Here is a 144,179-nt window from a genome sequence, read left to right as displayed (position 1 = left end):
ATAAAGTAATTTAGTAATTATTAATATTAAGTGTATTCCATTATTGTAAAGAAGTCAGTAAATTACTCGTATTGTACAGTACCTCACAAACAAGAGTCATATTCTACAGACTTTTTTATTCTAAGTCTGATAGAAATCGATTAAAAAATTATATGCAGATAGTATCATAAATATTTATTACTAAATTCTTAATTATTTACAACTAAACCTTTGTAAACAAGCTATTTCTATATGAAAAGTCGTGTTGCATGACGTGTCAAGTGTCTTTTTCCATATGAGGTCAAAACTGATTAAATGCTAAGCTTTAAGTAACAAATTTTCACACTATTTAATCATTTAAATAACGATTAACGTAAGAATATTTAACACATATCTGTAGTATGTCTAATATAAGTTCATTTTTTTCATTGCATGTCAAGTGACGATTCATAAAATTCTATTTTTATTTTTTGACATTTAAAGTAGAATTTTCAAAATTACAATGTTTAATAATAAACAAATATCAAGCAATGGGATCGGTTATTGTATACGTTAAAAACAATAATCTTTAAAAATTCTAAAATTTTTAAAAATAAACGAGTTTTAAAAAATTAACTCTTTTTTATCCGATTTCGAATGAGTTAAGAACTGAGATGGACACACAAATTAATAACGCATGGATAAAGAACAATAAAGTAAGGAATATTTGTTAATTTGTGTGTCCATCTCAGTTCTTAACTCATTCGAAATCGGATAAAAAAGAGTTAATTTTTTAAAACTCGTTTATTTTTAAAAATTTTACAATTTTTAAAGATTATTGTTTTTAACGTATACAATGTTTAAACCGAGTAAAATGCTGCAAATGGCAGAAACTTTCGCATGTTTTTACCCCATTCTTTCAGAGAATACAAATAATGCTCTATTAATATGTACTCTTGCAACCGTGTATTTGTTACCCCTGGAGTAGAAACACTATTCTTAATGTATCCACGATTCATTTTCTCTAGAGATTTCCAGTCATTTTCTTTGTTGTTCATGCAAGCGGAGATAAAACATCACCAGGAATACTTTGGTTCCTTTTTCTCGATCACTAATCTCTTATTTCGTTTAAATAAAAAGTCCGACTTGTATATTTTTCTTTAATTTAGTAAAATTTGCCCTTTTATTTCTTATTTTTACATTAAAACATAATTAAATTTACGTGTCGAGGAAAGTAAAGCTGTTGACTTTTTAAAACAAAAAATGAATTTTTCGTAAAAATAAATTTCCGAAAATAAAAAATAATTTGGACAAGCAACAACCGAATTAGGAGGAGAATGATGGGCAACTTTTTTAAGTTCCTGTCATTTATAGAAAACCATTAGTCTCCTTCTTTTAAAGAAAATCCTTAGAAGAAGCTTGGAATAATGAATGTCTTACAAGTGACAATTAGTGTAAAAATGCTAGAATAAAATTTAAAAAAAAAACGAGAAATTACTCCATTTATGTATGCTGAAAAATAGCATTTTAAAGAAAATTGGGAAGGCTTTAATGCTGTATTAGCTTAAAAATCAATAATTATGCGGTAAACGTTAACAGTAGCAGTCAATAATAATTTTTCAGGTTGAAAATCACTTGAAGAAAACCATTCCTTATTATTATATAATTAATTTAGAGAAGAGAAATGTCAAAGATCATTGATTTTCCCTTACACTTTTCTCCTAGAAATTCAAACAGATTTTTAGAAATATCCTTCAAAATTAATTGAATTAGAAATTAGGAGACTGCTTTATCCATTAAATTGCTGTTTTCACTTTTATTTTTATACAAGTAAAGAACATTTTAAACGTTTTTCAACATCAAGTTGCGATAGTTTAAATATTATTTGTGTTATTAACGTATAATATTACCTTTGAAAAATACAATTTTCTAATTCACTGAAAAGTACCTAAACTCTGGTGAACTGTCTTCTAATTGGGCTAAAATTTGAAAATATTGTAGACCTATAAATGTCCATTATCGTCCGTCTGTCTAGCTGTCCTTCCTTAATCTCGAAAAGGGTGTCAGGTAGATAAAAGCCAAGACTATATATATGAAAATATTATAGACAGTAGGAGGCCCCGATTAACTATATATAAGCTTCCAGTCTAGACTGGAAATCAAGTTATTTCAATTCAAAAATTCTCTCCTGAAAAGAGTTAGATACATGACCGGCATGACTTTATTGTTAATAGGAAAAGTATGATGTACAGGGGCAAGACACTTCTAAACTTAAGTGTATTGTGACTAAAAATTGCAGCTAAATAAGTGTTTTCCTTTTTTAAGTAGGAGAAATAAGAAATGAGCTACTTTTTACCAGGTGGTGATGAATGGATGCTAATTAATTAGAAGAGAAGAAAAATATAATTCAAAATTTCTAAATTCAAATTTCCTTCAAGTTTGGAGAAGTAATTCGCAACGTTGAATAATTTAATTTACTAAATCTAATTTAATAATCGAATCTCCTTCCATAATAAAGGGCTACATTCATCCTTCCGGATGCTCGGATGTTGCACTTACTATGTTTTGCCTAGTGTAAAAATTAAATTAATTAATATTTCTAATTACTTAATTTATATTCCAGACAAATTATACAATCGACAAAGTCTATAACAACTATTTCTGTATCGAATCAATGTTTAATCCATACGTTTCGAAGTATGAAAATCCACTATTCGTTGAAAGTGAATTAATTTTGAAGATGAGTGAGCAATCCTTAAACTTATCATCTTTTGAATTTCGTATGATTATATACGAAACGAAGCTGTGTTGGTATTCGTGCTACGTAGATTCCTATAACCAAGCTCGTCCCTTCAAACAAGTAGTTTGACATTTTACTGCAAGGTTAATAATAAAAATTTAAAATTTTTATATATCTTTTTTCAATTCTCTCTTTTTTCTTTTGAATATGTAGACAGCTGGCACTAAGCTTAAATCGAAAATTTACACTCTAAAATGCGATCCGTGATGAATAACCTAAAAGGAAAGTTCTTGGATATTCCTGTTTTTGAATTGCAAAAATTGGCAGATGGACAGTCAGCTGTTTGCATATTGATGATGTTAAAAATTCTATTTCCTGCTCATACGAGAGATGCGAGAGAAGAATTGCACTAATAAAACATTTCGATGCTGTTACCGTAATCAAAAAACGTTGATGGTGAAATACATCGCCATTTTTTGCTGTTTATGTAAATTAAACTCCGAATGTTCTTCGACTGTTTACTTTCAACAAAACGGACATTTTTCTGAATTTTTTTTACAGTTTAATCCTGTTTAAATTCAATACAAACTCGAAAGTCCCCATTTAAAGAAGTACGGTACATTTGAGGTGAAAAACTTCTTCGGCTCATCTCCCCTGTATGGATGAGAAAGATCCATTGTAGTAGAGTAGACGGTTTTAATAATGTCATCCCGTATTTAATTTAAGTTATAAATTCATTTAATATGCATAATTAACAAACAAAGGCTTTCATGCGCTTACATTATAGTTATCTTTCCTAAATACATAGGAAAATGGAAGGTTAAGTCGGGTTCTGTATTCTGAAAGGGAATATGTTTGTTGAGTTGTTCCGTGTTCAGAGAAATTCTCTATTGAAGATAGGTCTTATTCAGAAGTAAGGTTACTCAGATTTACTTCTTATTCAGCAGTTATCTGTTGTGAGAAAGTCGCTGCTTATTCTAAAATTATTCGTTCAAAGAAGTAATTTCTATAACTCTCAAAGTTTTCCGGGTGACTTATTTCGTAATTTTTCATATCTTCAAATCTCTCAAACTTCACAAAATTGGAAATGATCGAGTTTAAACTTATCACTACTACGTGGTGCGAAAGATCGATTTATAACTTTTGGATTGTTAAAATCTCTTTTACTCTTCTCGTGTACATACTGTACATAGACTATAAATTATCCACAGGGAGTGTAAAATATGTAAAAAGCTGCAATTTTCAAACATATTTTTAATTTATTTAATTTAAAATATATGTTCTCCACCTCAAATTAGTAGTGGCTTGCCCCTGTATATCATACTTTTACTGATAACAACGGAGTCGTGCCGGTCAACTAGGTAACTCCGTCCAGGAGAAATAATTTGAAGTAAAATCACGTCACTTCCGGTCTATATAGGAAATTCATATATAGTTAATCCGGGCCTTCTCCACATAATCTTTCTAATTATAATTTTAATATCTTATAACCGAAATATTTTAATGAGTAAAAATATAAACAAAATTCTCTTTTCGTATGTTATCCACTGCTGAGAATTTATATAATGAGAGTTCGATTTAAATAGATAGAGAAGAGAGATTACTCTTCGTTCCCTAATATCTGGACATCTTTTTTGTTAGTTGTCCCATTTAGCGAATGAATGGAAAGTAATCGGATATGTTAGAAGCTATTGCTTTTAGATTATCTGAAAGTACAATACATTTTCTGCTTCTAAACATCGTCGTTTATTCGAATCTCGCTTATTTTATGGGGAATTTTATGCAGGAGAAAAAATAGGAGTAGAAAGGATGAAAACGCGAATATATGTTTTTTTAAAGTGCTTCTTTCAAAGATAAATTTCAATTAATTTTCCTTAAGTATAAATTCGGAGAGTAGAAACTTAAAAAAAAAAAAAAAAAAAAAAGAAGGAAAACTTTCCGCATATAATTTTTCACTCTTGGAACTATCAAAATGTCAACAAGAAATTGAGGATAATGCTTTCTTGAGAATTGTACAGATAGAAAAGTATTTGTACAATAAATTTTATTCTAGACACACCGAAATAGCGTTAACGTTTACAATAAACGTGACAAAAAATAACTTATTATAATTCCTTCTGCCGGACTTATTTCTCGCTTTTTTCTTAAGAAAATAAACAAAAGTTTACTTTAACATGTTTAAATAATATAAAAAAACTTTCTCTAAAAAAATCAAACTCTGGAAACGCCACGTAAAGAACATTTTAAAACACCTTTTTTAGGCTTTGTGGCATTAGCATTACGACGTTTCTCTGTTAAATTCTTCTGTGTTTTTATGTTACACAGAATCTCATCGGCAATTTATTTACGGTTAAATGTTAGGAACTTTTGTGTTACGGAAGTTAACGGTTGACAAACAAACGCGCCTATTTAAATTATTATCACATTCTTTGTATGGAGATTATTGAAATTTTCTTCGAACGTGAAGTTTTTATGGCTTCTTTCACAATTATCTTGGAAATATGAAGTTGTTTCTAAGCAAATTTATTCTTTTTATCTTCACAAAAACCAATTAAGACATTATTTATTCAAAAAAAGCTTGGCACACAGAGTAAAAATCACGTAATTATACGGCGGGGTGGAAAATATTTATGTGATAATCGAGTTTCTTTCGTTTTTGTTAAAAGTTTTCTCTGCGCAATCGTAATGATTTTATTAATATAAATTTATACTTTTTCACCATTTTTATGATTAGTTTTATGGTGGAACTGGTGATTCTGTTCAGATGGACGGTTATCTGAAAGACGAAAGCATTTCCTGCAGCGACTAAAAGAAAAAAACAGTGACCACCTCGGCAGATAATTTCGAAGCGTACCTCCGAGATTTCGCATTTTTCTTTGTCTACCCGCTTCTTCCTACATTTCGCTTCTCTCTCGAGTTCGAATTCTTAACTTTAAAGGACCGAAACAATCGAATTTTTTTTTCTTACTTCAGAGTCGAAGGTTTGTCTTGGAATGCGTTCTGGAGTGGAAATAGTAGCTTTACCACTTGCTTCTTTCAATCAGCTTTCTCTCTAAGGGTTCGATTTTGGAGTGGATGGATACAATTTGGCTTTTTTTGTATAAACTTTTCACTGTCTTCTTTGTTTCTTCCCCGCAGCATCTCTCATAAGGGAACACAAAAAGGTCGCCTTCGATGATTTTTCTTTGTTTCTATCGTCTTGTATTAGTTTTTGCAGACAGAAACACGGAGGTCGAATCTTTGTAAATTTCTATATTTCCTTTCGGTTTTGTAGAATCACGTTGTTAACGAACGTAAATTCGACTTTAAACTGCAAAACATAGACGAAAGAATAAAAGTCAATATTAAACTTATTTTTAAAACCTTTTACAGACTAAACAAAGAATAATTCGAGAATTCGTACGATATTTACGAAAACTTTTCTTAGATTACGCTTCATTAATTTCCTTTCTAAGAAATAATCAAACCTGGATCCTCCCGAAAAGAACCAAGTGTTTCTATCTTCTCATCCTCGCGATCTTCAAATGTTTTACATCGTTACGGCTCCGAGTTAACTGTTGATCTCGTTAGTCTTCCATTATTTGCTTTCTTCTGATAACTCCTAAATGAATGTCCCGATAGAAATCGATCTCTAGAAATCGTCCTCCAGTCAGCAGTTCTATTAAATGTTCCAGAAAATGGCTTGATAACTGTTTCCTACGTCAATAAGGGTGATACGATTGTTTCCACATAATTTAGCCATATAGGCTTATTCCATTACCCATTCTTTGTATCACCAAAAACAAATGCTTATCCACCTAACAGTTTACTATAGAAAATAAATCAAATATACGATATATCGTTAAACCTCTTTAAACCTTAATCAGCAAGATTATTTATTAATCAAACGTTTCCGGCTGTCTAAGCAGCCATCTTCACGTTAAAAGAGCTTGATAGGATTAAGGATATCGTCGCACACACCAGTTATTCATAGTCTGTGGTACCGTAGAATTTTAACGACGTAAGACTTCTCGTGACTGCTTTAGATCAAACTAAAGGAAAAATTATCCAAAAATTAAACCATATTTAAGCGTGCCAAAGAATAATCTCTGTATAAATCACAAGGATGCGTGTTGTCTTTCCTCGGCAGGAAATGTATTCTTTTTTTTTTTTTTTTTTTTTTTTATAAATACAGTAGAAGTGTTAAGTTGGATAAATTATTCTACAGTGAAAATCTTAATTACTCTTAACAATATTACGAGGTAAGAATCTACAAAACGCTGCTTATCGAACCTTTTATTCCTAACGACTTCAATTACAAGTAAACTGTAACTCCTTATCAATAATTCGAGTTCATTAAAGTAAGAAATTTCAGAGTTCTTCCCAATGTCTATATTCTTGTCTGCAACCTTCATCGACATTCATTTATGAATAAAATGCCCTTATATTGGAGGTGCCCTTCCTTTTTCGTCTATGTTGCTCTTTTCCCAATCCCTCAAGGGGGTTCCAAATTTCATTATCAACAAACAGAAAATTCACGACTTCTGGTCTGTTCTGCAAATGTAAAAGAAACCAACGAACGAAAATCTTTGTCCCATCGAGTATTAACTCAAAAATTTATCCATTTTAAAAATATGTGTTTAAAGTTGTTAAGTACGACTCTTGAAAGGCATTTCAATAAATTTATTAGAGGTGACAAACTAACCGAACGTTATTTAGGTAATAAATGCGACACTCGAAGCAATTATTAAATTTTCATGATTATTTTTATTAGAATTAATGCTCGAATGATACCAATTAGCATAACTAGGAATTTAAATCGATAGAGAATAAATGTGCCGAAACAAATCATTGCAATAACTGTAAAGAAGCGTAAAGCTAACAATAGGCTGTCGTCTAAATTTACAACGCGGCAATAAACTTTATTATGAAATATATTCCGCCATTGGTCGTGAATGGAGCAGTCGTGTTTAATTAAAGTCTAGAGAGTTATCGACGGAGGGGGAGATTCTAGTGGCACCGCCCGACCAGTTAAATCCTTCAAACGAATAGCTTTCCCTCGTTCGTAAATGAATAAATGGGTATTAAGACGATTAAAGGTGAGAAATTTATGGGCGTTGTTCTAAACATTTTTTTTTTATTTTATTTCTGCCATTGAAAAAGAAAATTTCGAGGTTTGATTAATAAGGAGAAACAGAGAGAAAGGAGAAAATGTCTCCTTTCTTTGATATCCTCTCAGTTGAGAGAGTAATCCCATCCTTAGATGCTACACGAGCAATTTGAACAAGACACGAAAAACAATGGCGGAAAAAGTGACTCTAACATTTTAGTGGAGGAAAGCTTTCTCCGTTCATATTATTGCAGGGTAATTATAATTTTCAGTTGTGCGAGAATCAACGTAACGAATCGTAATTACGGTATCGTATATATTTCTTTCAATGCCAGCACTGAATCACAAATAGATTTCTGAACTAATTCTTAAATTAGTAACTATTTAAAAAGTACTAACTAATATACTGTGTTAAGAAAAATGGAGTATTTTGTAAGTTTTACAAAAGAAAATAAGAAGCAATTAAGCTTTGTCATGAAAATAACAGTTTGGAATCACGCCAACCAGATTGCTTCTTGCTAAATTTCATACAGTTCTCAATAAAGAGATTGCACTCGTGGCTTTATAACAATATATTATTATACGACACACGACATTCTTTACGGAAGAATATTACTTTCTAACTACAGTATATGAAATTATCTGGTGACACCAAAACTCCAGACGGGAAAAATATGTGGCTCCTCGATGGACGCTATTAACTTACTTCTGTCCGTGAACTGTGAATTACATTATATATAGTACGATGACTAACATAAAGAATTTATTTAAATATATACAATAAATCATATATTTTTTCAGACGTTTATTGCAACTGGAAGATGTTGCAAACGTTCTTTTATTAACGAAAAATTATACAAATTTTGGCATTTTATTTCTTCTCATTCCTGTTGAAGGAATTAAACGAAATTTTAAAAGTGTAGTATTTTAATTAAAATAAAATGGAGGTTACATTTTACAGTATTCAATTCAAGAAAAAATAAATGTATAAAATTTGAATATCTATTTAAAAACTTTAAATATTCAAGTATTTCAAAGTCGAAAGCCGTTCAAATTATATACCTTAATCGGTATTAACTTATTGCTTAACAAGTTATTTCACAATTTATATTGATTTTATTGTAATTATTACAAATATTATATTCAATATCTTCTTTATTTTAAAAGTTACCACTTGTTACATCAACAGTTCGATGGAGAAACTTCTTCATCTCCTTCTTCGAATAGAAATATAAATTTTTGAATAGAAGACAAATATTTTGTAATATTAAGATCTATATTTTCATATATTTACAATCACGTGGCACAACTTTGTTTCGTTTGAAATATATCTTGTTTTCCTACTTTCATATTTTTTTATGAATAAAGACGATGATTGCAAACATTACTTCGATTCTTTCGATATTTTTATACACGCTTAATTATATTTTACTCACGTCTTTCTTCCATATAACCATTTTATTTTCTATTCTTAAACAGATTTAATTTACATACAACTTGCATTATTGTACAGTTTCCACTTTATCCTGATAAAATTTAAAGGTTCTCTACTCCTCACTCGAATGAAGATAAGCTTCTTGTTTATTAATTTACACAAATTTTAGTCGAATGTTAAACTATAAATTAACTCACAAATTTAATTTATGATTTGCTCGATGTAAAATTCTCCCGCTAAATATTGTAATTATTTAGTAAATTTATTTAATAAATTTTACAAAATTCATTTTATTTTATTGTATATTTTCTAGGTTTATAATAGTATCGTGCCAACTTCGACTTTATAAAAGATTAAATAAATTCGTAAATAATATATAATTTCGTATGATTTTAATAAGAAAATAGTAGTTCACGTGTCGTTAATACAGTTTGATAATAGTAAGTGAAGTTGCGTATTTGCAGATGCAAAAAGTCCAAACTTATTATTTACAACGAAAAATCGCAAATAAGGATTCAAGTTTATTCATTTTCTTTGATGCATTGGACTAGATAAAAATTAATTGATTTGTTCTTCAACTCAATCACTCGCTTCGAATGACAAGAATTAGGTAAGAGGCCGACTTAATCGACATTTTGGTCTTAATGTTGGCCTTCTAACCTTACCTATGTCCAATGACATTGAGTAATGGTGGGGACGGAGTGGCGATAACAGAAGGTAATAATCCAGTGGGAGTGGGTCGCTCTAGAAGATAACGAGGAAAGAGGACAGACAATACGTAATTAATTAGGTTTGTCGCTAATAAGATCGACCTTTTCCTAATCCCATTTACTAATCCCTTAACTCGGTCAGACATACCAAACTACCGAGTAAACTCTCTTTCTCAAGAACGTATTTATTTAAAAAGTTTCGAGTTGTTTAGGATTTTTATTTTAAAAAAGAAAAATATTCTGGTAAATGTAGTACGTCTTCTGCCTGATTTCTGATACACGTTTCCATAAATTTTGGAAAAGATTAACCACGATTAGATTAGCTTAAAGATGATTGGTTATAAATACGGATATCTTGACGATGATTGGTCGAAGAGTAAAAAGTAGGAGGAGAAATTTACTGTCATTTAAATTTCAAAAAATTTATTGTTGGCATGTGATAGACGTTAATCTAGTAATTTTTGTTCTATTTATTTTAATAAAATATTATACATTTAAAATAAATAAATGTAAACGAGAAACGTTCTATTTAATTCATATAATATTTCCAAAATTAGAGAAAAATAGTTATTGAGGATTCTTTTTCTTTTTAATGCTTAACACTAGTTGGTTTGGCAACGTGTTTAGTTTTTAGAAAATCGATCGACTGGATAAACATTAAACAAAGCAGAACCAGCGACAGAAGTTTAGAGACGGAAAGAAGTAGCTAAACGAAGCGATTTGCTCTATATACATCCCAGTTATATGAGAACTAAAGTCACATTTCACTACTCTTATGCTTAGGAAACGAATCGGAAAACAAAAATTTCCACCGGAAATGCGTCATTGGTCAGATCCGATACGCATTTCCCGAGCAAATCGGCAACAGGAAGAGGATTCCTATATACATATACAGAGAGACGTCATCCATCTGATCCTACTCTATTCGAAAAATTCGATGATCTGATTCGTTAGTTCCAGATGCGGAATGTGTTCTTCCTTTCCTCTTTTCAAGATATTTTAGTTTCGATACACGTTTCATGCTCAGTAGTGATTATTATCGTGTAGAAATTAGAAATTCCTAGTCTTTGAAGTGCTTTTCATAGGTCTGCGGCTTCTCAGATGTACAGATTAACGAATTTTCTTTCAACAATAATAATTTATTTTAAAATAAACTTTAAGTTTTAAGCCCTTCAAACAAAAGTCTTTATTCTGATTCAGAACGAATCGGACATTTTAAAATAAAATAATTAAATTAATTAATTGTACTTCATTTCCTTTGCGATATCTTCCTATACCTTTCCTTTAAGATCTTCAGTCCGAATGCGATTTATTTATTACTATTTATTTATTCAATGATATAAACTTCATTTGTAAATTATACAAGGAGGAATTTATTTGCATCGAGACATCATTAACACCAGTGATGAGAGTCTAAGATAATTTCTTCATTAAAGACGTAGTAATGAGTCAAAAGTGATTCGAAGACGTTACACGTAATTAATACTTTGTATTCTTCCTCCTGCAGGCTACAGTATCAGCATAGCGACAGATAAGTAATTGGAAATAACTTAATTCCTTATAAAGAGATTCCGTCTCCGTGTGGTCTTTTGTTAACAGTATTTTAGTATCGCTTAAAAGTTTCCATTGAAGTTATTACTTTAATAACGCACATTAAAGTAATACTTTTGAGCGAATGTCATTCGTACTTTCGATAAGTACTGTACAGTACAGTCTAATTTAGCACGGTTATTATTGTGCGCTGCTTCGATCGTGACAATTGAACAAATAGATGTGGTTAAAGTAACGTCAAAGATGTGAAAGATTGCGTGTTGAGAGCATTTAATTAGAAAAAAAAATCATTTATATTAAAAAGTTCTTAAATACATCCTTAAACACTTTACAGTTTGTCAAATAAGTAAAAAACAATAGAACTTTTAAAGTAAATAAGACGACACGATTATAAACAAAAGAATTTTTCAAGTGGTCTGGTTCTTGCACAGATGTTGATGGTGCAGACTATAACTTCTTAATACCTGCAATTTCTTTTCTTTCCACGCTTGCATCTCGAACTGACTCAACAAATTCATTGTCTAAAGATTAAAATTTTACAAAATTTTTGCGTTCTGTTCTTCAAATTTGTGACAGAGAATCATCTTTACATTCATAAGAGCAGTCTTATTTTTCAAAATGATTGTGTAAAATATCCTACTTTCATTCTGTTTTAAGAAATAAATTACTACAAATCCATTATTTTCAGATATATCATCTTAACGAGGATGATATTTCAGATAATACATTGAGAAGCGAGTTTGTTTACATCAAATTTTAGTATTTTCTCAAAAATATTAGAAGTAAATCTCATTTTCTACTGTAACCAAACAAATTTTGAGAACTTGTATTCAAGAAATTGTATCGTCTCTCCAGAAACATCCTGCATCGTAGATGCTAGAAGGACAATTGTATCTTGTTACGAACATTTTTATAACTTTCAATCGTGGTCGAGAAGACATTTGAGACGAAAACCAATTTTTGTAGAAATGCAAACCAGGAAAAAAAAAAAAAATTCGATATTTATTATTTCCATCCTCTCTCATTATGGATAAATGATCAAAATCTCTACCGAATTTGCTGACTTTTATCCTATTTTTGTGGTTTTCTATCTGGTATTACGTAACTTTTGAATAGTCAAGTCGGATTTAATCCTCTTTTTTACGATATTCAATTCCTGGTAAAATTTAATAATAAAATTTTTAAGCTTTCAATTTTGTTAAGTAACTTTCAAATATTGCTTATTTTTCGTTTTAAAAGGAAAGTTTCGTAGAAAAAGACGTGTTCGTTTTATCAGATTGTGCCTACGTTTACTTCGATTTGAAGCCCTTTTTATACTTTCTGATAAGAATGACTTCAATATTGACGAAACAAATGTGTCTGTGGAGAAATAAGGTATTTAAAAATTCTCAACTATGAATTTGAATGTCTTAACGATGATTGTTAGAAGTCTGAGTATCTTAATAGTGATTGGTTAGAAGTCTGAATGACTTCTAACCAATCACTATTATTAGTCAATGATTAGTCAATCAAATAATTTTTATATAAGAAACAATATTTTTTCGGCAAATATTGAAAATTTGACATGTATACCTTTATCAGCATATATTTTTTATTTATTTTTATTTTTTACGTTCCTTATCGTTTACTTTCAGTAAGATTATTAGATATATTGTACAGTACTGTACTTTATTTATTACTATAGCGATCTTAGCATAAATTTAAGCAAGTTTATTAGTTTGTTTATTGTCCTTCGTATCTTTCTTTCAATCAGATAATATCGAAAAAATAAGTGCCAACTACATTATTGTATCAACTTTAATGAACGTATTTCTCTGTCGAATAGCAGTTCTTACAGAATTATCTCAGTTCCTTTCTTCCATTGTATAGATGAGCTCTGCCAGAGAAAACCAAGAAAAGAATTAACTAAAATGTGAAGTAAAGAATTAAAGAGAAATTTCCTTAAATTTATTTTTCGTCTCCGCTGTTTTGCAGTCACGTAATTGGAACTTTACCATTCCCCCGTGATATGCGTATCAGTAATACGTAGTATCAGCTATGATTTTGGTATAAATTGTTAGGAAGAAAGTCACGATACATCTATTCATTAGGAATTAATGAATTGTATTAATATTTATAATTTTCGGTTTTGACGTTGTTCATTTTGGCCATTCATTCCTAGAGAAGCGATGAAATTAATTTAATTAACGTGCCACAAAATTAAATGAATATTTTATTATTTTTATTAGAAACGAGATTGCTCGCACTATATACATTTTTAATACTCATTTTTCCTTTTGTTATCATCAGAAAAATGTACAGAAAATTGCTGGGTATTGAGAATAAACGTAATAAGTACGGCATATAAATATTCCCACCCTTTAATTATCTATAATTATTAAACTAAAACATTTTTTAAGAAACGTTGTCCTTCAAAGTAAGTAAAGTCTTTTAAAATAATTATTAATAACTTTTTAAAAATTTAGTCACGGCATTTTTAATGTTGAAGTTTGTCGTATGTACTAAAATTAAGTTAAGTTAATTAAAGCATTGTTTAATAATATAAAAAACAATAAGTATTGCAGGATATAAGGGCTTAAAAAATCTAAAAGTTCAAAAAAAATATATATATATATTTATTTACATGCTTTTAAAGGACGTAGAATAGAGAAAACAAAACTATACTGTCTGAAAGTTTATTATAAATAAGATTTTTACTGTATAAGATGTATTTTCTTTATCGTTTTTAAACAAACTAGTTGTATTGAGCAGTGGTTCAATTGAACGAGATGGAGTCGTACCGATTACGATGTTGTTAGATGCGACGAAGAGGAAGAAAGAAGTGTGGTTACGGAGGATGCTCGAGATAAGTTACTTACAAACGGGAGAACGGGGAGAAGACGTCGAGATTCAATATCGAAGTTGGTGGAGAATGACAGCCGATGCGTGCAATCGAAGTAACTCGCTCCATTTATCGAGGATTGATCGCGATCGAGGTCGAAGAGAGTCTCGAGAGTCGAAGAAATAGTGACGTTGCCTGGAGGAAGGAAGAGTGGTCACGTCTTCTTAAAGATCATAGAATCGTACGCTACACCACGTGTTTTTTTCATCTCTATCCTGTTTCCGTCGACAGAAACGACCGTCTTCGGAGCATCTTAGAGAACACGAGAGGCGCAAACAACGAGAAACAAATTCGACGCTTAACTTTAAGTCGTAAGGCACCTTCGAGTCTGCGGTCTGTTAGTTTATCTGGCAATTTAGTCGAGGGAGAGATATAAAAATTCAATAAAATATCTAAATTTAGAGATAAAATGTCGTCGGTTCTTAGTACCTTCATTCTTTTCGATTAATGTTACGCTCCGTTCGAGAAAATTTTATGGTGAGCGATTAAAGTAATGCGGCAATTTAAGAAAATTAAATTTCTCAGCAGATCATTTTGTTAGGAAGCGAAAAGATCGTCGAATATATTTCCAGATACCAAATAGTTTAACAAATTCGATTAACGAAATTCCACATTCTAAACTAAAAAATCCATTAACAATTTACGGAATTCCTATAACAGAAACCAAATCTTGGTGCTCTCGTTAAAAGTCGAAGAGATTTATGGAATCGATGACGATTCTCTTTCTGCAATTGAATATTTCTCTCTAGTATAATGTAAAGAGCGTGGTAAAAGGCAAACGAGGATTTTCTTCCTGTTGCATAAATCGAAATCAAGAAGTTAAAGTACTGTACAAAAGAGACGATTTCTGGTCGGTAAGTTGCACTTCCCGCTACGAAATCGATCGGGAGTAGACACGCGGGATCGTCACGCGCACCGTAACCAGTACACATGCGTGACGGAGACGAACCCGTTTGGCTCACAACGGATGGCTAAGACCGACAAAGTGCCACGCTTCTCTATCAGGTTGGTGAATTACACTTTGTTACTGTATTTACCTTTAAATTAATTACTATTTTGATTGCTCGTAAACGTTTTTGTTACGTGAGAAGTTTTCAAATCTTTCTTTATTTTCCATTGGTAAATGATGATTTTCTTATTTTTCTACTACGTAACTTATACGTGTTTGCACCTTCTCAGCAAGTAGTTCGAGTGATAATGCGTAAAAGCCAAACCTCTTTGCAGTTCTTTGATTTAAAAATACATTTTGTTTTTGAAAAAATTGGGATAAAATCTAGAAAACTCTTAATAGAAAATAAATAAATTTCGTCTCTTGAATTTCTCTCTCTGCTTGATTTTATTAAAGTATCTGTAACTGGGTTAACTTCGTTGTAATTCCGTTTTTTATCGGAGTCTATGGAATGTGATTACGCTCTAATAATCTTAATATAGTTAGAATTTCTCTTTGGGGTGTTCTATTTTCGAGTATCATTCGAATTCTCTTCAATAAATTTATTAAATTTAGTTTTCTCTTACTTTGGTTCGATTACCGACTCGTGTAAGAATTCGATTCTTTTTACTAAATTAATGCATCGAATGGAAGTTGTGACAAAGTCAAGACACACGAGTCTTAATTTTTCTGGCTGCAGAAGTGAAATTTATATACCAGAAAAGAATTAATTCACAAAAATTCCAAAACAAAATTATTATTTTCGATCGAAACTTGAAGTTTATTGCAATGAATTTTCTAAGAATATTTCCTCCTCTCTCTCTATAAATCTTTTTTGGACCATAAAACTGTTGCACAGAATCGATTTTATATTTTTGAAGAAACTTTTTGTTCAAGAAAAGATAAGTTTAAGGAGCGTAAAACCTCGCATTATCCATTCGATGTGTATGTTAAAGAGCACTTTTTCCAGGTAAGTGAAGCATTTTTGCAACCGAATTTTTAAAAATTTCTTGAAAAATTCATGAAAACTGAGGTAATTGAGCTGAAAATTTGAATAAAACATTCACTAAAGGGAATGAAGATAATTCCGAATCCTCCCGTTCAAGTCTCGTTTTCTTATTTTTGGAGATTTAGTTTCTATCCGATTTCGGAAAAGATTTACGAAATTGCTTCTTGGTAAAACGTCTTTAATTCGAGAGAAATGACAAGCGAAGATATCTTCAAGGAAGAATTAAAGGAAAAATATACAAATAACTGTTATATTTTCTTAATTTTATACGGAAAAATGCAGACGAGTAAAGGCTTTTTTCGCATGAAGAGAGACTAAATATGATAATAGAAAGAAGAATTGAATTGGAAATGAGAAAATAATCGAATGAGAAATAGAAAGACGAGAGATTTCTTCATTAAAACAATGCTTTCAGCCTTGCAGTTTTCTCCACGTACTGTACAGTACTTTATGACTGAGGATGCCATTTCGAAGTGCGAGAGAAGAGATTGCAGCTATTTGAAATATGATGTTGTAGAGCACCCCTTCGAGTTTCCTTCTCGAACAGAACAAACATCTGGACGAGATGGAGATAAAGAAATAAATTTTAGAAAGGAAATATATAGGTTTTTTCTTGGCAATTTTATCAAAATATATTATTTTGTTGGTTCGAAAATTGATTTATTTTTAAAACTGTCTCAGAGAAAAAAAGGACATGTAATATATATATATATAATTTTGCTAGTTTATATCTATTGACAGAAATGATTGATAGGAATAAATCATAGATAATCACGAAAAACATGGTAATTGTAAAAGTGATATTTTCGTGAAATGCGATACATTTCTTTCCCCTTCTTGAGCATTTTTCCCCTCTTCTTTCGAAAGTTTACATTAATTATAAAAAAAAATATTTCTAAACCTTAAAGAAGACACATTAATCAGGAATTTATTATTAAAATTAAACAGTAACTAGTTAGTTTATTATTAAAATAGTTTATTACTAAATTTAAATAAACTACAAAAAGTAATTGGCCTTATAAAGAGGGATAGACAATACTCGGTGCAGCTGCTAGTGGCAAACACGAGAAGATGAAGATTAATAACTGAATTTATTAGAATTAATTAGTGGGAAGCAAATGCATAAATGAACGTATCTGAAGTAATGTGGGAATTAGGAGTTTACACTAGATATTTGCATGTCATCTAATGTTAAGAGGATGAGGAGTAGCAAGAGCCAGAGTAGAAAATCTTTGATTGGCTATGTAAAGCCTTTTGTGGAAATGAAAGCGTAATATATACAACATATGAGCAAAATTAGGTATTTTTATAATAAGAACAAATAAAAATTCGGGAATAATGCATCTACTGATGAAGGTAATAACTTGTATATGAATATTTGATTATTGATCTTTCTGTATTTGATGAAAAGAACAATTTTATAGAATATTTTCTAACGTATAATTAAATCACCGCAGTTTTAACTAATTAAGATAGCTGACAAGCAAACAAAATCCATTTAAAATTACATGACAGCTCTCAAAAGTCTGTTTTCTTACTTTTTTCTAGATTAAATTATACTTTTTCTGTATAATTGTTGCTGTTTATCTTTAATTCTTGAAGAGAGTTTCTGATGCTTCGTTTAATATTAATGTTTTCATCCACATCTTCCAAATATTAGACATGGCTAAGTTTATCGAAAATATTAAAATTTATACTTTTCCAAAAATGTCGAAACTTTCGCAGATGTTGCAAACTCATAAAAACTGCTTTCTGTAGCCTGTAAAAATTGTTCCATACCCTTTCTTACGCTCTAGAACGTATCAAGAGTGCACTTATTTTATCCGCATCAGCTTCTGGAATAGTAAAAGATGGCAAATGGATCGAAAATATTACTCTTTACTATTCTAAAATGCTATAAATTATCGAAGTAAAGGAATAAAATGACTAAACGAAGTTAAATCCTTAAATAAGATAACGAAGACGATAATTACGAAGATGTATGTTAACTAGAAAAAGTAACATTTATCCAAAGAGTTAAAAGGAATATACTTATTTTGACGTTAAATTACGTCCTAAATTCTTACTCGATGTAATACTTAATTAACGAAAATATAGAGCTTAATTACTCAAAGGATTCCGATAGAGAAGTATCTTAGAGTAATTCATTATCCAAGAGAAAATCCCTTTTATCTCCAAAGTTAAATGGATTTTGTAAATGAAAGGATTTCTGATTTTGTTATCTCCTTTTTTAGTTAAAATCGCTCATCCTTCCAGAAAATCAAACTCTTTCGGAGTAATTGAAGTCAAATTTGCCCTTTATTAGCGTTGTACTAGAATTCGATCCATTCATTTCCAACATCACTAAGTACCTTCATAATGAAATTCTTCTTCCTGTAATCTACGTCTTATAACACGATAAAATGACCCTTTTTATAGTTTATCTCGTTAAAGATTAAGATCGGAGGTAAAAAAACCTTTATTATGATAAGCCGTTTGTTGTTTTCACAATATAGATAGGGTGAGATGTTTGGAAACTACCCATTGATTTCCTGTAACGAGAAATACACCAGTGACTTTTCGGGGGTGTTAATGATGTACAGTACCCATCTATATAACTTGACGTAGCTAATGTGGGACTTATGGAAGTCCATTCTGTCAAAATGACGATGTCGACTCGTACGTCACACGGGATTTTTCTCGGCCACTGTGACGTCGAAATTAACTCAGAAATGTCATCTTACGGGAACACAAAAGCTACTACGTATTAAAGATGATAACATTCGATAGGATGTTTTATGAATGCCGAAAACGACCCATAATGAATGTGGAAGATGCTGGAAATCTCAACGACAATTGATGCGATTTGGAAATTTATCTTCACTATTCGTCTTTTTAAAATTACACCTCAGCTATTTAATAAACAGGAAATTCTACACGGAGTTTACATTTTCTAAATTAATGCTGACATAAATTTAAACGCTCGTTAACAGTTTAACCGAGTATAAAACAGCTCGGCATAGAGTTAACTTATAAAATTACGAGACGTAACCATTGTCTAGAAAAAAAAGACACTCCGAAGAGTCAAAATATCTTCGAGATAATCGAATATCCAATATAATTTTTCATAAAATTTAAGAAGAGTCAACAAAACTTTGATTAATTTCATGCTTCAAAATCAATTTAGTTTATCGTGATAATAAATTTTACGAGATTTATGCTGGAAAGTAGAAGTCTCCGGGGGTGGAAGATGCATCAACTCCACACAGAGAATACGTTAAAGCACTTTTATTGGATTAAATTTAATATGGAAAATGTAGCCGAAGAAATTTAATGAAATTTTCTTATTAACTTTTTTTTTTATTTGCGTCACACAAAGGGCTCTTGTTACGCCTCGAGTCGTGACGATAATGGTTTTTAATGTCTACGGAAATCGAGAATTACTTCGGTTTTCTCCTTCTCCCGTCCTTTAAATGAGTAGAAACTGTTTAGGACGGTCCTCATTCATCCTTATTGTTTGTATTCATTTACGTGGATAAACAATTGTTTCCCCTGTTTACAAGAAAAATCTGTTTGATGTGTTTCGATCGCGGCTTCCAAATTTCTATTTCCTTCTCGATAGCTTCTCTTCCTTTAGTTTCATCGATCGAACTAAACGAAGCCAATTTTGTTACACTTTACTATTTTACGTCCTTCGAGACTTAAATCAAAGTTATTAATTTACTCTTCCTCTTTTGTCTCCAATGTGCATAAAGTACAGTACATCAAATTGATACTTGTTAATTGATTTTCTTGACAGGTTTTCTGTACTTGTAGCTTACATTGTAAAATCTGATTAAGCAGTTAATGAATTTTAATAAAGGAAAACGTTCCTCATCCTATTATTGATTTAAAATCTTTAAATGTATTCGTTAACCGCAACGTGACGTTATTAACTTCAATCCCTTGCTTTACTTATATCATCATTCTGTTACAGATGAAGGGTTTTAATATTTCCACAAATTTTATTGGACGATTTTTAAAATATAGCACGTTTATTAGCTTTTTTTAAAGTTGTACTGTACTTCCAAAAACATTCGTGGAAACCCATTACAATATGGGAACGATAAAAATCCATTAAACGATTGGAATTTGCGTGAGAGGCGTGACGAAGCGTGGAACGTCGAGTGGAAATGTTCTTTCGTTAGTTTTCTTCACACTTCGATGCTCTGCATTTTGCGTAGGTGTGACTGCAGCAGTCAAATTGTCGTTCAAAGCACTACTAATGGAGCTATTTTGCTGCAATAAAGATGAAATAAAACTGAAGAAGAATGCCAGTTCTCGTCTCTTATTATTTTCTATAAAATAGGGGGAAAAAAGGTGTAGATCATAGAGCACTCTTCTTTATACTGTTCTATAGATAATGGAGTAGCATCCGATAGTTAAGCTTCTTCCTTACCTTCTTATCTACCTTTTATCTTTTGTTAGATAGGATATAACTGATAAATTTATAATATACAGCATCCATTTTTTACTACAGAAACTCTGTCTTTACAATGAAAAATCAATGATAGAGAAATATCTAAAAGGAATTAAATGGTGTTTTCAAGAGATTTTATGAAATCATCGGAAATCCTCGAAGAGATTAAGAAGCGTGGGATTTCTGTGGTAAAAATAAAAAAGTGCCGAAATTTTGTCATTTTATCCAATTTTAAGGGGTGTTTTTAGAAGCCAACATTTTCAATAAAGATACGATGAAAACTTTCATAGAATCGAGAGATTTTAGTGAAAATAAATGCGAGATTTTCAAAGAAAAAATGCATTTTGTTTACGTAATAACATCTTATGTTTAGATGCATAAAAATGAAAGAGAACGTCTACTTAAATCACTGATTTAATTCTAAAAGGCAAATTTTTGAGTAAGTAAAGAAAAGAATATTACAAAGAGGGGTTTTTCTAGTTACGTTACAAGTTACATCAATCAAAATTTTATATAATACAAAGAAAATCGAGTTTCCTCCATTCGATTCTTCCACGGTCGATAAGTGTTCTCGTCAATCGAATCGACCCAAAAATATTCTTTTTCGAGGTAGATACGAGCCTCCAACCAACACAAATACTTTATTCTAATATCAATTTATGTAAGTGAGTCGATCATCGATAGGAACTTGTGTTTAATTTAAATTGGATAGCAAATTCCTTTCCTCTCTTGGCTCGTAAAAGCGTTGTCTGTCGATAAATGAAGTGAAATCTTAATACTTATTTGTCATTTCCTCTGGATGATCTCGAAAATCTTTCTTTGCCATCAGTCATTCTTTGATGTACTGTACAAAACTTATTGACTGATTAAATGATTAATAGCTCTATCTATTTAATAATTTATCTAAAGTTAACCTTCAAAAAAATATTTATTTATCTCTCTGAAAGTTGTTTTCCGTCTTCTTCTTTTTCATTCGCTACATACATCAGATTCTTTAAATTTTTAATCTACTCCTGAATTCCTTCAATTAATCATTTATGTCCTTTCTCCTTACGGATTTAAACAGGTAAACTATACTTTTTTGTACTTCTTTTGTTCGTAAAATTTTCGATTATTCAATTTTTTTAAGCTTTTTACATCATTTGTTACACGATTATAAAGAAGAAACTAACTTTTATTTCGTGGATAATACATTAAATCTTCTTTTCTTTTGGAATTCTTCGAACTCTAATTGTTGTAGATAAAAATGAGATGTAGACTACTATAATCATTAATATAGACAAAGAACTAACTCCTAATATCCATAATAATAAAGCAAGTATTAAAATTACCAAAAGTAAAAGTGGATCGCATATATATTCCTTATAGATGATGGAGCAGCATCCGACAGTTAAGTTCCCTCCTAATTTGCCTTTCATTTTCTATTAAAAAGAATATAATTGCTATTAGATTAATAAAAAAAATGACTTGTCAGTCTCCTTCAATTAAGTGTGTGATGATCTTCCAGCCTCTTAAATCACTTTACAACATCCGACAATATGCATATTTATATTTTACTTGGAGAAAACAATGAAGTTTTCATCATCTAAACGAATAAGATGACATATCTCTTCAAAGCCACCGAAATAAATCTTTTCACATCATTTACGTTATTGTTTTCATCACTGGGTGACAAAAGTCTCTTCGTGTAATGTTAAATCTTCAAAATTGTATTCTCTAAGCTATTTAAAACAGTTTATGACTCCTTTTGGAATTATAAAATGAAAGAAAAACTCTCACTTTACTGTTAAGTTAATACGAGTTTGTCTAACTTAACAGTAAAGTGAGTAAACAATAAAGTTTTGTAAGTATTTAAGAAGACTTACGATGGAGAAGAATGGATAATGACTCATTTAAATTCGAGATAAACCAGAATCTTCTTCACTCATCACCTGAGATGATCTCATTATCGTAAATTTTTCTGGAAATTCTGAATAGAGATAATGACTCTTATATGAAATTACTACCTTAGTGACGTGCTAATCTTCCTTGTATACGTCACAAACCACTCGACACGATGGTAATCGCTGCAGATAGCCTATAAAGTATCATTCATCTTCTCATCTCTTCAAAAAAACTGGAGAATCGTGAAAAGAAGAGCGTGTCACGTAACTCTCAATATCTCCGAAGTGACGGAAAATTATTGGTGTGACGTAGGGAGCCGTTAATTGTTTGCAAATTAGATTTTAAAGGGGAGACAATTTACCGCTTTGTCATCCTTTAACGTTTAATTAGACAAAGTTAAAGTGCCTCCTCCGCAATATTATTGACTTAATGATAAAGTTAGTAGGGTGGAAATTCTATAATCAACCTATCGAAGCGATTACGAAAGAGCAAATTTCGATAAGAAGAATTTTTCTTGGCGTTTCCGAAATTCACCTTTTATCTAGAACATCTGGCAATCACCGAATGGCTTTTTTACTTGATACAAGAAATAAACAATAGAGTTTTGTTTAGAAAGTCTTTATAGAAATAATCTTTTACAATAAATAAACGATCTCGACACGAATTAGTCACGTCTATCGAGCCTAAACCCGCATTATAATAAGAATTCTTGTTAATTTTTAAATAATAAGTTTGTCTTCTCCTTTAAGAAATTATTGGGCCGTACTTCTGAAAAGAAGTGACACAGCTCTAACTTCTCTTGTTTTGGAGAGTCTCAGGCCGACTTTTTAACGTTAAGACGTGTATTAAGTCGTATTTCTTGGCGTGGGATGTTGCAGAATCTGTCCTTTTTGTCGTCGTCTAGTGGGGTGAAGTGGCTCGATCGATGTTTCGCCGATGTAGACTCAAAGAAGACTTACATCAACTAGAACTCTTGGTGGAAGCATCGATCCGACATTTACAACTCATTTACAAAGGATTTATGAGAGGCGCACCCGCAACAATTCACAAAAGTGCAAGCTTTGAAACTCGTATTTACGTAAAAATAATAATAATTTGAATGCTTCGGGACGTATTTTCGTCATTTATTTCTCGGAAATAATTGTAAAAACTCTAATTAAACGTGTAGATAGATGGGGAAGTTTAATTAGTATAATTCAATCTGGCTATTGAAAGATGCACACCGAGAATTCTAAAGTATTAGGCAAATAAACTTTCGCCTGTCGTTTGATGTGCTGATAAATTAATGCAGATAGATCAACATAGACAGATGGTAAGCATTGTAAACTTTATGGCGGAGGTATCGTACAACTCGCCATTCTTCTCGTTTATTCGCCAAAGTCTAGATTTTACGACATCCCCACCTTATAATTTACGACGGTAACGTGATTTACCCTCCCTTTTTCCCGTAACAGAAGGAAAAGAATGACCTTTCGAACAATTCTCGTTGGATATACATGGGAATATTAAAGGAGGATGAGATAATCAAACTCTCCTAGTATATTTGCTGCATGTTTTTCGTGTCTCAAACGAAAGTAGAACGGTCATTTTGAAGCGATAACTGTCAAAGAAACGTGTTTAATTGTGTTTTTTGAAAATAAGAAACGTTAATCCGATTTTTCCAAACCGCTTGTTTTGGCAGAACCGCAACTTTATGTACCAGTCGCACATATCGATCGACCTCTAAGTTGGAAAGGAGGGCGGAGGGCGATTGAAATATTAATTCTTTTTTTCTACTTATCGATTCTTACACTTCCCTTAAACGGGTGTTTAAGAAGGTAATATAATTCTTACGTTAGTTGGTAACCGATAAAAACGTTTCTAACAACAGATCTCGCATCACGTAGAGGGTGAAAAAGTCAATTTTATACCCCTAGAACGGTGTGAAAGTTAATCTCTTCGTATATTTTAGATAGAGAGAAGATGCTAAAACTGAAATTGGTAAAGTTTTAGTCATTCGCAAGATAGGAAATGGATAATTTACTAATTTCTATTCAGAAAGTGATAGGCGAGGATCGACTCTCGACATTAAAATTCTGTAACAGGATAAAGAGGCAACGATCAGATGGAGGAGATTCTTAATTAATAAGAAAAATGGTGTAATGAATAGAGAAAGGAGGACGAGATTCGGTTTTTCTGCCTGGGAGTTTCCTGGATTTTCCAGATGTAAATGAAAAAGGTGCAAGATTATTGTTGTTCGACTTTGATGAGGAAGAAGCGAATTTATAAAAAGATATTCGCTTCTTTATTAAAGATAGAGACATAGAGATGATATCTTTTGTGTTCTTCTCTATTCCTTCCGGCATCTGTAATAAGTTTAGAAGTAAATAAGATTGAAAGCTTGTATTAAATGTTTTCTAGAAAAATTCGAAAGAAACTGGATTAAAGTCGGAATCGATGGAATTTTTGAAAAGATTAAATCTAAGAAAAGATTGAAATTTTTATTTATTTTTTTATCGATGTAGAAAATGATTGAAAAATAATAATATTGTGATTAAAAATTCGTTCTTCTCCCGATTCAGTAACCAAGAAGAAAAGGATCTTCAATGTACTGTACAGTACCATTTCGTGTTAACATCTCTTCGCCAGTTTATCTTCGCTTCTCATTACTTCTATATTCGGGAGGGTTAGTACAATAGAAACAATTCAAATGCATAAATTCCTCAATAAAAAGAAAAAGTGTAAAAGAGAGAAAGGAAAGAATAAAAGTTAAATATTCTTCTTTCGCCTAAGGAGGATGAAGGAGATCCAACGATGTCTCGTGTTACGAGCTTAAGAATTATCATGAAAGAAACAATATTTCTTTGCCCTCTTTATATACAACTTTAGAATGATTACAACATTACATGATGGTGACAAACGTGAAGACGAGAGCTCTTTCTAATTTCTATTTTTACCCTTCCAATGACAGTTTCGTAATTCGATTCAAAAATTAAAGTTTCATCGGATTTGGCAAAGAAATATTTCGAATCGTCGGTCGAAAGGAAGCTTAAATCTGTCTGGCCGACGTGATAAAAATCCAAAATTGTGCTTAGGAAGCATTCGGAAAGGAAAGTGAAGCTAAGCTTTTTAACGTAGCAGATCAGAAAAAGGATTTTAGTAATCCTTAAGCTCCGTTTCCTTCCAGAAATAAGTAAAAATGGAGATGAGTATAAAATGCATCTTACTAAAAGAACAGAAAAGATCTACTAGAGCATTTTCCAGATTGTATTATCACCTAAGAAAATGCAATCTGGAAGAATCCCGAGTTAACTTTCCTAAGGTATCTATTCTTACAAAATGACAGACAGTTACTTTTCCTCGGATTTCGGAAGTGAACTTGTTAATTCAATAAATAAAAAAAAGGAAAAAACTATTGCATAATGCTACAGATGTCACCACGAAGTGGCCTTAATGGCCGTGACTGCGTGAGAATCGATAGTTGACGGCGTGCCTGACGGATAATAATGGAAAGAGGGAATGTCTTTGACGCGTATCTTAATGAAGCAAACGTTGGCTCTTCATCCTCTGCATCCCATCAACCAAAGAAGAACTTTTTTTTTATATAAAAACTCGCAATTAATGCTGAGTTTATCGTTTATTTCTAGAAATCGAAGAGTTGAATTTGTTAGAATTGAAAATTATTCTGTAAGAATTACAAAAGTCAGTCTTAACTTTCGTCTCGTCGATACTTTAAAGAAAACAGATTCTATTTTCTAGTTCAAATATTAATAACATCTTTCGTGCTCGAGAGTGATGTCAAAGCAAATGTCACCGCCCATAAGGGGATCAAATTCCATTAAGAAATGACATTTCGTCCAGAACTATGACAGATCTGATTCCTTTCGAGTGTTCTAAAGCGTGACGAATCGTCGTCTTCCTCTTTGGATATCTTTACACAGGCAAATAAGGATCTCTAGGGAGAAAAGTATGTACTGTACAGTACAAAACTCTCTACACATAAGGAAAATTTATATTTTATAGTTTTTCCTTAGCCGAATATACGACGTCATTTGAAATTTCTCTAAGAAAACAGCGTTAAGAAAACAATCGAACAACAAAATTTGGAACGTAACGTTGGTGTTTCCCGTGTCTTAAGTGAGAATTAAGCGAGTAACTAACTTAATTCCTTCAGAAAACAGCGTAACGATATTCACCGTCATGACTTTTGACTTTCGTTCTCCTTAAGAAATATGCCCACTTAGATCTTAGAAGAATTTGATGTTTCCAGATAAGGTAAAAAACTAAATTGGCGTCTCGCGCGTGACGTTACTCCGTCGGAATCGATAAAGAGCGTGGTGTGACGCTCGTCGGTTGTCATGCGCCACGGGTTCGGACCGTCGAAGTGCCGACGAGACGACAGATCGGACCGAGATCTCGACACCGCAACATCATCTATGGCATCAGGTGAGTTTAGTTACTTAACGCAATCGTCACGCATTACGTTACGTTTCCTGGTCAGACAAGTTCACGTATCACTCGTAACATTTATTATTTAAATTACTGACTTAAACGCTTGAAATGTTTGTTAAGAATTTCGTCTTTTGTATGCAAACTTTTCTTACATTTCGACATTACAGGTTCGAATTTCAGGCCATTTTCGTCTTTTTTTTACCCAGGAATTCCTTTTTATAGATTAACTTCAAAGACGTTGGAGGAATCAAATTTTACTTTCCCAAATCTCTACAAAGATATATATATATATTTTCAAGTTACTTCATTGGATAATGCGTAAAAAGTTCCAGCATTACGGAAGAATTTCCATTTATAATATTATTTATACCTACTTTTTGAAGCTTTTTCAAGGTTTTTCCGTCTCTCTAAATGCTTAAGAAGCCTTCGTTTTCTTTTTATATTTGAATATATAAGAAAGCAACGTTTTCTTCCCACATAACTAACGTTCTTAAGAAGGGATGAGAGGTGTTAAATTCATATAATTAGTATCATTAATCGCTTGAAAAGTAAAAAATGTGGCCTAAATCACGCTATAGAGTGTCATATTCTTCATATATTTTTTATTTTGATAACCTGTTGTAAGTATTTCCTAAATATTTCGGGTGAATGGCGCATTAATGATCCCTAATTTTGTCTAATATATTCTGTACAACACAACAGAAGACACGTTATATACCAACTTACCTGTTGTTTTATCCAAAAGATTGTACTAAATTCTATTATCGAGGGTCGAAATTGCTTAACATATAAAATACATTTTACAATACTTTCAAAAAATCTCTTTAATGGATAGAAGAGCAGCAAGATGTCGATCGAATCGAATCTTTTTAGAAAAATGTTTCCTGTTTTAATTATTTTCGCCATAAAAGAGCATTTTTCACTGTAATTAATTAAATTTCTAATCCTTCCTTTCAAATAATGTTAGAGTATCGGACTGCAATTAACGAATATTAGTTTTAGCTGATTTAAGTTTAATCCCTGTTTACACTTTCGGTTTCTACGTTTATAATAAAAGAAATTTTTCAAAAAAAGAAAAAAAAATTCTTTTTAAAACTTGTAATTTTTTAGAATGACGTTGCTCAGAAACAAAATCAAAAATATACTGGAAAATTTATGCGGAAAATCGACTCATTTCTTCTTTATTGGTTTCTGTTGTGTTTTCGGAAAACATAAAAAAGTGATGCGGAGAAGAGGACGATATCTCGTCTTTTCTCCGCTGCCTTTATGGCTCCTTATTGTTTTCCATTTAGGAGTCGATCCGAAAAACCATTTCCTATGTAAAATATGCGGGATGGTCAGAAAATATTCGCTGGAAAACGACAGAAATGTTGGTCTTCTCCCCTTCTACAAAGTAAGATGAATAAGTCGACATATGTATTTTTTGACAGTAAATGCAGCTACCGGATAAATTTCATAGTAAAAGTTTAGGAGAATTTATTTACTTAAAAATGATGATAGTTCCGAGAAAATTTACAATATTTTTGGGGTTTTTGTGTACTAAAACATGGATCTATGCAAAGGTTAAACGTTGAACTCCACAAACTTTAAAACTTTGGGGTGTTCTCGTCTGTTGATAAGAGTACGTCTGATAAAAATTTCCCCATCTTTCATACACGATTTATATGCTAATATTGGAGTCTCTTCGGACTTAACACTTTTAAATAACTTTTCATAATCTTTATTCCTCGTATTTCATCAGTAAGATAGAAGACGAGGGATAAAGAGATTTTTTCCTCTCTTCATATCGACTCCTCTCTCTTGTGAATTCTTACCATTACGAAATTTTAAGAGTATTTATTTTACAATATACAAATGCATTATGTTTCTAAATAAATGAATTTTTTATATGCGTAAAATCTGAAAAAATATAAAAACACGAGATAGATATTGATCCAGAACTTTCATTTTTGGTTAAAAAAAAAAAGAAGCACACATTTCCATAATAAGAAACGTCGTCTTGCCCCGATTCTTCTTACGGTTGTTGATTTTTTAACATATTTTATAAATATTAAAGCTCTCTTTGTGTATTTACTTTACTCTTCTTCTCCTCTAGATAAACACTAAAGCGCATAATTCCTCGTAAAAAGTCTTATAAATTAGAATATTTATTGTTATTTTCTAACAAAACTTATCTTCCAAGCGCTACATAAACGTTTCTTCTATTTATTTACAAATTTAGATTTCATTAATTATTGTTTTTTTTAATAGAAAAGCGACTTTCGCTTATTAAATTCGAGCAATTTAGCACTTCGTCCCTTCTCCAACCTGGCAGAGAATGGAAAATGAAATGCTGTTACGTCAAGCAGGAATAATTATCTCCATTAATTACAATTAGGTGACGATGACGTTTGTATTGTTACGTCTATAGAATGGTCTTCCACACGTCGAAAAGTATTAAGTGAATCTACAGACCGGAAGACAAACAAACGTTCCGTTTCTACGGATTCGCTTCGGATATTAAGTAGTTTGAACGTTAATGATCGAATAATTTGCTATTTTCATCCCGTGAATTGATGAAAGGTAATCTTCTCGAGTGATTTTCACAAAAAGTAATTGGAAAAGAGGGAAGATCGGACGGTATCCATGCGGGTCCGTGGTTTTTCCGTATTTATAGCTTGTTGCAACAGGGTGGGACTTCAGAGGAAAATGCTTTGTCTATCTCCACGTTTGATTAACCAATTATTAATTTACAATTTCTAATGAAACAAGAAAAATGTTGAGATAAACACCTTTTAACATAGGTTTTTTTTGTGTGTTTTTTCCTTCAAGCTTCGAAGCGATTTCACGTAATATCACATTCAACAGTCGAGAGGTAATCTGCAATATGGACTGCAATGATTAAAATCAAATTAGATGTGAGGATGCGGTTTCTCTCTGGCTGTTCTGTATGTAAACACGCAACCGGAAGTGCCAGAAGCGCACCACTTAATTTAAGAACACGAACCAATTGGCCGTCCATCCCGTTATTGGTTAACATCAAAAGAGTGTGGCTCATCGATTCTTCTCTCGATTTCGTTACTCCATTTTCTACATTCGATTTCCTATAACACCCTCCAACTTTTCTCGATAGTTAGACTTGTTTGTTGCTAGAAAATTGCCAATTATCTAAGTGCATCTTTGAGAAACTAGGAGATTTTATGAAGGGATTTTTGAGTTTTCAAATGAATTTCTAAAAGTGGAAAGGCGTTAATCTGTTAAAAAGTAGACGGTAACAGTTATAGAAAACGCATCTGCAAATTATTTGACGTTCGGTTTTGTTTCAAATTCAATCAGACAACTCTCCTTCGCCTAATTTGCATATCGTGTTTCCCGTTTAAGAATTTGCATTTCCATATATCTTACGATTAAAAATAAATTTCCTTTTTCGATTCGAGTATTTCTAGAAGTATTTAGATTAAAAGAATTGTTTAAATACATTTAATTTTTTCAAATAACACAATCTTAGAAGCAATTCGCAAATCTCGTGTCGTAAAAACTCGAATAAAAAGAACAATTATATCCCACAATACAGAAGGGGAGAGTTATAGATTGTCACGTAACAATTTGTCTTTCAATTTATGAATTACCCGAGCGGAAATGATGTCACAAAACCAGGGAACAAGACGAAAACGCGAAGATACGACTTCCATCGGCATTACTTCAATTAAAGATATTGCCAATAGTGCGGAGAATTCACCACGGATCGGAGTATTTATTATTCACGTAATAAATTTTTAATTCATTAAGATTCTATAAGGATTAATTGTCTAATATCACGTGACAATCTCTCAAGTATTATATAATATTTAAACTTAACTTGGCTACGTTATTCTCAATAAACCAACACCGCAAATATAACTCTTAGTGTATAGAGAGATTCGATTGAAGAAAAGACTGGAAGGATCCGAACTTAAGTCACTGGAAATTAAACACTAATTTCTTAATTAGTTTCTAAATACATATCATTGGCGTTTGGCACTCGATCTTAGATAATTATAGAGATAAAGTAACAAATTATTTAAGAATTTTAATCGTTGTCGAATACGTCATTTCTTAATTCTTTAGTTCCTTAATGGCTATTTTTCTAACCAACGACACGACGATGGAAAAGATAAAGACATCTTCCAAGGTAAATAAATTTATTTTCTGACTGTTAATTAACTGGTCGTTTATCATCAACGTCTTAAGACGACATTTCTTTAATTTGCATACGCCACTCTTTTTTATCATTTCCTGTCGGAGGTGGTAACTCGACCCGGTTTAAAAACCGTTCTATGCATAAATCAGTGTCAAGTATTAATGTATTAGCTAAGTTTGACTTAATTATTATATAAATTTAACTCTTATAAATTCACCAGAGTGTCATTTCTTGTATTTGCAGCGTCGGAAGAAGTTAAAGTCCACCAGAGTTAGCCAATCGAACCGATGTTTTCGTCATGACGTCCACCGCCAGTACCAATTTGACGGTAGTGGTCAGTTCGCAAATCGAATATTATGGCGAATATCTCGGTATCTTTCGCAACAACTACACCGCCGTTCACGGATACCTGAGTTTGATCGTCTGCGTGTTTGGCATATCAGCCAACATCCTCAACATCGTGGTACTGACCAGGAAGAGCATTATATCACCCACCAACGCCATCCTGACGGGACTGGCTGTGGCGGACATGCTAGTCATGTTCTCTTACCTGCCTTTCGCCATCCACAACTACATCAGGACCGATCTGCCCAAAGCCGAGAAGTACTCGTACGGTTGGGCGGTCTTCACTCTCTTTCACGCCCACTTTACGGTGGTCTTTCACACCATCTCCATCTGGTTGACCGTCACGGTGGCCATTTGGAGGTACATGGCCGTCAGCTGTCCCGCCACCAATTTAAACTGGGGCAGCATGATCCGAGCCAAGTACGCCATAATCAGCACTTACGTCAATTGCGTAGTCTTCTGCATACCCATGTATTTGACGTTCACCGTAAGAGAAATCGAGGAAAATCGCGTACTCATTTATAACGTTGACTTTAGCGAGATCGCCAAGGAGAAGAACGGTCTCTTGCAGAAAGTCAATTTCTGGATCTTTAGCGTCTTGACCAAATTAGTACCCTGCGTGGCACTCACGGGACTGAGTTTCGGCCTCATCAGAGTCCTTTACCAAGCCGATTTGAGGAAGCAAAGACTCAAGAACAGGGTCGAAAGCGATAGAAGCTGCGATCGCACCACGAGAATGCTCTTGGTAGTTCTTCTCTTATTTCTCCTCACCGAATTCCCTTCGGGTATACTAGCTCTCTTGAGTGGCATCTTGGGAGAAAGTTTCTTCCATCAGGTGTATCTAAACTTTGGAGAAGTCATGGATATTCTGGCACTCATCAACAGCGCTATCAACTTCATCATCTACTGCTCCATGAGTCGTCAGTTCCGAGATACTTTTGCTCAGCTCTTCATGCCAAAGATTGTATCGCAATGGAAACCGTATCCCGCCGACCCCAACTCTACCCACGCCACTACTTTTGTATAAATCTCGAAAATTGCGAGATGTCGAGTAAAGAATACGTCCAAAACCTGCAACGGGTCGGCGATGCGGGATACTTGATGGGATTGTCATATATATCTCTTTCTCTCTGCCAAACGGACAGAGGTGTATCAGTGCAGCCACGTGCACTCTTATCGAAGAAGCGTACTCGTACCTGTTAACGATGTGTCTGTCCTCCTATTCGTACTAATCTTAGTGTATTAATAATATTCTAGTCGAAACGTCGCAATCTGTATTGTAGTATATATATGTAGAGGGATGTCCAGTTTATCCGAAGAAAGATGTCGTTACGGATGATGCGAATTTTTGTAATTTAGAAAGGAAGAGAAACGATTACATTTTTATAAAATAAAAAGTATATATATATAAATATATATTATTTAAGATATAAATTGAGAAATATTCGTCAAAATTCTAAGGTTATTTTTCCATTAAGATAGAAATTAAAATTAACCTCCTTAGGAACACAGGGTAAAGGGCGAGTTCGAATTGGATGACGAATCTGCCAAAGGGAATCAATCACGTCCACTCGTCGTTCTCTAATCAGAAAACGTAGAAATATTTTTATCGTATTATCGGTAACCAGAAACGATTTAAAGGCAGAAATTCCATTATAGGGAAGCTGCTTTGGGGCTCTTTTAAATTTTTTCTGGTTGCCACTTCGATGTGCAATATTGCCTCACTGTATCGCTGTCTTGTTATATTACGTGCCTAAATATCAAGAGAAATGTAGAGAATGAGAAATATAATAAAGTCTAATTGTTGTTTCTTCTTTCTTTTCTCTTATTTTAATTCTTTTCTGGATCACTGCAATAAAATATCCGTGTTTAAAATTGTCTGAAATTTACTTAAAAAGAAATATTTATTACTTTTCATTCAGCTTTTTATTAATTTGTAAAGATAAAAACTAATTACGACGTAAAACATCGATTCAGATTCTTGGTGCAATTCATCTGCTAAATACAAAATGGTGACAGAAATAAATAGAATTAATTAAGACGACATAATTAATGTAGTTAAGCACAGCATCAAAATTAATTAAAGCGTGTTTACTCTTCAAAATCGAATTAAAATGCATTTCAAAAATCGATTCCGTCTAAGAAAATTTACTCAATTCAAACCACAGATTTTGGTTTTGCATTTCAGCAAAAACAAGACGTTTTGGAATACCAAAAATAGGATTAGAAGATCGTTTCTAGAGTTTATCTTCTTGTCTGACTTGTCTTCATCCTTGAGTACTGGACATTTAACAAAAACGAGAAGGAAGGAGTCACCCTCATCGCTTCATTTCTACGTTAAATAATTAAATGACAGAAATACCTCGGGCTCCAATTAATTGACAAAATGTGTGTCTGGTTGATAAGCTAATTGTACACCCACTTTTAAAATATAACTAATAAATTATCCGAGCAATTTTAGAAAGCAATTTTCGCTGGAAAGTTAATTAACTCGTCGAGTTTCGACATAATTTTATCGTTTTCTTTTTTCTCCAACATCACCATCTCGTCCCTGTTCTTCGAAATTCCAAGAATGTCATTTCCTTGTTTGCAAAAAAAAAAAAAAAAAATGCAAAAATTTCGTCTCGTTAACCTAATTGCATTGCTAAAAGTCAAAAATTTTCAAGATATTCCATAAAAAAGTAATTGGTTTAGTTGTATTGCATGTAACTATTTACGTGTTTTGTACTTTATAACCACTCTAGATTCGATACCTGCTGCTTATATATAACAGACGTTACTTATAAAGATTACGACCTCGCCACGTGATACCATATTTTATACTGTTAGTGATACTCCCGATGGAGACTTAGTATCTCGCACACCTCTATTTGTCTTCGAGTAAATCGTCACGGAAGTAAACTAATTGATAAATTGAAAAAAACTGAAAAAGTGGATGATGATAAGTGATGAGAAAGACGTAAGATTAATATTTGAGATTGGTATTTTTGTCCGATGTTTTGTGTCATCTCCTGTCGATATCGACCCCACTTTAGTATCACACAACAGGATATCTTTCGTACGATGTTACGCCTCAATTTTTCTTTTATGATTTATGATTTCCAACAGAAAGCTGTCGTCGTAGAAACGAAATTCCTGTCGATCTTTCTGAGTTATAAATCGAATTTAGCATTTCCCATAGAAAATCGTATAATGTATTGTACCATGGCAAGACTCCTAATTGGAATCACGCTACGAAGACACATTCGTCGCCTTTTTAAATGATTCATACGTGAAAATGCTATCAAAAATAAAGATAACTCAGAAAATATGTTTTCATTATCAGATTTCTCAAACAAATTAAGTATTTTACTTCATTCGACAACATAATTTTGAATTTGTCTCGTTAGACCAATCACTGTTTAGACAACCATCCTTTTTAACCAATCAGCGTTAAATATTTTTTAAAAATTTTATCTTATAGATTTAGGAGACATTTAATTAGTTTTTCTCTAATTTTTTTTTGATAAATTCATATAAAATTATATACACAATTAAATTTATAAACCTATTAAAGATATTAACACGTTCATTTATATATTTCAGTATAATTTTTCGATAGATTAGGCTATATTATAAATATTCTTTAAAAACATCAATGTTTAAAATTTTGACTTAATCTATTGATATTATATAAATAGATACAAAACTAATACTTATTTTCAACAACATATTCAGTCGATATTCTAAAAAAAATTCTACATACTCGACAATAAAGGAAATAACAGCTGGTGTATGTGAAAGAAAACAACTTCTTCACTTAATTAAATTAAATTAATTAATCAAGTTCTTGCTTTATTTTGTACAAATCTAGAATTTACAAAAAAAAAAAAAAATGTTACGTGTTAATTCACCAAAAATTATACAATTTTATTTGTTCTAATCAAATAAGCGTGTTTTATTCTATCTTATAACATGGTTTCTTTGGAAATATCAAGTTAAAATCGAGATGAAGTCAACAAATTATCTGATTGTTTCATTCTTTCAAGGGGGGAAAAAGGATTGGTTAAAGAATGGTTGTCTTAACGCTGATTGGTCTAACGAGACAAATTCAAAAGCATGTTGTTGTAAAGCAAAAACGGTGTATGAAAAGGTCAAAATTTGAGTATATTTTTGAAATATATATCGAGGTAAATATTTAAATAGAGAATCGATCGGTTACGAAAGTAAATAAGATAGTTAAATGCGATTTTCCACTTCCGTTCTCGCGGATCCGCTTTTACCGTTTCTAGATTATGCTACAAAGCCAGTTCTTCATCAAAAGTAAAATTATTCGAAATATTCGAAACTAAAATGCTACTATCTGCATCTTTACCTTACAACTAGCCTCAATTATTTAATCGTTTAAGCTATAAGATTTAAAACTTGAGGATATTTTCCAATTATAAACACAAAGATGAGTGCTCTTTACAGAACTATACATGAAGAAATTTATTTAAAATTAGTTTAAATAGATAGCTTTTTTGAACGGAGAGAAATAGAGAAGAGATTTATGAAGTCAAATTACATATAAAATGCAATATCTGCATTCCTCGACTGATCGAAACTTCATCCAGTCTCATTTCTTGTAATTTTCTCCTGGTAAATGTGTTTCGAGAAAGAACAGAATGAATTCTTTTCTAGATATAATCAGTAACTATTCAAAGAATAGAGAGAGATCGATGGAGGATGAAGATGATCAAAATACACTTCGACAGCCAACACAACTCATCATCGATGATATTTCGAATCCAAATTACGAAAATAGTAACTCCACAACGAGATGTAAGCTATACAAATTACAGTAATTTCGATAGTAAATAAGACAATTAATATGACTAAATTATACTAAAGCAGAGAAGGACTTCGATATAAGAAATACATAGAATCACGTAATATTTAATGCGGTTTATCGCTATTTTTCCACTACTTGAAAAAGCTTTAATAACTATATTCCTCCTGTATAAAAAAATTTTGTAATCTTTTCCCTGTATTTAATTAAGAAAAGATCTCACGAAAAGACTCGAAACTCCTCAATTTGCATAGAAAACTTCATTAAGATTGTCTTATCATTTTGATCTTCGATATTTATTTTCTCTGCTTAAACTTTAAAAAAACTATTTAATTTAAAACAAAATCAAGAACTTTAACTAATGAGGCAAGCAAGACTTTTATTTCTTTCCTTACATCCTTTATAAATTACTTCAAATACGACTTTTCTACTCTTGATAAGTATAGGAAACGTTTAAGAAAACAACTGTTTCTACTGTTGAATATATAATCCGCAATTTATAATTTACAAAAAATATATCCGAGAACAATAAAAAATTAAATGTTTTATAAATTTCAGGATGCTTTTTCATCGAGATGTCAACCCAAGCTTAAGTTTCTGTCAGTCAATGGACGTGAACTCGTTTCTTATGCAGAAGATAAAAGGATATTCTGAATCTTTCTCAGCATCCAACAACAAAAGAGATGAGAATTTCTTTTTTGTAAACTTTAAATTGCTTCCCTTCAGAAGATTTCAGAAAGATCAGAATTATCTTTCGTGTACAGAAACATCCTTCTTAACGATTTATTACAGATAAAGAAGAGAAGAAACATTTTCGAAAATTTCAAAAATTTTAAAAGATTTTCATTTAATACTTTAGAAAATCACGTCTCGATTGTTTAATTGTAATAAAATTTGATTCAAATCCTGTTTATTTTTTTATATTATATCCTTTAAATATCCAAATGACTTCGGGATTTGAATGTTTTTATTAAAAAGTTGCTAGTTCAATGAACTCAAACGTACAGTACTTAAATTCCACTCCTTTGTTAATTAATACATTTTAAAATTGTTCTTTTTAACCTTATTTTACACTCGTTATTAAGAAAAATTTTTAATTCTCTTCGATTTTTATAGTATTAACATTTTTTTAGGGTATAATAAATAAAAATACTACATCTTTATATTTATTAATACACATTTCAATGATAATGCTTTATATTAATTTAATTTATATATAAATTCTATAAAATATAATTAAGCAGAGTTTAATCTAGGTAAAACATGTAAAATAAAGAGTTATTTTATTGTTTATTTGATAATTAATCATAGAAAATGAAAGTTGCACTTCAGCCTCTTCACGTGCAACATCTCGTTGTAGAGATGCTCTTTCTTCAGCATCACTGATTTTCGGCATCACTTCATATTGTTTATTAGTGGAAAAATGTAAAATTGATTCTATTTATATGATTTTTCTTTAGACAAAACTATTTCTTACGTAGTGATTTGGTCGATTGGAATGAAAAGGTTTCTTTCTTAAAATTATCTTCGAAATTTCCGTGGCATTCGGCAATGAATCCATCACAAAACCAGTGAATCTTTGCGCGGTTATCCCGATAAAAAAAAAAAAAAAAAAATGTATGTAAACTTGAAGAGACTTCATTTTAATATACAGAAAAGAATTATTTGCATACAAGGACGACGCCAGCCAATAGGTAAGGGGGGACAAGATGATGTAAATTGATAGAGGATATGAATTGTATGTAGGTAAAATAAAAACGATTCATAAAGATTTAATCATTTACTATGTACCAGAAAAGAAATATCTCAAATAAAACATTTTCTTTAACTTATAAGAAGTCTAAGAAGATTATTTTAATTAAAACTTAGCATTTAAATAACTTTTTCGAATTTCTAGGGGAGGGCAGCTGCCCCTCTGCCCCTCCCCCTGGCGACGCCCTTGTTTGCATATTTGACTCGTTTATTCAAATGTGACGGGACGTAAAGTGGTTAAAATATTCCAAATTGTTGTTACAGAAAGAAGATATTTACAATTGATTTCGGATAAACTCGATGTTCCCCTCGAGAAGTTCATAAATTGTGAAAATATATGAAGAAATATTATTGTTAGAATTTACAGGCAAGACACTTTCAACCTTCCAATAATAGCTTTTTAATTAATTAAAAGTAATTTTTGTATTTATCGAACGAATCGAATGAGTAAACAACATACTTCTGGTTAATTGTTTTCTAAACGAATTAATTCTTTTCTGTAATTAATCGCTCGAATTTAGTTATAATGCAATAAACGGTAAGTTTGGAAAATGTAAATACAAAATCATTGCCTATTAATGAAGCGAATGAATCCCTCTCTTGCAATTTTATGTTTAACTGACGTCTTCAGGTACTAAAAACTGTAGGTAAGACTACAAAAATATAAACGTTTCTCCATACAAAAGAAGGAAAACATTCAATAAATGATTATGAAACTTCACAGAACTAAAGAATAAAATAAAATCTATTAAATTCGAATGGTAATGGAAAGTTATTCTGTGTATCAAACTGGAGTAGAAGTGATAAAAGTTGGAACTTGGGAAGAGTCCTCTCCTTATCTTTGTTACAAATAAATAAACCTTTACTTACCCGGAAGTAATAACAGTCAGAGAAGTAGCGAATCTATCTCAAAACTTCAATTTTCTTCAGAAAAGATGCTGATCTAGAAGCTCTCCTCCACATCGTCTGTCTGTAAGAGGCTGAAAATTGACAGAGATTCTTCTTTGTTTTCTACATTCGACAATGGTCAAATCTTACAGTATTGACCCCAGGTACCATCCAGACACAGTTTCAATCCAATTTGGAACTTTTGTTTTCGTACAAAAATGACATTCGGTATTAACTTCTAGTTCCATTCCCTCTCTCTATCATTTTTACAGTTAAGGAATTGCAGGGTTTTTTTTATTGATAAATTCTTTAATAAACTTTATAAAAGTATGATGTATCTTCGAATGTTTTTAATAAATTGTTTTTTAGATTGCCAAGGAAGAATTGTCCGAAGGTCATAGCGGAATCTTCCTCTTGTTCTTTTGTTGCCACGATGATGCAGCTGGCAGTCAAACGGTGCATCGCACCATCCACGCTCCGTTAAACCGAAAACCCTGGTGCACCGGAGTCAATAGAAAGCGGCTACAAATCATTTCCATACGAAGAAACGTCAGTGGAGATGATGCGTTGGAAATAAATATACGGACTTTTATTATCATAAACAAATTTCGCCGACTTACTGCGACCGAAACGTCTTTATTTATTGAAAATCTGAATGTATAATGCACGGAAACATGGAAGAAACTCGATTGAATATTCATTTCGCTGCTATAAATAATACAAACTACGCATTTCGTTATTTTTACTACACTCGGTCGCATCACTACTTTGTGTCGTAACGGTTAATTAATCGTGTTTACGTCATTATTATGTACTGTACTAATTATGTCATTGCTATTTTGTCCTATGATTCGCGTCATTATTTCGCTGTAATTATTGTTAAGCGCACATAATATTTGCATAAATTTACATAAAGTCTTTATTATTAGTTCTGTCTCAATCATTTTTCGCGTATTGCTATTTGACGGGATGAAATTACTAAATCAAACACATTTCTGGAAAAAACCTATAAGAATATTTGATAAGCAATATTTAAACGCAAATTTATTTATTTTTCTAGTTAAGGATAAAGTAAATAATTGGTTTAATTCCGGTATTTAATACCGGAGAAAGAAGCTAGCGTAGTATCGTGTGAACGAAGAAGTCATTATTCGCAATGCAAATGTTTCGTCACTCGACACTTATCCTGTGTTCGAATTAATTATTTGTGAATAAAAAAAAAATATTCATTTCCAAAGAGGAAATTAATAATGGAAACGTGTAAGGTTATTAATTACTTCGGTTCGGATATCAGATTTCTTTCTAAAAATGCAATCATGTTGCAATGGAATAATCAAATGATTGAAAAATTCAAATGTTTTTTTGTGCTTCCATAAGTAAACACATAGAGGAACACGAAATTCCTCACACTGAATTATTTAAAATCTATTAAGACTGAAAGTTTTCAACAACAGTACAAGTTAATGATATTACTCAATATTTTCATCAATGCAGGCAATTATTTTCATTGTAACGATTAAATGAAGATTCTTTTAAGCTTACCAACAAAGAGAAATATTCCTTTCGATGCTCCGAGAATTAAAATAATTTAGAATGAACAGTTTTCACCACCAATTAAGAACATTTCCTGGAGGAATCGTAAATATGCCGCATCGAATTTCAATAAAGTTTGGTAAAAACTTAACTTCTAATTGGCCATTAGCCACAATAATGTAAAAGAATATCTTACACGTGCCTTAATTCTACGACCCTTTCTTTAATATCAATTGCAGAAATAAATAAATACTCAACTATGAGTAAGAGGACAGAAAAGTTTCGAATGGTTTACAAGACTGTGGGATTCTCTGACAAAGAAAGGATCTAGAACACCAGTCGAGAAAATATTCTACTTTTTATTCTGTTTTATATTTACATCAATGACGTTTTTATCGTCGCATCTTCGACTCCAAACAACTAAAGAGTTTCCAGATGTAAAGAGATCCTCCGCACGACAAATAAACTTTGCAGCACGACAAGAAAAGGTTTTGTTGCATTCCTATTTTATCGTCTCTAAAATTAGGAAAAGGAAGTTAAAGCTTTCACCTTTTTGAAAAATGATTTTCTCCGGCGACTCGTAATTCTGCATCATTTGTCTCGACAAAGTAACGTTGTACTGTACAATACTCTACTGTGACGTAAATTTCTGGCAATGGATAATAAATACTCCAATACATTGAAGTGACACGACACAAACCGAGTCATTTTTCTCCGACTATCTGACCGGAACTGTCCTTTGGATATAAATATGCACAGTTACAGTACAATACGATCGAAGGAGGCGGAAACCGGTAGATTAAGAAGGGATAAGAGAAGAGTGGAACAAGTCCGAGAATGGAAAAAGGATTTGTTTTCTCAATTCGTGGATGACGTGCGACAGAAAAGAGGTGGACGAATCCTTCTTCCTCTTCCACCTACTTTCGTGCTTATTGACAATCGATCCTTCATCCCGTGTATCGACGAATCTCCAAAAGTTGAAAAGAACGTTATCGATTGATCTTTAAGGAGTCCATTTTGTAAAAAATAAACCGAGAACGGGATCGTGTCGATTGTGAAAAAAAAACTTTTCACGCAACTTTGCATTAATATAGAATTCGTTCTTTAAAAAGTGTACAGATCTAAAAATAAAACGAGAAACCTACGGGTTGTTGCGTTTTTTTAATGTTAACTGATCGATATATCCACGGTTGCCAAATTACAAAGCATTTATTTAAAGTTGTAAACGTAATAACCGATTTCAAATTTAAAATTATATACACATCCAATGAAATTGAATTACGTGTAAGTTGTGTGACGTATTACTTGAGGTAACAATGAAGAAATGAAAGTTGGCTGAAAGTGACCGTTATTTTATCCATGAAGTATTTAAAATTTTCAAATTTAAAATTGAACATTTAGGTATTTTTTAAAAAAATAACAAAAAATAAGGATAAATTAGCTTGGATCTCGTATCAACCATTATCAACAAGATGATGAAAATAGAAGGAAAAAATTAATTAACAATTAATCAATCACGCTAATAAGATAAATTGATAATTATTTAATGAAGTAATCGCGTATTGTAGTTAAATTAATTAAGATAATTCATTAAGTTGACGAGACGAGAAAGTAAAATTTTATTTGTTTTTTGTTTCTGTTCCATTTTTGTCTGAAATAAAATAGATCGTTGCAGACAGACAATCGAACGTTTCGGCAATTTATATTACATTCTCTTCACTGCAGTTAATTGGATAACGTGACCTAAGCTATAAATAAGAAGTCACGAAATTTTCTTTGTTCTTCAGCAGATAAACAAAGGATTTTCTTGCGTGAAAACTGCTGTAAACAATTCTGGCAACGAATTTTTCTCATATTAATTTGCATACTAAAGAGGACGTTTTATTAATCTTTATTGTACAATAACACTTTTTGTCTTGACCCCGGAGAAGGAAGAAAATGGTACATCGGGATTAACCACGATTTAACCACTAAAACAATCGTTCAAATCTCGCTAAAGTGTTATTAACAATGTGGAGGACGTGAAAGAAGGAGAAGAAGAAAAAAAAATGAGACTTTTACGAGTGTAACTAACTTTTATAGGTCGTTACGTTAAGTTATAAAATTCACGTGGTAGAGTTTGGGAAGATCGATAGATGAGGAGTGTTGATTTGATATTTTTAATTTTTCAACCTTCTCTTCCAAATTAATCCTCCAATAAAAAGACACGTTTCATAGATCTCACAATGTGTATAAAACAAGGGTAAATTTCTTGATATCTCTTGTAGAAATCAATAAATGATGATGTTTAATTAAATTAGCGTTATCGTAACATCTGAGAAATTTAGGATTCGAGGGCAAGAATATTTAAATATTTAAAGAGGATGATAAATATTTATGAAGTTTTGTGGATTCCACCCATGAAGAAGATGAATAAAAAGGCAAAACACGTCGGACACTTGACAACGAGGTGCATTTTTGCAAGAAAGCTGCATGCCACTTCGATTGACGTGCGCGTTATATACGGTTTTATAGAAAGTTGCTTATTTTTCTCTTCTTTAATACGTTATCTCGAGTTACTTTCAGCGAATTTTAATTGAATAATAAAGTAAGATACTACAAGAATGTAAATTTGAACGTATTTTGTCTCCGAAAGCCTTCCACGGGTTGAATTATGCAACTCGAAACGGGTAAGAAAGTGATAATTCTCAAGTTTGCAAGCGACTTTAAAGCTAATCGAGCAAGCAACGATACAGCCGGAAACACAAACAGAAAGATGACATTCCTGTTATGTCATCTCGTAACAAGCGGAAATTTTGTCCGCTGGGAATCTTTTGTCGACGTTATTCGCGCGTTTCCAGTCGAGAGAATATTGTTTCAACACCCCTTATCTGTGCAGTTAGCTTCGTGATACGTGTACAAATGTGTAACGAGATATAATTAACGCGTAGCATTATACAGAGAATCGCGATCGATTTCCAAAACTCACTTTAATATATAGTAAAAAAGTAATTTAACGAGTTGCTTAACTTTCCCGGCGATATTTGATGGCGCCAATCTGTATCATATATTATTTAAAAACATTTTATACTTTTAACTATTATTGTAAATGCTAATAACGAGTAAAATCGTCATTAATTCCGACCCTACTGAAGATACACACGACCCCATTTATCTCCCCACTTCCTCTACCTTTAACCATCAAAATTTAACAGCATCGATTTCCGTAATATACAAACTTTCCTTCAAAATTTCAGAAATTTTCGATAAAAAGCAAAGGAGTTATTAAGCTTCAAACAGGGAAAACAAAATCGTGTCCTCCACACATATTAACATCCATTAACACAGAAATTACCCTCGATTTTTTTTCATTTCTCGACGTTTCAAGGTGTTCTAAGTCCAAAAATGTACAAATCTGGGGTCATATTTTGACCAATGGCCATACTTTCCCTCTATTTATGTTTAAAATGTAAGGGAAAGTAAAAATGTAATAAGTGGTAAGAAGATTGTATTTATGTCACATCGAAGATCGTCGAACTTGTTAACTACACAACCTACTCCTTCAAGTTTCTAATGTAAATTTTCTTCCAACTTAAACAAATATTTGAGTAATGTCGCATCGAATCTCTATTAAAGATGGGAAGAGATGTAAAGGAAAAACAGCTTTAATCGTTGTCTACACAAACAAAACTTTGCAATTATTTATTTATTTTTTATTTTTGCAAAATTTATCACTTTTTACATTACAAAATACTCTCTTCATCATTTAAAAATTATCAATTTTTATTTATTTCACTGTTATTATCGACACTGTTTACGAAAAGATAGAATCAAAATATCTGTACTGTTATTTGCCAACTTACAGTTTGGACATTCCTAACTTTAACAATTACCACTCCGTCTTACGTACTTCCTACTTGGATAACTTTCTAAATTATAACATTTCACGTGGTAATTCTCCAAATGAGGAAATTTGTTAAATTCTAGAAATCGATACACGCTTTGCTCTCTCGGCCGCCATTTTCTGAACAATCAATCGTGGGAATGATGCGAGAAGGAAGTGACGTTTCCTCTCCTTGTAAATTCTCCCTCCGAGCTACTTCATCATCATCTCTGTCGAATTTCTCCACCTCCTACTTCAGTAAACACGATCTGTGTCAACCATTTTCACTTCTTTCCTGTCAAAATTCTCGCCTCTAATTCTTTGACATTGACTCCCTTTCTTTCATCCTTTATTATTTTTTACTAATAATTCGAGTGTATTTTTTTTCTATAAATCTAACATGAAAAAAGACATTTCTTCTTGTAACATGCGAGTGTCAACAAAGTATTCTTCCTGCGTTTACACGAAGGAAGATTATTAAATTAATTTATTATAAAATTATAAAATAAAATATTAATTTATTATTATTATTAAATTAATTAGGGTTAATTATTAAAAATACTTGTAGATTCTTTCGAATGACACCTCTTTTTTTTTTTTTTTTTTTTTTTGCTGTTTAGCGATTAAGATCGGCCGAGTGTAACGCAACTGGAAGGTATATCGAAGAAGTGGAGTAAAAGTGTAATATTAAGAGTATTGCGGACGTCACAAAACGTCACACGTGTCTCCTTTTGTCCACTTGGACAGGTGGGCGTTTAGAGAAGGTGAGAGAAGCTTACTTGAAACGAAAAGGGTGGAGAACGACGTCAAAAAGGAAGCGCTTTTATCTTCTTCCCGATAAAAAGCTCTATATTTTCGATAATTTTCACAGATCCTCTCTTGATAAATCACCGGAGGAGGAGCTTTTATGTCAAAATGATGCGGTTTGTGTCAGATATTCTCTAGCCAATTCCTTCGGGTGTGCTCGATGAGAGATAAATCGCTTTCTTCTTCTTCTCTATCTCTCTTTTTAGCGTGAAATTCTACGTTAAATCGCGAATTCCGTCTCGCTTTATTGTTTTGTCAGTGTTTCTCCATCTTTATCTCGAAGATCATCGTTATCTGAAGTTTGATTTATATAAGAGGATAAGCATATTAATACCAATCGACTTTATCAGACGAGATACGGAAGACATTTGAAATGAGTTGACATTTTCGTCAGAAGAAAAAGAAAATTGATGTATTGATGGAGCGAATCAAACAGGAAATTACTGAAATGCGGAAAACAAAAGCCGGGTCGAAGCGGAAGTGAGAGACAATTTTTTTCTCTCGGGCTTCACAATACATAAAAACGGACAATGAAGGATAAGAAGAGGATTGCACACGCGAGAAGAAAAGAAAATCTGAGTTCAATTATGGATCTATAAAGGCAATGTTACGACAATTACTATCTTCTTCTTACACATAACGATTCGAAAAGTTGACATTGTGGAACAATGCGATTTATATCATTTATAAAACTTTGGGATAATCCTTGCCTTTTTCTCCAGTAAATTTCATACACACTATATATATACACATGTCTAACACATCATGCGGAGTGACGTAACAGAATCACAATCAAATCACGTTCTGTACGGTCGATTATTCTCTACTTCGATTCTCAGTTTAGTTCGCCAGACCAAACCAAGCTGATAAAATATACATAATTCTTATTTCTTCGTAACTTCTAACGAAAAATCGATTCAAAATTAGTAATTTCATCAAAGATTCAGCTTACATCAATAGCAAAAGTATAATTTACGCCCTTCTTCCTTTGCTCATACTTAATGTTTCTGTTCATAGCATATTTATTTATCCAGAAAAGCCACACACCATAAATTTTGCAGAGAAGGATGATATTTTGGTGGACGAAGAACCACTGACGTGGTCGTAATGGTCGTTTCTACCTTAACGACTTCATCTCTCTTCGATTAAATGGGTCAAAGGTGGCGAAATGGGCGCGAAGAACAATATTTCCTCGCAAGATATCGATTATCTTTCTCTGTTTTCGTCTTTCTTAGCTCGTTTCTGTTATTATAGGCTGCTTAAGTAGGGATTTACAGCTGTATAATTACGACGTTGAGCGGAATATAACGTGATGTGACAGATACTCCGATAAGAGTTCGATAACTAAATGGTCCAAAGTATTTGAAAGTTTATTCTGGAAGTGTATAATTACATTTCGGTAAAAATAAATCGGTAAAATTTAAATTCTTCTCTTTCCACTGGTAAATTGATAGTTATTTTAACTTCAACAGCAAATGGGTTACTGATAAAAACGTGTACAATGATATATAAAAAATATATTAAAGAGGAAATCTGGATCACGCTCTTCTTGGGTTAACAGTGAAAAGAAGAAAATAAAGACTCACTTTACAGAATCTACGAAAACAATAATTAAATGCAGTTCTAATGCAGTTTTAGCTGCTAGTTTTATTATACAGGATCTTATTTATACAGGTTAATATCAGTAAAATCTCACAAGATTTTTGTCAAGCAAAATGCGAAACAAATATTTATTCTTAGAACATTCACATAACTTTTAATTAACAGTAAATAGTTTGTTAAACACGACGTATCGGCAGTAAATCGCTGACGAGACTGGCAAAAATATAATTGAAAGACGTAGTCACTTCCTCTATTAACACCATTACAATTTATAAAAAGTGAAGTGTCGCTTTTATTCAGTTCTTATAGGAGAAATCTTCTGTTACCTCCACGAAAAATTCCTTTTATTTAGTTTATTTTTAGGAGAACTCTTTTAATATCTTATGATTCTTTTCTTAGAAAATCGAGTAATCAATACGAAATTCAAAACACAGCTATTCTTCGTTGTCTTGTTAACAAGAGTCGACGAACAACAGCTCTTATTTACTTCCATTACTTTTCAGTTTATTATAATCTAAGTTGGGAGCTATTCCGGTAATATTTATTTTACTTAATACCTCAACATCAGATGCCAAATTTTAATTACATTTTTTTTCTCTCTCTCTTCCTCACTTTATAATTAGAAAATCTCGAAATTATAGTTCATTATATATTAGATAATCTGCTCGAAATAGCTGACAGTTTAGTCTAAATTATTACGTAATTTGTCTAGCATTAAGAGAAGCTTTTATTGATAATTCTTAATGCGATAATAACTGAAAATAACCTCGAGCGAACGGTAATTACTTTTCAGTGAATAACAGGCGAGGACATTTGTAAAGAAAAGCTCTTGTAAAGGTCTCGGATTTGCATAACTTTCAAATTCGACAGGAAAGCATCAATATGAATGGAAGGGGCAAACACAAAATGAAGTTAAATGACGAAAAATAATACAAGTTCGTGTCGTTTAATGAAGTTTTCTGTTAGTAAATTTATTGAATATTACTCAACGTGTTTACTCGAATGACATTTTATACTTTAGACACGTTTTTATTCTCCAAAATCTTTATCTTCGGTTAAGTGGGTTGCTCTTTTCAACATCGAATGTGAGAGAGCAGAAACTCCAGTTTGGTAAAACGTCATTATCCAGACGATTCCAGTTTCCTCTCATCACCATTCACTCCCTCCGGACCCATTTCTTATTACCTGGCTAATAAAGTGAGAATTCAATCGCTTCGGGTTTAGTTACCTCTTCTTTGCCATTCCTTTCGTTTATTATTGTTTTCTGGACAATTCTCGATTAACTTTAAGCCGTAAACGTGACGAGAAAGTGAAGTTTTTTTTTCTTCTTCCATTTCTAATCTCTCTGCTTACTTTTTTATATTTCTTTACTGTATTATTGTTGGATCCGGAGCATCTTCAAACTGTAAAATCATTCCGGATCCAACGCTTCGTCCAAGGAATGCCAGACAAATCCACGACTATCTGAAATAATAAGCTGCAATTTGTTTTATCTTTTTTAATTTAAATTAGTTTAAAATAGTAGTGTCTGTGTCCCTGTAAATCATACTTTTCCTTTTAACAGTCGAGTCGTGCCGGTCATCTTCAAACTCCGTTCTTCGGATTAAGAATGGACAGACGTACGCCAGTGGGAATTTATAGGTTTGTAGTTTAAAAATCGCATTCCAAAAATTACTTACTTGACATTAATTAAGCATATTTAACAGTAAATAATTTACTTTTCTTTCTCGATAAACGTAGAGTTTGCTTCAACTGTTTCTCTTAGCGAGAAAAAAACATGGTTGACTTAATTAATTGCAATTAAACGATGCAATTTGTACCCGTTTCGCGTGTCCAATTGTTTCAACTCCTCAAAACTAATTAAGTAAATCTTTCGAGCGGAAAGCAGACAAAGTCTTCGTCCCCATAGATTTGTATCGTCTCTAATATATATTTTAATGATAAATTGTGATAATTACTCGTCTATTTTCGGTAATTCAGAATCGTAAATTAATTTTCCAATCTCCTAGACAATAAAATTAATGAATTAAAATAAATAAAAAATACGTACGAATTCACCAGTACCTATAATAAAATCATTATTTGAATTGTCGAATCCTTAAGGAATTTTTTGGTTGAGATTTTAAGGAATGTGTAAGCAAGACAAATAGAGTACTGTCTTATTATTATTAGCGTGGAGAGTGCGGTTGTCTTCTTACATTTATCTCTAAGAATTTCTTTTGCCAGGGTACTTCGAGTGTCGTTAGTCTATTTATCTTGCTATCTAACGCCGTAATCGTTAATTGTATCCTCCTCCTCATCACTTATCTATAGTCCCTCTTTCACGTCTTAAGAGAACACTTCTTCGAGTGTTCTCTTAAGAAGATGGTTTTTAATTCTCGTGTTTCTGATATTCTCTACCAATATAAAATACTTCTGTGATAAAAAAAAAATTGTTTGACGACAAACATTACAATATTTACCCCTTTCGAATAAAGTTTTAATTCGTAAAGTTTGCATTTCTCTTGTTTCTGGGATGCTGAATAAGATCAAAGGTTTGTTTTCTATTTATGTTCTCGTCTATAATACATAAGTAAATAAGAGAAATCTCTTACATCTCCTTCTCTAACATCTTATTTTTATTCTTTCTTTACTCAAATTTTAAGAATTTTTACTATATTTACAATCATTTTTATACTATAAAATGTAACCTTTTGTTTAAACACTAAAAGAATATTTTAAATATCTTTTCTGGTCAAATTTTAAGCAAAATTTACTGTTTCCTCATCTCCATCTCCAACTTATGTTCGTTAATTCTTTAAACTGCAAAGTTTTATATTCTTTATACCCTTCTATAGATTTCCATTAAGCTCGATACGGGTCTTAACAGAAGAAATTTATAAAACTCTGTCGGAAATTGTTAAAGTTGGAAAAAATAGGGAGGAGATTTACGAGAATCCTCGGCTTGAACTTTAGGTAATTCTTCGTGCTCGATAATGATCGCGACGAAGAAGATAAAATTTGATCGATAAGAAAGAAGAGTCGAAAATCCCGTGTGTTGTAAGCATCTTTCGAGTCTGTATCATCGATCTTAGTTACAAAAAAACATTCAGAACAATACTTCAGTATTGTATCGACTTAAAACTCCTCTTTAAATATAACACAGACCGTTCGGGTGTTAAAATATGACCCACGTTTTATAGTGTTTAGTTTTGTCTCTTTTATTCATCCTCTATTAACATCTATAATTTATAAGTTAAAGAAAAGACTCGATGGGGTAGCTGAAAAATTGAAGTGATACTCCTCAAATATTTAGAAAAGACGAAAGAATAGTTTGTAAGCAAATAAAATCATTCCAACTATAAAAAAGTTTTGAAAAAAATTCTAAATAAAAAAAATCGCACCATCCTGTTTCATTTTCCTCATTCATCTTCCGCATCCTTTCTTCTCTTCTCGTCGTTCGCAGGCGATTTTCTTCCATTCTCTTGTAATCCACCTGCCATTTTTCGCGTGTAAAAATCGAGTTATAGTCGCGTGACGTGAATATAAATCTCAATAAACAAACAATGACGGAAATCCTTCTTTATCAATCGTTCACTTCCATCACGATATCGAATCACGATACATTCCATCCATTTTGTTTTGTCACGAAAATTTAAGAATAGAAAAATACTTTACGCATCAAAATAGTCGAAATATTTTCATTAATTCTTTAAAAAATACGAAAACCAAATTTATCATCCAATTAATAAAATGTGCATTCGTTTATTCCGTAGAAAACAAGCAAATTTGATGCTAGTGAGAAGCAACACCTCTCCTCCATCGATCAATTTGCAAACTGTTTAATATTGACGATTTGTCGACTGGATTTTACGACTTTTAACTCGTCTAACGACGTGACAACAAGCCATAAAACACAGCTTACACTTGTAAAACTCGAACTTATAAAGATGTCATCTATCAAAAATCTATTTTAGTGTCATTGTATATATATATTTTCCTTCGGGCGAAAGATGAGAAAATAAAATATCTCCCTTATTATAAAAATTTTTCCTTCTATCATATAATAGAAAATTGGAATCTTTTCTCTTCTTTCTCGTTTATGTCCTTATTCTTTCTTCACGTTTTCATTATCACGCCATAAAACCAAAGATAAATTCTGTCCACTGACGGATGAAACATTTATATTTTTACACAAATCTGTAAGGAATTAATTTTAGGCACCAAAATTTCCTACAATATTGGGCTATTGGGATGCGGAGGATGAAGAATCGATTATCAATACGTACGAAAATGGATAGAAGAGGAGGAGGAAATCGTCCGCCTCTTCTCTGTCTCACGTCATCTCAAAATATCCTTCTCCATCCTCGGACTTGTTCCACCGTCCTCTGACATACGTTTAGAATCTGTCTTTCTCATCTCCATCAATTGCATCTTTGCATATCTATACACAATTCTCTCTTTTATGTACAGTACATTGTTATGTGCCTAAAAAATGAAAAATGACTCGGTTTGTTTCGTGTCACTTCAATGAATTGAATATTTATCATCGATTCCCAGAAATTTAATTGTTTGGAGTCGAAGATGCGACGATAAAAACGTCATTGATGTAAAGAGAAAACAGTACGAAAAGGAGAATATTTTCTGGTGTTCTTTTAGATCTTTTCTTTGTCTGAAAATCTCACAGTTCTTTGGAATCTCTCCAGAAAATAAAAGACATTTTTTAATTTCTTCCCTCCGTTCATGATTGATTATTTATGAGATTAAGAAAAGAGCCATAAAATCAAGATTCTTCCACTTCAATATAAACAACTTACAGCGTGCTCAGCAGAAACTAATACAAAAACTAAACAAGCACCTTTTTTTTTTCTTCCACTTCGATTCGCTCGTCGTCCATGTTGGAATGTTAAATTTTCTATCTCTACATTTTAGCATAAAAAACTCTACGTCATATGACAGGTTAATGTAATCATTAAAGTTAATATAATTTACAATAAACGCGTAAACAGTGTAAACGTAAAGCAACGAAGCGATGACAATTACGTGACAAAATAATGACGTAAAGATGATTAATAATGCTTTATGTCATAAATGCGAAGTTAATGACGTAACACCGGAATTACGAAACACGGACAGTTTCGCATCACGAAAGGGAAGAAGCAATTTAAAACACTAGCAAATACACTACGTGAGTGACGAAATAAGCCATTAATTATACAAGGTGCGAAGACGAGGATTTTACGAAGAGGAATTACACGAAACCTCACCTGGTGAGGCGAATTATTGAAGGTTACAGACAACAGGAAACCATTAATTACCCGAGATAAAAACTGTAACGAGTGTTTTGTCTGGATACGAGTTGATTAACGACTATCAAACAACTTTAATGGATTAAATCTGTCTCCTTCTTTAGTAAATTGCTCGACACATGAACTGCGTAGTTCGTTATCATCATCCTACATTACATTTCAAACATCATCTTTAAAACTTTCAATACAGATCATACGGAGCATCTGGATCAGCATCCTTTCCAATGATCATTAGGTGAATGAAGATGCTTATTATTAATATGCAAATCATCCGAGGGATCGATATAGAAGATAAACACGCGGAAGCGGAAATTGGCAACGTCACTGGAAGGACCGGAAGTCGATTCGACGTCATCATTAACGAACGAAGTTGTAATCGATGACTAGTACACAACGGGTTGAATAATATTGACGTTGCTCGGAAAAGGTCGTAGTAGAACGACCTTTTATGAGTTTTTAATGATGTTACGCGAAACTATTAAAGACGAGAAATCTGTTACGTTATCGGAATTATCGATTTTTGTATCGAGATTTGTTGAAAGAGCTTAGAGAAAAGCTATTTTCTATTTGATGCTGTAAAATGCAGATGGATGCAAGAAAATGAAAAGCGATAGTCTATCTGCTGTAATGACTCTCCGTATTAACGGGATAACATCCGAAATCCAAACAAATTTATAGAAAATAATTCGGCCTTAACGTTGCTTAAGTCAGATAAAATAGGATTTCTATCATCTCTACGGCGGATTTCGGAGATTTAAATATTAAAATCGCTAAATTTAAAGCTTTAACCTTATTGAAATTGTTATCGATTGATGAATAGTGAAGATAAGAACTTATTAAAACGGAAATATTTAAAATTACAACTTTAAATTACGGATTCTCATTTTTTAAACTTTTTCTGTGTGAAAAGTTGGCTTCTTTGCATGACTCGATGGTAGATATTTTAAATTTCAATGCTAATAATGTTATTTCAATTAAACTTTAAAGAATTCGAGACAGTTTTTGATTGTTTTCTTCCACAAAACTGATAAAATTCCTCTCGTAATTTATTTAATTTTTGTATATTTATTCAAAATTCCCTATTAAAGTTCGATACTTAAGAGTAAAAATAAAGAAAATTGGCAGTATTTAAATCTTACCTTAATAAAAAGTCAAGACAGAGGAACAGTTTTTAAAAATTGTGATGAATGTAATAAGATTTTCCAAATCTCCTAATTAGAAACGTTAATAATTGGAGAATCTCTACCTTTTTTTAATTAAAAAAACATTGTTTTCTCCAAAAAAACGTATCTGAAGGAGCCGAAAAAACACGCAAAGTGTAGCAACTTCAGCGAAAGTAATTCGAGTGTTTACTAAAAATTTCGAGCTTCCCGGACGAAAGCAATTTAAAGTTTACAAAAATCTACGTTCCTTTTATTACAAGAAGCGATTTACATCCAGGAATATCCCTTTTATGCCGGAATATGTAATGAAAAGCGCTTATAAATCTAAAGTTAATCTCGGAGTTGATGTCGTTTTAAAATTCTCGAGAGAATCGTTTCTGTAGAAATTTTGCCATTTTTTTCATTACGTTATTTTTATACTTTTACACTACAAAACTCGGTGATGAGTAGAGCAACCGCAGTTTCTAAATGGCAAGGAACATTCTGCATGTATTTTAATAAAATTGTCCATAAAGGTAGTTGGAAAAGGGTCTCGATCCGTCCGAAAACTACGAACGATGTCTTTCTTCCATTAACTACATCCCGAGGGAAATCTTCTATAATTTTCTACTAATACAAAGAAGCATCATTCCAGGATTTCTACCTGTAGAATCTTACCTTAAACTTTTAAAATTCACGTTTCTATGATGATGTTTTTAGTTGATTAAACATTTCGCACAGTTACGATGTTTGCAACTCGTTGGCAATTTGCTATCTAGTTGCAAACATCGTAACTGTGCCAAAGGTTAAATCGTAACACAATCCGTCCTGGTTGCAACCGCCAGCAGAAGCGTAAGAAGCGTGTTAATCCTCAAGAAAACACTAAGCCGAGTGGAAAATAACGTTTACCCTCCTTATTTACCTTGCCGGCCGATCGATCCTCTATTTAAATATTTACCTGGATTTTGCGAGATTGGTGGCAAAGTTGGCTTTCCCTTCGACATTTTTCTAATTTTTCCAACCGGAAATACGAAAAAAAGGTCCTTTTTTTATTATTAAACTTTGACAATGAAATGTTTTCGATTGTTTGAAGAATGACTGGAAACTGGCATCTTCGGAGCGAAGAGCAGAAAATTGCTTTTTTGTCTTTCCTCCCGCGAAAAATTAAGGTATCGAAAATATTTTCCGGTTAAAAATTACTTTCTTTCAATTATTTTCGCTTTGTAAATTCGTTTTCTCTAGCAGAAACGTGCATTTCTGTTTGTTTCTTCGCTTTGTTAAGCTTCGGTTAGGGGAATTTCGTATTTCTTTTCCTCGATTTTAACTCGGAATTTCTGGTTAAATTCGCATTGCTCGCCCGAAAACAAGATAAAGATGCAAATAAACTTGTATACTCTGCTAGTCTCTTAACTTTTTTTCACTGAACGTTCACACGATTCACAAGAATTCTTCATAATCACTACTGTATCCTTACACGATTACAGAATATCCCATCCTACTTTTTATTATAGCATGGCTTTGTTGTGACGATTTAATTACTTAAAGTATAACATTAAAATCATTTTTTGATGATTTTAACGTTTGTACTTTAAGTAATTCAAGTGTTTAACCGGAGGCTGAATTGTCATGTTCCTCTCTTCTAATATTTTAAAATTCTAGGAAATGTCTGCTCATCTCCAAGTTTAATGTCCATCAAAACAAATATAATAATCAAATGAAACTCATTTCTTCGTGGAATTCTTAGTTTAAAGTAAACACCCGAGTACATTTTCCGGGGGTATTGAATTTGTTCGAGGACAAGGATCGACGAAGATCGAGGGTATTGAATTTGTTCAATACTCTCGATCTTCGTCGCATTATCACATCAAAAATTCCATATTTTTTTTTTGTTTTTTTTTTAATCATCCAAAGGAAAGGACAAATCTTAAAAAAATTCAAGATTGATTTAAAAGGAAGCTTGGTGGAATTTACAGATCGATATCCGGCATCTGCCGATCCTCACCTTAACTAAATAAATCTCACGTCACTCTTGCGGACGTGAAGAGGGAAGTAACGTTTTTCTTACCTGTTGCGCTCGCTAATTTTCAATCTTTCTTTATGTAAATCGGATAAACGTATTGTTAAATACGTTAACTCGTTCTTCTTTCGAGAATATTGTGGTTGTATCTGACGTCATCTATTACAGTAACACACTATTGTTTTATTATCACGTGTAATGTCTATTTAACACTATAAAAGTGAGGTTTTTCTGACCTAGAATTCAGAATTCATGCTTCAGTCTTTCTATAAAATGTTTTCTTTATTACATAAGAATTTACCGAAACATAAACCGGGGCCAACGATTTATCAACGAAATTAATTAACGAGAGTATTAATTTAAGTTTTATGGTATGAAAATTTTGCTTTAATTAATTATAAATGTCGAATCAAAGTGTCTTAAGCGATATTTTTGCTTCCTTTTCTTGCAGTCGATTACATTTTCATACGCTCGAGACGAATCGAACTCGAAAGAAAAAATTGGACTTCGTGACGGTGTAAATATCGAAAAGGAAATTCCTCACGAGCTTTTTCGTGTCGCGGATATAGTATACGAGCAAAAACAAATTAATATCGGATGTATAACGGCAAATATTGCAATTATTTCGAAGATTAACACGCGAAGGAATCGATTAAATCCCTATCTAAGACAGTCATGGTGGATGCCTTTTGTGGCATTATACCGAGTGGCGCGAAAGTATTTAAAGAGAAAAGAGCTCCTCCGACATATTGCCTGGTGATCTTTCACTTTCATTCGATAAGAAGCTTTCACTTACGATAATGCACACGGATAAATCACTTCAGACGACTCCTTCTGTCAACCTAACACTCGAATATTATTAGACAGCTGCTACCAGCGATATTTTCTCCCCGGGCGATACATTAAATAAAGATGGGGCGAATGAAGTACGATTAGGTAAAATTGATGTCGAATCGCGATTTTTGAAATTGTTTCGATAGTTAAAGGGACTAAAACTTGGAAAAGTATTCGGAGAGCCTCCCGCCATCTGTCTTAAGAGTGTGCAACTAAAAATTTGGGTATTAAGAGCAGTTTTTAAATAAAATATTATTTAGATCGTATAGATTTATGGATTCGAATTGTTAAGATAACATTTTTATTCCCTCTCGAATAACAAAGAAAAACGATCGTTCAAAAACTGTTTCCGTGATGAAATGCGGCCGTTTGTAAGTGTTTTACGTGGAATGGCAATTAATAACGGGAGATTTGCTCTATCCTTAAATAACTGGAAACTGTCACAAACGATCCAGCAATTATCTTGAAATATAAAATAAACACAATAATTATTTGGTTGTAAGTATTTCAAATAAACGAACAGCCGGATTCTCTGTTTGGCTATAAAGCTAAATAATTACTAAGCAATTTGGCAGGATGCAGACGGCAGGGCCGCCATCTCTCGTTAAATATAATAATTTAATTAAATTTATTTCATTTATTTATTTATAATTATTATATCTAACAAGAGATGGCGCCCGGCGCATATCTCCTGCCAAATTGCTTAGTAATTATTTAGCTTTATAGCCATATCAGGCTGTTCGTCTGTACATTAAAAATATTCAAATAAAACATTGCGGAAGACACAAACATAAAAAAGTACAATAGATAATTGTTTGTAAAATTTTATGAGTATGAAAATATTCCTAAAATTCACTTTTCGACATTTAAAAAAAAAAAAAAAAAAAAAAACATACGATTTTAAATTCCACATTTTGTTGAGAATTTTCGAAAATTAAGATAGATTAGGGCGATCATCGAGACTGATTCGTGGAACTTTTCTAAATATTTTAATGTAATTATCTGCGAAAATTCGATAGATCTTTAATGTAAATTTTCTAAAGTATCTGAGTTTTCGACTAACTCTATTTTTAAATCTTTTTATGACCTCGCGCCTGTAAAATAAAAAGATACGCGTAAGGGAAGAGGAGATGTCGCGAGACCAATAAGAGGCAGACGATTCATTCGGTCTGCCTGTGACAAGGACAATAAAACGATATAGAAAAAAATAGAATCGAACGATTGGAGGCGACAGAAACACGAAAATATACGAGAAAAGTTTGCGTAATGGACGGCGATTAACTATAAAGATGCGATGATCTCTCCATCCAACCGCGACAGTTTGGCTAATCACTAATGAGAGGAACCGATTGTAAACAATATTCTCGAGCAAATAATCATCCTCTATTCTGCATCAAGAACATTAGAATGTTTTTCTCGTTAGTTCACTTAATTGAAATAAAATTTGATTTAAATTTAAGCGCTAATCGTAAATCTCCAAATAGGAAGTCCTCCTTACAAAATTTCACACAAGTGCAAAATCCTTTATTCGATATTATTTTATTATTTATTTTTATTATTGGCTGCAATTAGATCTTGATTTTAATTTAAGGACGCAATACGTAAACGCATCCTTTAAACGTAATTTTACAACATTGTCGGGCAGTGATTCTTCTGCAGAACACTTCTATTTTATCGATATTAGCACGAAATATTGAAGCCTGGTGTATTGTTTAAATGTTTATCATGTTGATTAGTTGTTGCACAGCATGTTTTTAATGTTTCAACACCGGTTTTGTTTGAAGTGCAAATAAAATAAATATATGTTTAATTTTATCGACCATTTACTTCTATTCTTGTAGTTGTCGTATGGACCCAAGTATACTGCTTTGCCCGGAGACCATTGTCACAGAACATGTATCGAAAAATACTATGGACATTGCGGTTTAAAAAGTTGAAAGCATACTACGTGTAATTGTTTATAGTAATTTCGAAAGTACTTATTCTTTTAATAAATAATTTTGTCCACGATATTTTTAACAGTACAACAAGGTACCAAACACTCGGTATTACGTACCAATGTTAATTTACAGACTAAAAAACAAACGTAGAGAACATGTTACATCCGATTGGCATTGCGAGACTAATTATTTCAATGAATATTACAGCAATTCTGTTTTTGAAATTTATTTTGTGCATTTATGTGCTTTGTTAAAATAAAAATGCGATAAATCTAATAAAAGCATCCATTCGATTGGTCTCAATTACAATCGAATATTCATGGTAAATTATTATATTAAAACTCACTTAATTATTGTTTAAAATTAATCAATAATTAATTCACCAATAAAATTAATGAATGATTTTTTTTATTTCTATTATTATTTGCAGGAATACCAAGCTGAAAAACAGTTAAAACCAACAATGCTCTTCCGCGTGCATTCAGCTGCCTCGACTCCTTCTCGTCCCTATACTCGAATAGGGATGAGAAGCTTGTAACCTATAGAAATAGATCTGTACTAAGTAATAAAAGATATTTTAATGCACTTTTTCCCCTAGAAAAAAATTGGGGCATATGATACGGGTCTATACTTTTAATAACAACGATACCACTTTAATTTCGTTTGAATTTTTAATCAATCAGTAATGGAAATCTGGTTAGTATACTCTAAAATTTAAAATTTATTCCTCCATTTCTTATATTCTCCGATATACATTAACCTCTTATCAAAATATTTCAACTGCCTCCCAATCGTTAAATAACCAGTATCTGCCGATTCCTCCAAGATCTAGAATAAAAAATTAATTCATTCTGTATGGTGTTTTAAAAAAAATAAAACGAGAAACGCCTGATTTTAGTATCCGTTAATCGGAAATTGTCGTCTTTGTTGACTTTCAAATTGCAAAGAGCAATGCCACTTACATCTTGTAATCGGTATCTTTCCCTATTAGATATATATTTATAGAAGTAAGATACCTTCTTATTTGTCAATATCGGGCTACTACCGCCATCTTCCGGAACGAAAATCAATTATTTTTCAAAAATTCTACCCATTGTTGTATTTCAAACAGTAATTTCATATAAGGTGACCAATCGTCCTCCTTTAGGTAGGACAATCCTTCTTTTGTAAGTTCTGTCCTACCTCAAAAAGTGTCCTCCTACATGTCCTCCTTTTCGATATTTGAAGACTAATCAGTAAATTTCCGTATTCAATCAATGCCGAGTTGATCTGCTGCATGTGATGTGATGTGATGTGACGTGTTTGCATTTGACATGACGATTCATCAAGGCTCAGTACAGTGCAGCGAGACGCATTATGAGAGACCTTCAGAGAGCTTGCTGCATGCAACTGGCTTTGTTTACTTCTTACCGAAACACGACATGGCACATATGCATGCAGTAGAGATTATTATAGTGTATTATTGTTGTAATGAATAAAACGTTTCTTCTATTTACAATATTTTTTCTTTCAATTTATTTGTGTCCTCCTTTTTATTATAAAAAAAGTTGGTCACCTTAGTAATTAGCCAATAAAGAATATATTCCGATTGGTGTGTTTGCATCCGATATTGGAGGAAATTTACTTCTGTCTACTTCTGCTTGTGGCTGATACTGAAATGCCTGAATATTCTCAATAATCCACGACTGCAGATGGATGTCCGTAAACACCACCTTCGCTTGGAAGTCGATAAGCAAGCATCGTAGGGACTTGCTGATGTTGAAAATGTTATCCTGAGAATAACATTTTCCAATAATTAGCTTTATGTGATAAATTTTTTAAAATGTTGGAAACAGATTGTATAAACTATGCGGGAGGTATGTTCTCGTAAATATAGCGTTTATAGAAAAATTATCGGGCTGTAATTCGAAAAAAATTGTAGACCTATAAATTCCCACTGGTGTCCCTTGTCTGTATGTCAATCTATTTTTCTTAAATATCTAGAAAGCTGTTAAATAAAAGAAAATCGAGACAAGATATGCTTAGGAGTAGGAGGTCCAGATTAACTATATAAGAACTTCCAGTTTTGATCGAAAGTCAGGTTATATCAATTCAAAATTTCTCCCTGAACAGAGTTAGATAGCAATAGAATCGCGCCTGTTATCTAACAGGAAAACTATAAAGTACAGGAGAAAGACACCACTAAAGGAATTGAGAACATTGTGAGGAAAAGTTGCAGCCCAGCATTTTGACCATGTCAATATAAATAATCGCTCGTTAGAATCAGTTTGGTTTATTTGGTTAGGGCAACGCGACACGTGAGCGACATGCCGAGGGGGAAGCAATCCAGGAAGACTTTTATAAGAAGCTGGACTCTATTTAGGTGTTACTAAAGTGAAGAAAACGTGGAAAACTCCAGCCCGTTGTCCATGCCCGAATCTCCGACTAAGTAACTACCGGAGTTCGGTGGTTTTATCCACTCGGCTACTGGAGGGCGCTTATTAAAATTCAGAAAGTACCGTTTAGAAATGAAAAAACTCGAGTCGGTCGACCGACTGGTCGTTCCAGTCGGACAGATTTAAAAAGTTAAATATTTGTAGTCGCGTCGGAGCAGTCGGTGAGCTACAGCCAATGAGAGCTTCGAAGCTATAACCAATCAGAGTTTAGATTTATCCGAAGTTAGAAAATGGCGGAAGGTAAAGTTTTCTCGGAAGCTTTAATAAACGAAGTCAGAAAATATCCATGGCTTTATGATATTCGGCGAGCCGATTATAAAGGCGACATTGAAAAAAATAATTGGTTAGAGTAAAGCGAAAGGTATCCAGCTAAAAAATAGTCTTAAACTTCATATTAACGAATAGACGTAGACATATCTAAATGTAATTTGATACGCTGAATCGATTGGTATTAAAAAAAATTACTTACGATCAACCGTTTAAAAGTTACGAACGATTTTTTATTTCCGTCTATTTGCTTCGTTTAAGAACAACTTTATTAAGAAATACGCAAGCACTCATCGATATTAACAAAACGAATTACTTTAATTCACCATAATACATTTCATTTACAAGAGAAAGCAACATTAAAAATTTTTGATACTTCGAAGAATAATACAACACGGTTTCACAAAAATCAACATTAAAAATGCTAAAATGGTGTCGTTAGCCCGCGAACACGCGTACACACGACAACCTTTCAATGACGGCCATGTTTTCTGTTTAAAATTGAAAAACTTACCACGATTGGCTAGTGTTCTGATCTGTAAGACGCGTTCCGATTGGTCCTTACGAGTCGGCCACCGACATAATCGTACTCAGTGTGAATTCTTTTACTACTAGTCGGTCCGATTATAGGATCGGTCGGGTCGGACCGGTCGGACCGGTCGGTGACAGTGTGAAACAGCCCTAAGTAACTACCGGAGTTCGGTGGTTTTATCCACTCGGCTACTGGAGGGCGCTTATTAAAATTCAGAAAGTACCGTTTAGAAATGAAAAAACTCGAGTTGCGTTAATGTGGAAAATTAAATTCTTATAGACCTTTCACAGGATAATTATGACTTTCGATTCTACCCAGATTACCAGGAAACGTCGTCAAATAAGACGAATTCGTACCTACGGGAGTTTTCTTTATTATTAACTGTATTTTAGAATATTATCTTGCGATTTAAATTTAAGAAAATGTAATTGCTGATTTTCATTCGATTCAAACGTTTCATTTGCTCAAGGTCTATATAAGAATGTCAGGACACGCATACTAAAATTGCATAAATTAGTTTAATTAAAATGTCGTATAAAACTAACTGCTCGTACAAGTTTGTTTTAAACATGCGACTCAAAAAGTCCCAAAATGGCGGTTCCAGTACGCGTCCTGACCTTCTTATATAAACCTTGCATTTGCTCACTCACAGGCAGCGCCATCCATTGGCGCTATGAATCGAATCGGATGCTTTAATTTTCTTAAATTTGGCGCTACGAGTAAATCAGCAAAATTTGGCGCTGCCAATAGATGGCGCTACGTGTAAACCAGCAAATCGAATAAATATAGACTAATTGATTTACAGAAATCCAATAAATATTTTGGGGTGGGATGTTCCACATTATCTAAGTTAGCGGTATATAAACGTAACTGCCAAGTTTCGTAGCAATTGAACGGCCTAGGCGTATAAAGCGAACAAACATCCATTTATATACAAACATTTTCATTTATATATATAGATAAAGATAATAGTAAAAATTATTAAGATATATTAATTATATTTTTAATAATCTTTACTACTAATACGATCGTATAAATACAAAATACTGAGCATCAAACATCGACTTAAAAAGAAACTGAAAAATAATCCGAAAAAAGACGAAAAACTTGTATAGAGTCAACGAAGAAAAACATTCTTCGCTTGGACATTGTCGGTTGTTCAAGCATGGTATATTATATTAACATTATAATGATATGCTCCAGTTCTAGTGCAATTACTAATAAAAGGTACTGTACAATAAAAATAACAATAATGGAGAATGCATATAAATTTTAAATTTCGTTTTAAAGATACGTGTTGTGTATAATCTCCTGATGATCGTATCGAAAATTCGGAGGTTTTTGAATAATCCGTTATATTTTATTCCCGTTTTAAAAATTCATCTAAAGTCCCGCCTGTAAAAACGACACTGGTCACCTTTTCAAGACAATGACATCATCGCCACGCAAATCGCTATGGATATAGCGTGTAGACTATAGAACAGGGGAATCAAATTCAGTTTCGAGGCAAAAAAATTGAATATCCGAAAGAATCTTCCCATATTTCTGGTCTCTTGCACAAAACTGCGTGGTCATTCAAATATAACATCCGGAATAATAATTATTTATGCCTTGAAAACAAAAAAAGAATAAAATTGTGGATAGTCTTGAAAATTGAATCATATTTTATATAAAGTTTTCACTTACTTTAAAATATTTTTTTTTAAATAATTCGTAACATTAGACAGTAAATACAAATTGCATAGAATACAAATTAGAGCTAAATGCTTCCTCGTTATCATTTCTATTTGAGTTTGGCTTTTTTATCCAGCGCTTTCTGTCCTGTTTGTACTAAGAGGCCCACCTTTTTGTAAGCCCATTATGGGTGGTGAGGGACGGGACCCGACGTATCCGGATGGACCACCTCCGGCAAAATTCCTGGGTTTTTCGACACTGCCAAATTTGATCGCGGACCCCAGAGTGGTATGCTGCTACCTTAACTGCTCGATCATCCGGCCATTTAAGTGCGTTTACGAACACAGATGTACTTTTGTACAGTGTACAATGTGTTCGTAGTAATTGACAAAACAAACAATTCCTATTGAACATTTCTATATGCCAGTGGGATACTATTATTAAATACTGGTAAGGTCGAGGAAGTCTTTCTCAACTGCTCGGTTCTTCCACTTTAAGTTTAAATTATGAAGTTGTAACTTTACGGTCAATCAGAGTAGTAATTTGCTTATAACGAAGTTAAGATGTAGTGAAACGCTGACCTCACTTAATCATGGCGACTAAGAAGGGTTCCTATTATCTAACGCTAATAGTGCATTATTCTATTTGCCAGGATACTTCAAAATAATGAAAACAAATTGTGGAGGACTGTATAATTCCGCAATATATAGTTTGTTTCTCTTTGCAGTAGCAGTAGTGTATGAAATTGAGGCAGGGCGCTATATAATTACTTTGTTTTCGATCATTTAAATATAGAATTTGGATCTAAAGTTTGCTGAGCGAATAAGGCAATTTAGGAAATATGACGATTTTAACGCAACGAAGAGTGAAGGACGATCTTTCAGCAATGCAGTTTTCAGAATATAACATTGTAAGTATTGTACTGTATCGTAAATTCTGGAATATGCTTCGAAGTCGAAGTTTTTACGAAACCACGATTCTTACGATCCTCTCTATAAGTCCTTTCTTTCTTGTTTATGTCTAGCTGTTGGCTTATTCTCCGAAGCGTTCAGGGCGGTACACGAAACGTTCCAAGGCTTCCATATGTTTACGAGGAGGAAGGTCAGCTCGTGGCCAGTATATGGGACTCTAAGTCCACTATTAAGCTATGGATACATTCTATTAATATGCATCGAACGGCCCGTGGGCGTACTGCGTTCAGCTATTCGTCGATTCAACGAATATTGAAAAGCATTTTAGTACATCGCAGTATCATGCACTGGGTTTTATGCAGTCATTTGATGCACTGTACAGTATTTGTCACTGATCGGCCGGTGGAGAGTTCTGACGAAGCAAACTGGTCGCCTCCATCAGCACATCGTAGATAAGTCTAATGCGTGTTTTTATTAGACAAGGTTTTTCGTTATTTCTTCTATTAAATTTCTATACTTAACTCTAATACAATAGTAAATGCTTTACAGTAAATACGTTATTTTTAACCTTTGTAATGTTTCCTCTACCGAGTGATCGATTATCCGAAATTGTCTCGTCCCATTATTCTTACTATTGAGGCTCAACTAACGAGTTATTGTGCAAACTCGCTATTCTCAATGTAGTGTTTTATAAATTAATAATTTACAAAGTACGACTTAAGATTTTTTTAAAAAACTTAGAACAAATCAGTTCTCTTCTTTATTGCATAATCAGAAAGTAATTTTACAAAATTTTATTGGTTATTTTCTATAAGAGGAAAAAACCAAAAATTTAAAAACAAGTTAATACTGTGTGTAAAAGTGTAATGAAAAACATTCGACAATACAGACAGCAATTCTTGGATATACCATTCACAAATAGACGAAAGAACGTCGAATGGTAATACCAGGAAAAGCAATAAGTATAAATACTCTATTAATCATGCCTGTTATCTAACAGGATTTTTAAAATTTAAACTGAACTAAAACGATATTGAATCCAATATACCGTAAGATGATCGAAGTATCTCTCAGAAGGTAATGTCAGTTTTTACTCCTTCCGTCCCTAGGTCACCGAGGGCTTTTTCAAAGTCCATTGTGGATTCGGTTGTACCACCCTGAAAAATTGTTTTCTCGACCCGCCCGGATGCGATTCCCTATCCTCAGCGCGACAAGTTGCCACCTCGGCCTTCCGGAAGCGTCCTAGAGTACAGGTACGACGTTTAAGAAATACGCGTCTCCAACTGCCAGACCACCCGAATTTTATCAATTGATGGGCTACAGAATATCCGCCTCCTTCCGTCTCCGCGTTAACTAGACCAAACGGATCCAGTTATTTCGTGAGCAAAACCATTGTTTCCATTTTAAATCCTTATCCGTTAATTACAAAAACGACGTTATATGCAAATTTTATTTTTTATACAATTTATTTTAAAATATGTTTGGTGCACAGAATAAGTTACAAACTTATTAGACTGTATTCACAGACTGTAATCGAATCTAACTCGAAAACATGGTTAATTTAAAAAACATATACGGAAGTTATATTTATCCCCACACGCATAAAAAGGGGCAATCAACACAATTAAATAAATATTTAGATACTCCACAATTCTAAATCAAACCAATACACGTAATACCGAAATAAACAAATGCCTAAACGTTTAACTTATATTCGGATATTTTTGAAGTGAATCGAAACAAAAGAAACGAACAGAACTTCGAAACAAAAGAACAAATGTCAAACAATGACAAACTCGTACACAACATGAAATCTTTTTTAATATGAAATTTACATGAATTGTTGCCAAGAGAACTTTGCTATATGAACAGTGCACAATTAGAATGTTCAATCCCAGATTTGAAGCATGGAAATAGGCAAAATACGCTTGATTTTCTTTTGTTTTTTTTAACTATATCGTTTCTGTGTGCATATCGAATTCTGTGACGACATTCACAAATTCAAGCGAAACTGCATCTTTTAATTACGGCTTTTGGTCCTAAATTGTATTAGCGTATTATTCGAACTGTTAAAACCAAGGAGAACAGAAAGTGGATGATGTTTGTTGCCGTTTGCTGTTGTTTTTGCTCGAGACTTTATTTAGATGGATGGCGACGACTGCGATTTCGCAGCCCGTGAAGACGACTACTGGAACTTTTCACTTTGTAGCACCAACTCTGTTCTTCCGTTAAACTTCAAAGAGGAATTGTAAATGCCTAAATCTGGGGTCCGGCGGGAATAATGTTTGTTTTTCCGGGATGCAAGGTTCCAGACGCCCCTCTCTTGTAATTGGCGCACCGTCCGGCGGAGGAAAAGCCGAGCGTCGACCCAACTCTTGACAGGAAAAAAAGAATGAAAATTCATGTAAAAAGACACTTAGGCATTATCAATGAATTACTTATTGGCAAAATCTCAGGCAGTATGATGCAATGCTAGCCTAAACACGTCGTGTTCCACGTAGAATCCCTCGCCTAATGGTTTCAGAACGAACGTTTGATTGAAGGTGTGTGGCGGATCTTCGTCTGTCTGAAACAGTGAACGTTCTCGTTACTATAAAACTGAATTTAAAGTAAATTTTTAAAATGTACACAAATTTTATATGTAAATTAAATTTTGAATTAATCACAACTTTTTCTTCAGACCAGAGAATAAAATGACAGATTGGAAGATATCGAATTTTATTTAGTTTTGGCAGAACAAAAAAACTGTACAGGTAAAGTTGACTTCTGGTCTCTATTGTATAATAATTACACGTTACAAAAGGTATTAGTTACAAGCTATAAAACTTATAAATCCTTGGTAGCTTGTTACTGATAAGTAGTTGCATATGTTAAAAATTGCTTACAACTATTAATAGTAGCTTGTAAAAGAAGTAGCCATTAACTTGTTAAAAACTTTTTTCAATACATTATTCTTGTAATTTGTAACTTGTAAATCTTGTAACAATTACAAGCATTTTATGCAACAGACCCTGAAGGATAGATCACATAAAATACCCAATGAAATCTGTTTGTTTTTATTGTGATATTCCATTTTATCATCCTCAGACAAAAATTTCCACACATATTTGAAATTGAGGACAGTTTCCAATCTATAGTGTTTGTACACTATAATATAAAATAAAAATAGTTTGATTAAATAGAAAGACAGAATTATACAATGCCAACCAAGAAACTAAATACAATCATTTTCTGATGAAAATGTTAAAAATTTCCTCATACTAAGAAATTTTTTTAATGGAAAAATGAATTTGGATTATATAAAATCAGCTGTCGGCAACCGGTGGTCTGTGAGAAAATTTGGATGGTCCGTGGAGAAATTTGGACATTGATCAACTGAAGGTTATGCAATTATGAAAGAAATGCAAAATGCTTAGTTGCTTTTTTCACTCATTGGGATTTTTTATTTGAATCTAAAACCAAATACGAAATGACTGTTATCAATAAATAATGAACAATAAACAATATTGTAAGTGCGACTGTCGTCCTTCATGTAAAAGTGCTAAGAACCCATAAACTTATTTCAAACAAGCACAATGAACTTTAAGCTTGCATTAATTTATTATAATTAAACATGCAAGTTTCATATTAATATAGTAAAATTGAACTTTTATGATTATCATTCTAAAGATTTTGTATCGTTTAAAAAAATTCACAATAGTGATCCATGGGATTCAGAATTGTGAGTTTAGTGGTCTGTGAGGTCAGAAAGCTTGCCAACCACTGATATAAATGACACAGTAAATATAAACATTTTTAAAATATGTATATATCAGCAGGATAATTCAAGCATGCATTATAATATTTAGAACCAATGCAACTTATCTCCAATGAATGATACTGTGGTATGAATTATGTTTAAAGAGACTTGATGAAAAAGAATGAACAATTGAAATGTGCACACAGAGAAAGAATATGACTTTAAATCAGTCTTTAAATTCTTCTACAAGATTATGTTCAACACCAAGACTGTAATATTCAAATAGATGTATGGTCTTAGTGTTGAACATCTAGGTTACTTGTATGGGTTGCTAAACTTGATTTGCTAGAGTAATGTTAATAGATGTTAATTAAACTAATTTGAATGTGGATTGCCTTTGTTGATAAAGTAATTACACTGTTGGCCATTAAAATTGCTATACCAGGAAGGAAAGCAAATAACAGAATCAGGTTCATTGTACACATACAGTAGAATGGGAGGAAGAGATGACAGATAATCTTGAGGTACAGAGCACACAGCATATTGTACCTTTCATGCAAATTTTGTGTTTGCTCATGCTGCCTACATACTATAGCAATTTTAATGATCAGCAGTGTATTTCAAAAAGTTCTTGAATTTATTCATTCTATGATTTGAATGATTTATATAAAAAAATTGATCTCTTAAGCTGAAAAATTGAAAAAAATCACCTGTTCTTGTGATCATCATTATACGTATGCACTTGCAAAGCCACTTCTTTACAATGCTCATGCTAATACCCAAACAGCAAAAATAGACATACAGTGGAACCTGCCAATGTGACCACCTCTGTATTATTTTTCTACGGTGACCAATTTTATTTGACCTGAAATTTACTCCATAATTTCAGGCATATTTTTTCTCAGTATAGTGACACCTGTTAAGTGTGTAATGTGATCAATGTTACATCTAGTTTTCCTAAACTGCAACCATTAAAGTGAACAGCTATTCTCTGTAAGAACAGCTGATAGGTTGTGAGTTTTTGGGCTACCAGCAACTCACATGGCATGGGCAAGAAGAAAGTCTACTTGCCGGCAATGTTCCCTCTAATTTTTTTTGTAGATGAGAGGAACATATACTTCTCTGAGCAAAAAAAAATTTTGCTGAGCAGATTCTGAACAAAAAATTTTTCTGGACATACATATATAAAATCTTATTTTTTCCTATAAAAATTAAAATAATTAATTATAAAGTAGAGATTAAAATTCATTTTAAAACATACTTCCACACAAAATATTATCTTTTGTCAATGATTTAATGTATTTAATCAAAATATACATAGCAATAATCATGTTGCAAGCAGAGTCAGAAATAAGTAAACAATTCAAATCAGTGTGCATGTTCGCTTGCACGGCACATAAATTCTCGTGCATGGCAACAATTTGAGCAGTGCACGGCCATGCAGCTTAGAGGGAACATTGCATGCTAGTCAACATTTGCTTTCACATACTGTAGTATTTACTTCAAAAAAATCATAAGTCCATTACCAAATGCTGCTTCAATATTGCAGTACAACAGCTGTTCTAAGAAACTAAATTTTATCTAAACTTCAATAAAAATGTTAAGTAAATGTAAAAACTGAAAAAGGAGAAATAATTTCATTACCTCTGAAATGTGCTTTTACGTCAAGATCTAACTTTCCAGGCACTAGTAATAAATTTTTGGCTGGATTTTATGATTGTTTAGTCTACAAAATCTCACATCTGGCAACATGTTTAGGCAGAATTTAGAAAGCTCCAGAAATACCACAGTCTCATACTGTATTGAAAGTTTCTCTCATATTTATCATATGTAAGTATGTTCTTACTTTTGTACATTTTATTAATTATTGATAGCATCCAAAATCTGTTCATATTCTCCACAGCTTTCAACTATGGCCAACCAAGCCATACAGAGAGCTTTCTCTGAAAGAAAAAGTTGACGTTATCATATTTCTTGAATCTAATAGCCAACAAAAAGCAGCAGCAAAGTTCCAGATAAGTAAAACATATGTTAACAACATTCATAAATGCAAGGCTGAATATCTTGAATGTTATGAAGACAATGAAAATGGAGACCATTCCTGAAAATTAAAAAAAGACAAAAAATTTTGAACTAAATGATGCTGTTCAAAATGATTTCAGAAAATGCATGGTATCAATGCTAGTGTCTCTGGTCCAAGCTACAAGTAGCAGCATTGACATTTGCAGAGAAGCTTAATATTCAGAACTTTAATGTGTCAAACAGCTGGCTCAAATTATTTAAGCAAAGACGTGCTATTTCAGACAGGATACAGTGTGGAAAGTCAAATGTTGTATATGATATAAGTGGAAATGTTCAAAGATTTTGAAAAAAAAATGGTATATCCTGTCTGATATCCCAGTTTTTTCAAGGATACTACTGGAGTTTGGTAAAATTAATTTTTTATTTTTCTTATTTTTGTAACAGCTGTGTGGGGCATTCTGTGAACTAAGGAGGAAGGGACAAGTTTTGTCTTTGGGACCAGCCATTGTCACAGTGTTGGATGATGTTTGGATGTGTTTTTGTAAGTGTTGTTAATATCCTTCTGTATGTACTATACCATCTGTAACTAAACAATCGTTTTTATTAAACTGTAACAGTTAATTACAAAATGGTCTAGATTCTCTAGAATACTTTATATCCATAACAAAATTGGCCTCCATAACAGGATCCTAGTTGAGTTAGAATATTTTCGAGTAAAATGGAGAAGGTAAAAGAAATGGACGACCCTAAGAGCTTCATTTACAAAGACTTAATATCCTACAAGATGAAATTTGTAAAGTTGAGGCAGATAGAGGATTCCTCGATGACAAATTGAAAAAATTGTAAGATCTGAAGGTGGAAGTTAAGGATCTAGATCAGGGCTGTCCAACTGGCGGCCTGCAGGCCGTATACGGCCCGCCAAATTATGTTTACGGCCCGCGAGTACATTTTACTATGAATAAGTTTATGTTACTAAATTATTATTATTAATATTAAAATTATTTAACTATGTGAAAATTACGGCCACAATGTTCTCATTAATATATTACGAATATTTTAAAGTTTTCTTTTTAGTATAAATAAAATATTTTTTTAATTAACATAAACTGAATTTTCATTTATCAACCTTCTTGGCCCCCGAAATGTTTGGTGAAGAAAATATGGCCCGCTGGCTATGAAAAGTTGGACAGCGCTGATCTAGATGGTAACATTTTGAACACACTATTTCATTGCCTATATTGTTGTCACTTGTGTTCTGATTCTAGGAGAATCGGAACACAAGTGACAACAATATAGGCAATGAAATAGAGGCTGCGGAACAATATTCTGACGAGTATATTTAGTTGAAGAAAGGCTTAATGGTATGAAAGGTAACCTTGAAAGCAAAACGAGCACATCAAACATGGTGCTAAAGGACAAAATTACACTCCTAAAAATAGAAATTTGATGGGAAACTGAGGAATTGGCTTGCCTTTTTGGTCACAGTTAAAAGGATTCACTTAGATGATGAGCTGGAAAATTCAGAAAAATTCCAGTATCTTTTCCAATGTATGCTATCTAGGTCACGTGCCTAAGAACTTGTCGAAAGTTATCAGAAAATTATGTAAAGATACTCTAGAACAGTATTTTGGAAAGACCTGTTGGTGGAAGTCTGTGCCCAAGAGTTGCTTCTTATGATAATCTTAAAAGTATGTATGAGTAGAAGGAACAGATTACCTGAAGGTAAAGTCGATAAGGCTGAATTCATCATAAAGCTTTGGAATCCTTAGGGGTGGATCCAGAAGCCAATGCAGCTTGGCTATACCCAAAGCTTGTATATAGTAAGTGGTAAAACTCTATTGTTAAATTCATCGCTCAATGATACCAGTGCCTTTTAGTAATGGTTGTGTAGATTCAATCATTGCCAGCTTATACTATGTTATACCGACCATTATTAACTAAATTGAAAATGAATTTTTTACACAAGAAGGTTGCTTTTTACCAGTAGGATGTTTTATCACTATTTATTGTATGTTTGCAAGCTTTATGACAATGTTTTCAACTTCTGGAAACTGATTAAATCCATATCCCAAGAAAGAAGAAAGGTAAATGATTTTGATCATATAGCAATTACCTTTGAATACTGTTTATATATACAGTCGACTCCACATAAGTCGACACCCCAAGGAGAAGTGAAAAATGTGTCAAGTTATCCGATGCGACAACTAAAGTAAAGTTGAAAAAAAAAAAAAAACCACAAAACTACAGTTAGGAAAATACAGTAGTGTGTTATACAGTAGTATAGGCTTACAATACATTGTGTCCTCCATTTACAATTACTCTGTAGATGAAAAACTGAAAAATTCGTTGAGTGTTGTTTGTTTTGAGCACTTAACTGTCTCGACTTTCTTTTTCAATGATCACAAACGCTTTGAAAACATCATCTTCGCAATTCTCAATTGTTGGCATGTAACGTCTAAGGATTCTTAATGCCTCTAGCGTGAGAAAATGCAAAATTGGATTCTGGTGTGATGTTGATGTAGATTGTATATTTTCTTTGTTTATCTGTTATCATTTTATACATAAAAATATATAAAATGTTAAGACATTTTTATTAATATGTATATATATATTATTATATTATTAAATATATTAATTATGTATTAATAAATAAATCAACTCCTCTACTGAAAAAAATGAGTTTGCACCACACGTGCAGAGTGAATTCATTTTTTCAGAAGGGGCGACGACTTATCAGTGTGTGGGACAGCAAAAGTATGTCGACTTATCCAGTGGTGACAAGTTAAACGATATCGAGTAAACCAGAGTTTTTTAACATTAATGCCTATGTAAGTCAGCCGGGACCACAGAAAATGACTACTTAACCGATGGTGTTGAGTTATCCAGGTGACAACTTATGCGAACCTGTCGACTGTATTTAGTTATATTACAGTTTATCATAATGTTGTTAAAATTTAAATTATGAAGTATAAGAAAGTATCCATGAACGTTTTTGTACCTATAATTAGGCCAAACACATTTCTACAGTTAATATAGTTGTTTAAATTATTTGCTTATACTGTTATAGATACATAACCAAATTAATACCAAAACTAAAGTAATATAAATTTTAAAAGTTTATAATACTTCATCAGTTATTCAAGAATTAAGTAGAAAATGAAATAATTATCACAGATTATAAATAAAAATAATGAGAAAAATAGTGTATAAAGTAATTGAGAATATATTGATTGTTCCTAAATAAGGTAGTTTTTTTTTTTATCTGTATAAGATATTATCATCCTAATTAATTTGCTAGAAATACATAATACACATATAACATTTATTGATATAATTTTATTCCTATACTATAATCATGTAGTTATTTTTGTTGCATGTTTCTTACAGATTTGAACTTTGGGTAACAGTATTGAAATACCATATATTGTTTAATAATCCTGCATTCCAGAATTTTATTTAATTGTATTGTGCAATTATGCTATAATTATATTAAACAAATATATGTAAGTTTTATTATTAAACAAAACAAAAATTTCAACTTTGCTATCCACATATACCTTTCTCTTTGTTTTGGTACGTGATGTAATCATTTTCTAATGTTAAAGATGTTATTATATGGCCTGCAAACATTAAACAAACATATTCTCATTAGGATGCTATAAATTAAAAAAAAAAAAATACCAGGCTAATAATAGTTGGTATAACCTAATAATAAACAAGTGTCAACACAACCATTACTAGGAGCGCTGATATTATCAAGTGTTCAGATGAACAATACAGTTTCATCTCTTACCATATACATGCCTTGGTTATACCCTATGAGGAAATCCTGCTTGCCAGAAGACACATTAAAGGCCCGGCAAGGGAGTGCTCTTTTGGAGAATGATCCTACCTGAGATCCTTCCACTAAAGAACAACTGTCGAGACTGATGCAGTTTTTGAAAAGAGAAACTGAAGGAGAAGAATGACTACTTTTGGCAAGGGGAGGCTTAAGCCGTGATCACACCATCGATTTCCAGCCACACAGGTGACCGCAACTGCAACACACACAATTCATGCACATCTTGTGATCCCACATTGTTTGCTGGTGCTGCAATTTGGAAACATGTGACCCTATAATAAACCAATAAAATTATAGTAGCTTGTTTTTGACTACTTTTGTGAGTTTACCAATGGTTTACGTTCTACTTCAGAGTATTTTCGGAAATTTTGCGACATTTCTTGTTAAAATGGCAAGCAGTTCCTTTTCTGCAAAGAATGAAAGAAAATAGGTGATCATTTTCATAGAGCTGGAGAGAATACTCAGAGATAAAATCTTTGATAAATGAAGAATTAAAATCCCACAGGCATTCATGAGCCTGAATAAGCTCGATTCTCTAAAAGTATCAATTCTCTAATTTTTTGTCATGATGATGAACTATTTTCAATGTTGTCACTGTATGACGTGGCACAAAGGCATTTAGATGTGTGTTTGCAATCGGCGTGAGTAGAACAAGCTTTTTGTTTCTAGTCGCAGTTGCAGTCGTGCTGGTTTTTGAAGGGTTAACGAGAATAGCCGTTGCAGTTGCAGTTACCTGTGTGACTGGAAATTGCATGGTTTGACCATGGCTTTAGAAGGATTGACTACACAGGAAGTGTTTAAAGAGAACCAAAAGAAGAAGTTAAAGTACCAACAGCAGCAGGTTTATTTGCTGGTAGGGAACTGAACTGTACCTTCTGTGACAAAGTGCTTGACAGATTGTTTGGCTGCATGATCCTTGTCACCAAAGGAAAAGATGCTGCCTAAGATGCCTCAAACCCAGCCATATTGCAAAGTGCTGCAAAAGCTTGGTCTGCTCTTTTATGCAATAAAGGACATCCTGTGTTGTTCTGCCCAGAACAACCTAAACTGGTACAAAACACTATCACCCAACATGTGTTCCAAGGATGTAGTATTGCTAACACCAGAAGTGAAAGTTATAGAAGGCAAAAGGTCAAGATGTGTGCAAGTTCAGGACTATGGTTCCCAAAGGTCCTACAAGCAGAAGTCATTAGTAACAGAATTACATATAGAATCATCATCATCTGAAGATACAGCCCATTCCCTGTTTGGAGATTTTAAAAAAGCTTAAGAAATATAGAATATGGTTAATAGACAGGAAGGGCCAGGAAGCTGCACTGTTGATCTTCTGACTGGCAGTGAAATTTATGAGAAGCTGCTGACTGGCAAAATAATATAATTGAAAGAAAGGTTGATAGCAATTGAAACCAAATTGAGATGGGCAATTTGTGGTCTGAAGGAAAATGTGATAAATGACTGTGAAAATGCCTTAACTTTACTCACCAAATTGGCATTGAGGGAGTTAAAAGTCCCTGAACTTTAGTAACTTGAAACAATAGGGGTCAAATATCCTGGAGAAAGTTTAACAAAGGTCACCAAGAAGAGACTGCACAACAACACTTAAGAGAAGGGAGGACAGTCGCTGTTGTTTTGGTCTTCCACAGGTAAATGGTAAACAGGATATTCCAACCAATTGCCGCATGGGTGAAAAAAGACTTCTTAATATAATGAAATGACTCAAGTGTATGAATAAATTGTTTGAGTATGATAAAGTGTTTTGTGAATGGTTAGGAAAAGGGATTATTGAGACAGTGGCTAAAGAGGAGTTGTATGTCAAATGTCGCTATCTCCTACACCATCCAGTAATTAAACACAATAGTCTCACAACTCCAGTAAGATCACTTTTTGATGCATTTTATAGGAACAACAGAACTCTTTCCCTAAATGACTGTTTAGTGCAAGAAAATATGTTTTTTATTTTATAACGTTTTCACAGATTGTAATGTCAAACTGTCTCTTAACATATAAAAATGTTAATAACCCAAGTTAGAAAAGTGTACATACTTAGTTAAGGAGAAATAAGATGGTAATATTTCAAAAAATATTTAAAGAGATGGATAAGATTACCATATATTCAATAGTTCAGTAATTGATGTAGCATAATTAAAAAAAATGGAATCAGTGGCGTTCCCGAGTAGGAACTGGAAAAAAAAAAATCAGAATCATTTTCTCTCTCGAAATATTCTTTTCTGAGATAGAGTACATTCTCTAATATGATTGTACAGCACGAGTAGCATCCAGTTGTCCATATTGGATATAACAAAATTGAGGCAACAGATGAAAGACTGGTTGAAAGTCTTGTTCTCTGAGAAATGAGAGAATCTCTGAGAAAAAGTTGTCCAGAATTGCATTTGGAGAGACGCAATGATCTCTCAAGACATAAACAAATGGTTAGCCAATCAGCGACCAGCTTGTGATGTAAACAATGTCTCTCAGAAATGAAACACAAGAATACATAATGAGAATACAGCTCCTGTATTAGGTCTCATGTAGGACTGGAAGAAAAACAGCCTTATGTTTGACCTTAAAATATAGTGGAGAAAGGAAAGCCTCTCCAAGAGGGAAATTTTATAAATAATTTAGGAGATATCTGACCTCATTGGGGTGTTAGTGTCCATCATGTTGCCCGTGAAATTAGTGGTACAGCAAGCTTGAGTAACCAAGTCCAGTTAGGACGCACCTTTACCTGAAGAAATTCAAGACAGTTTCAAAATTTGGTATAATGAGCTGAGTGGGCTCAAGAACCTTAGGATTCCTCATAACGTGAGTTATGGGTTATGCCCCAAGCAGATGGTCTATTCCAGCATTTCTCAACCATATTAAAGGGGGGGGGGTCGCAAAACAACAATGAAATCATTTTATGAGAAAAAATCATTCATTATAAACTTACAAACATTTTACTTACAATAAGTATACATGTAAAGAAAAGAAAGAGCATGTACACATCAAGTTGGAACTTGTAAATTGCTCATGTATGTACACGTCATACATGCATGTTCATACCCATCGCTATAAACGCAGCAACACAAAATTATAGGAATAGTTGTATTACATTTTTTATACTGTTGGTATTTTCTTAATGTATAAAATTAGTGCAATGTGATTATATAAAAATTTATATTTATAATTACAGTCAAAATTCAATTAGTAATAGTTAGGTTTACTGTTATTATTCCTTTGGGTGGGAGTCGCAAAATATTAATTTTATTTATATTTACTATTTGGGGGGGTCGCAGAGCTAAGAAGGTTGAGAATCACTGGTCTATTCATGCATTCTGTAATGTCAGCCAAAAGGCCTAAGTCACTGCAGTGTACCTGCATTGTGAGATGAAAGACATGATGCAGCTTTGGGAAGCAAAAGCTCAGTTTGCCTCCATTAAAAGGAATTACAATTTCCAGAATGGAGCTGTTGGCATGTGTTATCGAAGCACAACTTGCAAAATTTATTCTAGAAGCTTTAGAACTTTTAACAATTCCTACACACTTTTGGACAAATTCAACCACAATTCTTGCAGGGATAAGATGCAAAAATCAATAGAGAATCTTTGTTGAGAATAGAGTCCAAGAAATCTGTAAATTCTCTGACCCTAACCAGTGGAGATATGTGCCTGGAATACTGAATCCTGCCAACCTCTCCTCTAGGGGTTGCAGTCCCCTACAGTTGATACAGACTAGATGGTGGGAGGGTCCACACTGGATTAAGGATCCCGAGGATCGTTGGCCATGTCAGGAGATGAAAAGATGGTTCTATCTGCACAGAAAAAGGGGTCATTCACTAGTCTCACTGTCAAGACTGAAACGCCATATAAAAGACTTTCAAAATTCTCATGCATCATTTGAGTTTTAGCCTGATTGTGGAGATTTGAAAGAAAAGCTCACAAGGAGAATGCCTTTACAGGAAACATTCTGACCACAGAAGAGCTAGAATACTCTATGGTGTCTAGTGTAAAGGAAGTTTCCTTATATTGAATAGGGTAATTAAAGATATAGCCATGATGGAAGATAGGGAAAGTGTGATTTGAGTAAAAACAAAAATTATCGAGAGGGATGATGAATTTTCATTTAGAAATCCCATCTTGCTGCCAACTATGCATCACATAGTTACTTGCTTAGAGATCATCATCTAGCCAATTGCCATGTAGGTTTTCAAATAATCTCCTCTAAACTAAGGAGAAGAATTGGATTATCTCCAATAGATGCATTATCTGTAACATTGTGACAAAATGTACTAAGTGCAAAAGATATATGGCTCGGGTCCAAGCAACTGCCCCAATACACTTGCCATTGAATTGTGTCAGACACACAAGAGCATTTAGTATAATTGGAGTGAATTTGTTTAGCCCCCCTCTTGCTTAGGAAAAAAATAAGGCTTGGATTGTTATTGTCACTTGTGCAATATAAAGAACAATTCATTTGGAACTAGTTATGTCATTAAGCACTGAAAGCTTCATGCAAGCACTCTACTCTGTAGGCTAATTGCTAGAAGAGGGAGACTTTCCACTATATATATATATATATATTGACAATGGAATGAACTTCATCAGTGCCCAAGGTGCTCTAAATTTTTAGGCTTTAGATTGGCAAAAGATTGTGTCACACAAAAGCATTCATCCAACTGCAGCATGGTGGGAGCAGCTAAACTGCTCAGTGAAAACTTTGCTTTGACATGTGCTGGGACATTCATCTTTGAGATATGAGGAATTGTCTATGATTTTGTGTAACATGGAGGCAACAATCAACAGCAGGCCACTCACTTATGTTGGGAAAGACATCAAAGATTTTTTTCCATTGACTCCAGCCATGTATTCAAGCCATAGAAGAGGTTGGTGTTCCTGACATGAAGGTCATCAATAATAAAAAACTTCAGTTAAGACAAGTATTGTCAAGATTGTCACAAAGCATTAAGTCATTCTGTAAAGAATACCCTAAGGCAACTAATACAGATGGGAAGTTCAAAAGATGAAGAACTTGAGTTGGTGACATACTGTTCATAGGGTTTGATAATCAAAAAAAAATTGACTGGCCCATGGCCAGGGTTGAAAAGATTTTTCCAAGCAGGGACAGCCAGGTGAGAGCAGCTCAGCTTAAAACCAAAAGTGGAATCCATGTCCATTCACTTTAGAGCTGTATCTGTTGGAAGTCTCATCTAAGAATAATCCAATCCTCTGGAATCACCATGAAAAAATGTCTCAGACTGCAACCCATGAGGATTCCACAGAAATTAAATTTATGAATGTTGCTATTGTTTCCACAAACAATTGATTTTGTTACCCTCCCAAAATCAAATGTGGATCATATAGTAGGCACAGGCACACACCTACTATATAAGGGTGACTACCAAGATGCTATCCAGCCGCATATCGGAGCACCGATGTTTCATCGCAGGGAGCAGCTGTGACACCAAACTATCTAAGATGGTTGTACAGCACTGCCACATCCCACTTTGGGACCGTGTGGTAACGTCAGGTGCTGTAAGGAACGGAATTTGGTGTACATTTGGGAGGCCCTCTTCACCATACTGCTATCTCCTTGAAACTCTCCCACCCTTGAGTTGCCTGAGATTTGGATCAGTCTATACAAACAGTTAAAACATCTGCATTAGCTCCGTTTCTATACCCCTGCCCTCTCTGCACAGTAAGGTGCATGCACGACAATTTAAATTAATACTCTACGTTTTGTGTTATATTCTAAATGGCTAATGCCATTCTTGATCTCTGCGCAGTAAGGCGCATGCACGATGATGTTACACACATTTTAAATCTAATACTTTATTTTTAAACTTGTTATGTTGTAAGCGGTTAATGCTGTTTTTGTTCCAATTTTTTTTTAAATTCTGTTCAAAAGCTATTTTATTCCAGTTCTGCCTGAAGATGACGTTTATAAATATGTCAAAAGTGCTTGCAAGATATTAAAACATTTTTTAAAATATTCTTTAATGCTTTTTTATGTGAATTTTTCTCTTAAATCAGTAAAATTGTTGGCATGACATCCATTCTATGTTTTTAATTTTTTCTTCTTTTTGTAACTGTCATGTTCTGTGAAAGGAGGAGGATGGCAGAAATTTTGTCTGAAATCATCCATTTTCACAGTGTTGGATAATTTTTGGATGTAAGTTTTGTTAATATCCTTCTGTATGTACTGTCTGTAACTAAACAAATTGTTTTTATTAAACTGTATCAGTTAATTATAAAATGGTCTAGAATATTTATGTCCATGACAGATACTATAGAAGACATCTTTAATGCTGACAAATGTGGTTTGTTTCTAAGAGCCTTGCCTAATACAATCAAACCTTGGTTTTTCAATGCCTCATTTTTCAAACAAATCAATTCAAGAACAGAATTTGAAACTCGTATCTGCCCAGGTAGCCATACGATAACTCAGTTGCTGAACAAGTTACTCGGAAAAAGCAGGCCACAGATTAGAGACAGATGATAAACTCCCTATACTTCCTATGTTAAAAAGTCAATGGCTCAACCAATCAACAATAGGATTACCAATTCAGAAGTTAGTGGCACCAAGATCACCTCATGTGATTAGATGTCACATGAATTGCTAATGATGTTGTTATTCAAATTAAATTTGAATGTGCATGCGGGTAAAATTACTACTTCTGTTTCTTTTTATACATGCCAAAATTGAATTTAAATCAAATGAATTAATAAAAACTAATGTAGTTGATATTTGCATAGTATAAATGGCATCCAAGAATAAGTGTTTGAAGATGCTTAAGCCAAATTAAATAACAAAAAATTATTATTAAATATAATTTTATTATTATTTCTCATTAGTACATAATCAACATTTGGCATTATATTTAACAGTATTAATTAAATGCAAGAACTTTTAATGAACATCTTTTAAAAAGATAAAAAATTAAAAAGGTAAAGAAAGGGCTTTATCTTGGGGTTAGGAATGGATTAATCCATTTTGTATTGTTTCTTATGGAAAAAATTGTTTCAGTTTTGGAACAACTTTGAGGAACAAATTATGTTCAAAAACAGAGGTTTGACTGTAAAACATTAACAATGGCTGGAGATCAATGTAAAAATGGTAAAATAACCAGAGAGACTTGTTTTCATGCAATTTTGCAGGAGAAAGCTTACCCTTTTAGTAATTGGCAAAGCAAACAAACCTCTGTTACAAAAGTATAAAACCAGAAGATTTGCCTGTCATTTAGTGAGCCAACACAAGAGCATAGATGACAACAGACATGTTTACTGAATGGTTAAATGTTCAACCAAAAAAAAAAAAAAAAGAAAAACAAAGTTCCAAAAGTAAAACAATTTAATGATTGTTGACAACTGCTCTTCCCACCTTCCAGGTATAAGACTTTCTAATATTCATTCTTCCCAAAATTCATCGTCATTTTTACAGCCTTTGGATCAGGAAATAATAGACATTCAAACTAAATTATAGAAATCATCATATACAAGCAGTTATACAGATGAACAGATGAACAAAAGGTTGCAAATGAACTGGCGCTAAATCTGTTGACATTCTTGATCAGTTAGCATGGGGGTTAAGATATTGTGGGATGAAATTCACACTACAACCATAAAAATATGCTTCAGCAAGACTGGATTTACTTCAATGAGAATCACAACAATCTTCAGGAACTTGTTAATGAGCTGGTCAGGAAACAGTAAGATCAGTTCAAATGAAATGTGGATGCACAGCGTCATGTTTGACATCATACAGAATCAGATCTAGTGAATAACATTTTAACAGATATTCAAGATGTTAATCCAGCTATAATACTTTCAGCTCTTGCAGACAAAGAGGAAGGTGAAGATACAAATACTGTTACAGAAAAAGATGTGTTAGCTATGTGCGAAAAAATTAAATGATATGCTATCACAAATTGTCCAACAATGCTTAAAAGTGTCTAGAAACTGGAAAGAGACAGAGAATACCAAATTTTGCAGAAAAAATTATCCTTGAAGCAAACATTACCAACTTTTTTTACATATCGAAATAAGACATTGTTTGTTAAAACAATGTCTTATTTCAATATGAAATTTTTGTATTGTATGTTGCAGTTTTTATGCAATTAATGTGTATACTACTTATTAATCTAAGTCTTGTGCTTATATAAAACCAAAGCTGTCAAGACTAATAAATTCACAAAATCTACAAAAGAAATGTATCACGAGATTCACTGGATCTAATGTACATATTCTCCATATAGTGATCATTTACCTTGGTCTCAAGGGTGGTCACCTCAAACAGGTTCCACTCTAACAAGGGGAGGGCACGACCTGGGAAATTCACTTTGGGATGAGACTTGGTATATAGGTAGTACTCCTTTAGGATGTTCAATCCTCAAAACAAGAAAGCGCAATGGCCAGCCAATTTTAAGAAAAAGGCCTTTAAAAATTAGAGCTCAGCTTATGTACTAATAAGTTTCGCTAGGTCAGCAGCTGCTGAGCAGCTCAGTTGACATCGTTCTTGGCTACTGCCAAGTCGTTCAGGGTTCAAATCTCAATCTCAATTAGTAATTTTTTTTCTTTCTAAAAATTTTTTAAAATAAGCATTTTAAATATATATAAATATTAAAATTTTATTATAATAAATAATTTCATTTAAAAAAATGTTAAACACATGTTACATGTCAATTTAATTATAATAATACAAAATAATTATAAGTGTATTAATAATCATCATCATTAACTGTTGGTAAATTGATAGTATCTTCATTCACAGACATTTTACTGTAAAATATTGAAACTATTTGTATATGGTGTGATATATAAACGAAACACTATGATCTCTTCGAAATCCAAAAGTAAACTGACACTCCAAATATCAGGTCAGTCCATAAGTCCATGCCCATTTTTATGACCCTGAGAAAAATCTTGTTTTGCTGTTGAAAATGTCAGTCTAATGTGATACTTTTCACACTGAAGTGTTAAATTGGATCTCATTTATATAATGCTGTTGGAATTGGAAACATTTTAGTTGTTTATTTTTGTTAAAATGGAAGTAAAGGATGAATATAAAAGACATGTTTTATACTTTTTATTTTTAAGTGGTGAGAATTAATGAGAGTAGTAACCTTTGAAAAATTTGATACAATAGAATAATAAAAGAAAACTGTTGTTCCATAACTAATTATTTATAACTATTATTATTAATTATTTTGTATTATTATAATTAAAATGACATGTAATATGTGTTAAACTTTTTTTAAATGAAATTATTTATTATAATAAAATTTTAACATTTATATATATTCAAAATGCTTATTTTAAAAAATTTTTAGAAAGAAAAAAAAAATTACTAATTGAGACCGAGATTTGAACCCTGAACGACTTGGCGGTAGCCAAGAACGATGTCAACTGAGCTGCTTAGCAGCTGCTGACCTAGCGAAACTTATTAGTACATAAGCTGAGCTCTAATTTTTAAAGGCCTTTTTCTTAAAATTGGCTGGCCATTGCACTTTCTTGTTTTGAGGATTGAACATCCTAAAGGAGTACTACCTATATACCAAGTCTCATCCCAAAGTGAATTTCCCAGGTCGTGCCCTCCCCTTGTAAGTTAAAAAATCTGAATGCCAAATAGTAGTTAAAGAAATGACTCAATTTTTATTTTATCTTAACTCATTGATTTTCAACTGTAATTAATCTCTATAATTTTCGTATAAAGTATTGATTTCATAACACAGAAAAGACTACAATGTTTGAGTAGAAATAAAGGATATAATATTTATGTTATGTAGCAATTCATGACATTTTTGATGTCAGGTCACCAAAAACGACAGTGCAGAAAACCACTTATGAATGGGATCTTTGGATAATAAAAAAATTGTATGTGATCACATCCATAATATGGCTTCTGTAATGAATTTTGAGGGCTTGTAATAAGCAGAAAAAATTTTTTCCAACAAACTTTTACAGTTAGATAGCATGTAGGATGAGGATATCAAGAAAGCATGCTAAGTAACTCAATTTGTTGAAAAATGCATATGGAAAGCTAGTATGTGTAAAAAATTGTATCTACTACATGTGATCATAAGTTAAAAAATAAACACATTTACTAACATTTTTAATTATTTTGTTTATTTAAAATCAATTATATGTCAAATTTTTGAACATTTAAGTTCAATGTGTAATTTGTGAATAGTCTGATGACTTAAAATGCATTATTGCTTCTTTATTATATTATTTATTCTGAATAAAAGCAGTAGATAAAATATGACAAAATATATCTGTCATACATCAATTATATTTAAATTTTAAAAAATTGATATTTGTTTAGAATACTTTCATGTAAACAACTTTCAATGAATGCATCTCTTAATTTATAATTTGTAGCTTGTAAGTTTTGAAAGGAAAGTCTAAATCAAATAAAAAAAGATTTTTGTTTTCATCTAAACAAAATACACTAACATTTGAAAATAAATCTAAAAACATACAAAAAGTCGAACTTTAACAAATATCGTAACCTTCTTGTAATTAACACTGTCATTAAAAACTCCTGAAATAACATTCTATGATAGATTAATATACAAATGTATTAAATGACATGTTTATTTCAGAATTAATTTTCATTCTTTTCTTTTTGTAAATAAAAAAAAATTTCAACTACATTAAAAAGTATCACAGAAGATTTAGTTTATGAATTATTAATTTTTCATATATAATAATGATAAAGTTTGTTAAATACGTACTTTAAGTTGTCCTAAAACACAGATTAAAATGCCACCATCAAACATTGGCTGTGGATCAATTGAAGTTATCTGATGCTGAATCTTTTGAAAAGTCAAACCCTATATAATTAAAATATTTTTTAAAATAATTCAAAATATACAAAAAATTAAATATGAACATTATTAAATTTTATAAATCTAGGAAATGTTTTCAGATAAAGTTAATAACAGTTGATATTCAACTTTCCATTGAGAAAAGTGAAGGTCAATTATCATCACTTACCTGTATAATTATCTATAAAATATTGATGATAAAAATATTAAGTACTTTAAAAGATAAAAATAACAGAATTTTGAAATGCTATCTTGTTACATTTGATTATCATCTTTATATTTAAATATTTATTAGGTAACTAATTTCCAAAATAACTGAAGTTTACACCTGAAATTCTACAAAGAGATGTGATAATATAATTTTGAATTCTGTTTCACTATTTTAATTCATCCAGTTAAATTCATGTTTGAAGTTAAACTAATTATGTAGAAAAGTGACAAATGTTTTAATTAATTTGATAAATCCAATTTGTCTTATAAAACAGACATTTTTTATTTATAACAACATTTTTTGAATCAATTTTCAGTTTACAAAATATTTAGAATTTAAAATATTTTGTAAGATTATTACCATTAGGATATATTAAGGAACATTAAAATATTTAAAATAAAAATAAAGCATCTACCTTAAGAATTTGTAAGAATGCACATTTTCAAGTCATAGAATTAAGAGTTCTTTAAAAATTTGACATTCTAATTTTCCAACTGTGAATAATTCATGATGTGATGCATCAAAATGATCCTCTCTAAGTAAACTGTACATAATTAAGTTCATTTCTTAAGATTAATATTTATGATGTGAAGCAATTTATACATTTAAAAATGAGCTTAAAAACTACTGAATAGCATATGAACAGTACATTTAATTTAAAATTATAATCAACCTTTTTTCATTTTTTTTATAATTGGAAGTTAGTAGATTTATTTTAAAATATTGTTTGTTTCTTTAATACATTAAATGACATACTTGAATTTTTTCCATTATTTTTATTCTTCCAAATAACTGCTGACCTTCAAATGTCATAAGGCTCTTTTCTTCCTGTCAAAGAAACCAAAATAAATCTTATTAATATATTAAATAACTTTGCATAATTTAATTTAAAAACAAAAATTTAATTAATAAATATATTAGCTTGATGTAAAAATATAAAAAATGCTTTATTAATATGATTTCATGCTTTAATTTATTAAAATATTTTTCTACAAAAGTTATAATTATGTGAAAGTAAAATTAACTCAAAGGAGCTTCCATAAGTGGCTTTTGATAAAAACATTTCTAAATGATCTAGTAGTAAAAGTACAAAAGATCTCACTTTAAAGCTTTTCTTATATACAAGAACAACATACCTATCAGCCCTTCAGAAAATATTATCAATAGTTTTCAATTTGTGTCCTGTACAATTTTTTAAAACTTGTTAGAATGATGTTTATAGTCAGAATGAAAAAAATCTAAAAATTACAAGATGTCTGTCTTGTTACAGAAAAAAATCATTACATTCAAATGAAGAATTTTATGTTGGTTTAGAAAAACTTACATTTTTGAAATTGTTAAAAAGATTGAAATGATATAGAGAGATTGCAAATTATAAACATTGGTACCAACGTTGGTAAAGAAGAATAAAATTCATTGTCATGGTTGTGTTTGGATAGTTTAAATTTAGATATTTTTAAAGAAAGACAAATAACTTTGAGAAAATGTCATCTTCATCAAAGTCGCGTGTTCCAATTTTAACATGCTTTTAATGCATCTTTTTTTTTGAAACTTTAATTTCAAATAAATTCAAAAATCTAATTAGCTTTCGGCTGAATGGAAAAATACGTTTATCATTTATCATGAAATCAAATGAATTCTTGCTTACCAAAATGTTGGAAGAATATTTGCTACCCTATCCAGAAAGTATTGCAGGAATTTACCATTTTTTAAAATGAGATAATTCACTTGTACACAAGGCTAAGAGCACATATAAGTGGTTCTTGAATAAAAGGGCTGTGAAATGGACTACTTCTTTCCTCCCTGATCTTAACACCATAGAAACATTTTCTATGGTGTTAAGATCAGGGGGGATTGTTTCTGTAAATTCCAGCTCATGCCATTTACAGAAATGGATACAGTATACATCAGTTGAGGAGTTGCAAAACACAACACAACTGAACAGAAATGGGAGGAAATACCTCAAACCTATCTATCTTCAATATTTAATTTGTTTATTTCTACTTGTGTATACAGAACTATTGTTGACAGGGTAACTGTATTAGTTACTAATTAGTAATAAAAACGTTATAACTGCCATTGTTTAGGCCAGTGTTCCGCAACCTTTTTCTACTTGCGGCACATCATGACTCAACACGGCATATCGAAATGTTATTACCCTAAAATATGTATGATATACTATTAATAGAATTACATAAAGCTACTAATGTATTATTATTATTATTATGTTGGGTTAGGTGAGATATACTCGGTTAATACTGGTGGCTGTGTACTATGCCGGACCAAAGTCAAGGCATAGTAACCAAAACAGAAATTAAAGAAGTGTATCAGTGTGTGTGTCTGTATTCAGGTATTCAATATAGTGGCCTTCTGTAGTGTGATGTATGTGTTTCTATTCAATTGTAATGTGCCCAGGCTTTTGTGTAGTGTATGTGGTATGACACCTATAGAGGAGAGAACAACAGGTACAATAAGCACCCTATCCATCCTCCACAGATGCCTTATTTCCTGGGCGAGTTCTGTGTACTTGCTAATTTTTTCAGTGCATGCGTTTTGTATATTGTGAGTGTTTGGAATGGATATGTCTATAATGTATGTGATTTTATTGTGTTTGTCAATGAGTGTGATGTCTGGTCTGTTGTGGTAAATTGTTTTATCTGTGATAGGCTCTGTCATAGTACATTTTGTGCGTGTTGTTTTCCAATACTGTCTGTGGAATGTATTTGTAGTATGGTTCGTGGATGTCTACTAATTTGTGTTTCTTTGCAAGCTCTTGGTGTATTATATTTGCTACTTGATTATATCTGTGTAGATAATCTGTCTGTGCCAAGAGCTTGCAACCAGAGTTGATGTGTTGTATAGTTTCTGGCATGATGTGACATTTTCTGCATGTCATTTGTGAGTGTTGCATCTTTGAGTATGTGTTTTCTGTAGTTTTTAATATTTATGACCTGATCCTGTATGGCAATCATGAATCCTTCCGTCTCCCCAAAGAGGCATCCCCGTGCTTTATTTTTATTATTATTATTATTATTATTATTAAACAGACATCAACACTTGTGAGTAAAATTTATTTTACATTTAATTTCTTAGAATACATAAAAATGCATGGCTTGTAATAAAGAATAAACAATCATCATCTTATTTCATCAGTTCTGCGGCAGAGAATGAAATACAAGCATAAGAAACACAGCAACTGTGATAAAAATATATAAATAAAACTTGACAATTAATAGAATACGTAACAGTTCACATCACACCTTCCACCTTGTGATGGCACACTGGTTGCAGAACACTGGTTTAGGCAATGATTTTATGTTCATGGGACATGCAAATATTAAAAATTTTAAAACTTATTTATCCTATAATTCCTAGTAAATATATTAACATATAACAGACATGGCAAATGCGGCTCTGAGAGCCGCATGTGGCTCTTTTTGAGTTACGTGCGGCTCTTGCTGAAAGTGTTAAGTTCTTTTTATTATTATTATTTTTACAATTTTATTTTTATAATTTATTGAAAAAATTCAATATTTGTTTTATATTATATTTATATTATATAATAAAATTGTGTGCCTTACCATACTATTCGCCAGAACAGTACAGAACTGTGGCTCCCATGCATTTTGCAAAATCTACTTTTTGGCTCCCACTGAACTCTTGCTTGCCCACCCCTGACATATAACAATATAATACATTACCTTATATTATCATTGTAATATTATATTATTAAAATAGACGAATATAGGTGGCTTTATATAGCATTTGTAGAGGATAATTTACAATTTGTTTAGAGAATAAGAAAACAATGAAAATACTAATTACTATTTGCTTCTACCTTATTTTACTTTAGAAAAGTTAATTCCACATAAAAAGTTTTATGTAACTAATCTGAATATTTTCACTATGTTATTTCAATACACAGCATTTTCAGGCTGTATGTTATTAGTTTATTTAAAATAATGTAATTAATTTTGATACAAAGTATACTTATTCAGAATATTAAATCTTGGAGTATCAATTAAACTGAAATTAATCATCATTACTCAATTTGTCAAACAGAACCAAACTTCCAAAAAATTAGTCATTTTTCTCATTTTCAAGCTTGCTTTATTATTTTCCAGCTCAAAATAACTACAAACCAAACTATGAACTTTTAAAATACAAAAGAAAAAATTTTTTGATTAATTTTTAAATTATTTTTATTAACTGAAAACTAAAATCAACTCCAAGAATTGGAAAGAGAAAAACTATGAACAACATGGACATATGTTTTTGTACTGATATTTCTCAATCAATTACAGTGAAACCTTGCTAAGTCAAACTGCATTAACTCAAAGCTATCTACAGGTTCCGGGCACAGTACATAAGGTTTTCCATATAAAACGGTTTTGTTAAATTAAAATTGTTGGTACTTTTAACTCTAAACTATTTTTTCCATGCACTCTTCACCCTTTAATACATCAGTGATCTTCATTCTCTCTTCTATTCTAAATGAATAAAAGATAGAATGATTTGTATAAGATCGTATAAATAAACACTACAGCTCTATGAATTATGTCCTCTCGTCTGCATTCTTTTACTCATACAGTGGGCATGGTTCCCAGTAAAGCCACTTAAAGCCATTTTGTTAAAAGATAGTTAAGCTATTTCCGCTTTAAGTTAGCCACTGTAGTGTTAGTGCAGCAAGGCTCACAAGCACTGAAGACAGAAGTTAAGATGGCTGCTACCGGGACTAGCTGTTACCCACGACTTCACCCGTGTGGATTTTGCAAGCAAACACCATTTATATTCAACAACCATAGTAATTGTTATGTAACACCTACTGCTGAGAATGATGAGAATTGCAGAAAATCAAACAAACTGTTTTTAATTTGATCAATTTTCTGGAACGTTTACAATCATTCTATAATTAAACCAATATGCAATAACAAATTCAAATTTAAAACAATTCAAACATTTGGTTAAAAAATCAAAATATATAAAAATATTTATAACAATGTCTGAAATGTTATCAATTTAATACACCTAAGTACTCAATGAAGACTAAACGTAGTTGAAAACAAAAAAATCGCATCTAAAATAGTACAGTAGAAGCCATTCTTCCAGTTAAGCCTTAATGCTCTCTCTCTCCTTGTGCAGGGGAATTTCGAAAAATCCCTTCTTAGTGTGCGTTTCCATGACGTACTCTGTGAACCAAATTTCACCTCTTTAGGTTCAGCAGTTTGCCCTGGGCAATGATGAATCAATCAGTCAGTCAGGACAAGTAATTTTATATATTTAGATAAAAAGTTTGTGACATATGAAAATCTATTTTAAACTGGTTATCAGAAAAATTAGAAATAGTTTTTCACATAATCTTCCATTCCAACATAAGCATCTTCAGATTTATTAGTACTGGAGAGTACACACATTCTATTATTATTGTTGTTTACAATGTAGCTAATTGCATTTTCATCTAATATTGAATTTTCTCCGATATTTTATAATCTCATCTAGAATTGTGTGTCATTTCTGACTAAACATTCGTATAAAATGACATATACAAAAAACCAAATAATACTTAGTAGCTGAGATGTAGAAGTGTTTCCTACAAAAGCAAAAATTGCTTAAAACAGCTGTACTAGAAAACATGCCCGGTATGTTATAGGTGCACTTATTGGGATGCAAGGACAATGTCTTGACAATGCCCTCAAAAGTACCATAAATTTTATGCAATTTTGTAATAATTCTGTGAACAGAGTCTTGAGAAACAGCTGAATAATGGAAAAACTACGGCTACATAAAAATTTTAAAAGGGTTAATGAGCATCAAACTCATTAACTCGAAATTAACTTAAAGTCAAGATTTTTTTCTCTCTCAAACTTTGACTTAAACAGGTTTTACTATATATCAATTTTAAAAAATATATAGATATGATGTAAATTTGAAATTTTCTTGTTTTCATGTCTTAGTCTACACTGAAAGGCAAGACAAAGATAAAAGTAACTATTATTCTAATCTACAAAAATTATCTGTTTGTCAAGTTATCCTATAGCATCTTATATATGTTAACCTGAGTGCTTTCTTGCAAAATTCTAGGTAAATATTTTGGAAAGCATCATCATTTGAAAAAGTTATAAACAAAATATACAAGAAAGCTGTTTAGAAATTTAACATATACTCAAAATTTCCTAATTGCTCCACATAAATGAAATTATTTATTTCTAAATAATAATTAAACTATTTGAGAGCTGACCTTTGTTCCCAGATTGATCCTTATGTACAGGCCATTAGTGTCTAATCAGAAAGGTGTCTCAATCAAAAAAATATTTTCCTTGTCATTAAACTGATAATACAAATCTTCATTAATTCACAAAGCAATTTCAATAAGTGGATGCTAAACAGCCTTTGTTACATCAAGCATAAATAGAGTTTTATGTTTATGACTTATTTTTATAAATTAGAAAAAAAAAATACTTAAAAATTTAACAAACAAAGACTTAACTTTGTTTTATTATATTTGAGATTTATGAAATACCATAAAATTTTTAAAATAAAATAAATCAAAGGTTACAATTATGTAAGAAATTATCATAAAGTACAAAAATCATCTGACTCATTACTTTGAGGTTAAAGTCCTATTGCAAGAAACTTATCAGTACAAACAGCAAATATATCATATTTAAAATTTATTTTGTATACTAGTACTTTCTATATATTAACAGGACTTATTATACTGGAAATTATGGATGCAAATATTTAGTCTTACAGATCAAAAATATCTGGTTGATCTGTAAGACTAAATATCTAAATATCCATAATTTCCAGTATAATAAGTCCTGTTAATATAAAGTACTAGTATACAAAATAAATTTTAAATAGAGTTAAAAAGGACACAAAGGCATAATAATTAAGCAAATATACCAAATAAATAAAAAAAAACTATTATACAGTATTGTATTTTAATACACAGTATATTATGAATTATGATAATTGAAAAAAAGCACACACTTAAAAACTAAAATGCATAAATAGACATGGAACTGATTTAGACAAAAACTAATAAAACAAAAGCAAATAAATTAATAATATATACAATACAATTTTTGTATTGTATATATTCTTCGTAGAATGTGAACTTGATAACTTTAATTAAAATCAACATAAACAACAATATTAATAGAATCTAAATAAGCATATCTTTACAAAATAAATGATATTTTTAGTTCAAACTGCATACAAATAGAATTACAGTAAGTAATCAAAACTAAGTATTTTACAAAAGCTTTTTCTAGGCTAGTGGCTTAAAAATACATTCAATTAATGATTTTTCCCTCCAACAAGATGATTTCAAACAACTTATTTTATGATGCAGTTTGAATAATATAATTTGAGAGATTCACGAAATACTGGATGTGGCATAGATTTTAATATAAACCAGAAAAAAAAATTACAGTTTCATAGCATTAACACCCATCTTAATGCTAATAATAAAATTTATTAACTAAACTTTATAATCCATAATTTTTAAAAATTACATTAGTTTCTATTACCTATTTTAGAATTATATGTCAAATGTACATTCCACTCTACTTATTAAGTCACATCTTTAAAAATATTTTGTACAAAAGATATATAACAAAAAATTATTCTAGAAATTTATAGGATAATTCTATCTGTTTATTGATATTATTCTATTTTATTTTGAAATTAAATAAATAATATCAATATATGAAAATCTTAACTTGAAAGAATTTGACTGCAAATTAACTGTAATTGAGTAAAGCATAAGTGGAGCTCTTCATAAGTCACAAGGCTTTGTCTATTTAAACAATGATTTCTTGAAAACTACTGCTCATTAGCACAAGCCATGTTACCATGCATTGATGGATAGAATTACTAAAATGCATTAAAATTTCAGGAAAATTCAAGATATCAAAGCTTGTATGGTCCCTTCTTAGAATTACTAGTGAAAATCAGTAAAACAAATATTGTGTAATTCTTTATTTTACAGATGTAATAATTTATTTCCTACTTTAAAACATTGCAAACTTACAAGATAAGCCCAAACAAAACAATTTTGTTACAAACATCATTCAAATTTCATCAAACAAGGATAAAATTCTTAATAAAATGATTATTTACTTTCTAATACAGTTGGTTTGTGCATGGAGTACTTAAAGTTATGCCAAAAAAATTCTTCATAATTTTCCTGTCTTAATATATATGTGTGTTTATTATCGTTTTCAATACATGGACAGTAAGACCCAGCTTAACGCTGATTTGATATAACGTGGTCTGCTCAAAGCCTAAAAAAAGCTCAAAATTTATGCCGATTTAAATTATCACGGCATTTCATTAATTCATATATAATATGATTATTTACAAACACGATCCAATCAGTAAAAGGAGTACTTTATATATATTTTATACTTTACTTTACTTATACTATACTTTAAATATACATTTTTTGGTGCAATTTTGGAAAAATGTAACATCATGGATGTCATAGGCAATATCGGCTTCGTTTGACAAGAATTAACTGATAAATGCATGAACAAAGTGTAGAAGTTATGACTGAAGGTATCCAAGAATTCTCAAGAAGAGCCTATCGCTGTATCATTAGGTTGAGTAAAGTCAACCTAATCCATACAGAGGGACTAGGAGATTTAGACGAGCAGGATATTGAGGAGTTACTGCAAGTTACTGGTGAGAGCCTTACCAACGACAACCTTCAAGAACTGGCAGAACAAGGAATTCATGTAGAACTGGAAAATAGAGATTTTGAAAATGAAGAACCCAAGAAATTTCTCTATAGATTTCCTTAGGAAAAGTTTGGCAATGATAACTGAAATTGTTGATCAAATTGTAGCAAATGATACAGATTTTGAAAGGAATGCAAAAGCAAAATGAGGTGTTTTGGATATAATCTTCTACTACCAACATTTGCTTAAGGAAAGAAAAAAAGCAACAAATGAAACTTCATGACTTTATTGCCAAAAAAAAGTGCCCACCAATGGCTAAGCGGTCTTCGTACCCTGAACACTGGGAGTTTGGTTATGGGTTCATGCCTCACTCAGATAAGCTGGCCACGTGGAGTTTTCCAGTTTTCTCCACGTCTGTAATGCCTAAAAAGGGGCCAGTTTCTCTTAAAGAGACCTACCAGAAGGCATCCCCCTAGGCAGATCGCACAAGTGTTGCATTGCCATAACTTAACAAACTTTATTGCAAAAAACAAGAATTTTAGAAAAGTCAGGACCTTTGTCACAAAAAATAAACTTTACATTTGTGTGCATATGTGTTATTTAACATGTTATTATACAAATTAATATAAAAATAACTTAAAAGTAAAGTAAAATTTGTTTATTTTTGATCGCATGTTCCCTTATCCCTATTTACTCTATGTTAAAGTGACCTTGTTTAACGCAGTTTCATTTAGTGCTTTGTCATCTAGGAATGCATCCCGTGTTAAGCAGTGTCTTACTGTACTATTAATATTAATACACACATAATTCTGTTTTCACACAATGTTTTGACCTAACATATTTCAATAAGTTTTCCTTTGTAAAAACTTCAACACAATTTTAAGTTTTCTAGAAAAGAAAGTATCTCTGATTAAAAGAAACTCTTAGAACTTGCTTATATGGCTGCTATGCATAATCAAATTCTAAAACTTGACTTTTTCTTTTTTTACTTATTTGAAGGTGTTTAGTAACAGTTTTTCTTACTGTTTTTATCCTGAAATCAAAGCAGTACAAAAAAATTTAATTTGAAGTTGACAAATTTTTTGTATGATTGAATTTCTTCCAAATTCTCCCAATATGGAATAGTTTTCCTATGCCATTTCATGTTAAATCTTGTGGTATTTTGATATTTAACTGAAAAAGTCAAATAAATTTATTAAATTCTGCTAATAATAAATCAGAAGGACAGCTGTTACTTAACTAAATCAAAGTATTTCGTTTAAACTTGTCCTAATTGGTTTATCATACTTTTACTAGTTTTTAAGGTCTAAACCCAATCTTCCATTTTACCATATAGTGTGTATTTTTTTACACTTTTTTTTAGACTTGTCAGGAGTGCCTCTACTGTGCAAGAACAGAATTGGGGGTACTTACCTACTTACCAATGTTTCTACAGCATTCAGTCTTATCACAAGTAAGACTGATCAATACATGAGTAAGATAGATTTTTGTTTTTCTCTATATATATATATATATAATTTAATGTAAAATCTAACACAATTTTTTCACTAAGCAGTTTATTTTCATTAAAGAACTTTTCCATTATGGTCTTCTTGAAAAACATCATTTATATAAAAATGTCTCAATGACGGCAGTTTATTCACTTCACTGTAAAGTCAAATGCATAAACATTAAAAAACATTTATAAATTTTGTTGTGTTACCATTGTCAGAGGTAACTTTTTCGATTTTAAAAAATGGGGTCATGCTCTGAAGAGTAGTATGTAAACGTTAATAATTTTATTTTATACAAAATTTATCTACATTTTTTTAAAATAATAATAATTTTAGTAAAATTGAACTGAGTTACACTAAAATAATGACATGTTTGTATTCAAACATTTTCAATATTGTAAATACATTTAGTATATCCTATGTCCGCTGCTTGAGATGACTAAAGGCATGATTTTTGGCCTATATCTGTAAATAAAATAGATTTTGAAATTTTGATGTGAATATAACAGAGGAAAAAAACAAATATGAAATCTTACAAATGGAAAATTGCATCATTGTGTTTTGTATCAGAAAATGATTGTAGACACAATACATACATTATTCATAGATAACAGATGAAATTAGGAGAAATCTCACACTAAGCTAAATAAAATGCATACAATTGTCTTTTTTATAAGGCAGTCACATCATAACTTTCATTAAATGTATTTACACAATTTAAGTCATTTCAGAAGGAAGTACTCAAATTTTGAAAGTACTAAAATAAGTAATTTAAATACATAAAATTACTTATCCTGACTGACTGATTCATCATTGCCCAGCACAAACCGCTGAACTTAAGGAAGTGAAATTTGGTACACAGTTAGGGTACGTCATGAAAATGCACACTAAGAAAGGATTTTTTGAAACTCCCCTGCGGGGGGAGAAGGAGAGGGTTAAGGCTTAACCTGAAGAATGGCTTCTACAGGTACTCCTCACTTTACGACCGACTTCCGTTCCGATGACTACATCGTTAAGTGAATTAGTCGATAAGCGAGGAGCTTGCATTGAGAATATAGGATCGTTGTAAAATTATACAAATTATGCAACAAACTTCAAATTTATTCATAAAAAGGCTATTTGCCTATTATAGTATGTGCAAGCCTACTATAGTATGCTTAGTGCACATGTCACCATTTGCCACTGACTGACACTCACGCTAAGAAAGGGGATTCCCTGAATTGCAGGTCAAAACTCGATTGGTAGTAAGTGCGAGTGGTCGTAAAGTGAGGAGTACCTGTACTGTACTATTTTATATGCAATTTTTTGTTTTCAACTACATTTAGTCTTCATTGAGTACTTAGGCATATTAAATTGATAATATTTCAGACATTGTTATAAATATTTTTATATATTTTAATTTATTAACCAAATGTTCAAACCATTTTAAATTCAAATTTGTTATTGCATATTGGTTCGATTATAGAACGATTGTAAACATTCCAGAAAATTGATAAAATTAAAAACAGTTCATTTGATTCTCAGCAGTAGGTGTTATACAACAATTGCTATGGTTGTTGAAATACTGAATATAAATGGTGTTTGCTTGCAAAATCCACATGGGCAAAGTCACAGGTAACAGCTAGTTTGAATTATATAAATGATAAAGCATTAAACATTAATCAAATAATCTTTAATATAATTTAATATTTTTCATAACTTATTAAATGATCAAAATCAAAACTAAGTTCTAAATATAAATCGAACTCACTTGTGCCTATTGACCGGTGTGAAATAAATAACTTCAATTCAACGAACGTTTTCTGGACGCCTTCCGTGTCCTTCTTCAGGTTAACTGCTGGATTCTATTATTTTTAAAAAACTGCGTTCCGATCTTTTAAGAACAAATTCAAATGAAGATAGTTCGAAAGCGCGATGACCATCGCGCATGCGCTATATCTGTCGTGCTCCTTGTCGTACTGTATCATATTCTTTTTAATCTTTTTATTCTTTTTTATCTTTGGGTCACATGATTTCATGTGTTATCGGACCCAAATAAATCTTTATGCATCCTCTTGTAATAAAGTTTGCCAAGCAAGCGAAAGAGTTATCTCGTCGCGTGAATTAATGCATGTTGTTTTAGTTTGCGCTTTATGTATCTCTATCGCTTCCAGCCATTTGAGGTGTTCCATCCGAGTCGTTTTAGTTATTAGCGTGGCCCCCGCGAAGTCCACATTAATGCCCGGTTCAGAAGCGTACACTGCAAGCGACGTGGTAGCTCTGTTGTATCTTATATCCGCCTCGTGTTCTTTAACCCTGACTTCCATAGAGCGTTTCGTTGATCCTATGTAGATCAGATCCCTATTAAATCTCTCGTCCTTTATCGGGATTCGGTATACGCCTGCCATTCTATTCGGGTCCGATGGGTCCTTTCCGTTACGTAACAAAGTGTAAATGGTTGGGCCTCTCCTATAAGCAACGGTGACCTTACGTCTCCTTGCGATAGACGCGTATACGGATTTCAAGGTCGGGTTATATGTGATGGGTATTCTCTCCACCTCCGTATTTTGGTTGTTAGTTTGTGCCACTGCAGGTGCGTTTTGGCTCATTCGTGCTCTTTGGCGTTCCGCCATTCTTGGAATAATGTTGCGGTAGCCGTGTATATCCGCAATCTTCTCAATATGTTTCAACTCTTTCTTAAGCGCTTGTTGAGTGGAAGAGTGCGTGTATGCCCGTCTGACCAATGATCTAAATGCTGCTATTTTGTATTGGATCGGGTCGCATGAGTCACTCGGGATGTATGTGGGGCTTGCACATTGTTTGCGATACACAGAGGTATGGATGTTGTGCGAGTCAATCCTGATATCCACATCCAAAAAATGCACATTGGTATCACTATGTTGCTCAACTTCGATTGACAGACCATACGTGTTATCATTCATCTTTTCTACGAATTGCGCCAAGTTCGGTGTTGTCTTCCATACGATGATGACGTCATCTATATAACGTCTGTATAGTAGGATATCGTTGGTGAATCCCGGGAGTGTTTTGGATTCGAGTTGTCTCACCACCAACTCACACAAGTCCCCTGACAGTGGACTTCCCATCGGGACACCCCGCGATTGTGTGTATGTTACATTTTTAAATTGAAACACCGACCCGTAACACATGAGGTGCGCTAATTCCAACACATTCTGGTGGAGGGCTGTGTCATTTACTTTCGTAAACAGGAAGTCTCGAAGTGCGCAAAAGCACGGTGGTATCTTGATGGAAGGATACAACGATTTAAAATCCAGCACCGTTATGTAAGCTGGGGAGGTGATCTGTTTCAACTGAATGATTAATTCTTCCGGATTAGAGATGGTGAACTGATATCCGCTCATGTGTGGAACAATTATGTTGTGAATCGCTTTTTCCAACTTACGGGTGGGAGCCTTGGTTTTATCCACAACCGGACGAAACTGTTGGCCTTCTTTGTGCGTTTTCGCGAACGCAAATAATTTGGGTACGTCCGGGGTATCCATTGGATGTCTGCTCAACTTGGCCAATTGAGCAGACTAACGAACATCACAATGGTACCCGGACGTACCCAAATTATTTGCGTTCGCGAAAACGCACAAAGAAGGCCAACAGTTTCGTCCGGTTGTGGATAAAACCAAGGCTCCCACCCGTAAGTTGGAAAAAGCGATTCACAACATAATTGTTCCACACATGAGCGGATATCAGTTCACCATCTCTAATCCGGAAGAATTAATCATTCAGTTGAAACAGATCACCTCCCCAGCTTACATAACGGTGCTGGATTTTAAATCGTTGTATCCTTCCATCAAGATACCACCGTGCTTTTGCGCACTTCGAGACTTCCTGTTTACGAAAGTAAATGACACAGCCCTCCACCAGAATGTGTTGGAATTAGCGCACCTCATGTGTTACGGGTCGGTGTTTCAATTTAAAAATGTAACATACACACAATCGCGGGGTGTCCCGATGGGAAGTCCACTGTCAGGGGACTTGTGTGAGTTGGTGGTGAGACAACTCGAATCCAAAACACTCCCGGGATTCACCAACGATATCCTACTATACAGACGTTATATAGATGACGTCATCATCGTATGGAAGACAACACCGAACTTGGCGCAATTCGTAGAAAAGATGAATGATAACACGTATGGTCTGTCAATCGAAGTTGAGCAACATAGTGATACCAATGTGCATTTTTTGGATGTGGATATCAGGATTGACTCGCACAACATCCATACCTCTGTGTATCGCAAACAATGTGCAAGCCCCACATACATCCCGAGTGACTCATGCGACCCGATCCAATACAAAATAGCAGCATTTAGATCATTGGTCAGACGGGCATACACGCACTCTTCCACTCAACAAGCGCTTAAGAAAGAGTTGAAACATATTGAGAAGATTGCGGATATACACGGCTACCGCAACATTATTCCAAGAATGGCGGAACGCCAAAGAGCACGAATGAGCCAAAACGCACCTGCAGTGGCACAAAGTAACAACCAAAATACGGAGGTGGAGAGAATACCCATCACATATAACCCGACCTTGAAATCCGTATACGCGTCTATCGCAAGGAGACGTAAGGTCACCGTTGCTTATAGGAGAGGCCCAACCATTTACACTTTGTTACGTAACGGAAAGGACCCATCGGACCCGAATAGAATGGCAGGCGTATACCGAATCCCGATAAAGGACGAGAGATTTAATAGGGATCTGATCTACATAGGATCAACGAAACGCTCTATGGAAGTCAGGGTTAAAGAACACGAGGCGGATATAAGATACAACAGAGCTACCACGTCGCTTGCAGTGTACGCTTCTGAACCGGGCATTAATGTGGACTTCGCGGGGGCCACGCTAATAACTAAAACGACTCGGATGGAACACCTCAAATGGCTGGAAGCGATAGAGATACATAAAGCGCAAACTAAAACAACATGCATTAATTCACGCGACGAGATAACTCTTTCGCTTGCTTGGCAAACTTTATTACAAGAGGATGCATAAAGATTTATTTGGGTCCGATAACACATGAAATCATGTGACCCAAAGATAAAAAAGAATAAAAAGATTAAAAAGAATATGATACAGTACGACAAGGAGCACGACAGATATAGCGCATGCGCGATGGTCATCGCGCTTTCGAACTATCTTCATTTGAATTTGTTCTTAAAAGATCGGAACGCAGTTTTTTAAAAATAATAGAATCCAGCAGTTAACCTGAAGAAGGACACGGAAGGCGTCCAGAAAACGTTCGTTGAATTGAAGTTATTTATTTCACACCGGTCAATAGGCACAAGTGAGTTCGATTTATATTTTATACACCCCGGTGTGTAGGATGATGATAAGTTCTAAAATTATACATAATAAAGTATGGCAAATATGAGAGTATCTATACTATTTCCAATAAGAAATTATGCATTTATCCATAACTCAAAACCTTCAAATGAAATTTCCACAAATTAAGAAATCTTCCATAAGCTATATGTAAACAGATAAACCAATCATGATCATAAAAGGCAATTTTCTTTTCTTCCTGCAGCAAAACTTACACTCACAAGATCTACAATACTTCATATAGGAAAGAGTAACCATTCTTAGTACACCACTTATTTTAGAGCTTATCAGAAGTGTTCACCATACCTGAAGGGCTAGTGAACACTTCTGATAAGCCCTTGAAACAGATGCTTTTAACTCTTCACTGAGCAATCAATGGGTCTCTGGTTGATTTATTTTTTTAACTCTTTTCGCCATATAGGTACGAACAAGGCAGGAACCCTGGTCAGTCATGACTGCTCCTTACATCCTTTAATGTAGCAAAATTTTAATAAAAATGAAGGTGGTATAACTATGTACATTTTTATAAAAAGGGAGCGACTCACAATAACCAATTAACCGGAGTGCAAAAGATTGATATTTGCAATCGTTTTTGAAGCCCCTTCTGGGCTCTTCCTCAGGCTTTTTTTTATTCCAAACAAACTGGCTATTAACCTTCGTTAATTTTTTTTATATATTCATCCTAGTGTGTGCAGTTAAGTACATATGTTTTCATAATGGCAATTGTCATGGTCATATATCTGTTGTCGTCACCTTTTTTTGATGGAAATGCAAATTACCACTGGTCAAAAGTGACCTACAAAATATTAAGGTTTAAATACTAAACCTTAAGTATTACGTGTAAATGTTCTTTTTAGATATGCTTTTTGATTAATCCAGAGGTAAAATTATAATTAACAAGTTCAGTATGTTATATATTAATAATGCATCATGTTTAATGAGTTTTTTTTTATCATCAAGAATGAATTTGAAATGAGCAAAACTACATTTAGTCTAGTAGAAAGACAATTTATCCAAATTATCAATTAGCAGAGAGTGAAATCACTCAATTATACTAAAATTTTATCTCAACAAACTTCAAAAGAATAACATTTCAACAGAATTTTACTTTAACCTACAATTACAAAATCAGCAGGAAAGAAAAACAAGCCAATTAAATTAAGTTTTATTTAATTTTTGTCAATTTCATTAAAAATACGATTCAAAAGTCACAAAATTGAATGTTAGAGTAAAAAATATCATATTTCATATATAAAAACTTAATTTGCAAGGAAAGCTTTCAGATACTCGAGCACAAACTTTTTTAATTTTAGTTAAAATTAATATTTTGAAATTTAGTCTATTGATTTAACTACTTAAAATTTTTATATAATCTTTTCTTCCTACAGAACCATTTTCTATTTATCAAATTAATTGAATTTAAACTTTTTTGGAAAATATTCTTTTCAAAAGTTCCATTAATCATTCTCTGGATGAGATTTAATCACTTACCAAACTAAAAAGCACAATTAGAATTAAAATAAATACAGATTGTCTCTTATCACAGACTGATCAGTTTTATGTATGAGAATAATTGAAAAAAACATTGAAATTTAAAGAGATTTTCCAAAAATGTTTTAGATAAATTAAAGATTTAAATTTCTAGGAAATATAAATTATATCTTGATGTTTGAATATAAGATTGTTTATTAGAATATACTATTATGAATACTTAAATTTTCAATGGTAAATTGTTAACTAGACAAAAGAACTACTACAGAAACATTATGTGTAAAACCAACTATTTTTTAAAACATATCTGTGTATGATTTGTTTGCATACAAATGATGAAAATGACAAAATTAAAACTGCTAAGCACATGTTTTACCACAATGTGTATAAAAGGCACAACTTTTTACATATATGGCAATGGGGATGCATTACTTCTTCAGTCAATCTTTTCACAAACTATTTTCTCTCTAAAGAAGAAAAAAAAAATGTTTATACTCAATAACCATAAACAACACTGTCATAAAATCTATATTCAAAACATCTACAAAATATTTAATGTAATCACCTTAACACTCTTCAAGATCCTACGCTTACTTACAATGGTAAACACCCTCTCAATATACTTAATGGCAAAAGGCCAAGAACACACCCACAAATAATGCACTTTAAATATTCAACTAGAAAAAGAAAACTAACCTCCATTAACAAATTTAAACTAAAGAATAATGATATTAATTTGTAAAACATTTAAAAAAACTAGGATTTAGAAAAGTTAATAAAGTGCACCATTTAGTGCATATCAAAACAAAGTTTTCAACAGAAAATGGCAAATCATCCCATATGGGGTTGAAGCTCATTTTTCTCCAGTCGTAACAATTATAATTCCAGTAAACCATGAAAATACAATTTGGGGAATTTTTAAAAAAAGCACTTTTGTAAAGTTTCTGGGAATAAGGACAAAAGAAATTTCACCTTTTTCGAGAGAGAAAAAAAAATGTAACAGCAGGCATTTGATCTATGTTAGCAATATAAAGTAACGTCATTTAGTTAAGTTACAACAAGGCAACACTTGGGGATGCCTTCCAAGAAGTCTTTTTAAGAGGTCCCTATTTGGCCGTCGAGAAAACCCGGAAAACTCCAACCTGCAACCGAACTCCCAGTGTTCGGGGAACAGAACCACCAGACCAATATAAAGTAACACGGATTACCAATTATAAATCCTAACTCCTTGCAGGAAGATAATGCCAGCGAAAACTGAAAAAATTCAAGAAACTTTCTTCAGAATATTCATATAAATTCTAGAACCAAGCCGGTCAAGAGCAACCACCACAACAAGAACTGGAGCATTCTAGAATGTTACAGGGACACTGTAAGGAGAAAAGGTGAAATTTGCGAATTAAATGGCAGGCCGAGGTTAGAGCAGTGGAGCTTATAAAAATATAAGTGAAAGTAATTTGATTTTTTGAGCACACAGACGACGATTAACTGATGAAACGATGCTTACTTGCCACTCCAAACAGAACTTCTTTTCACGTATTAAATCCAAGAAAAGATTTTAAGAGTTCGGTAAGGTAACTAGCCTAGTGGAGCGGATCTTTTCGATACGTAGAGACGAAAGATTGAATTTATACTTGCAGAATTTTCTTTGCGAATTTGAAACTTAAGCCTAAATTCTTACGTTATAGAAGTTGGCCAGGTTCGCCCTCTGAGCGGCATCGTCGAAAAGTAAGTAGTACTGATGCACGAACGATCTACCTATCGTGTCGTACTGCGGATTCAAACTCATTTTCGGTACGAATTCCTCTCGCCTACTTTTCCTTCACCCTTGGCAACCGTTATTCGCATCCACCTCTGTTAGGCTTAGCACACGGTCGACTCCCCCTGGCGGCGTCCATCCGCGACGATTTTCTACCGTCAAGAAATTACTTCCAATGTAATTTTTCTATCGATAGTTATTTATGCGTGTAAATAATTATTATTTACTTTCTTTACTAACGATGTAATCATAAATACACTAATTTGCGATAGATTATATATTTTGGTATAAAATATATACAGTATTGGCCGAGCGATCGAGGTGGTAACCTACCTCTAAGGCAGTGGTTCTTAACCGGTGGTCCGTAGACCACTGGTGGTCCCTGAAAGCATCCGAAGTGGTCCATGAAGTCATCCTAAAATTATTAAATAAATGACGACGAGTTGACGACGAGTTTTGTCAGTTCAAATTTCAAATACATTTTGCTTATTTAGTGGATTTTTTTGCACAAACTAAATAAATTGAACCTTCAACTACAACGGTCAGGAAATATGAAATTGGAAGGCACTAGCAATATATTTGCATTTGAAGATAAAATCAGTACGTTTATCGCTAAAATCGACGTATAGATCAGCAAAGTTGAAAGAGAGAATTTTTCTGCGTTTGATACATTGAACCCAATTATTGACAGACAGTGTGCTGAGATGCCCACCAGTGGCCGAGCGGATCTGTCGCTAAACACTGAGAGTTTGGTCGCGGGTTCCCACTGCGTTCGGACGGGCTGGCCACGTGGAGTTCTCCGGGTTTTCTCCACGTTTGTAACCCCTGAATAGGGGCCAGTTTCCTTTAAAAGACCTTCTGGAAAGCATTATTCGGAAACTGATCCACAATCCTTTCATAGTCAACATTTCTGAGGTGCTGGATAAAATACAAGAAGAGTTAATTGAAATGTAACACGATAGTAACTGCAAGGATACTATCAAGACAGGAATTAATCTTGAAGATTTTTGGAGCCATAAAGCTATTGCTTTCTCTAAAATTCGAGAAATTGCTTTACGGTACCTAACTTTATTTTCAACCACATATTTATGCAAGCAAGGATTCTCAGTGCTTTTGATAATTAAAAATAAACATCGAAATCGGTTGGATGCCAGTGCCGACTTATGTTTGGCTTTGAGTAGCACTGAACAAAGAATCCAGCAGTTGGTAAACACTATGCAGTTACAAAAATTGCACTAAAATAATATAATTAATGTAACATTTTCGCAAATAATATAATACTCTTGGTTTCGAATAATTTTATCCTTTTCCATGCGGTTAGGTACCGATCGGTCCGTATCACGTGACTTCTTCGTTTATCGGTGATGCGAAACGGACCGATCGGTCCAAATTAAAAAATTAATCAAAAACTTTGATTAATTTGCGTTATATTCGAGTTTTTCAGAGATCTTAGCTTTGATTCGCTTTTCTGTATGTCGATTGACTTTGTTTAAGCCAATAAACGTTTTGTTACCACCCCTGGGCCATAAATATTTTGGTAAATACATCCCCTACTATTCTACAGTAAATCTTCGCAGTTAACTACACAGTTGGCTAAAAACAATCAAAGGGAAACTCCTTCTACAGTTTTATTGAGTCTCTTCTGTCTTTGTTGACGTTACTTTAACTAATCACAGACTTGTGAAACGAAAAAATTGCCGCGAAAAGCCCCGCCTTCCACCTTCGAAGTAAAATGTAAACAATTACTGTAAATTCGCTTTTTAAATCGATTTTTTATTCTAATTAACTAATTTAATGCACTTTGACATTAAATCAGCTAATTCGAAAATATTTAAACGAGTAAATATGTTTTTAAAACTATCTAGCGATAAATATTCCCGGGAAACTCCACCTTCCTATAGTAAGTCTATGGAAAGTGTTCGCGCTGTTAATTTGGCTTTAAAATTTTTGTCAAATGAATTCATATATATTTTGAATACATTTAATTATTTTACAAAAGTAAGAGCAAAGCTCTACGACTGACACAGTCGTACAGCTGACTAATCGGTGTCGCTTCACGATAACAATCGACTACTCTCCCAGCTAAGTAATTAGAGACATAGTGTGAATAATGGCAATAACTTCTCCCCCGCTCTAGGTAGAAAGCTGCGGTTTGTTTTGTTTAATAGAGGACAGACGTTTCTATCTAACAGATGTACAAAGTTCAGCGATTCTCCGTAAATTAATTTTTTTTTTTTTTTTTGTTCGTAACCTTCAAATTTGTTCGTAAACTTCATATTATTTTAAATATGTATAAAACTAAAAATTATACAATCGTAAACTGTAATATGTTTTTAATCAAACACAAAAAACAGATTGAATATAGCGCGATATTGAAGCGAAATATCGCGATTTAAAAAATTACCCAAAAAACGCAAAAATGCGCCGCATAACGAATTCCACCTATTTACTTAATGCTAAAGGTTTTCCGCATGGAAAGGGTTATACATGTTTAATTTATAGAACAACCTTATAAGAACTTATATTACTGCCAAACAGCTCGTGGTCCATGGCAAGAGAAAAATTTTGATAAATGGTCCCTCATCACTAAAAGGTGAAGAACCACTGCTCTAAGGGGAACCCGGGATCGATCCGAACAGGTCGAGAAATCGCCAGGAATTTTTCGAGGAGGTGGTCTGTCCGGATATGTCGGGTCCTGTCCCTCACCACTCGGCCGCCCTATTGTGGGCCTGACCGAATTTATAATGGGCTTGCTAAAAGAGACTCTCCTAGAGTCCACAGGGCGGAGAGTTAAAAAAACACAGTACAGTATTTAAAATTCCCGTTTGTTCCGAAAGCTTTTAACCGCAGAATACTGGTGGTTAGTCGTGAGTTCGTGTCCCGCCAACCACCATTGTTGTTTTAGAGGGTTTTGAACACTTTTCTGTTTACAAATTTTTACACTTTTTCAAATGAAATTCTATTCAACTTTCGTACTAAAACAGCCTTATCTAACACGTGCGACTGGCGATTAGTTTTCAGAATTTTCTTCACTTTATATTTCGTATTTTCCATTTTTGTTTATCATTCTTGTCGGTTTGGTTTCCGTTTTTGCTTTTTCTACTTGTCTTCGAGCTTACTACCGTAAATTTTGATACTTTTCAGCAAATTCAATGTTTCAATTTAGCACGTAATTCATCGCGGTATTTCAGTACACCTGTGGTTCTTAATCCACTGTTTCAGAGCATGGATTATTCCCAAAAAATTATACGTGTTTTGGAAATTTTGAGTCAAATTAGTCTAGAATCGGTTAATTTTATGGAAGAAAACCTTTCAAACAGTCTTAGCCCCTAAACTGCACACGTGCCGGGCTGTGACTGGCTCGTGTAGTTAAGTGACTCGTACAACACGGATTTATATAACACGGAAGATACTATCGTGTACAGAACGATCTATACACTTCCGTGTACACGGAACGTGTACTGTACATCATAGTTTGTAAGATTAGTAATTATAATGTAGTGCGCTAAATGCTTATAAAAAGCATTTACTGTATATTAAAAATTACTGACGGTCATCCTAACAGTTTGGCTTCAGAAAATTTTAACTTCCACGTAAATGCTTGAATATCACACATAGTTGACTGTAAATCTAGATAAAAGCAGAATTGTTAAAAACACTTCCAACAAATTTGACTTTATAGCTTATACAGAAATAATAACAATTTAAGTTTATACTAGTTGTCAAACAGACTGTTTGTAACCCAGGTCTTTGTATTATAATTTCTATTTTTTCATTGACCTAAGTTTGAAAACAGGGGTCTGAAATAAGGTATCAAGTGATCATTAACAAAAATACGAAATCATCACCCAACAATATCACATTCATTATTAATTAACCATATTAAACCGCAAACTATATTAAATTTTTATAGTTTAGTTCCCCAACATTTACCCAAATCAGGCATCCATTCGCTCTGCTTTATGATGATGGAGCCTCCTGATCCGAGATTCACTCTGATCGCTGGTTTACCTCGTGTATGCTATGCCTGATAGCCTAAATTTAGTAGCATATTTGCCCAAGTCTGTTCTTAAAAAAAGAGTAACTGTAAAAACAGTTATAAAGTTTAAAAATCTTCATATTTTTGCCATTGGCTCGTTACGGATTTAGGTGGTCCTAAGCACTTGTGACTCATCCTATCGTATATTAAACAACTGTAAAATTAAACCTTAGAGACTAACAGTGTATACAGTATAGTGTATTTCCAGGCGGCATAAGGTCGCTGCGTTATGATGTCTGGAAAGTAAGATTCATAAAAATTACATTTGGGGCTTATTAGAATTAGAATATTTATGAAAATATTTATTGATAGTAGAGTATCGTAGTCAGTACAGTAGATATAGTATATATCTACTGTACTGTACAGTAGTATATAGTAGAGTACCAACCTAGCAGTTTACAAACCAAAGTTATTAATACTATGTATGTATAAAAGTGCTAGAAACAAGTATCTATTATGAGGTCTAACTGTATCCAGCGTTAGTGTTATGTTCAACCGCGACCAGCATTAATGTTATTTACTCGGAAGTTTAACTACAAGTTCTACACTGAAAATGTAGAACGTGATTAACACGCTTTCTATTGAAGACCCAACGGCTTTTGGGGAAGGACGGGGTAATTTCGGCATACGGGGCAAATTTGTCAATTAAATTTTATTTGAAACAAAATAAAAGGAGACTTTCTTTAGAGGCTAGACAGTTGAATTTTAACGACGGCTTGTTGAGTGTAGTGTCTGTGTTGTTCCCCGACAAGCGTAGTTGAAATATCAAATAAGTTGTCTGTTTCATTCAATTTCTTATAATATTTTGCTTCCATTTATATAGAATTGCATGTTTTGTTATAATTCCATAATAACGAAAGTTATTTTTCCTGTTAGAAGGATAAAACATTAACTTATTCATGTGACCAGATCATGGCTTGGTACCCCATTCTCAGGATTCCACTTAATGTTTCTAAATCATGATTATTGGGGCATCTTCGGCAGTGTTGCCGATCTTGTTCCTGGTCGTGTTTTGCTATGGTTTGATTTGGCCGCAAACAACAACAAGCAGAAGAAACTGGATTCCCATACAAAGCCACACTACAAGCCGAGGCTAAAGTTAAAAAATCAGGAAATTGCAGAAGGACAATGGATTTGGAGAAATCGGATTCAGTTCACTAAAGGAAAGAGGCAGAAAATCTCTATACAACCGGAAAATGACGATGAAAATATTTATTGCATATATTGCAATGAACAATATAGCATTAGGCTACTCAGGAAAAGTGGATTATGTAAACTGTGGGCTCATGTGGCTGTACAGATGTGGAAAATGAGTTGGTTCAATTTATTTGCGATATGTGTAGGGCATAGCTGTTAAGCATATTCCATTTCTACTGTTTGTTTGAGTTCACTAATTCATTTATATTGCTTTTAACTTGCATTAGGATGTTTTCATTTATCATCTGTTTGATTTCTTTTTGTAATTAATTTTTGTTTACGTTTTCTTTACTTAAATATGCATTTGAACTTGTATTTCGTTGTTATAGTATTGAATAAGTTTTTGAACTTCTATTTCTTTGTTTTAATAGTGAATTCCAACTTATATGAATTCTATTATTAATAACACAAATTTATATACCTTCCTGTCTTGCCCCATTACTGTTGCCGGGGCAACTTCGGCAATTGCTATCTTTTTATAAAGTTATTATTATTGTGATTATTTTTATTTCCAAACTGATTTTAATCAGTTTTATGGTAAGGTTACATTCGGATAGACAATAAACAACGCTTTTCTTAAGTTTACAGCAGTTTATTACACAAATTTAACTTATTCTTAACGTGCCGAAGTTGCCCCGTCCTCCCCTATATAGTATGGTCTGAAAGATTAAAATATACACGTGTACTCTATTTTCAGGTTAGTTTTCACATTTCGCTTTTAAAAAACAATTTATGGTTGCTAACAAGATTTTTTCTTCTGTAGAGAACATGACGACTGACAGATCTTCGTTTGGGTGTTGAAAGACCTTCGGGATATAAATTGACGTTCTGATTTGACGACGAGAGACTCTTTGATCTACATCAGTTATATAATATAACTAATATTAAAAATATATATATATATATTATATATATTATACTATGCTTGTTATATTTACATTTTTAGCGTAATCTTTTATTCGTTACTATATTTATTTTAAATTGACAAATTTTATGAGATTCTCCCCAAAAAACATTCGATTAAAATAACCTAATAATTGGATTTTTTGCTATCGATTTCAGTTCAATGAATTAATGTAATAGCAACGAATATCCAGTTTTATTCCCTGATTGTTATTCTGTCAAGCAATCAGGGCTAGTTTCTGGAAATGAAAAAACCATCACAAAATGGGTGTCCCCTTGACGTGGTTTTGTGGCTTAATGTGTAAAAATTTTAACGAAGTTTTAAAGATAATATTTTCCACAGACAAAGTTCACCCGACAGAAATTTCACAAGTATTTTAATAAGTATTATTTTGTTCGGAAACATAAAAATACATCATAATTCTCATACGCCAAATACTCGGTAAAACTGCTTCACTATGAAGGGAAAAAGCAGATTTGTCTATTGTACGCATAGAATATAATGGGAGGAAGACATGATTAAACTGACTAGTAATCTTGAGGTAGAGCACCCACATGTTGTATTTTTCGTGCAAATTACGTGCCGCCTTCACGATCAGGGCCGCCGTAAGCGGGCGTGCAAGGCGTGCACCGCACGCGGGCGGCACGTCCAGGGGGCGGCAAATTGGTATGCTGACAAGCTCAGCGTAGGTAGTCGTAGTTAAACAGGGGCGGCATAATCGGTATTGAACACGGGCGCTCAAACAGCTAGCGGCGCTGCTGTTCACGATGCAGCAATTTTAATGGCCAGCAGTGTATTAGTCGAGTCTCAGAAGAAATTTAAGCAACGACTGACGATTTATAGAAATACTGGCAGTCTGATAATACAATTCTGCAAATGTTTTTCAACGAAAAAATTTAACCAGGAGTCCCGGATTTGGAAAGGTAAAAATCAACTTATCATCTAAATTTTCACTATCCTCTACTCAAACTAATCAAGCGACACGAAATTATGCTATAAATTACAGTAGTATTAGCTAGATCTGCTTCAACAATAATAACGACAGACATTTTCATACCACACTACAGTTGTAGCACATCTCGTTTACGCTCAGAACCTCTGTTGAATACAGGTAACCCCCGTATAACACGGCACTTCTATAGCACGGATTCACTCTAACACGGTTCCAGAATTGGGAACATCCCCGTATAACACGGTGCTTTTATAGCACGGGTTCACTCTAACACGGTTCGGGAATTAGGTAAAAACCTCGTACAACATGAAATGTATTAAAAACTGTTACCAGTTGATGATTCTCATGTTGAGATCATCATATAAGATGAATAATCTCTGGTAAAATATTTACTTAAATAAGTATTTTACCCATAAAAATATCTACTATATAAATCTGAAAAACTGGATTCTATCAGTGTATGCCCAAAATGGCCACTAGGAGCGCCCCTAGCAATTATTTAAATTAACAATATAAATTATTATATATATATTTTATATTTTTACAGTATAATATTCAGTATATTATTATTTTTATTTGTAATTTTGTATGCCCGGATGCCTGCATCGGCCTTTTGTGAATCATAAATCCGATTTAAAGAAGGATTTAACAGAATGTTTTTTTTTAATTTTTGGAACCTAATCCCCCTTTTCGCACTAGTTCTTTGTTTCGTATAACACGGATTCGCATAACACGGCAATTTTTTGGAACGTAACTCCCGTGTTATATGGGGGTTACCTGTACTATAAAATGTTTACATCGTGATGAAATTAAATGGCGATAGTTTCAATATTTGAAGAATTTTGATATAATTTGAAAAAAAAGTTTATGAAACGAAGTATGAAGAATCAACTATTTTATCATCTTAAAGAAATAAAATGTCAAATCGTCATATTTTACGACTTACTTCTATGTTGTTGACAGGCTACGAGCTGTGATCGACACAACTTTCGTCCATTCCGGGCGGCCCAGATTCGATTTCGTACTGTACTGTACAGGTACATAACTAGATGCATTTCAGGCCAACCTACATTTTACGGTCCCTCATCAGTAAGTTGGCCTGAAATGCATCTATATAGTTATGAAGACTTTAAAAAATATTATACCCGTATTCTATTACTTTTCAATTATTTTATGTAAATTTTACACAAATTAAAGTTCAAGTAGCAATTTTTGCTAGTGGTAATCAATGGCAAAAATAGACTTGTAGATCGCAATCTGGTGGATACTGGAATAATCTCAACCATTTCAACGTCCTTGAATAGAGTGGTATCACCTGTATTCTTACAATTGGTTACTATTACGCATACTGAACGTAAATAGGTCAGTTATAAACTAATTGGATTTGTATTTGCCCGAATCCCAGCTTTTAAATTGCTAAAATAATTTTAAATAATTTTCATTCATTACAAATTTACTACGATTTTTCCTTGTCATCCGTGTAAGTTTCTTATGTTTGCCACCAGAAGTGCTTGTACGTTTGTACTAATTTCAAAAATGATTTATAGTGAAACCTGTGTAAACCGGACTCGTACGTTACCGAATATTTTTACCGCTCTTAAAGGCCACTACTTACCAACTTCAAATTAATAGCGTAGCGTTGCTTCATTTAAGCCGCCATTTCTTTGGGAAATACATAATATACATCAAACCTATTTTGACATTTTTAAATGAGTCATATAATTTTTGTAATTGTCAACTCTCGGAATCGCGGATAATTTTACTATTATTATTAAAAAGTCTTCAAAATTTTTTAATGTCAAAAAATGCTGCCCCTCCGCCCACCCATAGCTACTACTTTTTGTTTTGTTTAACTCTTTCCGCCCTGTGGGCACTGAGGGCCTTTTTTAGTAGGCCCATTATGGGTTCGGCCATGCCCACAATGGGGCGACCAGTTGGTGAGGGACGGGGCCCGACATATCCGAACGGACCACCCCCCGAAAAATTCCTGGGGATTATTCGAACCGTTCGGATTCGATCCCGGGTCCCCCAGAGCGGTAAGCTGCCACCTTGACCGCTCGGCCATAGATACTACTAGCGAATTCATTTCGAAATTCAAATTGGAAATTATTTTTTCCTCTCCATTTGCAAGTAAACTCACGCCTTGAGTCCTATTTAGAAATTTAGTCCTTAACAGTCTTACATTCGATTATTCGAAGAAAATCGAACGAAAGAATTGTCTTCGGCGGAATAACGAGTTTTTCGAATTAAACGAAAGAATGATGCATCGAATGTGGATTATACTTTTCATTTTCCTCCAAAAGAACTGTTTTGGAGTGTTTTTACGCAACGAAAGCGAATATTTCCATTACTTAAAAGCCACAAGTGGCGCTACCATAGAAGAAAATCCTTCCTGGACGGAACTTCCTATGCACCGAAATCGAACGGAGTGGGTGAAAACGGAAATCCACGCTTCCGAAGGATCTACTTCCGATTCCCATTGGTCGCGCTCGAACGTCACTCTTCCGGGTGAAACCGAAAGCGAAATTTCGTACTCTGACATCAGAAATCAGACGAAGGCGCAACTCTTGGAAACAGACTCAGATCAGGGGTCCAACGGCACTACAGACGACTCGATCCATGTCTTTAACTTCGGTAAGGAACGAAAAGTTCCTGGAATAATTATTCTAAAGCTCACTCTGGGCATTACTTTCGTCTTTGTCTTCCTGCTGGTCTGCACACAGACGGTCAACCATTTCCACAACACCTGCGGAAAACAATTACCGGAGAAGGAAGTTACCCTCGCCTCTATACAGATGAAAGAATTGTCACGTGTCGTCGGAGACGGAAGTGATTTAGACCACTTTATTCATAAAAATCCTGAAAGTTTTGTCCAGAAAAATGAAAATGAAGTAACCGAAGTTATTTGTCATAATTAAAATTGTAATATATTTAACAGTTTATTATAATTAAGTACGAAATTAACCAGAAATTAAAATTACAATGACAATTTTGTAAGGTTTGTATGCACTACATTTGGAGAGAACACTTTTAAATATCAGTTTTTGATAGATAAAATGTTAGTGAAAAACACGAAATTCCATTACAATGTGAAATAAAATGTTAAAAAAAATGTGGAATGACATAAAATTGTCTAGATATCACTTTTCAAACACAATAATTAGGAAATTTTTAAAATTATTTCCTAAGTGGTAAAGATGTAAATTTACAACTTAAAGAAATACTTTATTTAAAAATGGCTCAGACCGAAATCCGATCGTCTTTACCAAATACAATATAAAAACTTGAATTTGTAGCAAAATACCCGTTAGATCTTTCCGAAATTTTCTTATGCTCATCCCGTTAGGCCGTGTGATGCAGGGCCAACCTGAAAACGTCGTGTTCCACATAGAATCCGTCTCCCAGAGGTTTGAGGACAAAAGTCTGATTGAAGGTGTGAGGCGGATCGTCATCAGTCTGAAATTAAAAGTTTCGATTAACGAGAGTACTTATTTTGCAAGTTAAAAACAAAGTAATGCGTATCTGTAAAAACAGAACTGGATAAAAAATAAATAAAATTTAATACAATACACGTATTCCTTAAAATTCAAATGAATTCTTCAACTCTATAAATATATTAGAGCTCCACCTGGATGTGGTGAGCAGGTTTGCATGCCCTAGACTGAGCTCCAGTATGTCGGCAGCATCCTTGCTGGACAGGTATACATGCTAAACAGGTCAGAGGATAAGTGGGATCATAGTCTCCAGATTGGCGGTTGCAAGTGGGGCTAACACCCCCACAATGCAAAAACTATCATTGTTAAAAAAAGACAAAAAAAAACGCAGGCAGGATCTAGAAGTAATGGGGTCCTGACCACAACAGTTGTTCCTCAACAACCAGGAAGCAACAGGACCAGAATAGACTAATGAGAAAATCGACATTCACACTTCCACTTTAAGTGTGCAATGTAAGAGAAGCAAGAGGTAAAGTGAACAAATTGAGAGAAAAGATTCAGAATAAGTTAGAAATTCTTTGCTTGAATGAGACAAGAAAGACAAGAAGTGTATAGATTAGTACAAGAAAGTGTTGATCTGGACCAGTGTGCAAGAGACAGCGAGCAAATGCAGGAGTACCGTATATTTCCGCAGATAAGACGATAGTTGAATCATAAAAATCCGGGGTCGTCTTATAGGACAGATACAAAAAAATTAGATTGAAATTTATATAAATTAAAACCATTATAAAAAAACGGACAAACCGTAATTATTTACTAGTAGAGAGTAGGGCATGTCCACAAAATAGAATAACCCATACGATGTTTTTGTGAATAGTCAAGGTCATTACCCGAATGCCCAAATCAGCGTGAACGTTTGCAACAATAGCAAGGCAGAAAATAAAGTTTGTTCATTCGAAAAATTACGAATAGGACATAATTCCGTATACGCTATAAAGTATTATTATCCAGATGATGATCGCTGATCTAAACTAAATTCATAGGCCATTGATAGTTTGGGGGTCGTCTTATAGGACAGATATATGCTAAAACTATAAAACTTTGACGAAAATTTATACCTCGTCTTATCTGTGGAAATATACGGTAGGCATTTTAACTAATGCATGCATGAGAGTTCATGAAAGAGTATAAGCAAGTGAATGAAAGACTGACATTTATGCATTTAGAAGTGAAGATGCACAGAATGATTGTTGTCATTGTGCATAGACCAGTCAATGCTGAAAAGAACAAGTTTTGGAAAAAGTTATGCAATGTCTTGGATGAGAATGATCCTCAAGAACATGTGATTATAATTGGACATAGGAATGGGTGGATGTGAAGAGACAGACATCACAGAGTGCTGGGTGTGTATGGTGATCCCCAAGTGAATGACAATGAAGAGCAATTGATTGAGCTCTTATGTGGAAAGAGACCCATGCAGGCCTAGGAGTGCTATTTCCCCTTTGAAAAAGTGAGAAAAGTGAGTTGAAATACAGAAAAAGTGAATAAAAAGTGAGTGCAATAGTGACAAAACAAAGTGAAAACACAGAAGGAAAACTCAGCAAAACAGCAGTAAAAATTGTTATTTCTTTTTATTCTGTTATGGTTAAACACATTTTAAAAATTTCTGTATATACTGTAATATAGTAGCCACTCGTTATATCGCGTTTTTTTGGTCCCCTAAATTTTAAAAGCATTTGAGTCAATTAATTTTAAATTACCAATTACCACTGAATTTCTATTTGCAACGAAATACGAGAAAGAGCTAAATATGCAGAACAGGTGGATAGATCGATTGTCATTTGTTTCCTTTTGATATAAAAGTTGTTTATTTATTAGTTTTAAGTACAGTCTCCTCATTTACAAGTTTCTGTGAATTCGAAATTTCATACATTTATGTGAATTAACGGTATTGCGTCAATTCACATAAAGGTGTGAAATTTCGAATTCACCGCATAACGTGTAAGGAAAAGATCTCTCTAATTCTGAACGAAAACTTCTAAAATTTTTATACAGTAGTAACTTCATTTTGCTTTTTAGAGAATTTTTACTCTGTAATTTTATAAGTTTTGATGTTCTATTATATATTCAATATTCATTTTTTTTAAATTTTCAATTACAGCATTTATAATTTTTATTGAAAAATATAAACTACACGAATTTCTAATAAGCGATTTATATAGTACTGTATAATAAAATCGCAATTGATGTTTTGTTTTTATATCGACAGTATTTGTCTTTCAATGTCATTGTTAAAGAAACAATGCTAAATGGGCGTTCATGGTTTCGATGTTTACGTAAACGTCAATTAATTCGATATAACCTACGAATAAAATTCAGGATTGAAAAACTAAGCTTATTTTATATCAGAAACACTTGCTGATGAAAGAACAGAGATTCCATAGCATGTATAATCTGTTTAGTAAAAGCCCAGAATTTTTATTACTCGGTTATATCGCGTTTTTTTTTTCTGTTTCCCGATAACCAGTGGCTTCTGTATTTCCAGTAAACCATGAATACTTGAAAAGTCTTTGGCTTCTGTAAATAATCAGTCATGAAAGATGATGTTCTTTTATTAAGATTATTCTGCATGTTATCAACTTCCTTCTATTTCGCTTCCTCTTGCTTTTGAACACTTAACACTAATAAGCATCACACGTGCTGCTTGTACTTCATTCATGTTCTTGCTGTTAATAGCCTTCTCCAGTTTTTTTGTTTGCTGCTTCTAACAAAACTTAGACTGTCGCATGTATTTCATTTTCTTCTACATTTTTCTGGTTTAAACTCAGTTGCCGTTCCATAATCTTCATGTTACGAACAGCTTTCTTTTGTTGTTCTTCAAAACATTTCTGTGCTCTTTTTTCCGTTTCTCTTATTCTTTTAACTTCTTTTCATTTTCCAATCGTTCTTGATAATTTCTATGCACCGAGGAAGCTAATTTCAGTCGTCCTTTGCAATAGGTACAAGGTGTGGGCTTTGGTCATACATGTTTAGTCCCTCCTTAACAATCAAAAGTGAATTAAGCATTCTTTCCAACACTGATGCTCTATCAGGAGAAAGTGCCCGGCATAAAATTGATCCTCTCATTCATGGGAACGGGATTTTCGATGCTGATTTCACTAATTTGGCTATTCTCGGATATTTATCATTATCAGAAACTGTTTATTTTTTAATGCTTCGAGATGTGTAAATATTGATTTCCAAATAAAATAATAAATCTGAAATAAATATACTCCAAATAATATAAGTAAAATAATATTTTATTAATGATTTCATAAATAACAAAAAACTTTTTCCTGCAGATGAATAAAAACCAACATCGTTGCAAAGTTGTTAACCTTTGGGAAGCCTGTGAAAATCTTTCTCACAAGCAATTACGTGTTGTACTTTTTACAACACTTCGAATATTTTAATTTATTTGGTAAATTTTATATGTAAATATGAATTTACATTTTCGTTTACTTTTTTAGTCTCTCAATTAATGCACAATTATAATCGGCATAAGAGAAGATTAAAAAATGGATATTTCACAAGCAAAGTAATCACACATTTTATGAAAATAACACTTACTATATGGAATAATTATACTTGTAGTCAATTTAAACATACATTTATGGGAAGATGTAGATGTGATTTAACGTTAACAATATGCTATGAAATCATTAAAGTAATTTTATTAAACTCAAGTTTATGAAATTATTTAAAGATAAATCAAGTAAAAAAATATTTTTGTAAACGACAACTCCATAACCCGATTGTTAATTAAAACCAAATAATCTGCCAAATTATTGGGCTATAACCAGGATAACTAAATGGTCAGAAACGAAATCTTTTTTAGTGGTAGGAGGTTACGCTACTATCTCGTGTTAATTTTAATAATTATATATTTTGAATTTAAAAGCGGCAGCAGTGTTGTCAGCTTGAGAGATTAATCCCTCTGCGTAATGTGCTTTCCCCTGCAAAAGGACTTTAGTGATTTTCTTAGAAAACAGCCAAAACTGCAGGGATGCTTAGAATACTTATTTTTAAACTCTGTAGAAGGAAATGCAATTCGGATAAGGTAGATTTTGGCGAATAATGAAAATATGGCATGAGTACATAACTTTACTCAACACTGGCTTCTGAATTTGTAATGAGAGGGATTTTTTAAGTGCATAAAAGATTTTTTTAAATACGTTAAATAAATTTTTGTTTTCTATAACCTAACGACACTGAGCGGGCAGTTGCAATTTTGAGTCTGCTCAGGGCCGCGTATTTTCTTCTAAAAAATTCTATTCTGATAGTCCGATAATTCGGCAATTCGTTTGGCTTGCCCCACATCTTAATTAAGCACGTGAAAATGACCAAAAAAGTGAGAAAAGTGAGAAAATGACCTGAAAAGTGAGAAAAGTGAGGATACTTCAGAAAAGTGAGTACAAGTGAGAAAAGTGAGCGACTCCGAGGCCTGCCCATGGGTGTCCAATATACTTCTTTTCCACACAAGACCATTACACATGGAAAATCGTAAGAAAGGTCAGAGAAGTATAATAGATTTTGTTCTATATGATCAATTGAGAGATGTAGTGGAGAATGCAAGTTATGAGAGGTGCTGACTGTGGCTCAGATCATTGCTTAGTGCAGTGATTCTCAACCTTCTTAGCTCTGTGACCCCCAAATAGTAAATATAAATAAAATTAATATTTTGCAGACCCCCACCCAAAGGAATAATAACAGTAAGCCTTACTATTACTAATTGAATTTTGACTGTAATTATAAATGTAAATTTTTTTGAATACCACACTAAAAACTAAATACAGGAATCATCTTTTATCACTCAAAAACAATTTGCTTTTGTATGTTTCTAACGTTGATCCACATATGGAGAAAATTTTAAATGAAAAACAAATGCAACCATCACATTAATTTCTTTTTTTTACATGTGTACTTATTGTAAGTAAAATGTTTATAAGTTTATTATAAATGATATTTTTCTCATAAAATGATTTCATTATTGTTTCGTGACCCCCAGGTTGAAAAACGCTGGCTTAGTGGTATTGAGGGTGAAAATGAAAATTGGGTGGCAGAGCAACAGGAGGAAAACAACTGCTCTGCAGTGAGTGAAAACAGATTGCTTAATGAGTAGAAGTATAGAAAGCATGTTGAGTTGAAACGGGGAAAAAGTGAATGAGGAGTTGAGTGATGTGGAGAAGATTTGAAAGCATTTCTAAACTTGTGTGGTAGAAACAGCAAAAGAGGCATGTGACATAACAAGAGTGAACCGTGAGACAGGAACTATGAGAGAGGGTAGAATGAAAGAGTTGAGCAAGCAGTGAAAGAGAAAAGGCTGCATATGTGGGCAAACTGAATGGCAATGAGAGTGAGGATGAGTACAGAGCAAAGAAATGAGAATCTACGCAAGTGATTATGGAAAGTAAAGACAATGACTAACAATGGATTGAGCATTTCCATACAGTATATGAGGAAAATAGAAAACTGTTCTGGAAGTAAATTCAGAGTATGTGTGGCAACAGAAAGAAATGTGTACAAAGCGCAAATGGCAAACTGTTGAGGGATGAATATGAGGTGTGTAATAAATAGCATGAATATTTTGAGAGCCTGTTGAGAGGCAGTGAAAATAGAATGAATGGTGGAACAGATGCAAAGATAAATTAAGATGGTGATGGATATGACCTTATTCAACTGAGTGAGATTGGGAATGCAATAAGAAGAATGAAAAATGGCAAATCTCCTGGTCTGGTCTGGATGGTGTGACTGCAGATATGTTAAAACATGGAGAGAAAAATGTAGAAGAATGAATGCTTCAACTCTGCAGCTTATGTTGGGATATGAGCAGAGTGCTGTGTGATTGAAGAAATACTGTGATTGTTCCAATATAAAAGAGAAAGGGTGAAAAAGGATAGAAAGCAAGAACTTCCATGGCACAAGCTTGCTAAGCATACTTGAAAAAGTGTTTATATAAGTGTTGGTTGACAGAACTGACAAGCTGACTGCAAACCAAATATGGAAAGTGCAACAGTGGCACGCCATCATTGGAAGCGGTGGAAGCGCCACTTCCTTTGTATTTTCTAAAATATAAATACATATTGCACAATTATTTTCATATTTGAATGTATGTACTTTGAATTACTTAAACTTAATGTTTTATTATACCGTATTATGTATTTTATTACAGATTTCATATAGAAATATGTAATAAAATACATAATACGGTATAATAATAATAATAATAATAAAATATCTGTAATAAAATATATGTGAGAAACAACGATAAGATGGCTATTGTATATTCAAATCTAAATTCATGTATGCATATTCCCAATGGAAGCGCTGTATTGTCAGCTTCCAGGGCAAAAATATTTGAATGGTGTAAAGCAGTCAATTTACAGGCATTGGCACATGCGCTTTACAGAGCAGTTTGGCAGTTTAGCCACTGGATGCTACACACCATAATGCTTCCAATGATTCTATCCCTTAGCCACTGGTAGGGAGCTATTTGACTAAGTGAAGATTTAAAAAGTAAAGAATAAAAAGTACATAAATGACTATAAACAAATATTTAAAATAAACACCACGATAATATACATAACTAGTTTTTAGAGGTCATTACCTTTTAAATCCTAGTGGTAAGAGCTTGCATATCATTAAAAGGTGGACCGTACCTCGTTCGGAAGCATAGACAGGGTGTGAATAGTCCAAGGGTACGAATCTTTATAAAATTCCATAAAAGGCTTTAATATCAATTTGTGGAAATATATCAGATTATTCTCCACAGATCGTATTTATAAAACTGTACCTGAGATTCATCTACTGGTATGTTATCTAGGTATTCCCTTGCGTAGTGTCTAGAGTTGTGTCCGCATACTGATTGAAGATAAACTTAAAAAATTAGAAGTAGAATTATATATCATAGAATTAATAGAATTTGCGTATATGAGTAACTATTTCGAGATAGATGAAGAATACTACACACAGAATAATGGCATTAGTATGGGGTCTGTCATAGGTCCGAAACTAGCTGAAATAATAATGATCGATATTGATGAGGAAATTAATAATATAACAGGCGTAAAATATTATAAAAGATATGTGGATGATGTCCTAATTATATATAATGATACAGAAGTAAAGCCTAATATAATAAAAGACATAATAAACAATATAAATAAGGATATCCAATTTAAAATAGAAGAAGAAAATGTGGTCGATAATAGCATACGATACCTAGATGTCATGATAACAAGAAATGAAAACGAATTAGACTTCGAACCTTTTAAAAAACCATGTTCAATTAGCACCACAATAAAGTATACTTCAAACATACCACTATACATAAAACAAAATATTTTTAACATGGAGTACCAGAAAATACAGAGTAGAACTAGTAAAGAAATTAATAAACTCAAACACATTAACGAATTGAAGAAAAAATTTGCTCTAGACGGGTACCCAACCAGATTGATTAATAAATGGGAAAATAAAATTACTAATAACCAAATTAAAACAAAGAATAAAAAAACTGAACAGAAAATATGTCAGCTTCCCATACATTAGAAACCTTTATGAAGAAATCGACATAGATATGAGGAAAAATAATATAAAACTTGCCCCAACATACGAAAATTTATTATCTAGACTTAAAGCTAAACAAAGAAAAAAGAAACAGAAGATAGAAAAAAATGATATGAAAAATATAGTCTATAAGATACCATGTACTTGTGAAAACACTAACTTCTACATAGGAGAAACAAAACGAAAACTCAAAATAAGAGTGAAAGAACATATAGCCGATTTAAAGTACAACAGACTAAATTCAGTATTCCATGACCACTGTGTGTTAAATAATTGTAAAATCAATGATAATAAAATAAGTATTCTACATAGAGAAAAGAAGACATACAACAGGAAATTCAAAGAAAGTGTAGAAATCATTAAAAATAAAAACAAAAATAAGACCTGTATAAATACTAATTTAAGTATAAAAATCAACGAAAACTGGATTAAATTATTATAAAAATTATTATAAAATATAAAAAACTGCTCTAAGACTCGATGTTACGTCATTTGCATAATGATAGATATTAAAAAAACCAAAAGCAGAAAAAATAGCAATGGACACATACTGTGTACTAATAAGTTCTAAAAAATGCTGCTAAGCTTTAGAATAATTCTACTGGAAGAGAAAAACCCCCTAAAAACAGGAATATCTGCCTATTGGTATTCAATCAAATGTATGCAAATCGGAAACAGATCGTATTGCACAGTTGAAGTGGAGGAGTACGAGATCAGTATGCGGACACAACTCTAGACACTACGCAAGGGAATACCTAGATAACATACCAGTAGATGAATCTCAGGTACAGTTTTATAAATACGATCTGTGGAGAATAATCCGATATATTTCCACAAATTGATATTAAAGCCTTTTATGGAATTTTATAAAGATTCGTACCCTTGGAATATTCGCACCCTGTCTATGCTTCCGAACGAGGTACGGTCCACCTTTTAATGATATACAAGCTCTTACCACCAGGATTTACAAGGTACCTCTAAAAACTAGTTATGTATATTGTCGTGGTGTTTATTTTAAATATTTGTCTATAGCCATTTCTTACGTACTTTTTACCGTTTAGTTGGCTGAAGAGGGGCACCGGCCCGAAACGCGTAATGTAAAAAAAGCATTCCAACCGAATAAAAGGATGAAAAATTCGCCCAGTGTTTTTTAATCTACGTCACTACATTGTGTCTACGAAAGAAAGAAAGAAAATATAAAACACGGTTTCCTCAAGATAAAAAGTAAAGAATATTCAATGTTATTTTTATGTATGTTTCTTTGCAAAGTTATATTTAATTATAATTTTCTTTTAATTATAATTATATTGACAGATTTTCAGACATAAAATCTTTAGAATTTTTATCACTTTTATCTGTTAATAATTTTAAGATTATGAAAAACAATTTTTCCAAGCGTGTTTTAATTCTTTAAATTAAGTAAATTTTATGGGAAATTTTTTGATTTATCTAAATTACATAGTGAATTGCAATATTTATATTCGTGTCCAGACTATATTGACAAGTAACTCTTAGACATAAAAAGTATTATAATTAATGATGATCTGAACAAAGATGTACTAAAAGAATTATATGATTTAATATCATTAATTTTTATGGTACCATCTACCAGTGCATCTGTTGAGAGCAGTTTTTCAACCACAAATCAAATTCATACATTGGCCAGGAACACTCGGTGGGAAGAAAAATTGTGGTCTCAAGTGTTGCTTTCGATAGAAAAAGAGCTTCCAAATACGTCAATGGAGTCGACAACCAGTGACTTTTACGATAAAGTAATTAATGACTTTGCGGAAAAAAAATTGCCAAATGGTTATTTTATAAAAAATTAAAAAAACAAGTTTTTCTATCATTGTTTGTATCATATCAATTTGTATTGTGTGTGTATTATTTGTATTTTAGAACTAAAATACATAAATTGTTTATTTTTGTCATTTCCAGTATTTGTTTAAAACTTTTATGGAAATGTGATGTTCCGGATGGGTTCAAACCGTCACAAAATACACAAAAAAAGGATTAATTAAGAGAAAAATTTATTAGTTTAAAAAATATAGGAAAAAAATCCTTTGTAGTCAGACACCCACTGTTTATATCAAACTGCAATGCAAAAACCATAAACCATGGAAGGAAGTCATCCTATAATCAGTGGAAGATCAAATTCGTCTTCGATTTTGACCTTCCTCATGCTACAGGTAGAAATTGCATTACGCTACTCCACATGCGGCGCTAGTATCGACGAGGTTGTAAACAGACTAAGCCATATGTTGTCGGTTGTAAAATACCATTTGTTAATTCTTTAAATTAAAATCTAATAATTATTTTAAGTTTCAAAAATGCCAAGTATGTGGTGCTGTGTACCACATTGTTCTAATAGCGGTGATCACATGTTTCCAAAAAATCCAGCATTACAAAAGAAATGGATTCACGCTGTTAAAAAAGCAAATTAAAAACCAACTTCATCCAGTCACACGTGTAAAAACCACTTCACACCCGATCAGTATAAGGACACTAATATCTTTGGTAAGCACATTGTTTAAAGAATTATAATAACTGTACAATATTTTTTTCAACCTATTGAGAGGCTTCAAGCACCTTGCTTGCAAAATACTTGATGTTTACATCAAAAGTCTCTGTTTAGTTTTAATATCTAGGCATGATAAGCCCTAACAGTAGGTAGAGGCTCTAAGGGTATTGGACTTTGGTTATCATTATTTATTAACACATTTACAAACTTTATGGCTAAATGTGTTTATTGTGTTAAGCATTCTCAGAGTAATGAACTCTGCATACCAATCCATATCAACATTCACATAATTTGTAGAGAACCACTATAGTGCTATAAATTTGTGAGATGAGAGCCGTCAATGCAATCAAAAAGTGATTATGAAAGTATCATAAGCGATTGTGAAAAGTAATACACACATTACAGTGGTAGAAAGATATCACAAAGAAATAATGAAATGTGGAAATACAACGACAGTGCTAGTAACAATGGTACAACTAATAGAAACAACAGGCAATAGTACTACAAGTATTACAAGTGTATCTAATTTTACCCACAAAACGAAAAAGAAGTGATAATGAAATAAGTGGTATGAATGAGATGATATCATGAAAAACAAAATAATCTTGGAAGTACTACAAGTGCTACAAATAATATGGAAATATGACGGAGGAGCAAGAGGAATGGCTGTAGTGATTTAAGAAACTACACCTGAAAGTACTACAAGAAAGTGATACCTTTTGTGTTATAAGTGAAAGTTCTACAAATTAAAGTGTTAAATTGTGGATGTACCTGCTCAGTGACAGTGAGAGTGATACTAGTACAGCTACAGAAACGTTTCGATACTATAGTGGTAATATGAAAATACGATGATAATAGGAAGTGCCAATATACGACAAGCAAACATAGCGGTTATCTCTGAAACCTTAATTAAAATATCTCAAGTACTTTTAAATAAAACATAAAACATATGTAGACTCTTTAATACTATCATTAACATAAAAATAAAAACAAAAAAAAAACATGGAATTATAAAAAATCTACATATTATATTAATTGTTTCAATAATATGTAATTTAAATATATAAAATGTAATATGCTGAATGTAACAATATACGAATATATGTCGGTAAAAAAATGTAGCGGCTACGACCGCAATAATGTATCCAACTCTCTGTAAAGCATTGAGCAAAACAGAGAACGTCTGAAAATAAAGTGAAGCACCGGAAGCCTGACATTTATTGCCAGGTAGAAGGTCTGCTCTATTACTAAGTAAGTAAGTAGAGGCTGGTTTTGAGCACTTACATAGCATTAATGCTAAGTTAATAAAGAATAAAAAGTATATACAGTAGCATGATTTCATTGTTAATTCTTTATGCTGAATGAAAAATAAATAGATTAATCTTACTTTATTAGGAAACATCCCAGCAAAGAGACAACTGAAGGCTGATGCTGTACCAAATGTATTTTTTGGTCTAAAAAAGAGGCATCTTCGGTTGCGAGCAGACAAGCAAGAAGAGAAAACCATGAATGCAAAGTTCAAGATAATCATGATGCATGCTATATAATGGATACTGGTACATTAGAAATAGGAGGTGAAGTAATAATAGATGAGGAGGAGGAAAAAGCTACTTGTCCTATTGAAAATAATGTGGCACGCATTATGGTAAGTGTAACTACACAGATCCATACTTTTGAAGTCCCAATGTCAGTTGAAAGATTTGAGTTTGACAACAATGCTATACATTATTATACTGGGTTAGAAAACTACAATTCTTTCAATTCTGTACTACAAAGTTTGGGACCAGCAGCATACAGCTTAAAATATTACAAGTTTCAGGTTGTAACACTTGCAGTGCCAAACCAGTTGTTCTTGACTTTAATAAAATTAAGATTGAATACAACAAATTTTGAGTTGAGTAGGATGTTTAGTGTATCTGAAGAAACAGTATGAAATGTTTTCATCACTTGGATCAATTTCATGTAAAAACAAATATAAAGTAAGGTCACAAGAGTATGCAACATATGAATATCATCGCCAGCATCAAGAAAATTAAAATTTTCTTGATGCTGGCGATGATTAATTGTTTGTTGCTACACAAAGCTTGTGGAGGAAGATTGAGTTTCAGTAAATTGTAAATCTTTAAATTGATTCTTGTGATTTTAACAGCTATGTGACATTCTTGAGCTTCTTCCAAAATATTTTACACTTTGAAATAAGACGTTCTCAGATCGTGTTGAAAGTGATGTTTTTGTTTGTTGATGTGTTGATATAAAGTTATGTTAGTTTTTTAGTTAAAAGTTTCGGTGAGATTTGCTGGAGCATGTGTAGAATATGCTGCCAACTATAATGTTTCTTCTGAATTAAGACAGATGCATTTGAGAGTATGCACATACTATCAGAGGTCCTGATGATGCATACTCAGACTATATAAAGTGTTAAGTCTACATTTATTTTATTTCTTCGGATATAAAAATGAAGGTTTTAAGAGAAAGTTTTCAGAATATTATTTTTCACAAAACTTTATGAAGTTCAAAAATATATTGCTGAAGGAGAAGTATCAATTCAGATATTTTATCTGAAATCAGAACAAACATCTTTATAAATTATACTATTATATTATACAACTGAATTGTTCAGAAATTTTGATCTTAAACATGTTAGACTTTATAACAGATAACTCTAAAATTAGAATTTCAAGAAATTTGATCACTATTTGTTTCCACATCAGTTCATCTCAAGAACTTTTTAATGGAAAATATTTATCTTAATTGAAATCAGTAAAACTCATATCATCAATAATTGTTTACTAACTTTCCTTCCTGTCTAAGCCAGCTTTAATCAACATCCCATTCTGGAAAAACAATGTCTCATCAATCCATAAAATATATTGAAAGAGCTATGACTCATCTTGCTGTATGGTATTCTCTGAATGTTGTGCTGGTTGCAGATAGTAGCAAAATGGCTGCACCATTCTGCTACTGTCTGCATGATGTTTTAATCATGATATCTGGTGTATTTTTTTTAAATAAATTTTTAAACAACTCTGGTACTAACAAGGCCTTTTTAGCAAGCCCATCATGAGTTCAGCCTGGCCCACAATGAGGTGACTATGACAATGAGGGATGAGCTTGATATATCTGGGATGGACCATCCTCTGAAAAATTCCTGGAATTTTTTGACCCTTCTGGATTCGATTCCAGGTCTCCAGAGCAGTAGGCTACTATCTTAATGATTATGTCAGTAAAGAAAAATATATATAGTCACTCTTGAGGATATAGAAGAATTAGTAAGACCTTGGAGTAAGTCTTAATTAACAAAATAATTCAAAGATTGTATATAGATCAATGAGTATAGGGCATGCTGCAAATGTAGGGTAAAAAAACTGACACAGCATATAAAAGTAACTTCAAACATTAGATTAAATGTTTCAAGTAAGTTTATTGCATAACTTCATTTTTAATGTTCTGTTGCTACTATAATTTGCTATTTTGCTATTCTTTTGGTCTAAAAAACAGTTGAATTTAAAAATGTATGAATTTTAATTTTTAATTTGTTTTTTGTTTCACCTTCCAGCATACTGTGTCTGTTAGATGCATTCATACATTAAATGTTTTTGAATCTGAGTTCCTTTAGTTACTGTTTAAACGTAACATCCAAAGATGAAGAAAAAAGTTCCTTAAAAGCATTTAATGAATTCATAAATGTAAACTCTTGATGTAAATCAAATGTATGATAGAGTAACATATTTCTAGCAAACTGACAAAAGTTGTAATTAAAACTAAAATTGTAAAAGAAGTAATAGTTGTTCTCAATATCAGAGTTAAACATTATTTATTATTAAAACTTGATTGCTTGTTGTTCTCTATTATATGTATTTTCTTAGCACAATGTTGCCATTGAGAACATATCACACAGGGAACACTTTCAGAGGAAAAGGTTGGTTTATTGGTGTGAACAGATATGCATTTCAGGCTTAACACCCCTCTTTGGTCTTATTATTACATATTTACATATATCTACGAGTATACCTTCCTACAAGTCATGTTGATTTAACTGTCACTATCTCAGGTAATTAAATTTTATTGTATAAATCATTGTACGCGTATCCTAATTTAATTGCCTTTTTTTATTTTATTCATTCCAGAAAAGAAACTGCTATCCTAATTTTTCAATACATTCTGTAAATTTATAAACCTGTGTTCAATTTGCTGATAAATATGTAAATATGTAATAATAGGACTGAAGAGGGGCATTAAGCCCGAAATGCATCTCTGTTCACACCAATAAATTAACTTTTTTCTCTGATAGTGTTCCCTGTGTGATATGTTCTCAACGGCAACATTGTGCTAAGAAAATACATTATTTATTATGTATTAATGCATAGACAAAATAATATATATCATTTAATCCTTTTCAGGCTTATCATTAAGGGTCATTCAAGTTAAATATCATAAAAATAAACTTGATAAATATTCAAAACTTGTTCAGAACAGAATAATTTGGTAATTTTGATGAGAATGAACAGATGAAATTATTTGTCATATTGATCATATTTTGTCAATACATTTGTTGATTATTTTGAATTTTTATGTTTCCATTTATATTTAATATACCATTTTGTACATTATTTTATTTTAAATCAATTTTTTTTTATTTACCTTAAGTTGTCCTAGTACAGAAATTAAAATTCCACCATCAAACATAGGTTCTGGATCAATAGATGTTATCTGATGTTGAATTTTTTGAAAAGTCAAGCCCTAAAATTATAAAATTATTAAAAATGTATCAATTATTTCTTAGGATTTACATTAAAAATAAAAAAACGAATATTATTTAAAATACATTATTATACAGGGTGTTTCAAAACTAAATGTCAGAAATATAAAGGCAGGCAGAGGGGACCTAAATAAGCAGATTTCATAAATGAATGTGGGTGCAGAAATGCAGTGAGAGGGCGCTGTTGAATTTGGTGGATGAATGTGCTTCACTGGCTTGAATCGTCATTCCCCACACAGATTTTGGGCAACATGCATCATTACACCAATGTGGAGCTTGCTGACATGCATTTCATGTATGAGGCTGCACAAGGAAATTGAGCTGCTGCTCACTTCAGCAGGATCATCAGGAATCACATGGATGCTGTCTACGTCCAGCATTGGATAGGACGGGGTGGACCTGTTCCTTGGCCACCCAGATTTGACCTGCTTGGATTTCTTCTTTTGGGGTCACATTAAGAGCATGATGTACAATAGTCCCATAACATCTGAAGAAGATCTGGTTGTCCAATTGTCTGTTGCTGCTGAAAATGTGCGTGACATGCCTGACATTTTTACTAATGTAATGCAATCCATGCGCTGCCGCTGTGAATCTTGTATTGTAGTTGGTGGTTGCTCTTTCGAGCAGCTATTGTAAACTTATTAAATATTGTTGCTTTCCTTTGCTTTTACTTGTCTTTTCACTTACCTGTTGTTAATATTGCCTTACATGCTAGCACTTCAACGCTGCATTTCTGCACCCACATTCATTTATGAAATCTGCTTATTTAAATCCCCTCTACCTGCCTTTACATTTCTGATATAGTTTTGAAACATCCTGTATTTGTATTTTAACAAAACTTATTTACTAGAAGATACGTAATAATTTTATATTTTAATGAATTTAATAAATAAAACAGTAAATTTTTCTAACTTCATTTAAAAGTTATAACTATATAAATAAAATCAGATACATTTAAACTGTAACAAACTGAACTTTTCATCATATCATCTTATGAAAGAAAATATAAAAACAATACAAAATAGATATCAATGCTGATACAAAAATGTCAATAGGTATAAATATATAAAGCATGTAATGTAATAATAATAGCTAGATAGTTCTAACAAGATACTTATTTGTATAAATAGTGCCATTCAAGATAGAAGCAGCCAACCACAGTATAGAAAATGTTTTCATAACATATTTGACAACCTATTACATACAAAAAGCCTCCCACTGCTTTACAATAGGGAGGGACACATTTCATGGAAAATTTATGCCAAGAGGGTGATGACAAAATGATTATTGGTTTAAATAGTGTCAGTTAACTTATAAAAAGATCAATCAATCAGAGTTTAGATTACAAAACAGACAATAATGAAAGATAGAGCTTCAGATCAAATACAATATCCAACAGGATAACTTTGCACAATTATTTATGCACTATATCATATCCAGTCAGATATGGCTGCAATTAAAATATTAACAAATTAAGAACAGAGCATGAATATAATGATATAAAGATTTAACTAAAAGAGTTAATAAGCTTGAAAATAATTTAAGAAAGAGAAACTTAATATCACTTAAATTCCCTCATTTGTTCACCTCTACATTATTAGTGACAATTTCAGAGTTAGTTATGCATTTCAAAACTCTATTGTTTAGTAATAATTTAAATAAAAATAATTCATCTGTTATAAGATGATAAATGTAAGTTATTTGGATATAGAGATATCACATAACAAATTAGAAACAGTTTTGAGAGAGGTGAATCAGGTAAAGCAGCTGGCCTGGATAGTATTCCTATGGAATGCTGGAAGTTGGCAGATAAATGTCTACTAAAGAAATTATTGTATTTTTAATGAAATACTGAAGACCAGAGTATATCCAGAAAGCTGGAAAATAGATCAAAACCCCCAATTTTTAAATCAGGGAATATAAATAACCTGAGTAATTACAGAAGTATAACTTTATTGAATACTGTTAGTAAAGTTTTTTTTCAATGGTTCTTTGTAGGAGGCTTATGTTATGGGTTGAGAGAGAAAAAACTTTATCTGACATGCAAGCTGATTTTCGTAAAGAAATACTATAGTGGATTATATATTCATTTCATGAAATTTGTTAAAACCTGGCAAATAACAAAGAAAAGCATACACTTGCTTTGTGGACTATAGAGCTGCATTTGATTTGATGAACCATGTAAATTATGGGATAGGTTGTGCAAGTTGAAGGAGTTATAAAATGGTGAATTTACTAAGATTGATGTATATGAATATGACTATCAATGCTTTTAAATGAAATATATACATAAAGTTTTTCTTATTGTAACAAAAGGAGTTTGGCAAGGGTGTTCATTGAGCCCACTACAGATTTCTTTTATATATTGAAGGTTTGGTAACAAGATTGAATGAAAGTGAAAAATATAATGGTTCAAGGTTAGGCAATAATACATATATTAAGGTTTTGTTATATGCTGATGACATGGTAATGGTGGCTGATAGTCTGTTAGAATTACAATTGACAACTGATGGTTTGCAGAGACATTCCATAGAGATGGATTTACAAATTACACTCATCAAAAGCGAAACTGCAACACCCTGAAGGAATGTGAATAGCCACATGTAAATTGCAGAACCAGTAGAGGTGACAGATATGCAAATGATTATGTTTGTGTACACATCAATTGAATCATTGAATCACACATCATATGTACACAAACATTTCAAGCTATAAAGACCAGTAGCCAGCTCTGACCATAAATGCTTTCAGCAACGATTCCTAGCAGCTGAACTTTTGAAGCATAGCAAATACCTCAGACATGACCACAAGCCAAATACCACCAGTTAATGACTGGTGGTATTTGGCTTGTGGTCATGTCTGAGGTATTTGCTATTTGGTCTCATTCCCCAGTTAATGACTGGGGAATGAGACTGTAAGCTGGAGATGCACAAGCTTGGTTTGTCAATGCATGTGTGCTGGACATAACATGAGTATCATCCAGTGATGTGTGTGACATGATGGATGCATGAACATCTGGAAACACGCTGAAGAGGCAGTAGATCATACCAACACACACAGTGCCCAGACTGGCAGATTGGCCAAATAGCCAATTGGCCACAGCACATGGCATCTAAAACAACTTGTTATCGTAAACAGAAGCATCTGTGTACACCCAAACCGTTTACATCAGGTTGCATGAAGTCGGGCTGCATGTATGGCAACCTGCAACCATTAACTGCTCAACATGGCTGCACAACTGGCATGGTGTAATCATCATGGCAATTGTACCACTGAATGGCATCAAGTATTGTTTATGGATGAATCCCACTTCTGTCTGTAAAAGAACCATGGATAGATGTGGCAATATCCCAGGGAATGCTACATGCCAGCCTTTTCACAGAGCATCACACTGGCAATCATGGTTTAAAAAGGCATTGCATTTAATCAGCAGACAGCCTTAGTGCACATTTCCAGTACTATGATAGCAGACCAGTACATCACACAAATTGTGGAGCCCATTGTTTGACCACTGGTGCAGACTGCATCTGACATGGTATTCCAGTAAGACAATGCCCAACTGCATGTCACGTCGCAAACTCTCACCAACCTGAATGGAGTTCACATCTAGAATAATTATTATGGAAATAGATGTGTGCTATTCTTATTTTTGGCCAATAAAATCAGCTAGAAACTTAACAATTTTGTCAAGTCTTTTTTTATACATCCAACTTTAAAATTAATAATCATCTGGTTGATTATTAATTTTAATTACCTGTTTATTCAGTAATGAATATGTAATCCAACTATGTAGATTACATATTCAGGTGTCTATTACATATCTGTGTTTGTTCTTTTAATCATTTGCATACGTCTTTCATCTCTATCAGTCTTGCAATGTGCATGTGACTATGCATATTCCTTTATAGTGTTGATTTCATTTTTGAGAAGTGTATGAATGACCATTTTGAGGTAACAGCTAGGAAAACAAAAGGTGCTTGGTGAAATTATGTAAATTAGTTAATACATCAGGGTTATTTAAGAATATTGGGGCTATCAGAGGACAGATTACCCAGAATCAATATGGAAAGAATATGGATAAAAGTGGACAGTAGATCATGGTGGATGGACTTCAAACGTCGGTTGGAATGGCTAGGATTTGGTGAAATTGTCACGGAGAGACAAGTTGATAGGAGGAGAGAGCAGATACTGGTCATAGTGATGAGATATATCAAATTTGAATTACAAGAGATGAGAAGACTTAAAAAATTCTGTTTTGTTAATTTATTATAATATTGTTAAGCTCAATTTTGGAATGGCATATTATTTAAGAGAGAGCAGATTTAGTAAGTTGGCAAAGAAACAAATACAGTGGTACCTTGGTACTCGAACATAATCCGTTCCAGAAAGATGTTCGAGTACCAATATGTTCGGACTCCAAATCATTTTTTCCCATTACAAATAATGTAAAATGGATTAATGCGTTCCAATCCCCAGTTGATTCGCTAGTATTTTTTTATTGTTTCTTTATTTTTTAAAATAGTCGATATTGTCGACTTAGCCATAGAATATTGGACAGCAAGATCCGAAACACGCACTCCATTTTCGTGTTTAGCAATGATTTCTTTTTTCAGTTTGATTGTTGTTCTCACTGTTTTCCTTTTCACTTGACCACTTTCACTTTTATTCTTCTTGGGACCCATGTTTAAGGGCTAATAAATCAAAAGAAAAGGATGCTAATCCAAAAAATATAGCACAGCGTAAGTTAATGTGCATACGAAACAATGACTGTCTCGTAAAGACCAACAACTGCCGTATTATCGGGCTAGCAAATGGCTATAGTAATATTAATAATTTAAGATAATTTGGTACTAGAGTTAGGCGTTAGGCGTCATCTCTTGCTAAATTTAATAATTAGAATTTTAATTAAATAATTTAAATAAATTTAGGCCTAACTGGACTGTCTCGTAACTGACGCCGCCGCGCGCGGCGTCGACCTGGCGGGCTTTCCCAGCCAGGTCAGCTTTCCCGTTCGAGTACCAAAATTTTGTTCGGGAACAGGGGCATTTTTTTTTCGAAACTTTTGGTTGAGTACCGATTTGTTCGGGCTCCGAAACGTTCGAGTACCGAGGTATGACTGTAGCTAGAGTAAGGCTAAATTGTGTTATATCAAGGAAAACTCATCCTGTGTGCACATTGTGTAATCAGTTGCATAAATATAGTGATTGGTGTTTTCATACATACTGTAGTTGTAAAAATAATATGTATGACAAGTATTTAAATATTTTACATGGTAAATGCAATTTTCAGGATTTGTTTTATTTTATTAACGTGTTAAGGGATTTGAACTATATATTATAGTTTTTTTTTGTTCCCTCTTTGATGTGAATTTAATTTAATGTCAAATAAATTCAATTCAAATACAATACATTTATTTCTATCTGAATCTAATAAGCTACTCAAATTTCTTGTCTTGTCTATACAACAAACTGTTATAGCTACTAAATTAATAAAGGATATCATTCAAAATATCAAAAACAATTTACTTACTTGAATTTTTTCCATTATTTTTGCTCGTCCAAATAATTGTTGACCCTCAAATGTCATGAGACTTTTTTCTTCCTATTCAAAAAAAATATTCAGTTATTATTTAATTAAAACACCACTAACCACCACCTTTTGGTTACTTAGACATGATTATTTAATGATACATAAACATTTTCAACCAAATTTATAGGCCACATTCAGGTGATACAGTTTGGAACATTAATTACTAACAGTTCCAAAATATAATAGCCTATCATAAATATAGAACATTCAAACAATCTATATTTAAATATATCAATATAAATCACAATAGCTACTTCTAATAAATAATTCTAATATAAAAAATAAAACTAAATTTGTAAATTTAAAATACAATAAATATATTGTGGTAAATGAGATTGGAAGGAACTAGGAGTTTCCACATAGTAGCTTGTTTTTACAATGAACTTTATGCTGACAGTAAATCTTCTGCATCTCTGGCATTAATGCATTGATCCATCAATTTACTCATATATTTCAATTTTTACAGGGCTCAGCACCAATGTTGAGAAAAATAAAATAGTCTTAATTATATCTACTTCATCCTATTTTACCACAGAGCCTTCAGATTGTGACATTGTGGATATGCCATATTGCAAAATTCATTTTTAACACTATATGCTCTTTAACTCCCAGGTTAGTAGTAGTCGTCAAATATGCAAATAATTCACAAATGCACAAAAATAAACACAAATTGACACTTACCATGCTAGAAACGTAATACAGGTAACCCTTATAACATGGGAGTTACGTTCCAAAAAATTGCTGTGTTATGAGAATCCATGTTATACGAAACAAAGAACTAGTACGAAAAGGGGGGTTAGGTTCCAAAAATTAAAAAACATGCTATTATATCTTCATAATTAAGATAAATATCTTTATTAAAATTTTCTTAAGAAGTGATACATATTAATATAAATTAAACAATGTTTTCATCATCACTAAGCACTATTAACCGAAAATTTTTAATCTATGTAATGGTCCCAACAGTTCAATGCTTAAAAACCGGTGATGGAATAAAGCCGGTATGGAATAAGGGAAAAACATCTGGCAACATTAAAAGCACAAGCGTCGAGATCTGGCAACACTGAGAGAAGTTTCGATAAGGACCACGTGTATCAACAGAAGGCAGAAAAAGAAAATTTACATACTGTACTTAAGTACTTATAGTTCATAAAAATTATGCACAAAAATCTAATAGTATGAAAAATGTCAAATGAGGTATCTTTCGCACTTAAAAGCTTTATCACGTTTATTGAACAGGGATTCCCCTATTTTCAAATTATATAACGTTCGCTTTTAATAGTTTTTATTACATTTCATATTGTACGAGGGTTTTACCCAATTTTCGAACCGTGTTAGAATGAATCCATGCTATAAAAGTACCGTGTTATACGGGGATGGTCCCAATTCTTGAACCGTGTTAGAGTGAATCTGTGCTATAGAAGTGCCGTGTTATACGGGGATTACCTGTATTACGTTTTCCCCATTCCTTTGCAAAAAACGAAAAACATAATATTACTTTTCTCGATATATCCTGTAATTTCCAGCTTCAAAATGTAACAATACGTTTTCAGTAATGAAAATATGATTTCTTTGTGTATTTTAGTGTGTCTGTTAATAAATAGTGGGCACTATTTATTCAGAAATTTGAAATATAAGCGATTTTGTCCAATCACGATCATCGTCTGATTTGGAGTTTCGTCGCCATATTTTGCAAGCGAATATCAAGTTGTTTTATTTTTTATATATGTTAAGTTTAGATATGATGCATTAACATACTAATAATTGTTCAAATTCATTAATAAAAATTCAACAAATATAGTGCTGATTATATTGATTTATCTGATGACAATGTTGCGATTATGATTCAGGCCTAACTGAGATCGAAAAAATACAAATAAGCCATGTAACTTCGTTATGATTTTAAATCTGTATAATTTATATATTACATAATTTATATACTTTTTAGATATTATCAATACAAAAGTCGAATTCCTATATTTCTGATAGTGCTAAAGCCATCTTATGTAATTTGCCGAACCAACTCAATTACAAAAAACGGCTACAGTCAGAAAAAGTCTAATAATAATATTGACACAGAACATTATTATTATAAATAAATTCATCAATGTATTATATATTTCATACATAAAAATACGAATTTTAAAGCTATATTGCAGTTTTTAATTTTTTTCATTGTATCTTTATCTCTAAAACAAGTCCACATAACATTAAAGCATAATACATAAAAATAAAGTCCACACACATCAAAATTGAGTATTGTACAGATAAAATGTTTCCAATATCAGAAACCGTTTTTACTTTTTACCTAGCTTTAGTCAATCATTTTTTATTTTCAGTACAAAATACTGTAAAATTGCTTGACTTCTTCGAGGCTAACCGACAAGTTAACAGTACAATTCAAGGTATAAACGAGACAGTTGAGACCTTATCAGAGCCATAGAGCATACCCATAGGAACAAAAAAAGTCAAAGGAACCATACCTCAACAAGCAACTCTCGGTGAGATACAGCCCCCAAGGCTGTATCTTGCCGAGGATTGCTTGGGTCAATCGGATCACTCAACTACGACTATTGCATTTAACTGTTTAGCCCACTCGACCATTCTGGAGTGCTTGACGTTTTATAGTTTTAGGGAGGTGTGGGGCTCTCTCCCACGCAGATAACAAAGCGCAAGCGACAACGAGCACCAAAGCACGCGACTACACACTCCGCATCAGTCAAGGCAAGCAATAGGGAGCCTCGACCAACGTGGCGAATGGATAATAGGCAGTGTACAGATACACGTTAAAAGCTAACCTTTGGAGGTGAAGGGTCACGTGTACAAGATATGGTTCCTTTTCGCTCGTAGGGGTCTACAATTTGGGGGTTCCCATCCCCGTCACACGGTCCTAGAATTGTGCCACGACAGATAAGGGGAGATAAAACTTGAAAATTTCTACATTTACATATCGTAATATAAACTTACATTATAGAAATTGGCTAAATTTGCCCTTTGAGCGGGATCGTCGAACATTAAATAATATTGATTGACAAAAGATCTTCCGATCGTATCAAATTGCGGATTCAAACTCATCTTCGTACGAATTTGCCTCGTTCTTTTTTTGCCGCTCGAACGTACGCTACCTGGTGGCGTTGTGTTTGTTCGATAACCGTTCGAGACTATATATCAAATTTATATTTTTACATAAATATCTTTGTCCTTTGACGAAAAATATAATTTAAATAATTTAAATAAAAAATTTATAATTCTTTAGTAATTTTATTATTATTAAATTTACATTAAAAGTAAACACTATTTGAATCTGGAAATCGAACCGGGTCCCTCAGAGCGGTTGGCTGATATCTTAACCGGGTTTGGAGTAATCGTCTAGTTTTCGTATGTTGGCATACAAACTTCACGCTCTGTAGTATGGTCAAATTTCTTTCGAGAAAGTTTACTACATAATAAGGATCAAAAACCCGCAATTTTTTGATCAGTGATAAATCCGTTCGACACTCTTGCGATTAAATAAACGATATCAAATAGAGCAGTGGTTCTCAACCGGGGGTTCGTGTACTCCTAGGGGTACGAGCGTAAATCGAAGGGATACACCTAACTTTCATTATAAAATGGCGTATATTAATCAATTTGCTGTAAATTATTAACACAAGAAATAACAAAAACTTGCTTTAAAATATTTCAGTATGAACACCGATTTCCATTTTAACAGTACAAACACAACTTGTTTATCCACTTGATTTACCTGTCTATCTGTGCCGTTAGTGCTGAGTGAACTTGTAATCTAGTAAAATTACAGTTTAACCAAACATTAATTTTAGAATAGAAAATTTTTTTTTTCTTTTCTAAAATTACGAGGCCTCGATCGTACCCAACCATGCAATGCACGTCACTGCATGCACGCATTACTTGATATTTAGCTCTTCGTTAGGTGCAGGGTCTTTTTTACGGCTCGTTTTTAGTTTGTATTCGCTTGTGCCAGTAAATATACGTGGCATATGAGTCGACCAAAATGGCTGCCACAAAGAGTATAGTGTGCCCATACGAGAGTTACTCGTGTGTTATCTTTTTAATAGGTTTTCTCTCTTTAGCTTTTGCTAAAAAATAGTGTTTTTTATTATTATTTCGAGGTGAATCAATAATGTTTTCTAAAACAAAATTTTATATTTTAGAGTTTCAATCCGAAAAATACAATTGTGATAAGTTTGTGATAAGAGGAGGAAAAAGAACTACCGGTAAACAATCTGAAAATTCCGAGCAATCTGAAACAAAATTACAAAATTGCGATATACCAACCGCAAGTACTAGCAGTCAATTTGTTGCATCCAAAAATTCATCAAAATGCCATTCCTATCAAACCGAATATTTAAATTTTAGTTTTTATTTCTGCTGCAAGGAATCAAATCAATTGCCTTTATGTTTAATATGTGAGCAAACGTTTAGCAACAACTAAATGAAATCCTCTCTGATAAAAAGACATTTAGAACATGCTCATTCCAATTTTAAAGAAAATTTATTAGTTATTTTGAAGAAAACAAAAAAATTTATTTAAATAAGTCTAAATTAATTAAATTAACATATATGACCCTTCGCAAAGAATTATTACAAGCTTCATTGAAAGTTAGTTATCGTATTGTTCGGCAAGGTGAAGCTCATGCTATTGGTAAAAATTTAATAAAACCTCGTGTCGTTGACATTTCTCAAACACTATTCGGTCCTAAAAAAGTGATAAATATAAAACAATTGCCACTTTCTAATGATACCGTAAAAATGCGAATTGCACTTTGTGCAAACGTCCTTCTTAATGAACTTCTGCGGCGAATCAAGTTGTCTGCTCATTTTATAGTTAGATGAAAGTACCAATGTCAGCGGATTGACAGTACTGTACTTTTAGTTTTTGTGAAATATCGGTACAACGATGAGCTTTGCAAAGATTTGTTAATGTGCGACGATCTAAAAAATACAACTGTGGGTTGTGATATTTTCAATAAAATCGATGATTTCATTCGAAGTAATGAAATAGATTGGAAAAAGTCAGTGGCGTGCCGTGACATTTGATGACAGGGAAGCTGTGTTTCTGTAAGAAGCCGACTTCCAGGGGCAATCAGTTAATTGCGCGTCAGTGATGGTCTAGGGCAGTGGTTCTTAACCTTTTTATACTCGTCGCCCACCAAATATTTCATAATTTTTTGTGACCCCCATTTTTTAATAATAATTTATATTTTGATAATTTGATAATTTATCTATAATAAATTGATTTTTTATTATTGCTTTATTTTTTATATAATAAATGTAAATCATAATTTTATTATTTCATTATCTATTTAAATAACATTCAAACTTCACAATTAAACATGAAAACTCATTAATTTTTAACAGAAAATAAAATAAGAAACATGTCGATAAATCGATCCAATGTCGATGCTAAAACTAAACTAAAACTAAAACGCCCACTTGTCGTAAGGATTTTGCATATCTTTTGCAAAAATATTTAAATTTTCAAAGCCTACTATTTTTCCTAATTATTTTTAAAATTCCAAGCATTAATAGTTTCTTAAAATTGCTTTGGAATAAAAGAAGTAAATACTGCGGTGTAAGTAGCATATTTACATTTATTTCTTCTGTACTAACAAAGTTGTATGTAGGAAGAAATACAAAATAAATAAATAAAAACTAAATAGGAAAACTTCATCTTTCTTATTTCACTTTTCAATACGATATTCGGATTATACATCAATTTTCTTTTTATTATATTCCGAAGGAAATTTTGCATAATTTAGCGGCCCCCGGCAAACTTCTTATGGACCCCAGGAGCCGCGGCTCCCTGTTAAGAATCACTGGTCTAGGATCCATTCGTATTCATTTGTTCGATAAGCCAGTAAAAACTGTAGACTTCTCTAAATGTATTTTTAATATCACAATTACATTCTGAATCGCTAGCCACGATATAAGGGCTAAAATTAAAAATAAATTATAAAAACTTACTCGGTGAAATAAAATGTGCGATGGATATACATACCTGGTACAATGTATTGTTCGATTGTATTAATATACTTTTAAAGAAAATTATAATTAAAATATAGCTTTGTAAAGAAACGTACATAAAAATAACATAAAATAGTCTTTACTTTTTAAATCTTAAAACAATCCACTTAGTCAAATATCTTGATACGAGTAGCTAATGGATGGAACTAGTGACGGTCCAGGTAGGTGTGTAGTGAGTGTGTGCGTGCCGAATCCCGAGGGTGCCGATACCGGTCAATGTCAAATGCCTCTTTTGTCGCATCACTAGTAGTAGTAGTGGTTTGAGTAGCACTGATCACAAAATTAATTTCATGAGACATACTGATCACAAATTTAAATTAATTATTAAATGTTTTTATAAATTTGAATTAAATTAATTTTATTTTAACAATATTTGATCACAAAATTAATTTTCTAATTACAAATTTGAATTAAATTCATTTTATTTTGACAATAAGGTAAAGTTTCTGAATTAATTATTAAATGGATAAAAATTTATTGAGTAAGTTAAAATGATTCAATTTTTGCAGGCTGGTAACTAAATTTCTTTTTAAAATATATCAACTAGATATATACTTACAATTCATCGTGTTGAAACTTCTAATGAAAAATTACTTTTTATTTTTACTTAAATTTAAAAATATTGCGGTTGAGAATATTTGCTATACTAATATTTCAGTAAATTTAAAACATGACAATTTGAAATAATATTTTATTATTAGAAAATAAGTTGCACTGGTAATTTTTAAAATAAAAATTTGTCGAGTAAATTAAAACACAACAATTTGAAATAATGTTATAACAAAAAGACAAAGTTTAATATATTCTTTCTAATTATTAATTTGCAATAATAAATTTTACAATTTGTTCTAATATAAAAAGTAAATTAAAACGGGACAAATTGAAATAATAATATAACAGTAAGGCAAAGTTTAATATATTCTTTCTAATTATTAAATTAATTTGCATTAATAATTTTTACAATTTGTTCTAATACGGAAATAGTTCAATATAATAATTATTTAAATTATATTTCTTACTTATTTATTAAATACCTATACAATGTATTCATTTTGAAAATAGCTATTTTTTGTTTAAGAATTGTTCGTAAGATAGAATATTGCAAAAAGAACATTTCTTTTTAAAATATTTGTGGTAATAACAATTTTTTAAAATATTATCCAATCTTAGACATCCAAAGAAGTTCGATGTCTAAATAATTGTAGTTGCATTAAGAGAATAAAAATTTCTATCTGCCCATTTTTTGCCAATATTTGAGGATTTAGGTACTCCCAACTTTTCAATGTCAAATGATGGAACTTTTTATGTTATATATTGTTTCGGTTAAGTTTAAAAAATTAAATTTGCCCTCTCTTGTATTATATCGTACTTTTTATATAAATTAAATAAAATTTCATATACCTTACTATGAAAATTCCCAACATCCAAAATTATATTTTTTGTATGCTAAATACAGCTCATGAAATTCACAAAATTAATTTTTCGAGTAAGATTACAAATTATTATTTAATTTAATTAATAAATTTTTATAATTTAAGTACATTTCGAGTAAATTAAGATCACAAATAATTTTTCAGGATATAAATAATTTGTCGTGTAATAGTTTTATTATCAATACCGAAATTAATTTTCTTGATTGATATTTGGTAGACAAAATAATATAACATTGAAATTATTTTGAAAAGGTTTTTAGGGGACAGTTTATTTAAGTGTTTCCACTGTTTTCTTCAGTTTATCTAAAGTAAGACATATTTCTGCATGTAAGTGCAGGAATAAATTTTCACGATGGCTGATGATAATTCTCGATTTAATTTTTGATATTTTGGAACTCGTCAATAAATTGTTGGTCAGGTTTTTGGTAACCAGAAACAAAATTCCAGTTTAAGTAATCTTGTAATTTGCTTAAAGTTGTGGTTTTTAATTTTTGGTATTTTAAAACTTCTTTTATATCTAACTTATGTATGAAGAGGATAACAAAATTATCTGAAAGAGGTTGGAATTTGGCAACTTTATTCCAATCAAATTTTAAGTAAATTGATTTTTCAAGAGAAATCTTGATCACAAAATTAACTTTAGATGTCCATTAAATTAAGATTACAAATAATTTGTTGTGTTTAATTTTTTTTTCAGGTTATAAATTATTTTCAGTTCAGAAATTTCTCGGGTAAATTACAATTATAAATAATTCTATTCTCAAAAAAACTACTCAATCTGTTTTTTTAGTTTTCATATTTAAAAAACTTTTCAATTCAATTCATTTCTTCAGTTTTCATATTTAGAAAACTTTTCACTTCATTTCTTTAGTTTTTATATTTAGAAAACTTTTAAATTTAATTTATTTCTTTAGTTTTCATGTAACATTTTGTAACAGTGTAACAGTTAGGCAAAGTTTAATATATTCTTTCTAATTATTAATAAAATGAATTTGCATTAATAATTTTTACAATTTGTTCTAATATAAAGGATAAATTAAAACGCGACAACTTAAAATAACATTTAGCAATAAGACAAAGTAAAATACAGAAATAGTTCAATATAATAATTATCTAAATTATATTTCTTACTTGTTTAATTAAGAATTGTTCGTAAAATAGAATATCGCAAAAAGAACATTTCTTTTTAAAATATTTGTGGTAATAACAATTTTTTTAATATTATCCAATCTTAGACACCAAAGAAGTTCGATGTCTAAATAATTGTAGTTCCACTAAAAAAAATGAAAATTTCTATCTGTCCAATTTTTGAGGATTCAGGTACTCCCAACTTTTCAATGTCAAATGATGGAATTTTTTATGTTATATATTGTTTCGGTTAAGTTTAAACAATTAAATTCAATTTGTTCTCCCTTGTAATAAATTATATCGTACTTTTTATATAAATTAAATAAAATTCCATATGACATTCCCAACTTCCAAAATTATGTTTTTTATATGATAAGTGCAGTTCGTGTAAAAAATTTTCCAAATTTAACAGATTTTTTTTTCTTTTTATTTTTTGGTGATAAATTATCAAAAGTGATGAATTGGTTAGCAGTAGGAAAATTCCCTGTTCCTGAGGGGAAGTACATTTTTACATTAATAGAATACAATTTATTAATAAATTTAACAGAACAATGGTTGTAATGGTTGTTTTATAATCAATTACATTTTAGTTTTACTTTGACTTTGACAACTTTAGTTTTACTTAGTATTAACAATAAGTTAAATTACAATTTACTTTTTATATTAAAATAATAGTAATACAACGGTATATATATAATAAGCATTATTTTTCCCAATTTAATTTGATAAAGAAATGTAATGAATTTATTATAAAAATCTATCTACCCAAAATTGTTTGTATGTCTTGCTACAAACCCAATTTGTCTACATAAGGTGTTGAATGGAAGATTTTCGTCTCGAATCGTGAAAGCTTCGAAGTCAAGGATAACAGTCAATAAGTTGAAATGCTTCAAAATCTATCGGCATGTCATTCTGTAATTTTATATAAATAAAAATTAGGATTAATATTGTTTTATATTTAATAAGAAAATAACGAAAAGATTTCATACATAAACATTTCTTACCGACCATATAGAATGTTCATTGATGTACCAAATGTTGTCTCGTCTTCCTATTTTTGATATTATATCACGATTATATTCAATTATTTCATCCATTTTATCAAATTGTTAATGTGAAATCTATAAAAATATAATTTTTAAAATTTATATTGTAATTGAATTGAAATGAAACTTGTTTTTAAAATTTACAAAATTTAGTTACTATAATGAAATGAAAGTAAAAGATATATTACAAGAATTTTACTCAAATTGTACAGTAGCAATAATGATAATAATAATATTACAAAATGGTCTTTCTTCAAATCAAATTTATACTGTGTGATCCAACTTATT

General features: G+C 32.3%; 3 protein-coding genes and 1 long non-coding RNA gene across 6 annotated transcripts; 1 reads left to right on the top strand and 3 right to left on the bottom strand.

The window, feature by feature from the left end:
• The first annotated feature begins 15,314 nt into the window (after positions 1 to 15,314).
• Positions 15,315 to 33,372, top strand: LOC136990142 (G-protein coupled receptor dmsr-1-like). Of its 2 annotated transcripts, none has more exons than XM_067288518.1 (2): positions 15,315 to 15,369; positions 31,457 to 33,372. In XM_067288518.1, the coding sequence occupies exon 2, from the start codon at positions 31,512 to 31,514 to the stop codon at positions 32,583 to 32,585; it is 1,074 nt and encodes a 357-aa protein (XP_067144619.1). In that variant the 5' UTR covers positions 15,315 to 15,369; positions 31,457 to 31,511; the 3' UTR covers positions 32,586 to 33,372. The 2 variants fall into 2 exon arrangements, with proteins under 2 accessions (XP_067144619.1, XP_067144625.1); XM_067288524.1 differs by lacking the exon at positions 15,315 to 15,369 and adding an exon at positions 27,011 to 27,048.
• A 32,279-nt stretch (positions 33,373 to 65,651) lies between these two features.
• On the bottom strand, positions 65,652 to 103,381 carry LOC136989967 (probable nuclear transport factor 2). Of its 2 annotated transcripts, XM_067288288.1 has the most exons (5): positions 103,159 to 103,381; positions 85,226 to 85,297; positions 84,166 to 84,264; positions 66,291 to 66,418; positions 65,652 to 66,226 (listed from the first exon to the last, which is right to left on the bottom strand). In XM_067288288.1, exons 1-4 carry the CDS (start codon positions 103,264 to 103,266, stop codon positions 66,305 to 66,307), a joined length of 393 nt encoding a protein of 130 aa, XP_067144389.1. In that variant the 5' UTR covers positions 103,267 to 103,381; the 3' UTR covers positions 65,652 to 66,226; positions 66,291 to 66,304. The 2 variants fall into 2 exon arrangements, with proteins under 2 accessions (XP_067144389.1, XP_067144381.1); XM_067288280.1 differs by having other exon boundaries at positions 65,652 to 66,418.
• On the bottom strand, positions 94,889 to 102,151 carry LOC136990011 (uncharacterized). Its single transcript, XR_010882995.1, has 3 exons — positions 102,046 to 102,151; positions 101,857 to 101,947; positions 94,889 to 95,114 (listed from the first exon to the last, which is right to left on the bottom strand). It is a non-coding gene; the product is annotated as an uncharacterized lncRNA (long non-coding RNA).
• Positions 103,382 to 113,496: 10,115 nt separating the features above from the next.
• LOC136989984 (probable nuclear transport factor 2) lies at positions 113,497 to 137,369 on the bottom strand. Its single transcript, XM_067288296.1, has 4 exons — positions 137,207 to 137,369; positions 134,180 to 134,251; positions 128,533 to 128,631; positions 113,497 to 113,784 (listed from the first exon to the last, which is right to left on the bottom strand). Exons 1-4 carry the CDS (start codon positions 137,312 to 137,314, stop codon positions 113,671 to 113,673), a joined length of 393 nt encoding a protein of 130 aa, XP_067144397.1. The 5' UTR covers positions 137,315 to 137,369; the 3' UTR covers positions 113,497 to 113,670.
• Positions 137,370 to 144,179: the final 6,810 nt, after the last annotated feature.

The sequence above is a fragment of the Centruroides vittatus genome, unplaced genomic scaffold (genome assembly GCF_030686945.1).
Source record: "Centruroides vittatus isolate TY-2023 unplaced genomic scaffold, ASM3068694v2 contig_1309, whole genome shotgun sequence".
Taxonomy (NCBI): Eukaryota; Metazoa; Arthropoda; class Arachnida; order Scorpiones; family Buthidae; genus Centruroides; species Centruroides vittatus.
Note: the sequence above shows the minus strand (reverse complement) of the source record. Positions and strands in the feature narration are given on the sequence as shown.

Coding starts and splice junctions, on each gene's coding strand:
- LOC136990142 (XM_067288518.1), top strand. CDS start 31,512: ATGACGTCCACCGCCAGTACCAATTTGACGGTAGTGGTCAGTTCGCAA.
- LOC136989967 (XM_067288280.1), bottom strand. CDS start 103,266: ATGAGTTTGAATCCGCAGTACGACACGATAGGTAGATCGTTCGTGCAT. Junction 84,265..85,225: donor AAATAATGGAAAAAATTCAA/GTATGTCATTTA, acceptor TTAATTATATAG/GGTTTGACTTTTCAAAAGAT. Junction 66,419..84,165: donor GTGTTTTAGGACAACTTAAA/GTACGTATTTAA, acceptor TCACTGTTTCAG/ACAGACGAAGATCCGCCACA.
- LOC136989984 (XM_067288296.1), bottom strand. CDS start 137,314: ATGAGTTTGAATCCGCAATTTGATACGATCGGAAGATCTTTTGTCAAT. Junction 134,252..137,206: donor ATTTAGCCAATTTCTATAAT/GTAAGTTTATAT, acceptor TTTTTTGAATAG/GAAGAAAAAAGTCTCATGAC. Junction 113,785..128,532: donor CTGTACTAGGACAACTTAAG/GTAAATAAAAAA, acceptor TTTTAATTTCAG/ACTGATGACGATCCGCCTCA.